The sequence below is a fragment of the Chondrus crispus genome, genomic scaffold (assembly GCF_000350225.1).
Source record: "Chondrus crispus Stackhouse genomic scaffold, scaffold_20, whole genome shotgun sequence".
NCBI lineage: Eukaryota > Rhodophyta > Florideophyceae > Gigartinales > Gigartinaceae > Chondrus > Chondrus crispus.
Genome location: NW_005179090.1, coordinates 155,876 through 293,292, shown reverse-complemented (window position 1 = coordinate 293,292; position 137,417 = coordinate 155,876). Strand labels below are relative to the sequence as shown.

Here is a 137,417-nt window from a genome sequence, read left to right as displayed (position 1 = left end):
GGATCGACCCCGATCCTCGTTCGAGGATACCATCGCCCACGCGCGCTCGCACGGCGATGCTTTCCGGGCCCAGCACGGGGCGGGGCGCCGCGTGGAATTCGGGAAGCCTCGCCCGGTTAGACAGGTTCTCGCTGCCCTGGATGGCGCCACGTCGTCGTCGACCGGCCCCCCTCCCAGTTTTCAAACGGCCCGGGGAGCCGAGAACTACTTCGCTACCGATGGTGACCTCGCCGGGGAGGCTCCTTCCCTCCCGACGGAAGAATCCTCCTTCAACGACGGAGACTCGCTGTTTTACGGCGACCGGCGCAAGCCGTATCAACCCGCTCGAGAGCCCGCCGAGGCCTTTCGCGGACTTCCACCGGGGAAAACGTCCCGTAATTACCAGAAGGATCTGCGGGGACCTCCGTCCCCGCAGATCATCTGCTTCACCTGTTATCGGGTCGGGGACCACATTTCCCCCGACTGCGACATGAAGGTGAAGGATGTATCCCTCGTACCCCATCAGTACGGGAAGTTGACCGCGGCCCAAAAGAGCCGAGTGCCTCCGGAGGCGTACCTCCGAGCCGTCGCCCTTCTCAGTTACGAGGCGAACCGGGTAATGAACCCCGAAGCCGTCGCCGGCCCGCCGCCGCGTGCGGGTACCGGGACGAGGACCCCTCCGCCCCCCGGGGAAGCTCTTTCGCCTCCAAAAAACTAGGAGAACCTCAGCCTGCAGCCGCTGAGGTGGACACGGGCACGTCCCCGGATCTGTCGCCCAAGGAGGCGGAATCGTCCACACCTCCCGAGACGGAGAAGCGGTACCGGATACTCGGCCGCAAACACACTGGGCTATCCCAGGGAGACCCCGACCCCGAAGGGCTCGGTACCTTACGCCGACCTTGGCGGAAAAACCCCCCCCGCCTGCAAGGGGTGTTAGCCATCCCGAGACAGCGCTTGCGCTGTCTCGGCGGAATTACAAGGTCTACGCAGACCTTGGATTATCCCCGTCGATATTGGTGCGCCAGCTCACAATATTGGATACAGGAGCGGGCTCCAATTTCGTACGTGCCAACACGCTTCCCTCCGGATGGGAAGCGCTGATTATTCCGGGAGAAATCCCGTCGATCGCTGACGCCAATGGGAGACCATTGCGTACAAGCGGAAAAATCCCCCTCGTAGTGCGGTTAGGCGACCGCACCATGAGGTGTACATTCATCGTCTGTGAACGGCTAGCCGCCCCCGTCATTTTGGGGTGTGAGTTCAACGACAAGTTTGTGGAGGCGATTTACCCAAGGCGCAAAGTGGTGGAGCTGGACGATGGCACAAAAATTCCCATCGTCCGCAAGCCGGCTGCCCGGGCCGTGAACATTCCTCCACTCCCGACGGAGCAGGAGTATTCCCCGCAAGCGGGGCGGATTTCGCCCAAGCTCAAGGTTTCCCGCGCCGTCAACCTCCCGGCGGGCACCCAGACCTGGGTTTACGTCACAAGTGGACGGAACGGACTCTCGGTCCTCGAGGCGAACCCGCAGTTATATGCGAAGCATCGGCTCTCCCTCTCCAACGGGGTGGTGCGCATCTCCCCGTTGCAAGAGTTCAAGGTCCTCATGGCGAACTTCTCGTCCGCCGACAAGAGGCTATCGAAGAACCAAGTCGTTGGCTTCGTCACTCCCCATCCGCGGGCGATGGTGCGCACGGCGATGCCGTTGGACGCGGTCCTAGCCGCGGAATTCTCCGAGGGGAGCCCCTCTCTACAGGGCGAGAGGCCCCCTCGCGGTGTCCTCCCCCAAGCGGAGACATCCCCTCCGCAGGAGGCAGTTCTCCTCGACCACCTGCCGGCGCAAGTGCGGGGGCAGGTTCGCACCATGCTCGCGCCGTACGCCGCGATGTGGAACGGGAATTTGGGTGAAGTCCGAGCGACCGAGCATCGCATCGAACTCACCCCCGGCGCAAAGCCGTTTCGTTGTCAGCCATATCGCGCTGGTCCCCGCGCCCGTGAGGCGGAACAAGCCTCGGTGGACGAGATGTTAGCCAACGGGGTGATCACCCGGTCCAAGTCCGAATGGGCGTCCCCCGTTGTGCTCATACCCAAGTCAGATGGGAGCCTCCGTTTCTGCATCGATTACCGACGGCTGAACGCGTTGACCCGGCGAGATACTTACCCCATCCCCCGGATGGACGAGTGTCTTGACACGCTCGGGGAAGCCAAGGTCTTTTCTACCCTTGATTGTAACTCCGGGTACTGGCAAATTCCAGTCGCCAAGGAGGATCGACCGAAAACCACGTTTACGTGCCACGCCGGGACGTATCAATTCAACCGTATGCCCTTCGGGCTGATGAACGCCCCGGCCACCTTTCAACGTATGTTGGATATCCTCCTCTCAGGCTATCGCTGGAAGAGCTGTCTCATCTACCTTGATGATATCATAATCTTCTCCAAGGATTATGACACGCACCTCAAGGATGTGGACGTAATACTCCGTGCTCTGCAGCAGGAGGGATTATCACTTAAACTTAACAAGTGCAGGTTTTTTCAGGACTCTGTCGAGTACCTGGGCCATATCATTCGACCGGGCGAACTCGAGGTCCACCCGAAGAATGTGAAAGCGCTCTCAGAAGCGACTCAACCACGGACCCAGACCGAGCTGCGCTCGTTCTTGGGAATGTGTAATGTCTACCGACGTTTCGTCGATCATTTCGCCAAGATAGCGGCGCCCCTTACGGCTATGCTCCGAAAAGGAGAGCCGGATGTCCTTCCCAATCTGGATGAAGAGCAGACCACGGCCTTCCAGACACTGAAGGAGTGCTTAATTTCGCCACCAGTCTTAAAACTCCCAAGACTGGGGCGCCCCTACTCGCTGGATACGGATGCATCAGACGCTCAGTTGGGCTGCACACTACTGCAGACCCACGAGGATGGACACCGATACCCTGTCGGGTATTGGTCACGCACGCTCTCGTCAGCGGAACGCAACTACTCGACAACCGAGAAGGAATGCCTCGCCATCGTATGGGCGGTGCAGACGCTCCGCCCATACCTGGAAAGGGAGCGGTTCACGGTCAACACCGACCACCACTCCCTGCGGTGGCTGATGAACCTCGCTGATGCGAGTGGCCGACTTGCCCGGTGGCGCTTGCGCCTTGCCGAATATGACTTCGACGTAACCTACGTGAAGGGAATCAAGAACTGCCTCGCCGATGCGCTGAGCCGTATCCCATCTACGGGGGGTACGACTGTCCCGACCGACGAAGAAATTCCTTGCTACTCCGTCCTGAATTTCGACGATGAGCCTCAGCATCAAGAGGAGACCTACGACCCCACCGACGTCGAAATTTCCGCGGGTTGCTACGCGCTGGACCCCCCGGCCTCGATGGCCGCGATAACCCACGAAGACTTCTCTCGTGAACAGCACTCCGACCCATTTTGTAAGGAGGTGACTTCCCGTCTTGAGAAGGGGGAGGGGTTCGCTGAATTGCGCCGGTCCCGATTCTTCGTGAATCAGGAAGGGCTGGTCTGCCGGAAAGCCCACCTCGACGGTGTGGAACAGATCGTAGTACCCACAACCCTCCGGGAAAGGTTGTTGTACTTGTCGCATTATCCCGCCACCTCCGGTCACCCGGGAGGCAGGCGATTGTTCTATACGCTAAGACAGCGGTTCTACTGGCCAAGCATGTCGGTGGACTCCTACTCGACCGTAAGGATGTGTCCCGACTGCGCGAAGGCACGCATCAAACTGCGGAAGCACAACTCTGAGTTGAAGACATTTCCTCCGTCAGGGCCCCTGGAGTATATCGCCATCGATATTCTCGGCGAACTTCCCCGTACACCAAGAGGAAACCGTTACCTCTTGGTGATGACGGACAGATACTCCAAGCTGACCAGGACGGTCCCGCTCAAGAGGATTACCGCTGAAACGGTTGCTCAGGCGTTTATTTCCCACTGGGTGTTCGTATACGGCGCCCCAGTGAAACTTCTCTCCGATAACGGAGGACAATTCACATCGAGGTTTTTCCTCGCAGTGTGCAGGATACTCTCAATTGAGAGCGTGTTTACCACGGCGTATCACCCCCAAACCAATGGGCAGGTGGAGAGATTCAACCGTACGTTGGTATCAACCCTCCGGCATTATCTCGCCGATAATCAACGTGACTGGGATCAGTACACGGACGCACTGACGTACGGCTATAATTGCACGGCGAACAGGATGATCGGTATGCGGCCGTTCGACCTGGTATTATCCCGGACCCCGAGTCCGTTATCCCTGCAACAAACGCCGCTGTTGGACCCATCCGCCTCAAGGGCGCAGTTCAAGATCCGCTACCTAGCGTGGCTCCGCAGCCTGATGTCGACGGCCAGCCGCCACTTGCTGGCCGGACAGGAGCGGTATAAGAACGATTTCGATAATCGGATACGCCACCCCACCCCGGACTATCGGGTGGGGGATCAAGTACTCGTGAACCGCGAGGCTGCGCTACGGTCCGAAGAGAAAACGGACAAGGACCGGGTTAACAATAAGCTCGCACCGCGGACCGAGGGACCCTTCCCTGTCGTACAGGTGGACGACCACACCGTCACCATATTACGGGGGACGGGACTGAAAGACCGGCTCTCTCGTGACCGAGTTGTCAAGGCACCCCCGTTGAGGAGCAACGGGGAGGATCCCCCGCTGGAACGGGTGGAGTTAGACGGGGAGGACAGTAACCTCCCCGAAGCTACCGCCTCAGAAGGGACCCTCGCTACACCGGCGTCCGCGAAGTTGCGTACGCCGGGATTGATGGACGCGGTAACCAGTGGGGGAATCGAGGACATCCGCTCGAGACTCGCTGGGTACCGCTCTCAGGTCGAGGTAACGGAGAGTCCGCCGCGTGGGGAAGAATCAGACTCGCGCCCCGCAACGCGCGCGCGGACTGCGAGGGAGAGCCCTATAGCACCCGAGCCAACAGTGGCCCCTACGGACCCACCTGCGCCTCGCCGCGTTGTCCCCTTCGCCCCTCTGGCGATCGGCCCCGCTCACCGCGCGTTCATTGCGTCGGGTGCCACGCGTCTTGCCGCGAAGTGCACGTTCCAACCCGACGCCTTCTGCGTGCCAAATACCTCACCGGTGGCTGAGTCCTTACCTCCCGTCAATAACGCAGGAGACCCCACAGACGCTTACGTTGTACATTCGCTAATCGGGCACGGACTGGGAGATGACGGGCTCCCCCTGTTTCGCGTACGTTGGGATGGGTACAGCGACGCCGAGTCGACCTGGGAGCCCGCCCGCCACATCGACTACAATACGGTCGCGCGATACTGCCGGAAAAAGCGAATCCCAATCCCCGACCGCGCGCTATGGGCTCATCCCGACAGCGTCGGACTCGGGAATTAAGCGGGTTAGAGCGCGGCCCTGTACTCCCCTGATGAGGTACGAGGGCCAACTGTACGGCCCCATGGAAACGCGCAACGCGTCGGCGCGAACCGCCTCCGGGGCCACTCCGCCAGCCAACCACGGCCGCCCACCTGTGACATTTGATTTTTTGAGTTTTGATTTTTTTTCCGTAGTGGGTTATTTTCGCTAATTTTTTGGGAAGCTCCCCTGCCGGACGAGGACGGACCACCGACCCGTCCCGTCGGTTTTTGTTGGCAGTGTCTCCTCCCCAGCCGTACGGCGGGTACTCACCCGACCCCCCGCTCGTGGGACGGCGACCGCGCGCGCGCCGGCGCGAACAACCCGGTGGACCGCTACCCGTTTTCCCGCAGAGGGGGGGCGAATTCTTCGACTCGGTCAACGAGGTACTCTCCGCCTCAGAGTGTGCTCGCCACCCCCCTCCCTGGGGAGGTGGAGAAGTTATTCCCCTCGTTCGACGAGACTGTCCTCGCTAATATAGCGTACTCGCTACCCCCTCTTCCCGCAAAGGGGGCGCACTCTTCCACTCGGTCACCGAGGTAATTACCGCTTTCAGAGCGTGCTCGCCACCCTCCTCCCTTGGGGGGTGGAGAAGTTGTTCCCCTCGTTCGACGAGACTGTTCTCGCTAATATAGCGTACTCGCTACCCCCTCTTCCCGCAAAGGGGGCGCACTCTTCCACTCGGTCACCGAGGTAATTACCGCTTTCAGAGCGTGCTCGCCACCCTTCTCCCTTGGGAGGTGGAGAAGTTGTTCCCCTCGTTCGACGAGACTGTTCTCGCTAATATAGCGTACTCGCTACCCCCTCTTCCCGCAAAGGGGGCGCACTCTTCCACTCGGTCACCGAGGTAATTACCGCTTTCAGAGCGTGCTGGCCACCCTCCTCCCTTGGGGGGTGGAGAAGTTGTTCCCCTCGTTCGACGAGACTGTTCTCGCTAATATAGCGTACTCGCTACCCCCTCTTCCCGCAAAGGGGGCGCACTCTTCCACTCGGTCACCGAGGTAATTACCGCTTTCGGAGCGTGCGCATCACCCTCCCCCCTTGGGAGGTGGAGAAGTTGTTCCCCTCGTTGGACGAGACCGTCCCCGCTCTTTTTTTAGCGTACTCAGTATCGCGTTGCCCGAAAGGCGGGGGGGCGAATTATTCTACTCGTATCCTGGGGACACCCCCGCGGTGGTCCCCCGGTAGAAGAGGCCGGGTCCGACCCCGGGGCGCGTCCAGTTCCCCCCCGTCCGAGGGAGGGAAGCTATTCTCGCGGACTGCGGCTGCCGCGCCGCATACGGCGCGGCCATCGGCTGCCGTGGTTCCGCCTCCTCACCTAGACGGGGAAACTTCCCCTCCCTACTCTTGACCAAGGGGGTTCTGTCCCCTACGTACCGCGCGCGAGGAAGCACAAGTGATGCAATTTATTCTTTGTCTATCGGACGAGGCACACCACCGGGCCTCCTTAAAGGAAGCCTCGGCCTCACGGGTCCCCTTCCTCCTCGTAGTCAACGAGAGCCTCTTCCGGCACCGCGTCCACCGCGCCCGCCGTCGTCGACCCCGACACTTCCGTCGCCCCTTCAGCCACTGCTACAGCGACCACGCCCTCGGGTCCTCCGGGTGGAGCGGGAACCCCCGCTGCCCCCTCGGAGGCGATGAAGGGCGCGGCTACCCCCGCCTCCTCGCCCGACGCCTCCTCAGTGACAAGGCGTCTTACCTTCTCCCTCAGGCGGGGTTGTTGAGCAGCACGCGCAACTCCGCGTCCGACATCGATGTCGGGCCGCGACGCCCAGCCGCCTCGACCGGCGAAGCACCCGGCTCTCCCACGCCGTCCATGGTCACGTCCACCGCCGCAGAGACGGTGACCAGTCCCTGATCGCGTCCGATACCGGCTGCTTTCGGGAATCCAACCCCGCGTCTCCGCACGCGTGCCACACCGGGCTCCTCACCCGGGACATCCTCGCGCCTCCGAACGCGTCCCGCCTCGCCACTCTCTCCGGCGTCGAGCCCCTCTGCCTCCCTCAAGTATTCGGGCTGTGCAAGAGTGAACGTACCGGCTTCGAGCCGTACCCAATTTCCGCTCTGAGGATTGCCAGAGTCGTGCCTCCGCCCCGGCGAGTACTGACGCGCGCGGGGGTTATCGAAATGATGCCCCTGAGTATACGGCACACGAGGCCAGTCGATGGCCTCGTGGACGTCGAGCAGGCTCTGTACGCGTTCGTGCCGCGCCACTCCGCCGAGGACGTGGGATAGGTCCAACCGACGGAGCCACTCCACCACCGCGTGGGGGAGGACGTACAACCGCCCGTCGCAGGCCGCCCATAGGAAGCGCTTGGCGACGATGGCGAGCCACTCGCTCAAAAATATCATCCAGCGGGAGGACTGAGGATCGTCCATGATCCTCAGTCCATAATACACCAAACACGGTGGCACTTCAGCTATGAAGTCCGCAGGGACTTCATACTGGGCAAACCACGCGGGTACCTCCGGGTACCGCGTGCTGAGCACGTCCCGCTCGAAGGTGGTAATTTCCACCCACTCGCAAGCGACAAACACCCCCATTCGGTTACGCATGCGTCGTTCAAACTTCAACTTGCCGTGCATCGAGGGGTCACTCAGTCGCTCCGGACGGTCTTCGAACCCTGGAGGGAGGATCGCTTCCCTCCAAGCCAAGAGCGACACTGAGGGGACTTCCTCCCTTGGGGAGAGATTGTCCAAAATCCGCTTTAAATTAGCGACATAACCACGATCGGCATCACTGCGGTATGCCCAAGTGTCCATATCCCATGATCGGGGAAGCAGCCGATTACACGGCGTCCGGCGAATTCTCTGCCGTACTAGTTCCACGAAAGCCACCTTGGCCGCAGTGCTCACCCGCCGGTACCCTGGCCGTAATAACTCCGGCTCCACCACCAAACGGTGTGTGAAGTCCCGGGACATCACAGCTGATAAGCTGAGCCCCCCGGGGAGTTCACCCGTCGCGGTCGCATAGCTCCGCACTACCTCCGCGTCGCGTAAACCGTCCGCGGACATGAACGGTGCCCTCTCGAAGAGGAGCGCGTCGTCATACATGTTGCGACCCCACATCTCGCGCGGACGAGGCCATCCGTCGCCCCTCGAGGCGGGTTCTCCCCCAAACGGGTACCCGAACTCCGCCATCTCGGACGGTGCTGCTGCAGGACAAATCTCGAGACGCTTCCCCCGTTGGCTTTTCGGTGGGCCTCGTCGAAACCTACCCCTAGAGCGCGTCAGGACGGTGGGAGGGTGTCCGGAATCTTCAGCTCCTCAAATTTTCGCGGAAATTACCGTTCGCGCGGACGCTCTATTCTAAGAGGGGGGCTATGTAGAGCACTGACCGCCCCGCGTAATCGCGGTGCTGTACTGTAGCACACGCGGAATGCCTCACTATCATAAGTGAGGTATGTACCACGTGTAACCGTGTATCCAAACCCCCGCTCGTGTCCGGGTGTAAGCTCCATGGAGCCCTGTCGACATACTGACAGTTCTATCCACGTGTACCCGTGTTATTCCTCACGTTAATCGTGTCATACCCCACGTGTAGTGGTTGTCATACCTCCCCAAGAGGAGTTTCTCCGGCCATCGCCGCCGTCGTCCAATTTAGTAATTTTAGTTTAATTAATTATCGCCCGGACGTCGGCTAGTATATAGCCGACGTCCGACCCTAAGTAAATCGGCACGAAGCTTTGGGTCTACAACTCGGGTTTCTGGAACGGAGTCGTAGCCTCGCGTCGGTCCCCGTCCCACGACGGTACCCTGCGAGCCATCTACGTCCCGATTCCCTCCTGTCTCTACCGCGCGCGTCGTCCCGCCACGCCCGGCTCTCCGCGCGACAGCTGTCCCTACCGCTCCGCCCCTCCTGGGCTCTGTTTTGCCTCTTTTTCCCTTACTTTCCCTACTGCGCTTCGCGCCCGGCCCCGTACCGGTCCCTTACGGGTGGTCTCCCGATAACCCCCCTACACGCGCCCCCGAACGCGCGCGCTCTGCCAGAGGGGGATCCCACCCCTTCCCCCTCAGTGCACGACAGTATGTGACGTTGTATTAAATGCAAAGCAACAGAGTGGCCCATATTGTAACTCATCGCATGAAGACGTACTTGATATAGGCACAATAGGAGTTAGAAGTTATGTCGATGAATTTCAATGCCCATGTGACAAGTCTACTGGTACGCTGCTGGATGGTAGTCGTTTCTTTGTGTACAGAATACTACTGTACTCGGACGGGTTCTCTCAATACAAGGAGAAACAACGTTCTGCAGGAGGAATATACATGCTTCCCCTCAACTTACTACCAAGGCATCGCACTGGCCGCAAGTCGGTCAGGTTGCTTGGACTCACTCCCCCGGGATTAGAGTCCAGTGAAGTTTTGCGCATCACATCAGAAGATCTCGAGACTGCAGCAACCGACGGTATTAAAACTGTTGATGGAGCTGGACTTGCAATCACCGTTTTCATCCAAGTCGTGGCATATGTTGCTGATTTTCTCGAAATTGCCCATGTTTCAGACTTGCTCGGCCACAATGCTGATGCAGCCTGTCATCTTTGTTCTTTTAGAGTTCAGAAACTTGATCCAGCACAGTCTCGTCATGGCTTTACCACCGAAGAGCACAGCGCAGATTCTTGCAGCTTTCGTTCAGGTCCACGAACAGATGCCATTCGTGGGGCGAACATAAATGAGAGGGAATTTTATTCGCTATTACATCACCTTGGTATGGAGCAAGAATCATCCCGCAAGGTTTCTGGTAGTCCTTTGCTGTTGCTCTATCAGAAACTGACGCGTGCACAGTCCAGCGGTAAAATACCGATCGCAAGTTGCGGCCATCCAATCTTTAATGCCATGTTCGACCCTTACCGTTCCGTTTTGGTGGCACCTGACCATTTGCTGTCTGGTAACGCTATCAATATTGTAACAACTTGCTTCATGCTACTTCATGATGAAGAAGCTGTTCGACACGTTGAATCACGGGTTTCCGAGGCGCTCCGAGCAAACAATCTTGTGATTCAAAACAAATTGTTTGATTTCAAGGGTAAGAAGCTCTTTTCCACGTCGATCAGCGGCGTGTTCTGCACACTTGTCCTTGCTGACAAAGTTTTTCAGGACTTTTGCGGTGAAAACATGGATTGTGGAGCAGGGCGGAATGATGAACAATCAAGTGCGCTTCAACATCCTGTAAAATGCCTACAACTTTATTCAGCCTTAGTAACAAAAACGTATTGGTATCTAAGCCTTCTTATCGACCGGAAAGAGGCGGTGAGGCTGTTCAACTCGGATCGTGGTCGGGCGAGTACCGTTGAGCTACAGGACATGTCTCGTCAGTACGTTTCCTTGCGCGATAAGCTTTGTGGTCAGTCTGAACTAGCAAAGAAGAACATAGACAAACCAAACTTGCACAGGCTAATCGAGTTGTATACTCACTCAGTCGCGGCGATGGGTCATGTGCGCCATTTTGGTGAAATCGTCTTTGAGTTTGCCCATCAGCCATTAAAGCGAGGCATTTCCCGTTCTAACAGAAGAAATCCCCATTTACAAGCAGTACAGCATGCACTTTCTGACGACTGGCAAGACCGTCTTGCGGCACTAACAGAAAAGATAGTGGAGAACCCCTTGTCACAGGAACATAAAAACGACTTCGGTACATTCTTGACCGGTCAGAAAAGTACTCCATCGGAACATCTAGACACTACCTCATTCGAAAGCCAGCTGACAGAGGACTTACTAATCAAGCCGTTGTTGCGTAAGCTGGTAGGAAAAACATCGCCCGGTCCGCGTGGTGATGGGTCACATTCTAAGTGGGTTCTGAACGGTACTGAAAAGACATCGACGTCGCATACAGGTATGATGAAGTTGCTCAATCAGTCAGTTATTCTCCAATTCGATGGCGAGCGCAAAGTAACATTCTTCAAGAAGGCGCGCCGGTTTAAACAAAACATATTTAGGTCGAGCACATCCGGGCATTCATATCCTCACGATTGTATTCGTGTAGGAAACGCCATTCAATTGCTTGTGCGTCATGACATGACAGGAGACCTACTCGAGGAGCAGCCGAGTCTTCTTGAAATGGAGGGCAGTCCGGACAATTACATACTTGTTGTTTTTGCTGTCGAGGCATTTGTATCTTGGAAGGACCACCAGTCTGGTGCTGGAGAATATTGTATCGAGAGTTCTCCATTCGTTTTTGTGCGAAAATGCACATTACATGAGGATAGAACCTGACACGTTCCCCCTGGTACACCCTTAACCTTACTAAGACTGACTGGAAATGTGAGAAGGGTTGGGCTGATACATGCGTGTTCTATGTCTTTACCAGAGACCCACTGTCACATCAGTGAAAATGTCGTCGTGATAACGCACGCAGCTGGACTTCTTTCAGGCGAAAGGTTCTATTATCTTACAAAGCGGCAAGGATACCCTCCACGAATGGGGTAAATTATGCATATCTCACAGCCGATAGAATTGTGGGAAACGGCCAGCCCGCTATCGAGAGAGTTAGCCATTTGTGTACGTTGATAAGTAAGTAAAGTAATGTGACCATGCCATTCATGTTTTTGGTTGCCATCAAAGGCGCCTTTCGTTCTTACGGAGGGGCGGTTGGGAGTGTTGTTGGGATGTGAAGGGGTGGCGCGGGGCCTGAGGGTAGACATTTGTGGGTGAGGAAAAGATGTGTGTTTGGATTGATGAGAGCAGGATGGCGGAGGGCAGTCAGATTCGACACAAAGAGATGAGGTGAGCGTTTGCGACGTGCCTGGCTGGCCATTGACGTTTTTGCATTGGCATAACTTCAATCCTTTTCATTCTATGGTTCTCTTCACCATGTTCTGGGTTACTGTTCTTTGAAATTCCTCTATGATATGCTTACCCCGTACCAATAATGAAGGCCAGCTCATCTCTAAACAGGCCAGTGCCTCATCAGGATCTGTCAACGTCTTAGAAAGCTGTTTTGTTTTTCCCGCGGATGTCCGATGCCACAGCAAATGAAATGCACGGTCTACCAGATTTTCTGGTATCCTGTTCCCGTGATAGGCAACCTTGGAGATCTTCAAGGCGTCAGAAAGCATCATACTTTTTTTTCTAGTCTGTTAGCGTACGTTCTGTTTCGTCGATCGAAACGCATGTTCTCCCGGAAAAGTAGCTCGCACATTTTTCTGTGGCTGTGCAAACTTGACTTCCCGCAACTCGAAAAATGAACATGGAATTTTCTGAATCATTGTGTGCCAAAGTCCCCCCTAGCAGCCGAAAGGCGCTCTGGTCAGACACTTCCATGCGCCTCATTTTTCTTCCCTTCACCATGAAGTACTGTAGATCAGAGACACTTGTGAAACCGATGCATTTACAAAGACAGCCGAGAGAATCAAACAATATCGTTATTGTTTCTATGTCGGAGCGGGGAGACTGGGTGTCCTCGTAGGTTGGGTAAAATGTCGCCGTGGGAGTCCGCATTCTGACCACGCGGCATATTTGTTCCATTTCAGCAAGAGTGCAGTCCGTATCTGCCGGTAAAGCTCTTGTGAAGCACATACCAATATGTCTTCCTTCCTGCGCGACGACATCCGTGACTGCAGTTCGAATTCTTGGAAGTTGAATAGCTCTCTGGCATGCATTTGCCATTCTTTGCCTTAGGAATCTAAAAGCCCGGTCAGAAATGACATCACTTTCGGTCTTATACCGCAGTAATCTGGAATAAATGCCGCTTTGAGCACTCAGAAGCCTTTGAATCTCATCCACTGTCAGTTCCAGAGATGCTACACGAGATGCAGTTCTGGTATGATCACATAGACTGGTAAAGCAGTTCCGCTTCGTGCAGGAGGCCTCGAGGGCGCTGTAATCATCGTCCGAACTCGAGATTCCATCATCACACTCCGAGAAATCTCGTTTGTAATACCGCCATTGTTGTATGCACAGTAGCGTTCCGTCATCTTGCTTATGCTGCAATTTGTTTTTCATGAAGCGTGCGCTCACACTAGATTCACCCATGCCGTAGCCTGCATCATACTGCACGAGGGCAACGAACTCGCCTCTTCGCCTCCCAACTCCACTCACTTTCCCCCTCCACCAAACGTCCTTTTTGTTTTTCTGACCTTTCCTCCTTCCACTCTCCACAGTAACGTCAAGAATCCAGAGAACTTCAATGGAGTCCCCTTCCCTTAGCTCGCGCATTCCAGTTATTGATTATGACCGTGCGGAAACCCCGAAATCGCCCCGTCAGATTCTCCGCTGATAAGCAAGTGTAGAAAAAGCAACCAGTATCCGTGTAGATTTCCAAATGGAAGAAACAAAAGCAGATCTGCATGTATTTCCTGACAGGTACCGAAGAGAAGGAAACTTGGATCGATGGAGAGGGATATGTGGTGGTGGCAGTGGCGAAATCAGAGATCTGGGAATCTTGGCTATCGACAGAAGCAGAAACACGGAAAGTAAAATGGGAGAAATATTCAGGTCAAAAAAATCAAAAATCCGAGCGTCCAAGCGCAACGGGCTGATAGAAAAAGGCCGTGGTCGGGATACAGGTAGAACGCATGGACTACCACTACGTGATGTTTGGAGCTGATACCGTTTCAACAACATGCGCAACCGGAAATTTGTGACATGCGGGCATGTGTAATACGTGTCACTACATCTACTCGGAGTGCACTGTACACGACGCCGGGGGTGAGGGCAAAGGTCGATCTCCCACCCACCGTATGGCAAGTGCTCACTCGCACCGTCGTAGCACCACTTCCGTCCTCATCGCTTCCTTGTCTCAAGCATCATCGAATCCTTGCATGATGGACTAACTGGAAAGTCGGGCGAGTATTTCTCAGCTCTATCACACTATTCACTCGTTTTGCCTCCAATTTGCCATTCCGCCTCCCACTTTCATCTCTATCGCAATCGAAACCCGGTCTTTGCAGTCCTTGTAGCAACCTCCTCTCTCCCAAAGACTGCTCGCCATGAGCGCTGCTTTTATGCTGGCCATACCTCCTGTCCCCTCTCTTTAGCCGCCCCCACCATAGAAGGGCACCGCCACTTGGTCAAGCGTCCTCGTCGTAACTAATCCTAGAGCCGCATATGCCAGATTCAAGTCCTGACATTTTGGATTGCGTTCTCACCTTTTTTTGTACTCATTGCGAACCAAACTACGAGTTTCCCTGCGTCATGACACCGCAGCCACAATCAACGTCTTCGGCCTTTGTCATTCATGGACGTCGCATTCTGACAAACACGCGCTCCGTCGACCATTACACTTCAGTCGTAGTAACAAAACGATACAGTGACACAAAGGCCCCGGCAAGGGTTGTCGCCATCGGCAATGAGTGCGATATTGCTCAATTGTACGTTGAAAGCGAGGACTTCTGGGAAGATTTAGAAGATCAAGTCGGCATGGATAATACAAAACATGCCTTCCTTCAACCCGGCTCTTTGCCGCAGCTCCAAGATTCAGTTCTCGTTATAGGCTCCGGGAATCAAATCAGCCGTGTCGAAAAGCAAAACTATGTGCATGGCCAAGGAGACCTGCTTGCAGTACATATTGACACGGCGGTAAGTCTATCCGTTTCCATAGTACTTGATTTTTCAATGAGTTATTGTTTTGGCTTTCTTACTAATGCCTTTCTATTTCCTTTGGGGACCATTTTGGATGTTTGCCAATAACATGTTCCCGTCTTTTAATCCAGGAAACAGTGGCGCCCCGGTGATAAATGAAACCGTGAGGTTGTAGGTGCGTGTCCCAAATCTTTCAAACCGTTACTGTTGAAACGCAATGGATCGATTGCATCAAGTGTACATGATCATCCTGACTGACACGCGATGGGTTTTGTTCGGCTATTCAGGAATTGCTTTTCAAAGCGTGGACCCCTTTCAACCTGATTCCGTGGGCTACCTCATTCCATACTGCGTACTGCAGCATTTTGTCGACCACATAGCCTGTCATGGTCAGTATGCGGGGTTCTCATTTTGCATATTTCGCTGGCAAAGAATGGAAACCCATCATTTGAGGAGATCTCTTGGAACGGCCAAGGATCAGTCTGGGATTTTAGTCAAGTGGGTTGCAGAGATTTGCGAAGCGAATCGGATGTTACGAAAGGGAGATATTATGACTCGTGTGGATGGAATCTTCGTCTCGAACGCTGGGACAGTACTATTTTGCTCTTGGGAACGCATCAGTTTGACTTTTGTGATCACCAGCAAATGCGAGCACTCGCACATCCGCAGCCTGAGGCTGAACGAGAACCTCAATGCGGCCCCCGAATGGGCAGGGGCTGGTGGGGCAGGTGGAGGCGCGCAAGGCCGTGGCGTGGTGGTTCTCATCATCGAGCAGGGCAGGATCGCGGGCCGCGCCGTCCCCATCGCGGGCCAGCCCGGCACGGGGAAGACCGCCATCGCCATGGGTATGGCCCAGGCCCTCGCCTCAGAGACGCTCTTCACCAAGATCGCCGTCAGCGAGATCTTCTCGCTCAAGATGTCCAAGACCGAGGCCCTCACGCAGGCCCTGGGGAAGAGCATCGGCGTTAGAATTACGGAGGAAACAGAGCATATCGAAGGCGAGGTTGTGGAGATTCAAATTGATATGCCGCTCCCGAAGTCGTCAGCTGCACGGATGGCGAAGAGTGGCAAGCTTACGTTGAAGACCACGGAGATGGAGAGGGTGTATGACTTGGGTACCAAGATGATTGACTCATTGCGGAAGGAGACAGTTACAAGTTTTGATGCCATTACTGTTGATATGGCAACGGGAAATATATCAAAGCTCGGGCGAGTTGCAGCGACGGAAAGAGGTTGTGCACGTCGTCTCTCTGCACTAAATTGATGTCATCAATTCACGGCAGTAAGTTTTGTTAGCATTATTCGCTGGTGACACTGGTGAGATTAAATCGGGGGTGAGGGAGCAGATCGACGTCAAGGTTGCGGAGGGGAGGGAAGAGGGGAAAGCAAAAATTGTGCAGGGCGTTCTTTTCATTGACGAGGTGCATATGCTTGATATTGACTGGTTTTCCTTCATGAACAGAGCTCTCGAGTCGGACCTCGCCCCAGTCCTTGTGGTGGCGTCGAACCGCGGAATCACTCGTATCAGGGGGACCACATACAAGTCGCCACATGGCATTCCACTGGACTTGTTGGATAGGTTGCTTATTACTACCAAACTATTCAACGAGAACGACATTCGAAAGATCTTGCAGCTACGCAGCGAAGACGTGGAGATCATGGAGAACGGACTAAACCTTCTCACGCGTATAGATCTGGATACCTCTCTGAGATACGCCATGTATCTAATCACCTCTTCAGGACTCGTTTGGTCGAAAAGAAAGAGGATATAGGTAGACGTGGAGGACATCAAGAAGAAGTACACTTTGTTCTGGGAGAGAGGCACTGGAGAGGTTGTGCTGCTGGGGCAGGTCCACGGCCTGGGAGACGGAGGTGAGACAATGTGGAAGGTGTTGCTGAGGCTGTTGGAGGGGAGCTGCCAGAAAATAGCGCGGAAGGAGGGGTCTGGGCCGTAGGTAGACGGAAGCGGCAAGGACGAGCTGGGCGATCTTCTGGGCTGGGCGGAAATCTCGGATGGACGGGACTACAGGTCTGTTTTGCGGTAAAGTTGTCGCCGACGCCTAGGACCGCTCCGTCACGGAGGACGCGGCGGGAGTTAGAGTTGTACTGGACGTGCCTTTGGCGGCCGTCGGCATTTGAGGAGGGGTGGGAGTCGGAGGGGGAGAAAAGGGCGTTTCGGGGGGCCACGCAGAGGATGGAATTCAGAGAGAAGCGGGAGGGGGAGAGCGTTGCGAGGATGTCGGCGAGGAGGATGCCGTCGGTCTGGAAGTGCATGAGCTTGTCGACTGCAGTCGACGCGATGAGGGAGGGGAAGGCGGATGTGAGCGTGATAATGAGAAGTGGGACTCCGTGTGGATGCGGGCGGCATCGCGACGGTCGTGGGGGAGGGTGGCAGCCTCGCTGACTGTGAGGGTTGAAAGGGGGTCATCGGAATGGGGAAGGGGCGAGGTGGTGATTTAGAGGGTCCCGGGGCGCGGTTTGAGGCATTCGCCGAGTGGTTGGAGGGTCTGGATGAATTGCCCGGAGGGCAGCTTCGTTGAGGGTGGTGGCGGGGATCAGGTTGTGCAGAGGGGAGGGGCGGGATGAACGCGTACGCAAGACGGGTGTGGACCGGAGATGGGTCCCGCTGGGAGCAAGGTATCTGCGGTAGGCAGGGCCTCTTCGTAATGTTTCTGGTGAGGCCGGGTGAGGCACGGGATACAAAGATCGTTGAAATGGGTTGTAAGAGAACTGGTGGGGTATTGGGACTGGATGAGTTGTTTACAAGCCCCAGAACAATTTATGGTAATGTGGTCATTCAGTAAAATTAGTCACACTCACCGCTACTAAAGTCGCCGAGAACTCTGCAATATCAAATGAATGAAACAGCACCACGACCTCACTGAAAAGGTACGACACTAAAAACTGAAGCAATAAAGTAATCAATCTGAATCATGAGCACTAAGTGCCCTGGATGTCCATTCAGACTGCCTGGCTACGTTTAAGAATTAATAATGCACATTGTTTGGATGGCAACTTTGCCATTTCGCATCATTATTGGGTCTTAATGGTATAATGGACAGCTTCAGTTCACTCAAATGTTCTCTGGTGCCATACACTCTATGACACAGTGCGCTCCAAGCGTCAACGCAGTGCATCATGAAATCGATGACCAGACATTTCATAAGATAGGCTGGCTACGTGACATTTCGCATCACATCACAGAACATTCAATTGAACGTCGGATGCGAGAAATTTGCGTTTTTAAAAATATATATCTTACTCTGCTGCAATGACAAAAAGAGTGAGAAAATACTACTCTTATTGAGAATCCCCAAAATTTTAGGATTGATTTTGGAATCATTCCGACCACTATGATAATCGCCAGCATTACTGAATCATTGTTCCAAAGTCAGCATCATAGGCGATGCATACTATTATATTAGTAACAAAATTGACTATATGACTTACCAGTGTGGACAGCGCGCACACATGTCCCCGAGGAATAATTAGAATTAGCGCAGTTCGCGCTACGCGAAAAGACTTCGAGCGCGTACAGGTAGGGGCCTCACTCCGGAACTGAACGTGGACGTTCAGTCTTAAGTGGGGGGGCCCTCAACCGCCTTGGGTCGGTGAAATCGAGCTGTTTCGTTTCGGTCAGAACTGATCTCCGACGAGTAGGGACAGAGGAAACGTACCGAAGTCAAGCCGTATTGACTTCGTCGAGGCCGGAGACGCAATAAGTAGGAGCAGGGCAGTACGAACTGCCTGAAGAATCGTAGTCCTCGCTATGATCGAAAATAGCAAGACGGCGCAGAGAAAGAAAATAACATCCCCGGCGGAGTGGAGGGTAGGAACGCCCAACGAATGAGACGATCACCTGCAAAAGGAAGCTGGCGTAGGGGCAAATAGGCCCCGTCAAGGCCGGTCGACGGAGGTGATGATCGGGGTAGGGGACGAAGGCGCGCGCTTGCGCGCACGAGACGTATAGAACGGGGTCCCGTGCCTGGGGGCATCCGGCGCAACACGCTCCAAGATAGTTATACCCACGCACGGAAGCAAGACACTCCAAAACCGCCGCAGACAGCAGCCCCCTAATAAGTGAAATTAAAAGGTGAGGGGAAATTACACGCGAGCGTCGCCGGAGTTTGCGCGCCACGCAACAAAACCGCTCGCGTCATCACGAAATGACCACCGCCACCACCCTCCAAAAAATAACGGCAAATCAAGGAAGGGAAATTACACCAGCACGTGCATTGCGTGTGCTGGTACTGTACACCACCGGAAAAGTCATGAAAAGGCCGACGGCGGCGGTTCGGGCGCGGTTACAGCGAGTACCCGCCCGAGGGTACACACGTCCGCTCTCGGAGCGGGCGCCTCGCCATCTCGTCGTGTGTATCTCAAGTCATTCAAGCGGCTTTGCTCCCCTGAACTCGCTGCGTGTCGACGACTATACGCGGGTTCGAGCCCTCGCCGCCGACTGCGAGGGGCGCCGGAGAACGTGGACATGACCCAGCCTACGTTACTAACACGTCCATCTCGCCGCGAACATTCCTTATGGTTCCGTCGAGTAGCAGGGACAGGCTGCGCCGCGCGCACCGGACCGCCAGCGACCACCGGAAGACACCCCAAACAAGCTCTACGCTGTCCACCAAGAGGGACCTCCCCTCCCGACGCGGGCAGAAAGTCGCGCACGAAAAGCGCACGAGCGCCTTTCTAGAGCGCATCGCCCTGCTGAGGTGGTAACCCGACGCTCTCGCCGGACTCGGCAATTCGACACCACGAAAACCGAGCCGCCGACACACGGAAGCAAAAACAACGCCCGACTACGACTCGCCTGTACCCTAACGCCGTCTGAAACCTCCTTCGCGTGCGCCGCACGCTCGCCGTACATGGCCGCCAGACACCCTCGCCGAGCCGACTAGCTTGGCACAGCGACCACCGACGACGCGCCTACAAGCCATTCGACGGTAGACAGAAGACGACGAGCAAGCGGTACCGACACCCGCGGATAAGGAGCACGGCGGAGGGGACGACCCCCGCCTATGGAAATATCACTGATACGATCGACGAACGGAAGTGAGTGGAGGGGCACACCGTAGGCCCTCGAAACGCGAGTCCGTTCGGCGGTCCTGCGTAACACGAGGATATGGCACGAAAACCAAGTCCGCGATACCAACGCTCGCGGATGGGTAGTCCGGCGAGGGACGGCCCCCGCAGACACCCCCGGTATGCGTTACTCGTGGAAAGACCAGGTAACACCGAGCCAAGAACAGCCACGCCTCTTCACTCGCGACCCGCGGGTATCCTCACCGCTCCGACGTAATGGCGGCGTGAAGGTGAGACTACTGTTCGAACGCTTCCGTGACGCATCGATGCTGAAGGCAATTACGAAGGAAGGAAATCGTAACGGCGCAACAACTGAAAGGCGCAACGGAAAGACGGCGACCCTCGTCGAGAACTGTTGGAGAGAAAGGGTTCCTCCTCCATACCGCCGCGCGCCCCCATACTCGGGAGCTACGCCGGTTTGGGCGTTGCGAGAAGACGAAAAGTCGGGAGAGGAGCTTGCCGACGCGACTAGGGATCCCCGCGACGTGACGCATTAGAGCACGGGGGAATGGCCCCTTCGGAGAACGAAGAAGGCCGGCGGCTCGTGCCACTGAGGACTTGACGACAACCCTCCACGGCGGAAGGGGCAATAGCTTTCCCCTCCGCTCGACCGGGAGGGTTACCACCAGCGATCTACGAGGATACTCTTATCACGGGCGCGCGGAAGGCTCGCGCATTACCACCCCAGAAACCGACGGCAGAGACGTCAAAGGGAGAGAACTGGAGGTAAGGAACAGGGAAGACCAGCGTGGGGGTGTGCGTTCGCATGCAACCGGAGCCACGACGGCTGAGGGGAGGACAAAAGATGAGCCGATGGGAAATCGAAGATAGACGGAACTTCCGCAGCCGGCCTCGCAGTACGTGCGGGCGAGGCTTTGAAGGAACCCGATTGTTCCGGAAGATGCGTCGCGTTTTGGAGAAAGGGCAGGGGGGGTGCGAAAAGAAAGGACAACGGAGCAGTGAGTCGGACGCACAAACAAGATGCCCTAGTGGCTTTACAAAGAGAAGGATGCGAGCTGTCGGAGGAGCTCGATTATAGCGCCGGACCGTTCTGTGACGACGCCGGGCCCGACGCGTAGGTATTGGAGGGGCAGTAACCCGGGTGCTGAGGCACCTCTGGCCCCACTTCCGCGAGCGGAGGCATCGCTACCCCCACGCCCAGAGACCACCCCGGCGTCGTGCCACCCGACGCCGCGACGCCGTGGGCTCGAGGGGGTTCGAACCCCCGGTCCTCGTAGGGGTCGCGTATGGTATGACGAGGAGTGGTCGGGGCGGCGTCCCGGAGGACTAGGAGCTCATTCCGCTCTCGACGATACCCGTGGCGTGGGATCGCTCGAGGGCGCTCGCCTGCTCGCCGGATGCGTCACGCAGGATCCCAACTTCGTGCTGTAGCCGACGTAAATCCAACGCCAACGATTCGCGCGCGGCCCCAAGACGGCGGGCTTCTTCACCACGTGATAGATGCCACGACGCAAGGGTACGCAGAAGGCCGCCGACCGGCGAAAGGCGATCCGCCGATGCCCCCAACGCTCGGGCTAAGCCCGGTACGGCCCCGATGTCGGCACGTGCCGACATGATGTGATGAGTGGCGGACTCGTTCCGCAAACCTACACCCGTCGGCGGGTGGAGGGCCGGAACCGGGAGGACGGAGGGCGATTCCAGGGAACCGTGGCTACCGCTGCGCATGGTGGGAAGTCGGAACGGGTTCGTGCCCGCCTCCGCAAGAGCCGCCACCTCGCCATCCAAGTCCCTGTAGCGCTTCCTTTGCGACTCTCGCGCCGCGGACCCGACTCCGCCACCACGTACAGGACGGTCAGGGGAGGACAATTTCGGAGTAGGGCGCGCGACGAAAGTGTCTGCCCCCGGATGGTAGGCGGGGAAGGTGCTTCGGTCGCCGGTTGTGAAATCTGTCCAAGGTCGCCGGTTGCGCTCCGGCACCGCGTCGGAGCGGTGCATCAATTGTAGTACCGCGGCACACGACCAGGATACGTGCGAAGAGCTTCATTACAAGGGGTGTAGGGGAACACGGGGGAGGTCCGCCGCTACCCTCCCCAAAAACTCCAACACCTCCGGCGGCTGCACGAATACGCGGCTCTGCACAGACACCTCGTTCATAAGTGCGTTCCCCAATGACCACGCCAATTCTCTTTCCAGGTTTTACATCACAGCCGCGTAGACAGGGTGCCGCGGATCGGCGCAAACGAATGCGAAGTGCTTTAAAACGTAAGGGAGGAGAGGATGCACCCCCAACGAAGGGATTGCCTCCCTTACGACGGCGGGGAGCGGCGGGAAATCCCCCGGGGATAGCCCGTTTTCGAAGGTAGAAGCACGGAAGACCCGCCCGTCTTCTTCGTCCGAGCGACGATATACTGCTCAATCGTGAGGGGCGATCGCGACGCCGTGCAACCGCATCAAGGAACAGGCGGATTTTTTCAGCGCAGCTCTCGCCTTCGAATAGGCATACGGCCTGTGGCTGACGTACAGCCCCGGCACGGCGGCTAGGATGAATCGACGTGGGCCCTCGTGGACGGGGTCGGACAAGTAAGACTCCATATGGTCCAGGTAATGGACCTCGCCGGCGCTGTACGCGAAGGTTCTCTCGCTGCGGATGGCGTCGGGGATCTGATACGCCGCCCCGACGTCGCCGGCGGTGAGCCGCCCCAACATCAACGACGCTTCCTCAGTTCCGCCCGCCTCGTAAACGTGACGAACGCGTAGCAGGCCGGGGCGGAGGCAATCATTGGACAGCAGCTCGCCCACCGTCACCCTGGAGCAGGCGAACCGGTGCCACGGAAATCGAAGACGCTCGACGGGAAGCGGGGCGGAACGCTCGAGGGGCGACCCGAACCACGTCGTCGTGGAGTCGTCCCTCTCCCCGGTCGAGTAGGAGCCCCCCGAACGACGGCGGCGTCGGGTGCACGCGAACCGGGGGGTGTGGAGGTGGGGACGAACTCGATTGACGGAGGCGAGTCCCCGGCGCTCCGTGATTTTTGGAACGGCGGTAAAGTGGCCCGAAGGACCGACGGTAACTTGGGTTGACGCGAAATAACTCCCCCAGGGAGGATGACGTCTACCGTCGACGAAGGGATCGTCCCCGGGGCTACCGACGAGCTCGGGAGAGGCGCCGACATCGACGAGCCGGGGTCGGAGTCGCCCAGCGAGCGGAAGAACACCGACGATCCTGACGAATCTCCGACAGGGAGCACGTGGCGGGAGACGTGAGGCCAGGGGACGGCGAGCACGCAGAGAGAAAGACGGGCGTAGGGGAAAAGGAGGCATACGACGGGACCCGGGGGGCCGCCGGGGATGAAGAGGCGACGTAGGGAAAAAGTAGCAATGGACAGACGACGGACCGGGCTTGAACCCAAGGGAATCGGTGACGTACTGGAGGTCTCGGATACGACCCGGACAGCTATGGGAATCGACATGCCCCTCTCCACAAGCTGATGTGAACGCGGACGTTCACTGTTAAGTGGGGGGCGATGTGGCAAAATTGCCAACGACTACTGTATACATTAGATTTGCAATTAGATCTAGATCTCGCTGTAAGGTACGGACCTTACAGCGTGCGCGCGCTTATCTTACAGCGCGCGCACCCGCACACGTGTACGACCCGTGTGCTGTCAGCCCGATGGCTGACAGTATTACAGTGCGGGACGACCCGCACTGGTACAGTAGCACGGTACTGTACTATAGTATGATAACTTCGATTTGTATATTAAATTGGAGGAAAGGCGCCGGCAGGGGAGGACCAAGGTAGCTTGGTCATGATCCACGACCGCGGCGCAACCCTCCAGCTTACTCTAACCAGCGCGATACCTTTACGCGCCTTTTAGTTAGGGACCGGCACGGGTCGGGTTGCGCGACACGCGAGCGAGCCGGGACCCGCCTCCGCTCGTCAGCGCTGGTACGTCACCCAGCGCTGCTCCGGGGCGTCGAGGCATCGATCCGCTCGTGCGTGCGCGCGAGCTACCCCGACCCGCTCTACCACACTGCTACCGGGCCCGTGCCCGGTTCCGTGAGCAGGAGGAGTCCCCCGTCTTCTGCCGATCAAGGGTCACCGTCGGACTGTTGGCTACACTCCCTCCGCCGCTGGGGGTGTTTATGCTACACAAACCGAGAACCACACAGAGACACTACGACAGACCACAAGGCCACAAAGGTACCTGGTGCCACATCCACGGCAGTGTCACGTGTAGTACAATTCCGTACCACAACCCCCCCAGGGAGATGATAACCGCGTGGGAGGGCGGGTGACACTTTAGCGAGCAGGCGTACACTCGCCCGCCGCCGTGTACAGTAGTACCCCAAGGGTCCGACGTGGGACAGCCGGTAGCAGCGGGCGTGGCCACGGGTAACACGTGGCACAACCGTCGGCCGGGATCGTGGCCACGGGCACACGTGTATAATGTAGTGCACCGGCACGGCTCTTTTGTTTCCGGGACACCTGTTCCCCCTGCCAGGACACCTGTCCACGTGAACTCAATCCCGGCCAGAGTAATGCCACCTCAACGGACACACGTGTACCACCGGCCAGGTGTACCCGGGCCCCTCTGCCCCTGTGTCCAGGTGCCACTCCCCACGTGTAATGGTTGTCATACCTCCCCACAACGAGTTTCCCTGGCCGTCGCCGCCGTCGTTTTAATTTAGTATTTTTAGTTTAATTAATTATAGCTCCGACGTCGGCTATTATATAGCCGACGTCAGACCCTAAGTAAATACTCACAAAGCCTTGGGTCTACAACCTGGGTTTCTGGAATCGGAGTCGTAGCCTCGCGCCGGTCCCCGTCCCACGACGGTACCACGCGAGCTATCTACGTCCCCGATTCCCACCTACCTCTACCGCGCGCGACCCCTGCTCCCCTACTGTAGCGTGCGCGCCAGCCTGTCCCTACCGCTCCGCCCCTCCTGGGCGTGTCCTCCATCTCCTTTTACCTCTCCAATTCCCTACTGCGCATAGCGCCCGGCCCCGTACCGGTTCCTTTACGGATGGTCTCCCGAATCCCCTACACGCGCCCCCAAACGCGCGCGCTCTGCCAGAGGGGGATCCCACCTTTCCCCCTCAGTGCACGACATATAATCCGTACGGCGGATAACTAGTAAGTAGTAGTTAATGGCACAAATTAAGTAATTGTGTACAGTAGCTGGTACACAGTAAGTGGCAGCTACCGTAGAGGGACAGGTGTCCTGACGTCCCACTTAGGGGTTAAGACCGGGGACACCTGCCCGTCCCAGTAAAGAGGAGGCAGACTCGCCTCCCTTCCCTTTACGGCTAATTGCTGTCCCGTTCCGGTTTCCTTTTTAGTCTCAGGCTTCTAACCCGTGACCGGCCGTTCGGATCTAACACCACCGACCGGCTGCGCGTCACCGGCTACGTGAGCCTTCCCTCTTTTCGAGTCCTTCCGTACGGTGTGCGTTCGCGCGTGGGTAACCCAGCGGCGCGCGCTCCCTTACCTCTAACCTCCCTCGTTTCCGAGTCGTCGGGACGAAGGTAGTTATACCACATCACGCACAGCACTGACATATGCTTCGCACGGAGACAGTACACCACACCACGCAAAGCACACGCGAACAGAGCCACAGCGGCCAACAACGGCAACCACGAGCAAACCGCAAAACACAGCGAAGTGAATGAGCTCCGCGAACGCCTCCAAATATTGGAAGACTTAATTGCAGAGCAACAGGACACGTTCGAAGGTAAGGACACATTCATATTAGATTCCGGTGCACAACCAACGCATACCGTTACAATCTACGCGAGCATGCATCCCAGCACTGGTAAACTGACACAGACTGCCACTGGCCTACGCGTACGCATCACACACTCCGGCAACATTGGAATACAGACGAAGAATAACAAAATCTGTCTACCAGCTGGCCACACACCGGAAATCGAACAAAATCTCCTCTCCTCTCCGTGCACGACCTGACTGCACACGTTCATATCACATTCACAAGAAAACACGCACGACTGCATGCACTTACCAAGATACCAACAGCCATACTAACGGCACCGTACTCGAAAGGACAATATAGATTCACACGTGAGACACAGCCAACTGCCAAAGGGGCACGTACGTACCCAAGTAAAAAAAGAACGATAAAAACGAAGACAACTTCCCAAAAAACAAAAACAAAACAATCAGCACCCACAAAAAGACATACACACAGCATCCCGTACTCGGGACCAACCAAAAGCAAAGCCACACTGCGCACCACAACAGCACCCCAAAACACAGAAGCGAAACGGAACGCCACACAACAACTCATGCACGAGTGGCACCTCAAATTGGGCCATGCCCACCCGAAAACCATATCCATAATGTCCAAGAACGGCCTCTTGCCACCCCTACCGAAAGGTCTAACAGACAACAGCGAACAGATAACCTGCAGTGGCTGTATTGACGGCAAACAACGGCCAGACCCCACAGAAGAACCAAGCACCACGCCGCAAACGGAGACAGCTTCTCATCGGACGTATGTGGACCCATAAAGCCGCCATCCACACACAACGCTAATTATTTCATAACAATAATTGGCACGGCAACACGGTACATATGGGTATTCTGTCTCAACAACAGAGCACAAGTCCCGACGATCATCATCAACGCCATTGAGCACATCGCCGCCCAGAACGAGAGACACCCGAGACTCTTGGTAACCGACAATGCTAAAGAGTACCTCGCCAAATCAGTACAACAGGAGCTCAAAAGAGAGGAATTCACTTTCGCCGGACTACCCCGTACACTCCTCAGGAGAATGCGCTGGCAGAAAGGATAAACCGCACGCTGCTGGAGAAAATGAGAGCGACACTGTCGCACAGCCAACTCCCAGATGCACATTGACAGGACGCACTCTACGACGCGGTATTTCAATAAAACTTAACATACCATCACGGACTGAAAAGCATCTCGCATACAGCATGGCACGTCACGGCACCGCAAATGCTGAAAATGTCCACATTTGGACAATTAGGCTGCACGCCGATTCTCGAGCCCAACGCCCCGAAACTGCAACACAATGCCACCGCAATAAGATACATGTACAGAATAGACAACACACACATCTGTGTCGAACACATTTTCACACGCAAATACACAAAAATGCGTGCAGACAACTTCCGTCCGTACCACCCACACAGGGACCCCTGCACGACCACAACAACAGCCTTTGCAACTCGCACAAAGCCCCGACGAAGCCACTCGCAAATAGCACAAAACGCAAAGAAGAAAACCCCGCACAACCGCAGTGCACCACGCGCACAGCGCCAACAAAAATTGACGGAACAACCACACCGCCGAAGACACTGAAACAAGCGCGACTGTACCCGACGCGCACAAATGGAGCATAGCGCACGAAGCAGAATTGGAGCAAATAGACAACATGAAGGCAATAGACTGGGCATCACAGAAACCCCGCAACGCACGCACAGCCATCATCCCGACCACCATGACTTACTGATACAAACATGGACACGGGCAAGGGACCACAACGAGGAAAGCGCAATGCTCGATACGAGGAGACCGCATGAAACCCCACGAGCACTACGATCCCGAAAAACGGTCACGTACATGGCAGACTGCACCACGATCAGAACGCTATTCGCCATAGAAGCCTCCATGAATATGAACATCGAGCATTTCAACATCACTGGTGCATATTTGCATGAGAAACACCAACACGAAAACCGAGCACACGTGTGGCAGCCTCAACGCTTCGATGACACGTACAAACACAGAAGCACACACGACGAGCTGAAGAGCAACTTATACGGGACTCCAGCGGCAGCCAATACATACAGTACAGAGCTACACCATCACCTCAAACGCCATGGTTACCAACAAATGAGATGGGACACCTCACTGTTCACAAAAAACAAAAAGCGCACACCGTACTCGTAGGTATTAGCACGAAAGACTTCCTCCCGATTGCCACCAGCCAAGCCCTCATCAATGACCTATACACAATCCTCCAAAAAAGTACAGGTCGAGAGAATGGGGAGGCCAAGCAAGTACCTCAACTGGACAATAAGGTACAGCATGGAAGGAATACACCTGTCCCAACCAGAGCACATCGACAACGTTGTGGACCTCCTTACCCAGCAAGAGTGCAACACCAAGAGCACCCCCTATCTGGACGGCATCAATATGGATCCCCCAGCAGAAAGCGAAGAGAAATGTGAAGAAATCGCCGCGATATACGAAAAAGCTGTCGGAGAAATCCGATATATCGCGGACAGCGCCCGCCCCGACATAGCATTCGCCACCACTGCCCTCGCCCGAGCACTCAAGAAACCAACACGCAGACACTGGAAACTTGTACAGAGGCTTGCACAATATCTGAGAGCAACGAAGAACGAAGGCATAATCATGCCATCGAACACGGAAACAGGAGTGACAGTCAACGCGTACTACGACGCGGACTACGCGAACGACCAGACCACCAGGAAGTCAATCACAGGAATGATAACCATTGTCAACGGTGCCCCCGTACAATGGCTGGCGAAACAGCAGCCAGTCGTGGCGAAGAGTACCTGCGAGGCAGAGTACATAGCAGCGGCCGAAGCTGCAACACTCACGACATGGCTGCCAAATTGACCACAGAAACGGGAATCACAAGCGCCCGCCCCACCATGCACATCGACAATACCGCCGCCGCCCAAATGGCCAAAAGCATGAGGGCCACACGCCGCCGCAAGCGCATAGATGTCCGCTACCACTACCTCCACGACATCGTACAAAAGGGAGAAATCACAATTCGCAAAATCCCCACGACGGAGCAGTACGCCAACATCCTAACAAAATCCCTCAAGGCAACGCTGTACAAGCGCACAAAACCCACATACAGCTACGCCTACCACCCCCTACCCTACAACAACTGGCGCCCACCACTCGCGTCAGGGGGAGTGTGGATACATCCAGAAAAACAAAAGCGACGCTCGGACGGTGTGTGCGAGACGCACACTGCAACACAACAGTAGTTAACCATTGTCAACCTAATCACCAACTGATGCTTAATTACCAACCGGATTTTTGCATATTTTTTGGTAGTGTAGTACGTCCTCCACCACCTGAAAAGGTGGTTCCCGCTAATCATAGAGAACAAAACTCTTTTCATTCGCCCTTGGTCCACTTTACCGCCAAACGAAGGGCGCCAATTCCCTCGTCAAGACCTCGATGGTCAGTATATTTACTTGTTTTGTGATAATCGGCAACTCCGGAATCACTGCCAAAGTGGTTCCAACTTCCCCTATCAGCTACAGTAAACATTCCACTCCCAAACACAAGTTCCTTGAACTTTGCAAGCCGCTGTTCTGCTGAAATGGACCGCACAACCTATCGCAAGCCGCAACTTGTAACATTTGACAACGCTTTCGGCGCCGTCGCGCTCAAACACGCGTCTAAAAATCATGGGGTAAGCTTTTGGAAAGCACGAACCGCATATCAAAACTGGGTCAAAGACTCACCCCAACGCGAGCCCCAAGACGCGTCGGATATTACTGTTCTTGTGCGACAGGCAGGACGTCCTGTTTTATTGAGACAAGACGAAGAACAACTAATTGCTGCTGCTGCTCGTGAATTTATCAACCGCAACACACCTTTAACACTTACTAACTTTCGCCAGTTAGCAAGTCATGTTTGTAAGATGTTACCTTTGCCGCGTCGCCGTGAATTGCCATTTGTTCACAGGCTACCGTCCATTCGCTGGGTCAAATGTTTTTTAAACGTCATCCAGAACTCAGTGTGAGGTCTGTAAGATCCATAGAACAAAACCGAATCACATCGATCACACGCTCAACTATCTGTGAGCACATTGCCAAGCTACAAGAACTTATCATACGTTTTGGCATTCATAATCAGAGGCTAATCTTTAATGTTGATGAAACTGAGTTATCGTTTCACAAGATGGCAGGAAGAAGTCTGCGTAAAGGCATAGGTTTTAGGAACAAAAGTTTACTGTCAGCCATCGTGAAGACAAAGGAAAATTGGACCGGGTTACGGTCATGTGGGTTGTTAACGCTGCTGGGCAGGCGGGCAAGCCAGTTGTTGTTTATCCTGGAAAGCAGCCACATTACCGCCGTGTGGGCTCCTTGATTCAGACCGTGCACCAATTTCCCCCCTTGCTATTTCTATCAGAAGGACCCCGCAGGTGTCGACTCCAACATATTTTTGAATTGGGCTGTTTCTTTTGTGAAGGAAACAAAAGAGCTCCGTATTAGTGGCCAGAAACAACTGCTACTTTTCTAAGGTTACGGTTGCCACGTTCAGTACAAAGTGCTTCAATATTTGAGGGACAATGGTGTTGTTGTTGTTGCACTACCTGCTCATACGTCACATGTATTACAGCCACTCGACGTCACAGTGTTCGGACCTTTTAAGTCCTTTTTACGGCGTGAAATTCACAACCGTGCTATGACCAAAAAGGTTCTGGACCCTTTCGATGTGGCCGATATAATACACGTCGCCCTGTCAGACGCGTTAACTGTGTCAAATATATGCAGCGGGTTCCGAAAATGCGGCATGTGGGACTCTATGACTCGCACTGCAAGTTTGGAGCCGCTCAGGGAGCTGTAGTTCTACTCAGGGGATGACAGTGAGTGTTCCAGTTTTCCGACTTTAGATTCTATTTTGTCATCTTTTAGGCGTCAGGGAAGAAGTCTTATAAAGAATGACGAGGTGGAGGAGCCGGGAACGATTAGGATCTCCACAACTAGGGGCGCCCATTTGACTGCAGATATGATCATGGAGGCTCTGGCCGAGCGGGAGAGACGAAGAAATCAGCGTTCAAATATAAGCCGGGAAGAGGCAGAGAAGAAAGCCCTGGACCGTGAATATGGCTTGGAATCGGTCGCTGACCGCCGTCATCCGGTAACGCTTGCTCGCAAACGCTCGAAAACGTTTTCTGCTCTTCAGCAGAACAGAGCAGATCGACGCAGACGGGCTCGGACTCGTGTTTCGGGCATTGTCAGGAGCCCCAATTTTGGATTTGATGAGGGACCGCTGCGCACGTTAAACGCGGGCCACGGTGTGTAGATTTTTTTGACTGTATTTGGCAATTAGGAAAATCTCGTAAAATGATACCGTTTTGGCGTGTTAGAGCACCCCTACTGGTTTAGTTATATTTCGAGGTTAAATATGATAAATTTGGCATTTGGAGATAAACATTCGAGGCGCAACACTACTGGTTAGAGAGTAAATTCCAACCTGGGGTGTAGTGATTGGATATTTCGGCAACCGTAACGGTCATTCAGTACGAGGGGTGGAAATAGTGGTGCTGTACCTATATACTGTGGGAGACGTCACCGGTACCCATCCCCTCAGGCTCCCGCTAGCGATCATGGTGGAAAGCACATCCTCGGCATCATCTTCAGACATTGAATGCTCGGTCGAAGATCTATTTGATGATGAGACTGATGTTGCGGGGCACATACAGGCTGCCGTTTCTATGCTCATGACTGGAAAAGTCTCGCAGGAGCGACGATATCAGGGAAGGACAACGGGATCACACAATTTCAGGTTCTCGGACGATGGCGTAATCATCAATTAGTCAGTGCCATGCACTGTAGCTCTTGACGTGAAAGAGGAACTCAAAAAATCAACACGCACCAGCATCAGGACCAAAACTATGGATATCTTGTCACTTGAAGTTCTTCTGTTGTGCCGCCATCTTCATTAGAGAGTTCAATTCTCTCGTTTTGGCCTGCATTCATAGACGACGCCTCCGAAAGGAGCTGCATCAGCTTCGATCCCCTCTCCTCCTCTCTAAGCGGTAGAGACTTGATGATATTGAACTGGATAGCAACTGACGACGCAACAAGCTTCGCCTTTGTGCTATTTTCGATCGCCATCCCGACACGCTCGATTGACTTTGCCATCTTAAAGGCACCTCCTTCCGCTGTATTTTCAGATTTCTCCCGCTTAACGCCTCTTGGTCGGGAGCGTGATGGAGCAACCATTGCTATGTTCCCGATTGAGCTAGGACTGTTGCAAAAGTGGCCACTGTCCTCATTGGATTGTTGATCGGACGAAAGTTGACGCACAGCTTCACAACTCATCTGAGAAGAGCTGGAGGAACGATACGGTGTTCAAGCGGATATTTTTCCGATAGCGGCGGAAATTTCGGATGAGATGACAGTTGCATTACGGCATCAATAAACTTCACAGGAGCTGCGAACTTCCTGGTACCATCCTTACCCACAGTCGCGTTTATCTCCCCGTACAGTTGCATGACATGAGCCTTTGTGTGTTCTTCAGCCTCTCCTGATGGCACATTGGAGCGATACAGCTTGTCAGCAGCCAGATACTTCTGCGTAACCCTTTGAAGCGTAGTCCAACGGTACTTGAGACTTGCTGTGGAGGGTGACGTGGCACTCGGCTGCAGGTTGTATTCCGCAGCGACTCTAGCCCAGGACGTTTCGGAGTTCTGATCTGTCACTCGCTGCGAAACGGAGACCCAGCACTTTGAGAGAAAAAGATCATCTTCGGGCTTAAAATTACTGCCTTTGGCATCCCGGGACATCATGTCCCGTAGGAAGGGCGGAGAGGGGAGGAGGGGAGGAGGGGAAGAGGGGTGGAAGGGAGGAGGGGTGGAAGAAAGGGGGAAGGGAAGGCGTCTGAAAGAATGCAGGATGATAGCAGTGGAATGTGAATTCAGCTTGGGATGCGGGTGTTCCCTGTGCACAGAGAACATTTCTTGCGCCATGTCAATAGAATTTGCGCGAGTTTTGGGTAATTTTCCAAGTGGCGCAATTCTACTCGCATCTCTATTTGCGCAAATGAGTAATTCTGTCTCCATCCGGTCGGCTGCTTGGAGATAGACTTACTCAAAATTGTATACAAGTGGTGTGAGTATCTCTAAAAAATTTATAAATTTTTTAGAGATACTCACACCACTAGTGTCTAGAAGACCTGCAATTTGTTTCATATAAGGTCAAATCTATGGCAGGATAGAACCATAGGGGGTAAAAGGAGTTTTTATCTCTTTTTGCTCTATTTTACTCAAATGCTGACCAATTTAGTCAGTTTTAATGGCCGAGAACGCCTTAAGCACTAGTAGTACTTACCTTTGTAAGTAAGATCGTGTCGTTCGTCGACCTTTTTCTTAAAACAGTCACGCCCAGTCTGGTGATGACAAAGGTATACTTCTTTGTCAAAATATACCTTGCAGGCTGAGCAAATAAACTTTGACTTTTTTGTAGCTTTGCAAATATTGCATCTGGATTGATAAAGAGCACAACTCTCCTCGCCGGATGCGCTTTTACGCTTGCGAGTGGTTGGAGTTAGGTGAGTACCAATTCCACTGCCAAACCCAACATCTTCATCTTCAACAGCACTGTCTGATTCTCGCTGACGTAACGATATACGATCATATTTGTTATCAATCAACTGGTCAGCAAGCTCACAATAAAACTGATTTGGAGACATCTCAGAACCATCTCCTTTTGCACCTGCATACAGTTTCCATGCATCCACAATGCGAATGGCCAATAAAGAAGTGTTGACACGCATAGACCACTCCTTGACTTCGAACTTCTTTTCCAAGCCGAGATCATCATGACGAGATTTGTTGTGGCGGTCAATCTGAGAGCAAGTTTCATAGTACTGCTCGCAGACCGAGGGAATACGGATAGACAATTCCTCTTTTCTTGTCACGGCATGACGTGTACGCCATCTCTCGCGGTAGATTGGAGTTCCTTCGTTGGATGTTCCGACAGAACTAATAAAGTATCTGCGGTCTCGGTCTACCCACATCACTGCCATAAGGTGAGGCCCGGCCACCGGTTTCGAAACTAGTGTGACGTGCTCTCCCTTTTCAGCAATCTCTAGATGAGATAGATATTTCATCGGATATTTCTTGGTAGATGTCTTCACCACACCTGTGAATCTAAGACCTTTCTCATAAAGTGATTCAGCCGTGTGGACAGAAGCAAAGTACGAATCCGCGCAGACAACACGACTGGTGTGAAACCATGGCCGTAACAACCTCAAAGTCACTGCGGTTCCGTGTAAATGGTCACTTTAAAAATCCTTTAAAGAAGTCTCCTCAGCTGAGACGACGTTCTCAATTTTTATTATGATTCCACTTTTTCCACATGCAGCAGTCTTCAACTCACAGCAATTCTCGGGTTTTCGGTACATGGCAACATAATGAGGAAGACCGGTTTCAATCCAATCTCCTCCAAGTCCATACCAGTGTGACATACTCTCATCAACGCAGATGTTCTGTGATGGAATCACATGAGGTGCTCTGTGATCATTGATTGCGACCATGAAGTCCCTGATCATACCCCATCTGTCATTTGCGTCAGCTGGAAAGCTGAACGTGACATTCTGACGAAGCTCCTCGAATCTTCTGCGGGAGATAATGTTTCCGAATTGAGGTTGCGGGAGATATTTGCTGGTTTCCTGTGAGCCCCAAAGAGACCTTCTGGTGCTGAATTCAATCCGAGTGATAAGGATTAGCACCCCGAAAAACTTCAAAATTTCACCTCTTGTAGTCAAGCGAAGTCCCCTTGATTCCATTGTATCGTTGGTGTAGGAAACCATTAATGCCAAGTGCTCCTGTGGGAACATCTACATGAAGTAGTCCATGGGATGCATTTGAGATGGACTGTGACCACGGGATATAATATCATCAATCGGTCCAATCACCTTCCATCTTCTCGGCGGTATCATACCATTTAAATGCATCGTGACTTCCTCACGCTTCCAGGCTCGGCCGTGGACATTCATGAGGCCATCTTGGGAATCCATTTCGTCACTCTCGGAGATCCTCGTAGTCGGGCTGAGTGCTCCTTCCAGTGGCGTCACGCGGTCCTCTGTAGGCTCCGGTCGCGCATAATGTTCAGTTTCTTGATGGATATGATCTTCAGGACCGTCATCGATCACGTCCATCACTTCACCAGCCTTGATGTTAGCTATGCGAAGCGTGACTTCCTTGACGCCATCTGATAATTCTCATTTAGACCTGACTGAAGTGACACTGCGACCCTTCACTTTGTCAGTTTTCATGCCAATGACAGTTCCCGTGACCAACTTGATCTTCCAGGCGGCTCCATACATGCGACGACATTTACTCTGAGCTGTGAGCAGTCTTGCACGAGTGTGGACGCGGTTACCTGCAATAATTCGAGGATCATTGACGCTCACCATTTTGAAGAAATTTAGGGAAGAGGAGGACGAAAGTGTTGATTAGGGAAGACTGAGATACGGAATTGAATGTTTTCTGGTTTGCCAACGTTTAGTACTCTAGTCGTAAGCTTTTCACTACAGTAGCGATAAATTTCTACAATTATTCGAATTGCAAAAACCCGCCTAAAAACTGGCCTCATATGAGGTCATTTGTCACCTAGACACTAGAGTTGCTCGTGACTAAATCTATCTCCAAAAATCAAAAATTTACTCATTTACTCAACCACTAGGGGTGCTCTTAGAAAAAGGTTCAGCCCTTCTCATTGTTCGCTGGTTGGTGGAAACAGTGGCTACGTATGCTCTTCGGGCTCTTTGCAGATGCAAAGGAAATTTGAATGAGCAGACACCGTCAATATTTTCATATGTTTTAATTAAATTTGCGGAGGTCGTGCCGGTGTAACGGAAAAATTGGTGATTCGATTGACAACGGTTACATCTAGACGACAGTACGGCACACCACAGCAATAAGACATAGCCAATAGGGCATACAGTAGACCAACTTCGCAGAGGCTGTATATTTCTGATAATACAAAGTACAATGTGAATTACATGTGCCGTAATTTGTAGTGATTCAATAAATGAGGATATTGTTCAGAACGGAGTGTGATATTGACACTGTACGGAGGATCGAATCTCCGTGTACAAGATACAGTAATTTTCTGCCACGTTGGTAAATATGTAAAGACCAGGGTTTTACTTTTGCCGCCTTGCCTAATTAAAAATCACCCGCCCTTTTCGAAAACGGACTTGACCTTCCAACAAGCTAATCGTCCCACCGGGACGCATCAAGAATCGAAGAAGTATTTCAGCAATAAGCACAAAATGTATGGGTACAAGACAGAAGTTTCGGTTTTGCCTAACGGTATCGCCTTGGCGTGTTCCGTTCATGATCCTGGTTCCGTATCGGACATTACGATGTTCCGCAAGATGGATGGGTTTCACGGCGACACCACCAAGAAGCGGGGGCAGGACTGCAGTGCCCCTGATCATGGGCCCATGAGGACGTTGTATCCTCTTAATTGGGCAATTCTAACTGATAAGGGTTATCAGGGCGCTGCAGACAATCTACGTGTTCTATATCCTAAGAAGAGACCACCGCATGGGCGTTTGACATTAGATGAAGAGCGTAGTAACGCTGAGTTGGCATCCGATCTCGTGATAGTGGAAAATTATTTTGGACGGCAGTGTACGCTTTGGACTATTATCGGTTCAAAGTTCAGGTGGTCCGAGTCGTGCTATGATTCTATATTTCAGTTTACTGTTGCACTTACCAACTATCATATTGGATGGCACCCATTGCGTGAAGGCGATGGTATTTTTTACACTAAGCTTTGCAATAGGCAGTATGAAATCGGTGAGAGCACTGCGAAGAAACGAAAAATGGTACAGCAGCGGTATCGAGCACGCCGCAAGCAGCGTGTTGCACGTCAATTTAATCGTGGGGAAGATAGTTCTGGTGAGGCGAGCACTATAGAGCCGGGGTATAACTGATGTGATAAACCAGAACGTGAGAGGTCGGTGTAAATTCTATATTTTATATAGCCAGCACGGACACCGGTCGTGGTTTTTGTGCGCAGCGAGGGGATGAAGAAGGAGGCTGCTGAGAGTTTGGCTAGGTCGAAGAGGGTAAACACGGCGAGGGCTGCGGATGGAGACATTTTTGTAGTTCGAGGTTTGTGTGTGTTAGTTGGGGCTGAGAGTGCGAGGCAGGCGTGCTTGCAGATGAGGTGATGGAGTTGAGAAGGGAGAACGGTAGGCGGTGGGAGAGGTGGGTTTTTATAGTTGGATGGGATGTGGAAGTTGAAGACGAAGACTTTGTAGGATATGAGGCAGTTTGATAGAGCTGAGGAAATATTCAACGAAACACGTTAAGAAGAGGACCGAAAAGAGGTAGACTGTAGAGAAGAATGATGGAACATGTGCCAGAAGGGGAAACAGCGTTACCAGTAAAGAGAAGGACCAAGAGCCCAGCTACGGTGACACAATTGACCATGCACGACTACTGGGGTTGTCCTCCGGGGGGACAGAGGCCGAGGGGGGGACCTGGCGCGCGTCGAAGCTCTGGCGCGAGAGGTTGAGGTCGACCGGGTGCCCGTAGTCGTACGGGGAGGCCGTCAGATCGTATGGTAGCTCGCAGAGGTGGAAGCCTCGCTTCATGACGCAAGGCGAGAGGGAAAGGACGGGCGTGCGGAGGGAGAGTAGGAGGAGGAATAGACAAAGGGGATGGGGGAAGGAAGGTTGGCGGGAGGGAAGGATTGCTACGCAGGAGTTTGTACAAGGCATGGTATGGTGGGAGGGGTGAGAAGATGTGAAGGGGGATGCAGTGTGCGCTGACTTTCGGAATGAACGAGAGGGGACGAGAGGTGGGAGGGGTGGGAATGGGATTGGGAGCGGGGATTGGGAGGGGGACGAGATGTCACGCCCCATGGTCGCTGACAAAAGATGATAGGGGGGAAAAAGGAGGAAGGAGGTTGGGGCCGAGGATGAGGATTGAGGTGAAGGTCATGCCGACGGGGCTACAGTAGATATTCTCGGCAAATGCGACCTTCGTGCGCAAAGACTGACAAAAAGCACAAAGACTCAGTCATTACCGAAAACGGCAGATTCCTACACACGTATGAAGAAATTTGGAATTTATTCAGCACTTGTTATGAGAGGGTGTGTACCCCTTTTGTACTTGTTGATTACAGTAATACTGCACGAATACTCATATCCTACTGTAGCACGGAATCATAACGATCGCTGTCCCTATCAAGAGCATACAGCTCTAGACCAAGACGGCGGCGGCGCTTCGCACGACATTTCTCCTGCGCACGCCTCCTTTTCATGACAGTCTCCTCCCCAATCGCATACTGTCGGGGTTTGATCTGGTTATGACGGTCCAAATCAGCAGCCCGCAGCGGATGCCACTTGACATGAAGATTTGTAAGACTGATACACATCCCAAAAATCTTATCATAGCTCTTTTCCGCCCACCTGTACTTGCTTGATAGGATATTCCAATTTGTGCAAAGTCTCCCGAAAAAATTCTCCACAATAATGCGATCTGAAGAAATCTTCTTGTTTTGCGCCTCATCATGTAACGACAAGTGTCCATTAATTGACTTGCGTCTCGGAATAACGGACCGTAAAAATTCACCTGATCCTTGATAGCCTTTGTCAGCCAGTAGACCCCAGCTATTATCATACTTGTCACACAGAATTCCAACATCAGCAATGTCCAGTTCTCCGTCTTTCTTGCTCATAGCGTCGGTATGAAACTCCTCCATCTTTCTCATAATATCAATGTCAGCCACTGATCCTGGATAATGATCGGAACATCCAATTGCCTGACCGTTTGGCAGAACCGCTACCTCCACCTTGTAACCATAAAGCTTATGTTTACCGCTGAAATACCTTTTACCTTCCTCCATAGTTCCACTTGGACTATACGCTTGCTGAAAAGTGACGTCAGTGGCATAGCGGCAAAATTTAAACGTCTTGAATGTTTGCTGCCTTTCAATCATCCTCTTCATAGTCCAGGATTCGCCCAGATTTAGAAACAGAGCTTCATAAAGTTCCTCGTTAACGACGTCGATAAATTTCATAACGGTGCGCTCGAATGTGGGACCGCTTATTCCGAAGAGCCTTCCTAGGTAGTCCCACTGTCCGCCGTGCATGAGTGCTGTTAGCACGAACATCAACACATCTTTGTCACTAAATTTTGACTTCCGTCCTCGACCGACGTTCCAAGACTTTGTAACATAATCTTGTAGCAGAAGCCACAGTTTACCAAATTCATTTACATCAAAATTTGTCATTTGGATGGCTGCCTCAGAACCTCCTGTGCTGTAAAATTAATCAAACACAGGGGAGCTGGAGGCACATTCCTCGTCTGAGTCTTCTTTTAGGGCGTCGATGCCATATTCATCTATGATTGCCTCGCGCTCAACGGCGGCGTCGGCGAGTAGCCTCAAGGCATTGTTTGCGTCAATGTTCTCTGCGAAAGCATCATTTGCAGAAGTAACACGAGCCCCTGAACGGATGGGGGATCTCGGCATATTGAAGAGAGGAACTGTGAAACGGAAGGCAGTTGAGCAGGGTGCTGGTGAGTGTTTGCTCGATAGGTGTGTAATTGCTATGTGAATTGAGTACTGTATGTATCTTGATTGTTGTTGTCGCTGTCATACGCAAAAGGGCGGGGTTCAGTAAAAAAATTGAATATCTGCATTTCGATATGATTTATGATAACGGGTACTCTTTTGCGCAACATCTCAGTCTTTACGCAAAGAGAAGGTTTGTTTCGTGATGGCAAGGATTCATAGTGATTCGATCATTATCTCTACAGTATGCACGTATTTGTCGAAAAGGCCTAGTATGTATTAGGCGGTGTCTTTGTAAGGACGTATCTGCGTAAAAAGATATCATATCGAAAAAGGCTTTACTGTTTCATAATTCCGTTCTGTTTGGCGAAGTGCCGCGTCTTTGCGCATATGGATTTTTTCGAAGTGCAATTAGCTATTCTTGAAAAACTACCCCTTCTGCGCTGTCTAAGTATTTTTTATAATAGTCAATATGTAGCCGGAAGACCAAGTAGTCGCGACGCAATAAAGTCTCCGACGGCCACCCGCTCCTTCGGGGATCGGGGGGTATCGGAGTTCACGGAACCACAATATTCACTCTGCTCTGTGGTGTTCCAGGCTGGTCGCTTCTTCATTCCAAACGACCTTCAGTAGCAGTAAAGATAATACCTCCCTTCAGACTCTTCAGATGAATTCGCCAGAACGATACTGTAGCAAATCTTCGTCGCTGCCAGAGCGAAACCTTAAAATTCCTTTGCACCAGCAATTGTATTCAAGAGCCGCTGTCCAACTCTAAATTCGCAAAAACCTTTTGACGATATCAGTATCTTTTCAGAAGGCCATTAACACAGCGATAGACGTGCAGAATATTGAGACAAACAAAAGAGAATTGCGAAACTGGAGGACAAGAGACGACCATGTTACAGTGCTATGAAACGACACCAAGGAAATATGGAGGCGCGAAAACAGTTACACGAAGAAGCACAGTTTGGCTATACACTATTATAAAGCACGTTGCCAATGTCGTCGTATTTATTAGTACTTAATCTGTGTGGCTTAGCTAGCGAAAGATCTTGGCTATTCCGAGTTTGTCATCCTGCCAGGCTATTAGTTCGTGCCTTGAAAGTGCTCCACAACTCATGCCTACGTAACGATTGGTGAAGATCACACGCCATTCGGAGGGTTATTTGGGAACAGGGACAGTGCTTGGCGACGCAAAACACCGCACGCATTGAATTGCCCTGAAACGCATCTCGTGAAACAACCGACAGCTTTCGGATCACAGGTTCCTCCCCTTCCGTATATATACTGTACCGTTCTCATTGGTTTAATTCTGGACACTTTCCAGAAATGCAAAAATCAACGTTTTTACCAGTCAGACCAAGGTTTTTTTTGCCATTCCTGAGCTCGTCAACAGACGGAAAATGGGAAAAGGGGTCAATTCTGGACAGGGAGTTGAGCACTCTTATCGATAGTGAGACAAACCGACGAGGCCTGAGGCTGCCACTTCCGTTCTCTCGTCTTCAACACACCCTTGCCCGCCGATATTGCCACTTCTTCGGACTTGGGCGCCATGACGCAATTGGAATATCATCCAGAACGTCTCCCTTTAAGTCAATCAGCCTTTGCGCGAAAACACCGTCCTCACCTGGACAACGGTTTCTTTGTTCCCTTCAAATGTGGTCTCTGTGATAGGTATCGGGGTGCTCTGTTCAATGGCGTTTTCAGAATTGAAGACACTCTAAAGTCTTCGCTTTGGGGTCCCTTTTTCTGACCTTGCTTGAAGACGCTGTGCTCCGGCCATGGGTGCATTGACTTTACGACCACGTTGTGAAGTCTTTGCAAGCTTGGGTGGAGAGACCTGCGCATCAAGCAAACTTTTGACATTGAACTCATCGTTCAAACGTACCTGTATCTCTGGTAGTGTATTACTGGCCGAGCCAGGGCCGTTTGATAATTGTCGAATTCTGTCTAGAAAGGCGCGCGACTCATTTCTAACCTCTCCCAAATGAGAATCACGAACTGCCCGACTACTTCGTGTGTTCACACTACTGCACAAAGGTCCTTTGAGGTTATCACTGGCCTGACGAGGCGCAATTCGGTCAAGAAACCTAAAATCCACTGGCCATAATCCAGACTCATAAAATGCCTTCCTGGCAATCTCTGGAGTCAACGCGCGATAACCCGCCACAGCGAGCTTTATCTTAAAAGCAGAGTTTGCCCACGTCATGTGGCTGATCATCAGGAGCTCATCCCGTGTAGACCGAACCGTTTTTTGAAAAATTCTATTCACAGACTGGTCGCACGGCTGCAACAGATGGGTTGTATTAGCAGGCAACTTGACCACCAAAATTCCAAGCTTCTCGCATTCTTCGAGCTATACATCGCCCTGTCTAGAACTGTGTCCGTCTAATAGGAGAAGGATATGCTCATGGGGTGGTATTGTTTTTCGCGCATGTCGATTGATATGATGAACAGCTTTGACAATTACGGCTTTGTCGATTGAGCCGTGTGGTGTAACAACAAGCTCTGCGTCATGAGGAAACCATTTTTCGTTGCACAACCAGTGTACTACACCATTCGTATTAGTGAAGTCCTCCCTATCGAGAGGCTTACGCCATGATTTCATGACTTTCTTACCAGAGGCTATCAAAAAGGGGCGCTATGTTGCCACATGCTGCGACAGCAAGTCCTGCCGTCAAGTGCTTACCGGGATCCCTAATGCCCAAGCGTGCACCGCCCTGCTTGCTGCTGGACGAGATGAAGCACTTGACTTTACGACCGTACTCACCGCATACAGCGGTTTCATCCCAGTTCCATATTTTGTGAGGGTCTCTGAGGACCTCTGGGAACTCTTTCTGAAGTTTCAAAATAACTTCCTTCAGACTGCCCATATGTGTTGGATTCTCTGCGGCTAGCCTTGTCATGGAAACGTTCTGGGATGCCCTATAGGCCAATTATCTATGTCGTGATCTGAATGAGCGTATGGCGTCGGAGGATGGGTCGCGGTTAGAGAATGCATTTTCTCTTCCTGCCGCTATCTTGCCCTGAATGCTCTTCATTAGAGAACAGTCAACAGCAAAACCTTTCTCAGCTGCTTCGAGAGTCTTGTGAACGACAAGACTCTGCTCAGCACTTGTGAGAACTGTGCGACGGCCTACGAAGTGTTTTTCCGGATCGAGCAGTTTTGCGAGCTGTTGCGTGTCCCCATCTATGATAGCCTTTCGAATATTATACACTGTCGTGCGAGTGACACCACTTTGGGTGGACACTTCCCTTGGAGAGATGCCGCGCTGCAGGAGCTGTAATGCTTTTTCCCGTCTGATACGCTCATCTTTTCTTTTAGCAATCCTTTTGTTATGTGCGATAGTTTGAGCGCGCATGGAGCTCGGCATGTTCGCACCACCGATCAGGAGCACTGTCTACGGAAGCATGGGGGAGTTGGGAGAGGGGCGGTAGGCATTGAAGGATAGGGGAGGGGTGTGTGAGAGAGATAAAGAGGTTCGAAGGCGGGGTACTCAAAAATATATTGTCCAGAATTGACCCTTTTCCAGAATTAGACCAGTGAGAACGGTACTGTATATATATAAGATCATTGCAGCTAGCATTGGGTGTTTCCCAATGTAATTATCAGCGCAGGTAAAACAACGATCTGCCTGATGCGGTGATTATGAGTCCACAACTACTAAAATCCGTGTCTGTGTGTCTGTCTGTATGTCCTTGCGCTCCCGCGTTGCCATTGGCGCACGGGGGCGGCGGCGCGGTGACAAGTGGCGGGCACGTGCGGGGCGCCCTGGCCTGCGGCCAGGCCGCCCCGAGTGACAAGTGGCGACACGTGGCGGTTTTTCGCAGGCCAGGCCGCCACGGGGACACGTGGCGTGACAAGTGGCGACACGTGGCGGTTTTTCGCAGGCCAGGCCGCCACGGGGACACGTGGCGTGACAAGTGGCGACACGTGGCGGTAAAATTAATTTTACTTTGAATTTCGAACTGTTACACCAATGCGGCACTACAGTAGCGTGCCGGTGACAAGTGGCGACACGTGGCGGTAAAATTAGTTTTACTTTGAATTTCGAACTGTTACACCAATGCGGCACTACAGTAGCGTGTCGGTGACAAGTGGCGACACGTGGCGGCGCCCCTGGTGACAAGTGGCGGTGAGGCGAAAGCGCGCACGAATAGAAACGTTTTTTACATAGCGGCACGTCGGCAGCACAGTACCGGCTTTCGAGTTCAACGACCTTCAGCAAATTTTCACCACGTGACGGCTCCCTGGTAGCGTGGTGACCAGAATCTGGGCAAGGCAGCGATCGTGATTCTATGCCGGCTTATTAGTGGGTTGAATACGGCATTCCCCGCGAAAAGTTTACCGGATTGCTGGACGGCATCCCGATAGTCCCTAGGTGCTATTGCGCTTTGCTTTTAGTAAAGCGTGGTAGTCTGCCGCTGTGCAGGAAGCCTAATCCGATAGCGCACCATTTCTTGGTGTTGTAGTATCGGGCTCGGAACAACGGTCTCCGCAGAGCAATCTGCGGACGTCGGACTGACGTTGTTTTCAACGTCGACAACGAAGATCAAACGCAGCCTCCGTCAAACTATATAGGCTGCAAGAAGACCCAGTGTAGGTGCCGTTAGGGCTTGGGAAACCTAACCACCGCACTGAGGGAAAAGGGAGCGCGCGTACTTAGCGACCCCGGCGGGAAGAGCCTTGCAAGAGGGATTCATTCCGGCCAAGCTTCGTTCCTCTTTCTCATCTGTTTGCTACGATTCTGGCACACTGCCAGCCTTCGGACCCTCTCTCGCTGTGGAACGACCACCTGGGCATGTTTCTCACCGATATTCGCAATCGTGCACGCGGACAACCCATTCGAAGACAGCAGCTTCGCGATGATCACCACGCCACATCTTACGTGCTTCGAGAGGTGCAGGAGGCCCTGCTGACCGTGCGTTCCGACTGGACGCTCGCAAACTTCGGACTCCCACTGCCCGATGACATCCTTCCCGCTTTGGAACAGCAAAACGAGATCGAGACCCACGAAGCAAGAGCGCAGCAGTGGGAAGAGCGACTACAGACGTCGTTGCCGCTGTTGAACACAAATCAACGCCATGCCTTTGACGAAATAGTGGGCTCCATGCTTCCAGGCGTATCCGTCTCTGCATTGCTTCAAGGATCCTCAAGCGCCGTGGCGGGACCTTCTATGCCGACAAGAAGTGGTCGTCTCTTCTTCCTCGATGCTCCTGGCGGAACAGGCAAAACATTCGTGCTCAGCGCCATTCAAGACTTCCTTCGTACGCGCCGTAAGCAAGTCATCGCTGTCGCTACGTCTGCTGTTGCTGCTGTGTTGCTCGACGGTGGAGGCACCGCTCATTCCGTGTTCAAGGTTCCCATTCCTGTATCTGCCGAAAGCACGTGCAGCTTCTCCGCAAACTCCGACACTGGTCGTACACTGCAACAAGTCGATCTCATCATATGGGACGAGATCGTCATGTGCCATCGACATTGCATTGAGACTGTAGATCGCTCCCCTCGCGACTTGATGCAAACCGACCGGCCCTTCGGAGGAAAGTTCTTCGTGCTCGCTGGAGACTTTAGACAAATCCTTCCCGTCGTTCCGGGCGGGTCCCGAGGTCAAATCGTGAGCGCGTGCGTCAAGGCTTCCCCGCTGTATCGAGAGTGCCGATTCCTGCGCCTTACCGAGAACATGGGCCTTGCTGCTCTCTGAGCGGACCCTGCAGCAGATGTGGAGGCTCTCAACTTTCCAGAGTTCCTCCTCAGCGTCGGGGAAGGCAGACTTAACGGCGAACAGCGCCCGGAATGGATCTCACTACCACAGTCCGTTGCGTTCAAGCATACCATCCGCAATTTATGCCTCAAGGTCTTCCAAGGGGTTCGAGACAATCACGCCGACCCTGCCTGGCTCACTAAGCGCGTTATACTCACCACAAAGAACAGGCCGCTCGACGAAGTCAACGAGGTCATCGGCAACATGATTCCGGGACCGTGTCGAACTTATTTGATCGCAGACAAGGTCGAGAACGAAGACACCAACGCGCTAATCTATCCCACAGAAATGCTCAACACCTTGACCGCCGGATCTGCTCTACCAGACCACAAGCTCAAGCTCAAGAAAGGCTTCATCGTCATGCTTCTGCGCAATCTCGATCCCGCTACCGGTCACGTCAACGGCGCGCGATATGTCATCGAGAACATGACCAAAAACCTGCTCTTTTTACGCGTTACCACCGGGTCACACCAAGGCAACAGACTGTTTCTTCCTCGAATGCCCTGCGGACCAGGAGACGACAACTTTCCCATCCCTGGCTTCACCCGAACGCAGTTCCCCATTCGCACGTGCTTCGCCCTTACAACGAACAAAGCGCAAGGCCAATCCTTCGGTGGCCGCATTGGTCTCGACTTGCGAGATTACTGCTTCTCGCACGGTCAACTCTACGTCGCACTATCAAGGACTACTCACCCAGGGAACGTCACTGTCCTCACTCGAGAGTCCAATGAAACAACGCGAAACATAGTGTACCCCGAGGTCCTTCAGTAGTTACCAAAAAAAGTAAACGCCATTGTCTTTACATCTTTTCATTGCCACCCTTCCCAAATAGTGTTCCTCCACGCTTTCTTGGCTCGGCGCGCAAAGCGCGCACGGAGCCCACTTGTCCTGAACTAAAACAACCACAGTACGCCAAATCCATATCTTCATGGCTTTATGAATAATGGTGGTGGTGCTACAGGGCGGAAAGCAATCGAAAAGATGCTTTAATTGCAACAATTTAGTTGTCCACCCGATGCAATAGGCCTTAAAGTCATGAAGATTGTGTGATTGAAGCGAGGGGCGCAGGCTTGTACAGCATTGAACACTTGGCAGAGCAAAGAGTTTCTCCAGTGGCAATATTGTACCGAAAAAGTTACAATACCATGGAAGCGAAATGGTCTGCTTACGCAACCGCTCTGGCACATTCCGTGCGCTCTACTTGCAAGTGCACCCGGAGCGGTGAGAGGTTGTGTTCTCTCACCATATATATCATCTCTGTCATATCCGTTTCGTTGGCGACCGTGACAAAATCGTCTTCTTCATCCAAATACTTGAGCACAAGTATTTCCGGAACCTCGAAAAGCGTCTGCAACTGACTCATGAACGACGCACGAGAGGCATCCGGTAGAATTCGCAAACGGCGGATATCTCCGTTAAACTCTGCCTTCACTCCGATCAGTGATCCGCCACTTTCCTTTTCGCAGCCAGCAGGCGTTTTTGTACGAGAGGCGCCGCCTTTGAAGGGCGGCAACGACTGCGCGACTAGATTGCTCGACTTCCGATTGGAGGGCAGCGGACAACTCCGGTGCCCGCGCGCTGCCTGCTTACGAGATGCATACGGCATTTCTTCGTGACTCAAATGGTCGTCGGGCAACTGGTCCGTTGACTCCTGGCGCCTGATTTGCTCCGATAGCGAAACCTTCATGTACACCCTAGTCGGCGTTTTCCGCTTCGGCCTGGGCTGGTTCCGAATGAAATCGTGTGGGCGGGCCAACTGGTGGGCCGCGGGGGGATCCTTCTCCGGCAAATGGCCCTTGATGGCTCTCCGAAACAGACGATTAGTAACCGAGAGATGGCGATCAGACTCCCCCCTCCGCAGCGAAGGGCCGTCCGGGCGGGTCAATTGTGAGCGTACCAACCGGACAGCGGGACGGCTGTGACGCATGCGCGGGACGGAAAGCCAGCCGTCGTGTGCGTCGTCGTCGTCCTCCGAAACGAGCTGGACGTCTGGCTCCCTGTCCTCCGTATCTCTGGACGCAGAGAGGGCGTAGCTAGCGTCTGAATTAGAGACGGTGTTCGGCGACGGTGTGTCGTCCAACTGACCAATACCGAAAGGGTCTGCTGTGGCAGACTTGTCGACTCGGTTGAGGTTGGCGGCGCGTCGAATGGTGTCCGCCCGGCCGAAATTGAAGGGGTCCGCTGGGGAGGACTTGCGGACTGGGATGAGTTTGGCGGCTCGTGGCAAAATCCTGGTCGAGCCCGGGCGTGTGTGCCTCGCGGGGCGTTTGCTGATTGGAGAGTACACGGCGGCTGTGCGCACGGGGCCGCGGCGGCCCACGTTGGGCGCGACGTCGGTCATGCGGAGCAGTTCGCGGTCTCGGGGGCAGTCAGTAAGTGGGACGACGAATGGCTTTGCGGCGTTTCGGCGCGGGCGGCGGTACTCGGTGGGTCGGGCGCGGTGACGCACGGCGAACCCCGTGACGCGGACGGGGCAGGCGTCAGGTGACCGCAGGATGGAGAGACGCGAGGTGAGGGGGTGCCGGAACAGCGGGAGCTTCATGGCGAGGTAGAGTGCATAGCATCTGTGGCACAGTGTGTTGCGGCCGTCAGGCGACGTGCACCATTGGTTCGTCTCGGTGGCGCGGCAGATGGGGCGCAGACAGCGCTTGGGGTGTTGCGGACGGGTGGGATTCGTGAGGAATGGCTTGGTCTCGATGGCCAGGGCCGTGGTTAGGCCGTCCGGCGAGGTTGGGGGGGAGGACATGGGTGCCGTTCCGTGAGATGGAGGTGGAGGTAAGTGAGAGCAGGTGGCAGGTGGGATGGGGGGGATGCGGGGGATGGGGCGGGACAGATTTCACCATTTATAATTTATAATTATAATGGGTGAGCCGAAGGTTCTTGCTATGGAGGCGGGCGGCGTTCCGGTTGGCTGAGGTTTGGGAAATTGAGAGTGCTCTTTTGGTAACAGCGAATGCGGGCGCGACACGTCGCCTCGGATAGTCCCTCGAAACATGTTTCCATTCCATCCCATCATCAACTCCGTCACCATTGTCGTTCAGGGAAAACTCGTTCTACCGCTTCTCAATCCTTTCGACCAATCGCACTCTAATCGGATTCAGAGAGTACTTGTCCGCCAGTCCAAATAGTTCCCGCATATCCGACTCCGTCGAAATCGTAATATAGTCATCCTCATTATCTCGGTATGCAAGGCAAACCTTCTCGCTTAATTGGAAAACTTCTTCCATCTTTCTCCGCAATTCTAAGAAGGAAGCGCTCCGGGAGATCGTCAACCGATGTATCTCCCGCCTGTACTCAGCTTTGACCGCATATAAGCTAGACATCCCATCGGCTCTCTCATCCGCACTTCTCTTGCTTTGCGACCCTACCCTTTCTATGTCTGGCAAATGCCTCCTTGCATCTGCGCGCTTCTTGTTCCAATCCTTGTTTGTACTGCATGGAGACCCCAGCTCTTCCTCCTCGTCTTCAAACACAGAATCTGAAACTTTCCGCAATGCTTCCTTGCTGCCATGCATTACCGCTCTGCTACTATCCCTTGTACCGTCCCTCTTGTGTTGGCTGTTCCTTTTATCACCTCTTAAGCCAGTTCTTTGCCGTTCCGGCACAGGTGTGAACGGCAAAGTAATGCCCGCACCGGCGCTCCTTCCAACTTTGTCACTCAGGGCGCCATTGCGGCCACTAAGAGCTTGTCTTTTGTTACACCGAGCACCTCTTCGAGATTCATCCCCATCAGGTGTTGGACGTTTACCGACAAGGGTGCAAAAGCTGTAGTCGTACCCTCTGCGCCCCAAAAATGGCCTGCTTTTCAATGGTTCGCCCTCACTAATGCGCTCAAATCCATCTGCAGTGATTGCTTCACTTTCACCTTCTACGTCGATTGCATCAGCGTCTACTGTACCGCTTTCAATTGCATCCACGTCAATGACCTTCGAATCAGAACTAAGTGCATCAACATCAATGGCCACGTCCTCTTCGTCCATTTCGGACTGACATGGTGTGGTTGAAGCGTTTCTGTCTGCTACTATTGCTGTGTTCAAACGCTTCCGAATAAAACGAGAAAACGGGACAGGCGCTTCACTTTTGTCCGGTACCACATCTTGCAACTCTTGCGGCTTTTCCAGACTTCTTTTAGATCCTTCTGCTTCCGTTCTTGGCGTTGGATCCGACGACATTCGACAAGTTGTGTTGCCAGAAGCGCTTGACGGACCGGGGCCGAGCACCAACTCCGTCTCTGAACCAGGGAGGGGGTCTACACAAGGCCGAGCCCTCTGACCAACTGGAGATAGGAGTTGAGAATCATTTGCTTTCAGATTTTGCGCAGGAGTTTTGTCATTTGAACCGTTAGCCAGGCCAATGACCATGCCAGAGTTTGTACCAGTGGCATCATCCCCCTGCTCTTCCGGATAATGTAAAGGGATCACAATAGGTTTGTCCAGCTGACGAGAAGGTCGACGGCTCCCAATCCATGCCCCATGCATCTCTAACGGTTCGTCCGTGTAGCATCCCCGCCTGCGGAAGCCTATTACTCGGGATCGACGTGCCCCCGGAAATGGGGCTGCCGATACTCGATGTGTCTTACTGTCAGCATAAACAACCATGTCGTGGTATTCGTATTGGAGACCGCAGGAGTTACACAACGTCTGGTAACCGTCTGGACCCGTGCGCCAAATCGAGGAGCTACGGGCTTCACACTTGTGGCACCTTCTCTGTGGCACAGGTTCTCGCCCTCTGCCTATCAGACCGTATGTATTCGGAAAAGCAGCGCGTGGAGCTGGTTGTACTTGGCATGCCAAGTAGCTGCTTTCGATCCGAGCAGGTTGCACAGAGCTCGCGGCTGCAGTCGAATTGACCCGTTCTGAAGGAGTCCCGTGCACTTCTCTCGCCGCAGCAGGGTTGTCCTGCTGCGTTATCACGCGTTCATCACACGAAAGAGGCGGCGTTCTCTTTTGATTTGAGCCTAACTGCAAGATTGCGTTGTGAGTGGGTGAAATTGGCTGTGAAGGGTATGTTGCTGGGCTGGGGGGAGATTCCGTTGAAATTTGCGGGTAACTAGTTGAGAGTTCCGGTACTTGCTGATGTAAAGTTCGGCCACTGAGACCGATTGGGCCCCGTGAAGCAGGAGCAACTAATGGAGAGATGGGCGGAGCTCTCGTATATAAGCCCGGTGCATGTGGTACTGGGGCTGCGATACAGTTTTGGCCCATGTTCGGCATCGGTACAGATGGCACAGGCCGATCAACACTCACAGAGGAAGCCACAAGTGGACATGAAGATATCGCCGCAGCAGTCACGAGAGGAACAGTGGGAGACGACATTGGAACGGGAAACGCGGATAATGTCGGAGATGGTACTGATGAAGGCATCACAGCAGGCGTAGGTGCAACGGTGGGTAGCACTGTCGACACCCGAGCAGTGCGTCGTTGCGTATGGAAAGGAAGGATACCCGAAATAGAACCTCGTGGGTTGCATATCGCCCGGGTCGGGGTTTGTTGGGATGGTCCCGCAGTCGAGACTGTAAGTCTCTTATGTTTTGTCAGTGCATCGAAAACTGTGGTTTGAGGCCGCAAGTTCGACAATGCCGGCATTGCTCGCCTCTTCAAGTTTAACGTATGCGGGAATTCTGTCAACGAGTCAGGCCTCTTTCGCTTTGAACAAGCCGTTGGCTTATTCGACATCGGTGGATCCAAAATTGCGGCCTTTTCGCTCCTTATATCACATACAAGTACTTCAGTCAAAGATAAAGGACCCGGCACACGCTTCCTCCCCTCCTTCTCTGAGGGGCAACCGGAATCCGCCGTGCGATACTCTCCCTGTTTCGATAACTGCGAGGGCTGATCGCAACGCTCCTCCTCAGCGGAAACGCAGTCAGATACAGGCTTTGGCAAAGTGGATGGCGATGCCGGCTTCGAATGTAGAGATTCGGGCGCGATCCGAGGCGCAGCTGTATCAGGGATCCCATCAACATCACCATTCACTTCATTCGCTTCCCGCTGAGGGGTCTTGCAAGCGGAGTGCATCTCACCGTAATGAGACCCCGGTACCACTAGATTGGGCTCCCATTTGCAAGTCTCCCTCGCTACTTCCACAGCGTCCATCGGGTTTACCATATTTTTGATCTCACTCTTTGCATCGCCACTCCGATGCATAACGCCCGTGTGATCGAGGAGCTTCTCACCTTTTTCGGTTTGTGCCACGGACAAAGTCGGCTCGCAAGTGCTAGCTTCCCTCTTCACTTCCACAGTGGGTTCCGTTTTTGACCTCTTTGAGGACGCGTGTTGCCCAGAGGATTCTGGAACTGAATTCTGAAGTCTGATTGCCGATATACCAAAACGCTCCTCGGCTTGGCGAGTTGGACAAATGGACGGTAGTAATCCATGTTTGTGTCCCACCCCAGGATGTTTGGCTTTAACACTGGGTGCAGAAGTCTGTATCGGTGTGTCAATAAATATGACATCTTCGGACTTAGCCAAACTATCGCGCACGCTATGCAATTGCAGCTCTTGCTCCTCTTTTTTGATACTGTTAAGTCTTATCTCCTTGGAGGGCGTTGAGCTCGATTCAGGAGAGTGGCCGATTGAGGTCATGCTCGACTGGAGTTGTTGAAAGGTACATACATTCATCAGAGGCTGGCACTCTCCCAATGTTTCTGCATCGGCTTGCTTCTCAGCCATTTTTAAAGGCTCTTCTTTTACCAAAGAGGCCCTTGTTGGCTCAATCGGTGAAGCTTTCACTTCACATACAGGTTGTGAAGCGTCGCGTTGTGGCATCTTGTCATGGGAACCCCATGAGGGTGACGCGGCACCTCGCTTCCACCCATTTCCTTCTTCTGAATTAGACACGAGTTGCCGAACGGTCAGTTTGGGCGACGGGTTGTCGGACGGATTTACTCTGCTCGGTGATGGCACACCGGGTGCAAGTGAGCAGACGGCCACGGGCGAGTCCTTCCCATTCACCTGATGAAGTGAGGGAACGACCTCGGCGAGACCGCCCTTCTGAGCAGGAGGCAAACCTACTATAGCCTCGACTGGAGGCACATGTTTCCATAGTGACGGGCATGGCGGACGTCCACCGTCGGACTCACCCCTGTGTCTTTCATCACTGGCGCCATCAACTGCTTGCGGCTGACCAGAATGATCCACTTGACCAATCTTTTTGGAGGGAGATGTCAGCGGAGGGGGCTTTTCGTCGAGGCGGAGGATACGCACTTGCTCAGTCTTTGCAAGTGGGCTCAATTCTGCTTGCTGGGACGGTGGTGGTCCAACTCTGTTGACGAAGACGGGCTCCGACTTTTCCAGAGGGCTGTCGTCGATGACAATTGGCCCCGCATCCCGATGATTTCGGTCCGGGCCGGGTACAATGTTAGGTGAAGCGCTCTCCTGGACTTGATGCGATTCTAATGAAGGATGGGTGTGGTTGCTGGGAGACTCGGTGAGATCGATTACTTCTCTGATCAGGACTTGACGATGCGGTGCAGTGGGGCGTGTTGCTGTAAAAATATTATCTCTAGCTACCTGTGAAGGCTCCGGAGCTCTAGTGGAGGACTGAGGTGCGTCGGGAACACGTTGAAGTCGGTAGCTTGTCGGCGTAGCAGAGGTAGCCGCGGCTGGAGCTTGTTCACTTCCGGGCGGAAGGGGATTGCCATACGGATGAACATCGGCTTCTGCGGCCGTGTCTTCGGGCGTGTCGGCCATTTTCGAAAGCTCGAGTGGTTCCACTGCGGTCGGGTTGAGGACTGTGGCGAGGTGGATGGAAAGTTGCTGTTGAGATGGGCCCGGCGCCTCGTCCAGCGAGGCGTCAATCGCACAAGGCTCTGGTGCGGTCTCATTCATTGCACCAGCGAGTGCAGAGAATTGTTTCGGTGGTCGCTCCTCGCTCCGGTGTGAGTTGGTGCAGGGGCTGTATCTGACTGGTGGCAGTCGATGACCGGAATCAATTCTATGAATGTTGCTGGAGACAGTGCTGTACAGTATCATGTAATTTACATGGGAATCCGCATCCCGGAGTGGCAGCACTGTATCATCGACAGGAATATCCGTTTTTAGTTGGTTTTGATCTAATCGGTGAGAGATGTGTATCTCCCAGATTCGGTTACGTATGATACACCCTGGAGGCACAGTGACAAAAAACGATTGCATCTTTTTCATTATTAATTTTGTGTTTTTGGATTCGAGCACACTCGCCACCACCGGCTTCATCACCGGCTTCATCACCGGCTTCATCACCGGCTTTTGATGTGATTGTGCAGCATTTCCCCACCTCGTTTTCTCAGCGGGGTTGCTTGTGCCGTTTGGAGAGGCTGGTCAATGGAAGGCGGTCTCTGTTTAAGCAAAGCATATCGTTCTGCAGTGTTGCGTACGTGGGGATCCACGTCGTGACTGCCAGAGGTCTGTTTGCAAAAAATGGGCCTGTAGGACCTGCAAATGAAACTGAAATGGCGCGGAGATTCCCCCGTTTCGAGACTTGTGATGGGAAACCCGTTCGCGTCATGCCACATTGCGCTCCACGCGTGGAAACATGAAGCTGTTGTGAAAGAAGCAGGAGATGCTTGTTTTGCTAAATATTCAAGTGCCAACGAGGTGGTTGAAGTATGAATGTACTGCACCAGAAGTCTACATATGCAATCCACAGCACCAGATAACCCCGCCATAATCAATCGCATCGATGATGGGATTAAGGACAGAAAGGACGTCGCGATTCGTTGATGCTCCTTTTCGTGCAATCTACTGTACATGTTATGATTTCTTCGACTAGTACCCTTCAAGGGTACAGCACAGCCTTCCTGAGAGAATGCCTCGCCAGCAATGGCAACCCAGCAACCACCGCATCATTTTGATCCCATTTTTTGTCCCAGTCAACATCTCACATCTCCGGTCACCCGACCTCCGCCGCCTTCCCGCTGTTTAACCGGCCGCCCTCGATGCCACAACCTCGCCCTCCCAGCCCACCCCTCCCCTCCCTCAGACCTCCCTCCCAACTGCAGCCGCAGTCCCGATCCACGCCCTGCCATGCTGCGCGCCACCCGCCACCTCCTTCGGCGCACGCGTCTCCCCTCGCGCCGTCTCTGCACCCCGGCGCGCGAGCAGCTAAGCTACGACGTTGTCATCGTGGGCGCGGGCCCGGCCGGTCTCTCTGCCGCCATCCGTCTCCGCCAGCTCGCTGACCAAGCCGACGAGGACCTCTCCGTCTGCGTGCTGGAAAAGGCCGCCGAGGTCGGCGCCCACGTCCTCTCCGGGAACGTCTTCGAGCCGCGCGCCATGGACGAGCTGCTGCCGCAGTGGCGCAAATCCGCCCCGCTTGGCGTGCAGGCGGCGAACGACCGCTTCGTTTTTCTCACGGAGGACAGGCAATTTCCGTTGCCCACTCCGCCGCAGATGAAAAATCATGGCAATTATATCATCAGTCTGTCAGAGATGACTAGGTGGCTCGCCGAGCAGGCGGAGGAAGCCGGCGTGGAGGTTTATCCTGGCTTTTCGGCAAGCGAGATGTTGTACAAGGAGGATGGCAGTGTTAGGGGTGTAGCGACCAACGATTTCGGCATTGCGAAGGACGGGTCCAAGAAAGAAAATTATCAGCCGGGGATTGAAATCGTCGGCCGCGTTTCGTTGCTGGCCGAGGGCGCGAGGGGCTCGCTGACAAAAGCGGTAGAGAGCCGCTTCGGCTTGAGGGAGGGTAAACAGCATCAAACATACGCGCTCGGGCTGAAAGAGGTCTGGCAGGTCGACCCTGCCAAGCATGAGCCGGGGAAGATTGTACATTCAATTGGGTATCCAATGGATTTACAGACATACGGAGGGTCTTTTCTATATCATATGACAGAATCTAGGGTCGCTATAGGCTTTGTTGTTGCCCTGGACTACGAAAACCCCTACCTCTCCCCATTTCAAGAATTTCAAAGATACAAAGCTCACCCGTCCGTGAGGCCTTTGCTAGAGGGTGGCGAGGTCTTGCAATATGGAGCACGGACGCTTAATGAGGGTGGTTTGCAGTCCATTCCTAAGCTGGAGTTTGAAGGCGGAGCTCTCATCGGGTGTGCTGCTGGTTTCGTGAACGTGCCGAAAATCAAGGGCACCCATACTGCCCAGAAAAGTGGTATGTTGGCCGCAGAAGCGGTGTTTGAAAACCTCAAGGAAGGGCGCGACTCAGCTCAGGGGTACGAAGAGCGCTTGCGGCAGTCTTGGGTTTGGGATGAGCTCTCGGTGGTCAGAAATATCCGCCCCGGCTTCAAGTATGGGCTGTTACCGGGCCTTGCGAATGCAGCTCTTGAGTCGTATGTCACACGTGGGCGTTCTCCTTGGACAATTTCGCATGGTCATCCCGACCATCTGGCGACTAAACCAGCGAGGGAAGCAAAACAGATTGAATATCCAAAGCCGGATGGCAAGGTTACCTTCGATATCCTTACTTCGCTATCATTGAGCGGCACGGATCATGACCATGATGAACGCTGTCATCTTGTCCTAAAAGACGACAGTGTTCCGGAGAAGCTCAACCTCCCGCTGTATGACGCTCCTGAGAGTAGATTTTGTCCTGCCAAAGTGTATGAATATGTGGAGAAGGAAGCAGGCAAGATGGCTTTGCAAATCAACGCTCAAAATTGTCTGCATTGTAAGGCATGCGACATTAAGGACCCCTCCCAAAACATTGAATGGACAGTTCCACAAGGTGGAGGTGGCCCAAAATACACAGTAACTTGACGCAGTAGAAGGAAATAGGCAGTGACAGAACTGGACTTCGATTTCCGCGTCACAATGCTCTTCTCGCTGCCATTACAATATGCACAACCTTGTCAAAAACAAATCCTCTAACAAACGAGTTCAGTTCCGCATGCAACACATGTTGATGTTGTTTGGGCATTAGTCAAGTCATTTTACATAAATATGTACAGCACGGTATGTATACCAACTACGTTCACAAAGAACAATACTGTAGCCTCTATCGTCTTGGGCGCACGAAGTGCGGCACTTTTTGGCCGGTTGCATTGCGCAATATTTCAACCGCGAAGGAAGTGGAATTGTGTACACAGCTCCCAACGAGAATGATTTGGGCTTTCAGCTGATGAGCTGCTGCCGCTGCTGACGCTGTTGTGGAACCCTCAGGAGGGATGAATGCGTTCTTCTCCCTGTTGATGGCAGATATGCATTTGGCTTCCTCGTATGTCACGCCGCCAGCAATCACAATTACAAGCTCTCGAGGGGCGGGGATGAAAGGCGAAGCGCCAGTTTCACTACGACCCAAAATGCTCAGTCCTTGTAGGTCATCCTCTGCTCGAGTAAGAGGATATTCCATGGCCTTTAGCTTACCTCGTAAAAGGTCATCAATCGTGTACACGAGGAGGGGCTCATGTTGTGTATATATGTTATCCACTCCGCCTATTCCTCGACGAACCGTGTTGCTTGCCATGGCGAAAAAAGAACGATTCGAAAACACATCGGAAGATCGCCTGGCTGCTCCCGCATATTCCTTTACGGCCGTAATAAGATGTATACCATCAGATCCCAGTCCAATCCTGTGGAGCGCGTCCTTCATCAGTGGCAGCCCGCGGTCGTTAGTGCCCTCATACCTCAAGCCATAGAGCATCACTATACGCAACTTGTCTGATTTGCTCACATTTGGCTTCGACAAGAGTTCCATGATACGTTTCCGATGGTCTGCTTCTGCTTCGCGACAGGCCAAGTCTTGCTCTAGTTGCGACACTTCCAAAAGATTCATTTCGCCGACCAAACGCGATAGTTCACCCGCCAATGCCACATGCTTGCTCACGTTAGACGACGTTTTCCGAAACTCTGGATAGTTTCCGACAAACTTCATCATGTCTTCGATAGTGCTCAAGTTACTCCTACTCTGGCTCTGCACTCGAAATTGATCCACCATATTTTTCAGACTAACGCCCAGGTCGCCAAAGTTCTTGTAGCGATTCTGTCGGAAAAACTCATCTTCTACAGGATCGAGAACAAGCTCTTGAAAATCGTCGGGGACGTTGGGCGCGTCCTTCAGGCTGACGCGATTGAATTCCACTCCGATCAATTCATGCGCCATCGCCTCATACGTCCACTGATTGAGCAGCGGCGTGACAGGATCCTCCCTTCTATCTAGCACAATCAAGAGCGGCTCGCTGTCGCGTTTCCGAAATTGGAACAACTCATTCTCTTGTTCCATGCGTACGACAACTCTCTCCGCGATCGCGCAACTCAAAGATGAGGCCTTCTGGAACCTCACCCTTGGCCGCCTCTTGATCGCTAGCAAGCTCGCAATGACGCCATCCACAGTACGCTCCAGCGCTAGACTGCGCAGGTTCGCACCCGTCCCCTCCATGGCTGGCAAGCACGGTACGACGGCAAAAGAGAGCAGAGTGCGATGCAGCGGATAGAAATCCGCAAACAGCTCCCTCACATCTGTCACGCGTTCCGATAAGTCTGCATCAGCAATCTCTTCGATGAATGAGCGGCGCAAGATGTTTGTGAAGCAGAGTTTGTAGGACGCGAAGCGCGGCGCATGCAGCTCTGCTCGCAGAAGATGGATGTTTTCTGCTGTGGGCCGCAGAAAGGCTACTGCGCGGACGGAAGAAAGCGCGTTGGAGGGCTTCTTGGATCGCTTGAGCGTTTCGATGAGTAGGACGGAATGCGAGAGAAGGGTCGATTGGTTCGTTGCTAACGAAATGATCCGGGACGTCTCTTGGTCCAGGAGGAGCGCCTTGATCCCGGGGACCGAGGAGACGAGATCGTGCATGTGCGCTGCTACCGCGGCTATCGGATCCATGTCGCGCGGTGGCGGCCGCCGAAGGTTCGCGATAGGACGCAGGCGTGGGGCGAGTGAGAGGTGAAGTGCCCGGTCAAGGGCTATTGCAGGGGTGAGGATGGGGGGGGGGGGGGCAAAGAGACACAAGCAAGACTGCCATTCCAGCAATGCGACCGTGTGTTTTGTTGTACATCACCTTTCTGCACAACATGTTTTTCATAAATCACCCTTCGAAAAACGGGCCTACGTACAGTATTCTTTTGCATCACGCAGAAGACCTGAGCTTCTTTCCCGACCGAAACTCTGCTTTGCACCGTCGCCTTTTCACCCGAAGCAAACCCCTTTGACCGACTTGCCCTATTACCCGGACGTACTTCCAGTAGCAGCATCGCTGGGTGCATCATGAAGTGTTGATCCTATCTGGGCAAGATTCTGAGGAGCAACTGTACAGTATGTGAGAAACGCTCCACAATTTCTAGCAACAATTCCATGCGCACGAATTAGTCAACGAAGTCACTCGTGTTTATGCAATTGAGACATCCTGCTTGTTCCTTACGCATCGGTCATGGATGCTTGAATTGATGTTGTTTACATGTACATGAAACTACTCACACCATCACTGATGAAGCCACCGCAACGCCGCGCATGCCAAGCAAGCCAAACACGCCATCCCATGACATTTCAAGCACCAGCCGCCCCCTCTGCATCCTATCCACTACTCGGCGAAGTAAGGTCGTATTCGTAATACCTATCCGACACGTCACAAACCGCATCCCACATCCTCCTCATATCGTCATCATCCTCTAGCGCATGATCTGCATACTTGATCATCTCCGCCACCACGTCACTTGATCGAATCTTGTCCAAGAGCTGCAGCGTCCTCTCCGGCGGCACCTCCTCATCGGCCATGCCATGTAACAACCTTACGGGACACGTCACATCCAATGACCCCTTCTCTCCCCGCATGACGAGCCACTGCTTGGCGTCCTCCAACAAGGCCTTGCCGATCGGGTACGACCGGAAGCCCCACGGCAGGTTCACACTGCCCGTCACCTCGATCTCTTGCTTCTGTTCGCTCGTCAAGCTCGGCCACAGTAAATCCTCCGTGAAATCCACGCTCGCATTGACACCGACTAGCCCGACAACCTGTTTCGGTAGCTGCATCGCCACGTGCAGCATGATCCAACCACCGATCCCCGCACCGGCGATGACGACCTTTTCATCGCCCACTACTGCCTTTATCAGTTTTACTGTGTCTGAGATCCATCGGGTGAGGGTTCCTTTCTTGATAAAGTCACCCTCGGAGCGGCCGATACCAAAGTACTCTTCGACCAGAATGCCTTGCCCCTTCCTCTTAGCACTAATCTCCAAGTAATTTGCCTTGGCTTGTCTCCAGCGCGAATAGAAGAAGCCGGGGAGAAACACAACTATGGGCCCAGAACCGGGAAAGTAGTCATAGGCAAGCTTGTGCCCATCGATTTCAATGCGGCAATCATGTCCTGTGCTCGGGGTAGCCTCTACGTCGGAGGAAGTGTTAGCGGAAGCGGACCCCGGCGCAGGCGCCGCCAAGCAAGATGGGGAGAGATGGGCGGCGCGGTATGCTCTTCGCGATGGCAATTGCGGGCGGCAACGGGTCGTGGTCGGTGCTACTGACCGATGGAACGACGTCGCTCGGGTAACAGGAATGGTATGAATAAAAGCATTCATAGTGAGGGGAAGGGGTGGCGAAGGGGAGGAAGAAGTGGATGGGAGGGTAGGGATGTGAAAGTGTGGTGTAGACCTGACGGCGTGGAAGATAGGAGGCGACGAAGAGATAGGTAAGAGATCAATCGAGATATCGGCAGCTTGGCACAATTGCGATATGTAAGCTGGTTAATGTCAGTATCCGGCTGCTTTAACTGCGGAGGAAACCAAGGCCTGGGATAGTTTGCACAAGAAATGACAGTGCAGGAGGAGATAGTCAACATCGGCAGGCGATTCGAATGCCTTTTGTAAGGTTTTGAAAGCGAATATGTCAGATGCCTTTCCTTCAGTAAAATAGCTTTATTATTTTAAAAACTTGTTTTTTTTCGATTAAAACTAAATATCTTGACAGAGTTGACGAGAAAAGTTTCCATTGGTTCCTCACAAGAATCCGACACAGCCCCTAGATTCCGTCTGGATCGGTGGATGCAATCTGGACTTCTCTGCGTCCTGTGAGCTGTTGCCAAAAGCGAACCAACTTGAGATTTCACGTCGCAATGGCGTTCAATATCCCTCCGTTGACAGAAGTTGCAACTGACGTCAGCTCAGCTGGTTTCACTGACGCTTCGTCAAATCCGGTCTCGGTTTCTCTCACTCGAATTGTGCGAGGCAGTGCACAATCTTCATTCCGCCAAAGCATCTGAAATTGCTCCATGTCTACCAATTTGTGTTTCATATGCTGACCAAACACATTTCAAAGCAACAGACTAGATTTCTCAAAATCGATTCTTTCTCCAAGTATTCAAAGGTGTCATCGGGAACAGTTCTGGATAAAAACAATGTCGAAGCCAGTCCTCGCCTGGTTGAGTCCAAAACCTTGCTTTAAAAATTACATCCATGCATCTGCAAGAGCGAGCAATAGTCATCTTTCGCATGCCTCACTAGCAATGTTGCTGAAAATATTTCCACCGTCTCTTCACAGACAAGTAACGTAATATGGATCTATAAAATTTCACTCCAATCCACTCTCAATCTCTATGAATTCCTTAATTTCGTCATCGGAAGGTTGTGTGAAAGCAATAAATAAAATCACCTCATGCATTTTTGAGGAAACCCCATCTACACTCAATACATTTCCTCTTTCGGCAGAAGCCCAAGACACCCGGCACCTGGTAACACATACGAGAACGAATCTTGACGTCATCGTGGTAAAAAGCAATGGATGAAATTTCGAAACATCAAAGGCATGTGGCTTCGGAGCAGTGGGCAGCCCCCTTCAAGAAAAAACTGCAGTGCAGCGATGACCGATACTCACGCAATGGAGATATTGCTAACATTCGCTCCCTCGCCCTCGCTCTCTTCGCCTCCCGCAACCTCAATGAAGTCAAGAGCCTCAACATTCTCGAGATCATTTTGGAAAAACTTGAGACAGAACGTGCCAACAAAACTGAATTTGTGAATCTCCAATGCGTCCCATTGCTGATTCACCACATGGCGAAAAATCAAGAAAGCAGAGATACTCAAACGATATCTTGTCAGGTTCTCACTTCTTTATCCATCGACGATGAGACATCCCAAACGGAGATTGGAATAAGGAGTGGAATCGAAGCTACTGTAATCGCGCTGCGTAAATTCAATAGAGATCCAATCGTATGCAGGGCTGCTTTCTCGGCCCTGAGAAACTTAGGTATGGTTGCAGACAATCGAAATCAAATGATAGCTCTGGGCGTCTTGGAATGCATAGTCGACAGTCTGGAACACTTTATTGAAGACAGCATCCTCACCGAGAACGCCGTTGCCACTAGTGCCCGTATTGTCTTCGGGCATCGCAAGGCTCGGGTTGCGTTTGGAGAAATGGGAGGCATTGCCCTGATTACGTCGGTTATGCAAAGATATGAGTTTCTTTCAGAGATACAAGGTGAGGCTGGCCTTGCTATTCGCAACTTGGCTTTTCAGTGTTCTCCAAATCACAGCCATATGCTTAAAGCTAACACCATCAATTCTCTCTTCAGAGGACTGCGTATTCATGCGGACAACTATTCGGTAGCAAATCAAATGATTGCTGCAATTGGCAATACAATATCTCTGGATTGTGATGCCAGGCAGCGCGTGCTCGATGAGAAAATTTATATCACTCAAACATTCCGGACCCTTACAATCTACTCTTCAGATATCTTCACCGTCCGAAAACTTGTGACCGTGCTCTTTCACCTTTGTGCGAATGACCAGCGATCTAACAAATCTAGCTCGAGAACTTTGTCCATATGTTGTACGAAAGAAGGCCTATGCTCAGGAATAGTGGAAGCAATGCGCACTGCATTGAAAGAAGATGGCGCTGTTTTGGCCAAGCTTGCCATTATAGCGCATGAGCTTTGTCTTGAGAAGACATTCAAACAAAAGATCGGTGAGTGTTACATAATCAACGTCCTCTTGAAGGCGCTGGCTTCATCCGATTCAGACATCCTTCGGGATCTATTGCTCTGCCTCATTGCCGTTTTATCTTCAAGTCCTGAAAATGTTCAAAAATTTAACGGAGGGCGAGGATGTAATATTGTTCTAAGCGTGATGAGAGAGAATGGTCGAAATGAAGATGTGGTTCTGCAATGCTGCAAGACTTTGGATACTGTAGCAGAGGGAAATTTTTTGACATCTCCGCAATTTTTTAGCACAAAACAAGAGGTGGCTTCAGTGGTCTTCAAAGCGATGAAGGACTTCCCAGAAGCTGCCCTCGTTCAAGAGCACGGTTGTTCTTTGTTGATCAAAATCGCTGGAATCAGCCGGGAGGAATGCAGTCAGATGGTGAAAGTTGGTGTTCGAGATACGGTTGAGATGGCCCGGGCAACTCATTCGGGAAACACAGTAGTGGAATCCTTATCAACTAGACTTCTTTCTCTTTTGATGAGCGATCACTCTTTGAAGAAAAGCAGAAGTGTCCTAGAGACTGACGTATTCTGAAAGGTGGGTACGCGAACGACTCGCTAGACAATGGAAGTAATTGTTTCAGTGAAAGAAAATGGCAACGCTTCAGCTGGGACCATGGCTCGTGACCCCTGAGAGAGCCTCGACGCTAGGGAAAAGGCTGCATGCGATGGTATGGGAAAGACCAGCCCAGAACAAATGCTAAATAAGAAAACGTCGCCCTGAAATTCAGTTGGGACGGCCAAATAAAACTTAAGTGGAAGCGATCTCCGAGTGGCTTTTAAGCTTCGGAAGAACGTGCTTGACGTAGTTGTAAACCCTTTTGTGATAGTAGTATGGTACAAGTAGTTGATGAATACGCAGATTAATAATAAACGCTAGTAGTTGTGTTACAATCGTACAACATGTTCCCGTTGTGAACAGCCACGACCGGCTTTCAAACGCTCTGTACAACCGCAAGGGCTGGCTCAGTACCAGCTACCACAACCAAAACGGAATTCTGAGAGATGTGGTCCCGAACTACCCAAGGGTGAGTAGCATATGATGGTTGCATGTGTGTTGTCCCAGGATTAATGGTGGCGTAGTAGACCTCGTGTCCAAAGTAGTCAATCCACCACAAGTCAACGACGGAATCGGAGTCGTTAGAGAACATCAAAATTGTCTCTGCTTTGCTGTTCATAGATTTTACATCCCATTGTGGTTGCAATTTCACTGGAGCCTCGCCATCATCCTTAAGAAGCGACTGGGAGAAGCGCAAGGGGGCAGAGTTCAGCTGTGAGGAGAGGGCGGGCGGAGGGGCTGAGACCCCTGCGAAAGGCGCTGCGGCCAATATAATGGCGGCTGCAGCGTATGCCAAAGACTTGCTCACACCCTGCTTTTCCTGTTCTTGTTTGCATGATATCTTTGTGTGTCCGTGATGGCGGTCGGGTTGAAGTTTAGAGTCAACTTGTTTCTGACATCGTTTCAAACGCGATGGCGGGGGTCGGAGAGCCGTTCTCGCTGAAATTTGATGCACCGTGCAGCGAGTCCACCGGAAATTCAATGATTGGCAAAATGCGGTTGTTTCACGAGGCACCATAATTCTCGCCATGCTTGGTTGAGTGCGAGTAAGGCACTCGAAACTTGGAGAGGGATTGCAAGGCGCTGAACCCAGTGAGGTTTGGCAAGTTTGCACGAGCCAAGTTGACAGAGATGACGGATATTTCCTGGTAAGAGCGACCTGTTCGAAGTCCTCTACATCAGTTGACGTGGAAAGAAGACGGCGGCGCGTTGATGGATAATACGCAGTGTGGCACGAAGAGCAATCATGTAGATATTTGCAGGGCGGAAGTGGTAGGCCAATACAATGGCTGTGGCAAACCCAATCATTGCAAAGGCCTCATGCATAAATCCAATGTTTTTGCAACACGTGGATTTCATGGTGAACGGGGAAGTCCTGCGGCAAATGTGTGATCCTCTGTGCCCCTTATTTTCATCTATTTTCATCCACCACGAAAGGGACAGGCCTTTTCACCCACCACGACCGTATATCAGATGTCAGTTGTTAAAGGATAGACATTGATGAGTCCAACAGATGGAGGATGAAATTACTTCAACTTTAGCCTATGCATCCTTAGATGGGAAGAGCGCGCATATCAATGCGCGTGCATGTACCGCATACATGAATACGTCCTGTCGCGTGCTTGCATCGAAAGACTTTTCATTCCCAAAGGGTAAGCACTTTGCATTGCTCTCTTCACGTTAAGAAACGAAAAGCAAAGGAATTGCGCAACGACACAAGCAGATGAGCGGATTTTAATGCATATCTACCGCTTCGACCCTAAAACTTAAATTTCCTTGGCATGCTGTCTGCTGCGACCAACACGAACTGTTTTTACTTCCTGGGTACGATCTTATCTCACCCTAACGTCCATGCCCAACATCCATCCTGAAAGAGTCGGGGCGAAAGGAATCACCACGACGCCGTACGTCCATCACACCTTCATTCATACTGCCAGAGGATGCGCTATATGGCCTCCATCCCGCCAAGACCCGGGCGAGATCCACAAACTTCTAAAAGTTGCGAACGCCTTTTGCGGGCTTTCCTCTCAAGAATTCCACATTACACAAAACGAAGGCAAAGAAGGACTGGAAATGCTTTGGAAAATAAGGAGGGCGAGAACACTGAGCAGGCTGTGCACGTGTAATGCATATATAGATGTTCCCTTGCGACATTTCATGCTTTTTGCTCGTCATGGTAGAAGCGATGCCCTATGCACTTCTACTTTGTTAGAGCACTTCTTCCCGGTGACCGTATTCACTTCTCTAGTCAAAAATTTCTGGCCAAGTGCTTAAATTTTATTGGGCACCTCTATTGCTCCAATTCTCAACAGATTTACCGGAATGAAAACTTGTCATTAGAATATCGAGAGCCGTGGTAGAGATGCTCTCAGTACCCTTCGAAGGGTTCGCCCACGAATGACGATACAATATGGTGCATTTTGCTTAAAAATTGTTCAGAGCCTTTTCTATGGCAACATCTACGCGTTTCATAATATGTTTGCATATGTTGCCCAATGCGACTGTGACGAACCAATTTCGAACTGCAGAAAACGGAAACCAACCCCTCCTGTACAACCCCCAATTGACTGCAAAGCTGGTCAGCACCACCTTCACGCGGTCCGTTATCTCGTCATGCAGTTCCTCTCTCCTCTTATTCCTTGCTTCCTTTCTAAACGTCGGCCATACAGGTGTTGCACAATCGCGATGGGCACTTTTAAATAGCGGCAGGATTCGAACAACCTTGCCTCGCTCACCCATATCTGTGGCAAATCGTTCCGCATCTTGTTTAAAAATGTCGTTTGACTTGGCACCTGCCAATGGCACGACGAAGTGAGAGCGCAAAAACTGCTGCGCGTTGCGTCGCCCCAGTTGGAAATCGTGCTTCCTCTGAGCCTCCCCGATAACCCCCCCAAAGCCATGTAACGTGTCCGTTGCCAATATTTCCTGCCTTCCTGCTCTGCCTGAGCGCATGGGCGAGATCATGAACCTCGAAAGGTCATTCACATTTTCGACTGCATCTGCTTCATCATCTAAGAAGTTCGCGTCGAGGATTAACGATGAGAGAACTCTGAGAAGAGTTTCCGGTATCGACTGGCACTTTTGCTCAGAATAGTCCGTCTCGTATACCTGACGCGACGGAGAGGGATCCACCAGGACCACCGCTCCTTGAGCATTTTCCACTTTTTCTGTTAACACGACTTTATCCGATCCGGCGGCCTCCATCGACATGCGCACCAACTCCAACGGCGTATTACGAAAGATGGCACCGTCAACAGCATCGTACGAGAACTCTGCCGGCATTCCGGCTGGCCAAGCTGCTTCACACTTTCCAAATTTTTTAGTGTACGACGAGACAGGCGCCGTTACCTTGGCCACCGGAAAAATTGCTGGCAAAGTACCGGTGGCTTGCATCGCCTGGCGGACACCATCCCATTGCTTCGATCCTCTTTTTGAGTGCAGGTCAAGGGGTTGCAGCCCTGTGATCTTAGATGGACCGGTTTTAAAGCCTACCCAGTCCCGATGGCGGGTCATGCGTAAATCGCTAAGGCTGTCATCGGCCCCTCTGAAGTTTGAAACACAGAATGGAACGCCTCTAAGATTTCCGGTGGTGATGTAAAGCTGCAAGTCTTTTGCCCATGACGGTGGAGGTACCAAGTCACCTTTCTCCAGCAAGGCATTAGCCGCTTGTTCTGCAGGGAATTTGGAGTTAAGAAGCGAGCAGACCGGATTGTCATAGTCCTTATCCTTCAAGGCGGCTTCAGGGTTTAGGTCGGAGGTGTCGAAAAGGGCCTTAGAGTTGACCTGTTTCACCCAGACATCATAGAACTTGTTATTCTCCGGGTCAGGAGGGTGGAGCTCGCTGGAAAGGGGCTCAATTGAGGTACCAATGGCGGCCATGGCGATGGCAGCCGTGATGCCGCCGGCGGAGGTCCCGGCGATCGTCTTGAGATTTACGCGCCATGACGGGACTGAGTCCGGGTCTTCCAGACGCTGTTGTTCGAAGTCTCTCAGGGCTTGGAGGATGAAGTCGAGGACTCCGGCGGTGTAGGCGCCGCGGGTGGCGCCGCCTGCGAGGGCGAGACCGATGTTAAAGACGTGGTGGTCCGACATGGGAGCTTGAGGTCTATGGTACTGGGGGGGGGGGGGAGTGTTTTGAACGAAAATGATGAGGTTTGGGTGGTGCGTAGATGATGAGAGCGGGGCGTGGCGGTCAAAAGGTGTGGTTATATGGCGGTCAGGAAGCTTGCGTAAGGGCATCACATAAGACGGGGCCGCCCAGAGACTGACAGGGGATGTAGGCATTGCTTGGAACAATGTGTGGTATCGAGCGGTGGTAGCAGTTTAAAGTGCCACCTCGAGTGAAATTGAGAATCGACGGGTGTGGCGATGGGATGGCTGACACATGCTCGAGATGGAGGGAGACGACGAGCACCAACAGGGCATGTGTCTTCATTGGGCATCCGCGTGGCGCTGCTCGGTTCGCAGGGTATGTGTCCGCAGTAGAATGTCCTGAGTCTTGAGCACGGTCTGGACGCGTGGGGGTGGATGGTTTCGTAGACTCGTGGAAGGGGTGAAGGCGGACTGGCGGCCAACAGTGTAACTGGCGGCCAACAGTGTAACTTATTGTACTGCGTGACATTGTACTACAAAGCAATACGGAATGCATTTTAAAAATGCATGATGATTCTGGCCGAGGCTGAGCACGGAATAAGCTCGTCGTAAACAGGACACAGTAATTTGAAAAGGCTGTCCCGCGGCTGAGAGAAGGGGATCTTCAGAAGACGAAGATCACTGTGATTGTTGACCCAACGAAGCGTTTGGCGTTCTGTTGTGGACTCATCCACCAATGCTGCAATACTGCAGTGTGGGTGGCCGGACGAGAGGGGTCAGAGTGGGGGGGAGGCTTTATCACAATAAACCCTACCCGTGGGGGAGGGGGTACCGCCTGTGCTGCTTAATGTAATTTTACATCTGCATAGCAGACAGGCCATCCCTGTACAGTTTGTACCGAAGTGCATGCCGTGCGTAATCATTTTACTCCGGGGCAAACGCTTCGCAAACTGTGGAGGTGAGCCCGGGTGAGCCTGGCGCGAACAAATTCTCAAATTAATCTCTATTCATCTCTCTCGTTTCGGAGTGTGCGTCCATCTTTTTGACACATTTCCGTGCTGTGCCACTCGCCTCCTCTCCTCTTTGGATGCGGACTGTACCAATGAAGGGTAAACATACATACAGTACATGAATATTTCAGACTATACTGTATGGCGTCAGAATCCACACGGCGCAGTGCGCCAATGGCGCCTGCGCCATCTTCCTGGCCCACGCAACCCGCCTCCGACCCACCCCTTCCGTTGGGGGACAACAGCACGTCGGGAAAGCATATCCATAATGGCATCGCACTGCACTTCAACTCTTTTCTTCCGTCAGTCCATGGCAGACGTCGAGTGCCATGCCCCAGCTACAATACCGTATCACGAGACACTTACCGTGTCTACAATCCACCATTCCTCTTCGATTTCAACCGCTTGTTATGTGACGACTTGTTTACACTACTACGGTATATTGTAGCACGGTCCTGCGCCGTGCCAAATTGCATAGGAAGTGCGACACAATTTCCCGTGCTAAAAGCACTTTTCAGATGTCATCGTTGTCAGTGTGTGTGAGAGAGAGGGTTGAGTAAATCCCCTGTTCGCTGCCTTTTTCATTTACGTGTTGACGCGGAGGCTTTCTTTGTTAGAGAGAGGGACATATGCCGCAGTCGACAACAGACAAAGAGAATACGCATACGGAAAACATCACTTGCTGATTTACTATGCTGAACACGCCTTCTAGTATCTCTAGGGTATGTCGCACGTGTACCATATGCAGAATATATGTTGTTCATAAGATACTGTACAACACCCTGCTGCAAAAGAAAGAGTAAGCTTTGTGAAAAGCGATATCAATCTTAATGAAGTTGGACTCTTACAAGGCATGTAGAAACTGCGAGTTCAGAACCGTCGAGGCAAATGGGTCAAAGGCATAACAATTTATACACAGTCGTTCTCAGCTCCCGACGTTCAACATTTAACATCTACAGGCTGTATCTGCACCTTTATTCACATTTTGCACACCGTGTCCAATAAGCCCTAGAGCACTCACGCTCATCAAACCCCCGAACACGCGCGGACACATATGTGCATTGGTTCAGGTCCGCAACTGACTTATATCGATATTGAAGCTCCATTGTCACAAAGCGGACGAGTCTCTGCAGTGGTAGCATGTGTAATGCTTTCCTATCACTTCATTGTGCGCTCTACACACCAGCGACATTAGCAACATCCGCTCTCTTCATTTTTGCATGACGCCGACAATGTGTCATGTCAAAAGCCACAGCAAATTGAAATGAACAGTATGCGTACGTAGCAAACGCGTGTATTTTCGACAAAACGCAACCTTTTTGATCAAAGGCCCACAACAGTCACAAAACCGTCCTTCAAAGAAACCCCAGAAAAACGACACCGCCAATCCCGGCCTTCGCCACGTTTGGAACTTTGACACAGCGCTTTTACCGTCGTCCGCGCTTTTACCGTTGTCCCTTCCACCGTCGCGTCGAAAAAGGCGGCAGGCATGCTCACGCAGAAGCTGATGGCACCGTCTTCACATCCACGACGTTGGGCTGCACCACAGCTGGTGCCGCCGCGGAGTTGATGGCGTTGGGCATGTCCTGATCAGGGCGAATACCATCCTTGGGCTGAGGGTCGGTTTCGCCCTTTTCGGCGCCGGCGCTCTCGGGCATGGTTTCGGAACGCAGGCGCATGGTTTTGGAATACTGCCAGTGGAAGCCCTGTTGTTGGTGCAGCATGAACGAAAAGTCGGCTGTGGGGCGGGGGTGCGCAAGTAAATATGGTTTGGTGCTTGTTAGATACGCATGTCGGTGCCAAATTCAAGCATCGCGAAAACTTTGTGAAAAACGCACATCTCTTGAGGTTTTCCCGAAATGGGGCCTCCTGCAACAAGTGGAGAAAGGAAAGGGCATGAGGAAAGACGATGAACTTTGCGTACTTCGGCTCCTTCCAATAAAGCAAGTACTTCAAATAGGCGATGAAGTCCGGGTCATCGAAGTATTCATTTTGCGCCAAGACTTGAATGGCGAATTATGCGTGCGCAAGACGGCAGGGCGCAATGAAATGGAGAGGCGTTGTCAGCTAACCCAGCGCTATGGCACAGCGCGGTAGATACGCGCGTGGGAGGGGCAGCGAGACTGAACTCACAATTGAGATAGACGGGACTGGCGAGGCACTGAACGAATTCCAGCTCGACTTCGAAGCGCACTTGCTGCGGGGAGGGCTCCTTCTTCGCGGGCTCTGGCGTGGGTGCGGCTGCCGTTTCGTCAGCGGGGCGAGGCGATTGATCGGTCATCCTGCATGGCACGGATTCACAGAGTGGCGCACTGCGTGCGATATTATTTTCGCAGGGAAACGAGCAGACGAATGCAAGGTAGCGACGTATTTGATCGTTACGTAGCTGTTGGTCGAAGCCGGTTCTCGACGAAGAAGGCGTGGTGTGGCTTGGCGGGAAGGCGATTAAAAAGCGAGGTAGCAATTCACGAGACCAATGGTGATGTCACAGGCCTTCAGCTTCCTTCAAACGCAGATTGCGTCTTTTATTTAAAATTTACTCTCGATCAGCTTCGTCTCCCTGCCAGTCGCTATGTTTGTCCTGCTGTTCCAGTTGTACTTCAACCCGATTCCTCTTTGACCCCACCCCGTCCTCGCATCGCCTGGTCAATCCACCCTCTCTTCCTCTGCCGCGCGACAATGAACGCCTTCCGCTCTGGCCTCTCGACCCCCTCTACTGCTCTGCGCGCCGCGTTCTTGCGCCGCGGCTACGCTGTTTCCGCGGACACCGTCTCCGTGACAATCAACGGCGCAGAGCGCGCTGTCCCCGCCGGGGCCACCATCATCCAGGCATGCGAGTCTGCCGGCGTGGAGGTCCCGCGCTTCTGCTACCACGAGCGCCTCTCCATCGCTGGAAATTGCCGCATGTGTCTCGTCGAAGTCGAGCGCAGCCCGAAGCTGGTCGCCTCGTGCGCCATGCCGGTCATGCCCAACATGGTCATCAAGACCGATTCGGACAAGGTCAAGAAGGCGCGCGAAGGGGTTCTTGAGTTTCTCTTACTTAATCATCCGCTCGATTGCCCGATCTGCGATCAGGGAGGCGAATGCGACTTGCAGGATCAGGCTATGGTTTTCGGCTCGGATCGAGGAAGGTTTTATGAGTCTAAGAGGTCCGTAGAGGATAAGTATATCGGCCCGCTCGTCAAGACCATTATGACGCGCTGCATTCATTGTACGAGATGTGTTAGGTTTGGGACGGAAGTTGCTGGTGTCGAGGACCTTGGGACAACGGGGAGAGGGAGGGATACGGAGATCGGCACATATATTGAAAAGATGCTGGATTCGGAGTTGTCTGGTAATGTCATTGATCTTTGTCCGGTCGGGGCTTTTACGAAAAAGACTTACAATTTTGAGGCGTCAAAACCCCAGCAGAGACAGTCAGGAGAGCATCGTCACCGTCACGGACAGAGTTGTGGGTGCACGTCAAAGAAAGAAGGGACGATTATGCCCGGCCTGGAATTCCTTGCGGCAGAACAAATGAGCGCCACCAGCAAGGTTTCCAGGGGGACGGCATGAGTTTAGTTGTTACTTGTAGAGATTCAGAGTGATATTTTGGTTTTCGAACTACACCATACCGACTTCGGTATCTGTTCATATGATGCGCGTACTTTGCGGCACGAAGGACAACCCCGATCACACTCCCGTTTCGATGCGTACCCTTAGCTCTTCATATTCTTGTAATTGCTTTGAGTTCAGCGACGGCTTCAATTCCTTCGCGGCCGCTACGAAATCCATTTGCGAAACTTGTACCCCTGATTGATTTCCAAAGCTATTTCGTTCTTCGGCATAGCCGTTCGTGTGAGAATCCGCTTTAGCTTCCGAGAGCCATTCTCTGCGAAACTCCTGCCGTTCAGCCCAATCCGCGGCTTCTTTTACGGCTAATTCGACAGGGTCATCTTCAACCGAATTCGAACCGTCAGCAGTAGTCTCTTCATCGTCAAGCTCGCTTCCTACGAGTTCTTTTGCGGCATGCATCCAAGCTCCCGCCGCAAGCGAATACAAATCGGCACCACTGAGCGTCGGTGGTGGAGGCGCATTCTCGAGGACCTCCTCAAAATCGATTTCGCCTTTCAGCTGGAACTTTCTCGTTTGCGCCTTCAAAATCGCCTCCTGTTCCTTTCTCGAACCCGGCATTGATACATAAATCATCTTGTCCAACCTACCAGGTCTCAGCAATCCTGGGTCTACGAGGTCTGGTCTGTTGCTTGCTGCGATAATAAAGACGTCGTTTCGAGAAGCAATCACATCAAATTCAGACAAGAGCTGACTAACGACGCGATCGGACACCCCTCCAGAATCGGCACCGCGTCCGCGAGCCGGCGCGAGCGCATCTAACTCATCGAAGAAGACGACACATGGTGCTGCAGTTGCGGCTCGTGCAAAAACTTCTCGCACATTCTTTTCACTCTCCCCCACATACATGTCGAGCAATTCTGGTCCCTTCACTGAAATGAAGCTACAGCCGCATTCCCCAGCGACCGCTCTTGCGAGAAGCGTCTTTCCAGTTCCTGGTGGTCCGTACAGAAGCACTCCAACCCTCCTGTTCGTGTTTACAACGACGTCTCCGTCGCTATGCCCTTTTGTAGGATCTGATGACAAGTCAACAAGCTCGAGAATCTCCTCCTTTGGAGCGCTGAGGCCTCCGATATCCCCCCATTTCACTCCGCCGACATCAACCGTGAGCTTTCCCTTCCCAAACAGCTTGACAGCCTCCCGGCAAGACTTTATTCCACTATCCACGTAGACGCTCGCAAGCCCCGCTACTTCCGCGCGCGCAAATCCAGTACTCATCCTCGCAATCTCCTGAATATCCGTCTCGGCTGCATCTTCCTGCACGGCCTGGCTCACAGCTTGCATCCTCTCCCCTTCTGTCACTGCTGGCACGATCACTTCGGCCTCAACTCGCGTCAACACGGCCGGCGGCAAGTTGGCCACTTCTTCACATGTAAAAATAACAATCGTTTCATCGCCACCTTCTGCCTCATGCCACCCCATCGGCTTTTCTCCTACAGCCGAGTTAAGCAAAAGCCCGACGACGGCCGTATCTACGCCGCCTTCGGCCGCACAAACGACCACGCCAGGCGGGGTCGTTTGCCTTGCCGCAATCAAAGCGTCGCCGACCTTGCCGAGCTTCTCATGGCCGTCCACTCTCACCACGGGCGCCGCCGCCTCATACACGTCGATCACATCCGCCGCATCTTTCTCCAAGCCCGCGAGCGCGATGACGCGCGCGCGTTGCCTCACGCACGCGTCTAACTCTGCGACAAACTCCTTCACCCGACAAAACTCTTCGGCCATCCACTTCGCTCTAGCGCATGCCGCAAGCTCGGGCGCAACGTTCGCGACCGTCGGCGCGCCGCCAAGCTGCACGGCTACCTTGGTAGAAGTTGAGATACCACCCTCCCCCTGAACGCGGGCAACGACGACGAACACGCCGCGCGAAACAGGCACGACATCCCCTGGAAGCGCGTCGCGGCCTCTAAGCGCCTTGGCGGCTAGACGCGCGACGGCTTGCGCGTGCGGGGCGCGGAGTGGCGGGAAGAGTGGGGCGAGGACGACGAGGGCGACGGCGGAGGGTTGCGATGGGAGGATGGATATGGGCCTATGCACGGAGAGCCAGAGAGAGGGGGAGAGAAGGGCGACCGGCGGGACGGGATGGAGGGTAGGGAGGAAGTGCTCGGTGGTGCGCAGGGTGGCGAGGCGGGAGTTGATGGAGACGAAGGGGGCCGGCTGGAGCGTTGCGTGCTGGGCAGCGGGGATGAGGACGAAGTGTGAGGCGGGGTGCAAGGACGGGTGGAGGAGGAAGGTGGAGGCGGGGAGGGGGGCTGTTTTCGAAAGGAGGGTGGGGGTGGGACGGGGATGGGATGGGGACGGTGTCATCTTGGGGCGGATGGTTGCGGATGCGGTGGACGCATTGCAGCGGTCGATGTGCTGAAGAACGAGGCTGGGGAGGCAGCGGAGGGAAGATGGTGCTGTGTTGACTGCGGGGACGCCCTCTCACAATCTCAGCTGAGCAGAGGATCAAACGCGTACGCAGTCGAAGCCCAAAATGATGACTGACGGTCCGCTTCTAAAATAAGTTGTAGAATTTTATTATTTTCTCAAATTTTATGATATTTATGGCAACGAGAATTAAGTCGTTTTGGACTCATGGCGTCCGTCTCTCATGTTTGTTCTCTTCCCTTTCTGAATATGCAACTAGCACGTACTGTACTGTACATAGTATGTACTACATACTGAACATGAATGTAGTCCAAGAGATATTGAACTGTGGCAATAGATAGAAAAAGATGCCAAGTTTGAAAGGAATTTTAAAGCTGCCGTCGCATATCCTGCGCAGAATGCACAATTTCCTCTTCTTCTGCAGTGGATACCCTTTCACTGGTCGACATTGGATTGCAAAGAATCGCGGTGAGAATCGAGTCCGTACCTCTACGGGTTAGTTCCTACTGGCCCTGGCATCGCTGCACTGAGCTCTATCTACCTTCAGGGTTACGTTTGGAAGTTAGAACGATCCTGATGGATGGATGCATTGCGCCTGAGGGAGGGTCTTAACTTGCCCGAGTTTGCCCGGGTTTGCTTGCCCCGAGCCATGATTTGCACTACTATTGGCTACTGGGCGTTAATATATGATTTGAAACTAAGTACGACCCTACACTGCAAGCTGAAGTTATGTCAGTGTGTAATGACAAATGTCAATCATATATTGGCTACTTTTGTAAGTTTGTAACTTTCGAATTTGGACGCTGTGCTCCGGTGGACGCAGTGCTTGCCCCTTGCCGAAAACATCCTCAACTCCCCCTTTGCAAAAATCTATGCACCTGCCATCTCGCAAAGGCAACCCAACTCTACGAAGCACCTCTCTGCCTACTACTTTCCTGAAAATAGCTTCCACACCTCAATGCCACGTGCGCCGTTCTCCGCGCCTCTGGCGCATCTCTCCGACTCCCACCATTCGGAAGACAGGGGCCACCAACGCAAAGTCTCTCACTATTGCTTCCTCGTCTGCAGCGGGCGCTTCTGACCAAATATTATCCCCCCCTCCATACGGTATGTACGACTGAATTCTTTGTCGTTAAAAATCCTGTTGGCTCTGACAAAGGTCCATCCCCGTCGGAGATCTAAGGGCTTTGTGAATTTTCGGGGTGGAGGATAGTTTGAAATAGCTTGGTGCAATGAAAGGAGGGAGAATAGAGCTGCGGTTGCGGTTAGTGCAGTCGTAGCAGTGATGATTCTATTGCCGTGCATTGCGTAGGAGTGATTAGATTGAGAAGAAAGGAGGGGAGGCGAACGGCGATACTGGGCAGTGGTTGTAGATGCGTTTTTTGACCATACAGCGCCGGCGATAGATACGCTATCCCGCGGAGTAAGGAGAGAAGTAGGAGTGAGATCAGTTATTTATCCCGGTGATCCGGGATCACCCGCAATGGCCACGTTCTGGGTCGGAAGCGAGCGACGCTGCAGCGTCTCGCGTCCATGTCGACGCGTCCCTGGGGCGAAGTTGTTTGACGCTGCAGCATGTCACGTCCCTGTCGATGCGTACTCGGAGCGAATTTGTAGAACCCACAGTGTCCTCCCCGTTGTGTTCTGGCAATTTATGGCGCTGTATGCCTCTGTAACTCAGCATCGTCGCTCTGGGACACCTGTCCACTACTAACGTAAGGAAAAGGACACCTGTCCACTACTAACGTAAGGGGAAGGCGTGTACTTACATTAAAAAATTAATAAATGACCGGCAAACTCGGGCAAGCAAAGCAAACTCGGGCAAGTTAAGACCCTCCCTGAGGGTGTAGAGTACAGTATACGCCGTGAACCCCATGAGGTTGATCTCAACAAGACAAGTCTTGGAACAGAATACAGAGGAGACGCGGAGCAGGCCAGGCTGTGAATCTGAGATTTTTGAGGTGCTGTATTGAGGAGAGTCGTTTCATTGAACGTTTGGGGGAGGCTGTTCACCGTTCCAGGCGGCCAATAGAAAAGCTCATGAATGATCACATGAGAAAGGGCCCAATGAGAATCTTGCAAGGAGTCATAATGATTCGTCGTGGGGTCAGGTCAGCGGCCACAGGGTGATCTTAGACGTCGCTTCGCTCGAAAATCTTTTGGCAACATCCAGGCGGGAGGCGCGCCTGCTCCAAACCCTAGCATTTCGATTGGCTACTTGAGGCCAGGATTTTCTGATGGGCCAATTACATTCCCCCAAAACGAATTGTGCTACGGCTTTGAGTCTGTACGGGAGATTGCAACGTACGGCCAGCAGCAAGAGTGTGCGAGGCGGCGATGGTGGTCTGCAGTTTCTGGCGCACACCGCTGCCTCGATCATCGAAATCGGCGCGCGTTGATCATTTTCGGAGCATTGGCTCCCACGCCGCAACGTGAGCATTCGCCCCAGTACTGTATGACGTGAAAAACAGTATGATGCCCATGTGAGAGCCGCGCCTAGCCGTTCATCCCAATTAGTGGCTCTGCACCCGCTGCGAGCTCGGAGCTCCTATTTGCTCGCGCTTCCTCTCCAGCTTTTAACTTGTCCTCTATCCTGCCCTGCCCTCCACATTGCCGTTCTCTTCCCCTCGACTGCTTCACCCCCCCACCACACGCCGCCCCCATTTTCATTTCCACTCTTCCCTCCTCACCCTTTCATCTTAGCAATGGCTTTCGTCGCTCCCGTCGCCACTGTCCGCGCCACCACCAAGTCCTCAGTATGTCAGGTACAGGTACGTTTCCGCCTTTTTTGTGCTTTCTTCTTGCGACCTACCCCACGAAACTTCCTATGCTGTTCGCGCATGCTAACGGAAAGCATCATGTCTCCGCATTGATCTAATCTCGCAGGGTCGCTCCAGCTTCGCCCAATTCTCGGGCATGAAGAAGGTCAACCAGTCCTCCCGCTTGCAGCCGGCTCAGTCCGGCTCTGCCTTCGGCGGCTACTCTGATGCCAATGACGCCTTCTACACCCGCGTGTCCGGCATCGTCGCCGCCACCTTCGGCCCCACCATGAAGGTCCGCGTCGCCATCAACGGATTCGGCCGTATCGGCCGCAACTTCATCCGATGCTGGGCTGGCCGCAGTGACTCCAACATGGAAGTTGTCTGCATTAACGATACCTCTGGTGTGAAGACCGCTTCTCATCTCCTCAAATATGACTCCATTTTGGGAACCTTTGACGCTGACGTCAGTGCTGGGGAGGACACTATTTCTGTTAACGGCAAAACCATCAAGATTGTCTCTAACCGCAACCCGCTCCAATTGCCATGGAAGGAGATGAACATTGACATCGTCGTTGAGGCCACTGGTGTCTTCGTCGACGCCCCGGGCGCCGGTAAGCACATTGAGGCTGGTGCCAAAAAGGTTCTCATCACCGCCCCGGGTAAGGGTGACGGAATTGGCACCTTTGTCGTCGGTGTCAACGAGAAGGACTACTCTCATGACAAGTACGACATCGTCTCCAACGCCTCGTGCACCACCAACTGCATGGCTCCCTTCATGAAGGTCCTCGACGATGAGTTTGGTGTCGTCCGCGGAATGATGACTACCACTCACTCATACACCGGTGACCAGCGCCTTCTCGATGCCGGACATCGCGATCTTCGACGTGCCCGCTCAGCCGCCCTTAACATTGTCCCCACCACCACCGGTGCCGCCAAGGCCGTCGCTCTTGTTGTGCCCTCGCTTAAGGGCAAGCTCAACGGCATTGCCCTCCGTGTACCGACTCCTAACGTTTCCGTTTGCGACGTCGTCATGCAGGTGAACAAGAAGACCTTCAAGGAGGAGGTCAACGGTGCCCTTCTCAAGGCCTCTGAGGGTGCGATGAAGGGTATCATCAAGTACTCGGACGAGCCGCTCGTGTCGTGCGACCACCGCGGTACTGATGAGTCGACCATCATTGACTCATCGCTCACCATGGTCATGGGTGATGACATGATCAAGGTTGTCGCCTGGTACGACAACGAGTGGGGATACTCCCAAAGAGTTGTCGACCTCGGTGAGGTCATGGCTCGCCAGTGGAAGTAAAATTTGGACCGCGGCGTACTGAGCTTACTAGCTCGGGGGTTTTGAGGAAGCCACAGTTTTTTTCACGTAGGTCTTGGCCCAGGTACTTAAAATCAGAGAATCGGTTTCGGTTTCTGTTAACGTTTACTCCTGTTAATCTTTCGTTCTCAGTTACGGCCTCGTGGGATTCCCAACTCATTGACGCTCCCCTCCAGCGCATAGCATTTAATAGTGCGTAAATACTTGACCCACTGTAGGAAGCGATATATTTCCGTTCGTGCTACGAATGATGTGCCTTTGAGAGGCGCTGTAAGCTGGATCCAGCGTTTAGCAAAGAGTAGACTGGCGAGAGAAGATAACATCTGACGCAGGATGAGGCCTATCGATATCTAGACGGAATTTGTTTGGAGGTCACAAGACTTGCCTACCAGCTCCAGGATCTATCTTACGATCCTATCTTGACTCGCGCCCAGCAGACGGACCCTGTCCGCTGCAAGCTGTTATCCTCAGCCGCCCACGGGTGAGGCATTATCTTATTCGCGAGCGAGCCCCTACCCCACCCATAGGCCGCTGCACCTTGCTGCGCTTTGGAGTAAACTGAGAAAGCTTTGCTCTGTCTCTTCTCGGCGCAACGGGTCTGTTCAGGCGAGACGGTTTCGACAGCTGGCTTCCGAATACTGCTAGCGGCCTTTCAGATTGAGACCGCGTCCCCTCGCTTCGAAAAGTCGCGCTCAAATGTGTGGTATTGCTCGCCTTGTCATCATCGCCTGATTCGTCGTCAGAGGAAGGTGCTCCTTCCGCCGACACTCTCCGGACTTTTTTTCTGCCCTGCGTCGGAAGTGCGTCCTTCCGCCGCTTGTCGAGCATTTCCTTTGTCTGCCTCGATTTGATAAGCGCCTCATATCTCTTCTTCGTCTGCAAGCAGTGCAACTGCTCCTCGCCAACTTTTGCGCGCTCCAGCTCCAACTCGTTTTCCTTGACTTCTAACTCCTTTTTTAGCAGGTCCAAGTTGATGCGGATCTTCTTCGCAGCACTTAGCTCGTCATTTACCTCGGCCCCCTTCTGCCTTAGCTCCTCCCTATCATGCTTAAGATCTGCGAGGTGCCTGTATGCATCCTTCTTCAAGGTGGAATACTCGTCGCGCAGCTGCATCTGCTCTTTTTCCCGTGCCTTGCGCTGTCGCGCGGCTGCCGCCTTCCTCCCCCGCTCCCTCTTCTCCAACACCTCCACTGTCTTTGCAACCACCGCAAACGATTGAATCTCGTGTCGAAGCTCAGCAATGGCGCTCTGCATCCCGCCTGCCAACCTAACCAACGCAGTATCCCCCTTGCCACTACCCTCCCCCCGTTCACTCTCTTGCGAGCCAGTCGCGTCAATATCGACCAGATCAATGACCACCTCCGCGTCTTCCAACGCAGTTTCTCCGCTCCCCTCCCCCATCGCCGGCGCCCCGCGCATATCATCCCGAGCCTCTGGGATGCCGCTCATGACCTGCACGAGCTCCGCAACGTGCATACTCTGCCTACAAATCGGGCACTCTGGGCTGACGCGCTGCATCATGTGCCGCTCGATGCAGTGTCTATGGAACATATGCCCGCACCGCGCGATCGACGAGCTGGGCGACGTGAGCTTCTCCAGGCAGATAGGGCAGTCCTCCCCGGGCAGGTTGTCCACCACGACCGCGCTCGACGCCCCGTACGGGCCCCTCTTCTCCGCTGCGCGCAGCGCCACCAGGCGCTGTGCCGCTACCTGCAGGTCGCGCTGCACCTTCTTGATCGTGGAGGTGCGCGCACGCACCGCGGCGAGCAGCTCGACCGTCTCGGTCGCGGCGCTTCCGAGGATGGGGACGTCATCGGGGTGGAGTTTGGGGGCAGGGGGCGGGGACGGCGGGAGCGTCGAGGCGGATGAGGAGGCCGGCGAGAGGGGGCGGGCAGGGAGAGCGGGCGCGGGGGCGCGGGATCTGTCCGTCCCTTCGAAGGGGCGGCGGGGAGGTGAGGATGGGAGCGTGGGGAAAAGCCTGGATTGGAGGCGCAGGGTGGAGAGCGTGCGGCTGTGCGGCATGTTGCGGGGGACGGTGGCAAGGATGAGGCGGGGCGAGTGGGGAGGGCTGGGCTTGTCGGGGATGGCTGGCCAGGCCGATGATAGGGTTGTCTGTGTTTGGCAAACGTCCTATTTGCCGCGGGATGCCGGAGAGTGTTGTGCGAACCCGCCAAAATTCCCTCCCTCTCTTTTTCGCCTCCGTGGCCACGCTTACACGTGTTAGAACCATTGCCACGTGCACACGACTGACGCAGCGTCTTGGTACCAAGAAGCTGCGACTGCTGGCAGTGCTGGCACCAGCAGTCGCCCGCACACGAGACTGTGCATCGAGCTACACCACACACACGTGTTGTGCTCCTGTTTGGATGCATCGCCCCGCCGATGCCCCCCGCCATGTCCTCCTCACCGTGATCGGAGATGACCCCCGCTTCGCTAATTGTTGACAATTGAGGTGACATCACCTCCGCCCTCCCTCACCAACACTGCCTAATTCCTCTACCTCACCTCCATCTCCACTATGCCCCCGCGTCTCCCCGCCGCTCGCTTCTTGCCCCAATTAACCACGTCCCCGTCCCCATCTCCAAAGCCCCGCCCGAACCGCCGCCGCAAACCCCCCCCTTTCCCCGACCCGTACGCGCTCCCCCCACCCCCCTCCGCCTTCCCCTCCTACGAACCCCCTCCCTTCTTCCGCTACGAGCTCATTCATCGCTCCACCCGCTCCCGCGCCCGCGTCGGCCGCCTGCACACCCCCCACGGTGTCGTGGACACCCCGGGCTTCGTCGCCGTCGCCACTAACGCCGCGCTCAAAGCCGTCGACCACCGCCCACTGGCCGCCGAGCTCCAGCTCATCTTCTGCAACACCTACCATCTAATGCTCCACCCCGGCCCGGAAGTCGTCGCCAAAGCCGGTGGCCTGCATTCTTTCATGAACCGCGACGCCCCCATCATCACAGACTCGGGCGGCTTCCAGGTCTTCTCGCTCGCACACGGCTCGGTCGCAGAGGAGCTCAACATGAAACGCTCGCGCCCTAAAAACTCAGAATCCTTGCTTCTTTCCGTCACTGAAGAGGGCGCCACCTTCCGCTCGTACCGCGACGGCACGCGCATGCTCCTCACCCCGGAGACCTCCGTCGCTGCGCAGAAGGCCTTCGGCGCGGATATCATTGTCCCGTTGGACGAGCTCCCGCCGTACCACATCGAGCGGGACGCGCTGCATCGCTCCGTCCTGCTCTCGCACCGCTGGGAGGCGCGCAGCCTGCAGACGCATCTGGACGACCGCAGGAAGCAGGCAATGTACGCCGTGGTGCACGGCGGCATCGACGAGGACCTACGCGCAATGTCGGCCGAGTACTTGGGGAGCTTGCCATTTGATGGATACGGCATCGGCGGCAGCCTAGGGAAGAACCGCGACGAGCTGTTCGAGCTGTTGAGGTTCGTCATGCCGCGGCTGCCGCCGGACCGCCCCAACCACCTGCTGGGCATCGCCGACGTCGATAGCATCGTGGGCGCCGTGCCGCTGGGCGTGGACACGTTTGATTCGTGCTTTCCCACACGGCTCGGCAGGCATGGTACGCTGCTGACGAGGAGGTTTGGCAGGGTGCAGATCCGACAGAGCAAGTGGAAGAGCACGTTCGAACCGCCTGACTGGGAAGGCGGGTTGAGGGGACACTCGCTCGCTTACTTACATCATTTGTGGAAGACGCATGAGCCCATGGCGGCCACGCTGCTCACGTTGCACAATATTCACTACATGAGCGAGATGATGGGAAGGATGAGACAAGCCATTTTGAATGATGAGATTTGACTTTGCTGGACCGGTCGGCAGCCTGCACGTCGGAGGTGATGTTGACATCACCTGAGCTGACATCAGCTCAAGATGGTTGGCGTGCCGTCAAAACCGCTGTTTCGCGGCAATAGTTGGCGTGCCGTCGAAATCGCTGTTTCGCGGGATTTGTACAAAGCTGTGGTTTTTATGGAATGTGATGTGTTGTACGTGTACAGTGCTGTGCATGGGCTCAATACTGTACTAGGCCCTGCATCTAGCTCAGATCGTGATCGCCCACGGCGCGTCAATCACATTTTGGCGCGAAATGCTCGTTCCGCAACCTTTGCCAAACGGCCATCCAAACGGCCATAGCATTAGGCCAGAAGTCCTACAACTACTGCTTCAGCCTCTCACATTTCCCTCCTCCTCCCTTCCCTCCTAAACTATCCTGCTTACCACCCCCGCCCTGACCTCAGCCTCTCTCCCTCCCCCCACCACCATTCCCCCCTCCCCCTTCGCTTGCACCCCAGTCCGACCATGGGCGTCTTTCGGAATCGCTACGGCCGCTCCGACTATCGCTCCTCCATCGGCGGCTCGCGTACCGGCCCCACCAAGCTCAAAACCTTTGCCGACCCCGCCCTCTCAGACGGCCTGCCCCACCGCAGCACATGGAAGGATCACCGTCAACAAGACGAGCTCGAAGACACACTGCTCGGCTTTGCGCCCCTGCCCCCGGGCTCCCGTCCGCGCGTCGGATGGCTCGTCAACATGGTCACGGGCACCCTCGAGGAGCCCCTAACACGCAGGCCTGTCCAGGCCGTCGACCTGTTTTTCATCGCCGACGACGGCCATGACTTCAGAGCTTCCATTATTGCACGCCCATATATGTATGTCGCCGTCACTAAGGACCTGCTCAGGGAGGCGGAAATTACCATTAGAAAGCAGTTTCAGGATCAAGTCGCTGAGGTTTCTGTTGTCACCCTCGAGGACATCTCTATGCCTAACCACCTCGCTGCCGATGAGGGAAGATCATTTTTGAAGGTCGAGACCCGCACCACGGGCGATTTGTACAGCCTCCGCCAGGGGCTTGCCCCTATCGTCGACCGCAATCTCGAGCGCAAGCGCCGCACTGCCGCCATTCACCGCGCCACCGGGGGAGACGCAACCACCCCCATGGGTGCTCTCGACGCCATCGAGGATATCCGCGAGTACGACGTCGCACCCGTCAACAGGCTCGCCATTGACCAGAAGATCAACGTCGGCTACTGGTACAAAGTCTCGCCCGGGGGCGACCAGAGCTCCAAGTCGCAGGAAGATATCGACGAGGACGCCCTCTTCGACCAAATGCATGGAGCCGGAGTGCCCGCAGAACTCGACCCGGATTTGAACGAGGCCTCTGCGAACGATTTTGCTAGCGCCCGATTGGAGAAGTTGCCCGATATTGTCGAACGGGCAGCCCCGGTCGTCCTCGCCTATGACATCGAGTGTACCAAGAAGCCGCTCAAGTTTCCAGATGCAGAGTCTGGCGATGAGGTCATGATGATCTCGTGGATGGTCGACGGCAAAGGGTTTTTGGGCATCAACCGTGAGGTTGTGTCCAAGGATATCGACAACTTTGAGTACAAACCGCATGCCGAGTATCATGGCGAGTTCGAGGTCTTCAATGAGGCCAACGAAAAGGCTTTGCTCGAGCGCTTTTTCGCAGAGACCCGCATTGCGGCCCCGCGCGTGTTTGTCACTTTCAATGGCGACTATTTTGACTGGCCGTTCGTTGAGAAGAGAGCGGCACTGCTTGGTCTGGACATGGGCAAGGAAATTGGAATGCGCACCAACGGTGATGATATGATGTCCAAGGTGACAAAGGGGAGGGCAGCGATTCACATGGATGTCTTTCACTGGGTGAATCGCGACTCCTATCTCCCCCAGGGCTCCCGCGGTCTCAAGGCTGTGACGAGAGCCTTGCTCGGCTTTGAGCCAGAGGAGATCCCGCCAGAAGAGATGATGACAGCTGCTATAGAAAGGCCGGATGAAATGGCAAAATATTCCGTTTCTGACGCTGTTTGTACCTACTACTTGTACATGAAATACGTACACCCCTTCATCTTCTCCCTCTGCAATATTATTCCGCTCAACCCCGATGATGTGCTCCGAAAGGGGTCTGGAACTCTGTGCGAGATGCTTCTTATGTGCCAGGCTCGTGAGAAGCGCATTGTTGCGCCGAACAAATACAACGGCAGCGCAATCGGCAAGTTAACGGACGATGGGCACGTGCTCGAGTCAGAGACATACATTGGCGGTCACGTTGAAGCCATCCGAACGGGTGTGTATCGAAGTGACTTGCCTCTCCAATTCAACATTGATGTCACCGCCCTCGAAGATCTTGAAAAAACTCTTGACGAAACGTTGCGGTTCGCCATTGAGGTCGAGGGCAAGATGAGTGTGGACGACGTCACCAACTATGCAGAAGTTCGTGCGGAGATTGTCAAACAGCTTCATAGACTTCGTGAAAACCCCCGGCTGAATGAGAAACCCCTTATCTATCATCTTGATGTTTCGGCAATGTATCCAAACATTATCCTCACTAACCGCTTGCAGCCCCATGCGATGGTCACTCCAGCGCAATGTGCCGCCTGCGATTTCAACGGAATGTCGGAATGCCAGCGCGACATGGAGTGGACGTGGCGGGGTGAGTTCTATCCTGCGTCTCGAGGAGAAGCGGAGATGATTCAGCGGAGAGTCGCCCAAGAGGAGCGGGAAAATGAGCTGCAAGCTGCAGAAGAAGGCCAACAGGACCAAGGTGAGAGCCGTAACTTGCAGGAGCATGAGAGGGGCCACCAGCGCAAGAGTTGGAAGAAGCCAGAGTCAAATCGGAGAGGTAGGAAGAATGCCCCCGACAGCGCCGGACTCGCAAGTTTCGAAGATGAAGAGTCGCGCAAGAACGTTCATTTTCGAAAGCGACTCAAGGAATACTGCCGCACCAACTATCGAAAAACGCAAGAGACTAGAGTTGTTGACAAAACCGCAACTGTTTGCCAAAGAGAAAATCCGTTTTATGTCGACACTGTTCGTGCATTTCGGAACCGAAGATATGAATACAAAGCTCTTCTGAAGAAGCAGAAGAAGCTCCGCAGCAAAGCGAAGGAAGGTGGCGATCCGGAGGAAATCAAAAGGACGGATAATTTGGTTGTGTTGTACGACTCTCTTCAGCTGGCGCACAAATGCATCCTGAACTCGTTTTATGGCTACGTGATGAGGCGAGGAGCCCGTTGGTATTCTATGGAAATGGCCGGGATTGTGACAAACACCGGCGGGTTAATCATTCGACGAGCTCGAGAATTCATCGAGAAGGTTGGGCTGCCCCTTGAATTAGATACAGATGGTATTTGGTGTGTTTTACCAGTATCTTTTCCAGAAAACTTCACCTTCCAAACCAAGTCTGGGAAGGATTATTCCATCAGCTACATTTGTTCTGTCTTTAACTCGGATGTCGCAGCAAACTTTACAAACCACCAATATCAAGACCTTGTCAACAAGGACACGTTTGAGTATGAACAGCGAAGCGAATGTTCGATTCTCTTTGAAGTTGATGGTCCGTACAAGGCCATGGTGCTCCCGGCCTCTCTCGAAGAAGGGAAGACTATCAAGAAGAGATATGCAGTTTTCAATGATGACGGGTCCCTTGCGGAGCTGAAAGGGTTCGAAATCAAGAGAAGAGGAGAGCTGAAACTCATCAAAGAGTTCCAGGGCGAAATATTCAGCAGGTTCCTTGAGGGCCGCACACTATCAGAATGTTACGAAAAAGTAGGGGAAACCTGCAATAAGTGGTTTGACGTTTTGGCGACGAAGGGAGAAGGAATGACTGATGCTGGAATTCTTGAGCTCCTTGTCGAGCAAAACAACATGAGTAAGCCTTTGAGCGACTATATCATAGCAGGGCAGAAAAGTTGTGCCATTACTTGCGCAACCCGACTGAAGGAATTTTTGGGCTCTGCTATTGTCAAGGACAAAGGGCTAGCTGCCACTTACGTGATTGCTCGAAAGCCGGAAGAGACGCAGGTAACGGGCAGAGCGATCCCTGTGAAAATCTTTGACTTCCCAAATGAAGTTGTGAAGCGAAAACTTCTTAGGAAGTGGACCAAGAATGGAGATGATGAAAACTTGAAACTTCGCAACCTCCTAGACTGGGAGTATTACAAAGGCCGTCTCGCAAATGCGATTCTCAAGATTGTTACTATTCCAGCTGCTCTTCAGGCCGTCGACAACCCAGTCCCACGGGTGGAATACCCCGCTTGGCTCGTGAAGAAGTGCCGTGAGCTCAGAGACAAGAGGAAGCAGCAGTCTGTTATGTCGTTCTTCAAATCTATGCCCAAGGGCGAGAAGGCCATACCAGGAGTCCGAAATTCGCTATTGGACAACATCACTCACACTGAGAAGCTTAGCATGGATGACATCGAAGACATGCCACTCAGCTCTTGGACAGCTGCGAAAATTGCGAATCGGAAAGCGCGAGCCGTTGTCACTAGACGTGTACGTGAAGCAAACGCGGCTTCACGTATGTCCAAGAAGTCTCGAGCGAAGGGCATACGACTCGCATTCCGGAGTAGGGCGTCGGATCCAATGGAACGTGAGGTAGAGACAAGAGACCATCTGCTACAACTCTTTCATCAACCTCATCCGAACAAACACGATGATTATGCTGGCTGGCTGCGATATGCGAAGAACATTTGGCGGGCGCAGCGTGCCGCTCGCGTGTACCGCAGCGGGTTGAAGAGGCAACACAGTGAAGCGGTGATGGAAGACGAGCCAGAAGAAGAAGCAAATTGCGAAGCTGAGGCGAATGAAGGTAAGCTTGGTGGGGCATCATTTGCAGTTCGGTTTGGAATCGAATCTGCTCGCAAACGTCGTAAGGTAGGCTGGACATCTCCTCCAGACTACGTTCCGAAGAATTTTGTTACAGACACGTGTCGCGGCTCTTCGATGGGCTTCTTACAAAAGTCAGTTTCGCTGCTAGGCAGGGGAGTTGTTTGGCAAAATGTGTCAATTTCCCCAGTTCACGGCAAGCCTGGTGAATACCAGCTTTGGGTTTTGCCAGTTAAGAAGGACGGTAACAAGTATGCGACTGGAGATCTACACAGCATCCCTCTACATGTGAAACGAGTTCTGTACTATAACTCCAGAGTTGAGACACCTCCAGACATTCCGGGGGTCTCAGCTGAGCTGGTTCCCGGTCTTGCACTTCCACGGTCGCGCGAAGCACACTATCTGTTCCGGCTAGAGCTCCAGGAAGACCGCTTCCAGAAAACCGATAAGGATTTGACTTCTACCCTTACCGATGCTGGTGTGTTAGATGGGGTTTTTGGTGCTCAAGCACCTCTCGATTACGAGACTGTCCTTGCTCTCGGAACCTTCTGTGTGCCGAAACGCTCAGTTGTCTCGAGGATGCAGTCAAAGGACCTGCTGAGAAAGGGTTTGACCCTGAACGATATCGTGTCAAAGGGTCCTGATACAGCTCCCTATTTGAAAGACTCTTTGAAAGAAGACGCAAAGACTGTCTTAAACCAGGCTTTCGTATACGGCTCACATGCGCTGGATGGAAGCTCGAGAGCCCTTTATGCTGTCATTGCTCCTGCCGCGAAGCTAGTGCATGTGGTTGCTGTCAGGCCAAGCGCAAACTTCTCTGTAAACCTCAAACGAATCTGGAAGCGCGTCTCAGAAGAAAAGAGGGATCAGAGCAGCGACGGGAATGACCACCCCACACCAGATAAAGATGCCATACAGTCGACGCTGCCGTCTGATTGTACGTTTACAACCAGGGGGGTGCGAACAAGGAAGGAAGCCTGGTCGGAAATTCAGCAAGCTCTGTCGAGGATTCGCAACGGATCTTCGATGGCGACGCGGTCTCGCAAAACTGGTCTACGAACCCTACTTCTTTCGCAGTGGCCTGACTTGGATGTGTCTACTGCCTCAGAAGAAATGTTCGGTGCCGGGACAAACAGAGGTGGTTCATCTCGATTGTCCCTTGGGAGTTTAGAGGTCTGTGTTCCTCTTGCCAAGTCATATCCGGTCGTCACTATCGCTAGCAATGCAGATGATGGGGACTACATGCCAGTTGGATGGGAGTCCAGTGCTATCTCCCTAGCCTTTAGTCGTTTCACTGAGATCAGCAACTGGCTCCCGAGTCACATCCACTTCTCTCGGTTTGCTGGAATCCCTCTTGGAAACATGTCATCCACTGATGTATACTCTCAGGCGTTGGATGTTCTTGTTGGCAGAGAGCTATTGAACCGTGATCACGTTCTCTGGGCTTCAAATTCGCCGCAGCCCGATCTGGGTGGCTTCGAAGAAGATGATAGCAACCTTCAACACGAAATACCGTCTGTGCCGGAGGTCTCTTCACCAGGGTCATATCGGACGATATGCATCGATACGGAACTTTCAAATCTCACAATTGCCACCATTTTGTCATCCTCCCACGTGAATCAGTTGGAAGGAACTGATCTGGCCTTTGATGCGGCTGCCAACGGTGTCGCTAAAGTTGCAAAGAACTCCAAGAACTTTGGCGGTGAGTCTGGAAAAGAAGGTACTATTGGAGGCAGGAAGGCAGCCCTTCTTGATGAAATGGCTGCCTCGGCACCAGCTTTCCGCATTATAAAGGATCTTGTGGCTTCATGGGACAAAGCAGCTTCGAGTGAGACTAATCCACATGTTGCAAACATTTCTAGGGGTCTACTGGACCACCTACTGCGTTGGACAAGATCAGAATCGTCGATGCTCTACGATCCTGCCCTCGCTCGATTCCTGGGATGGCTGATCACGAAAGTTTTTCGACAACTTGTGGGAGAGCTGAAAGACTTAGGAGCAACCGTTGTATTCGCCTCTATGTCAAGACTCATTCTGGCTACCCCAAAAACGCAAACGGTGGATGGGTTGCGATACGCAGGTTTCCTGGAAAAGACTGTCAAGAGTAAGCCTTTGTTTCGACATGTGCACTTTGAACCACTCATTGGGGTTTACTCTGGACTTTTGTTTGTTGATCGATTCAATTATGGTGCATTACCAGCTCCAGAGGAGGCTTCGATTTTGAGTGGAGAATTCGGACAAACAGTTTCAAAAAATGCCGTCACTCGCAGAACTTGTGCCAGTCGTGAAATTCCCTATGCTCGGATGATGTGGGACATGGCAAGATACCTACCTATTCCAGTTGCCGTTTTGTGGACACAGGTGGTTGAAGAATTTATCCGACGCCCTATGGTAGTCCGGCTCCGAGCGATTGAGAACGAAGCGGGTTCAATAGAAATGGTGAGTGACACACCTGCTTCAGATGGTTTGTCAGAGCAGCAAATTCGCGCGACAGATCTTCAGAAGAAGCACTTCCGTCCAAGGGGAGATGGCTTCGCGGACGAAGTGCAAGACTTCACGCGAAACCTCACCGGACAACTGCTGGAGAAGATTCATGAAATCAGAGAAAAGACGCCCACACTCGTTTTCCCGTCTGTCCCCTCAATTCTCAACGCGACCGACCGACATCGGAACCCCGCCTTGGAGTTCGTGCGTTCATTATGCTACGTCCTCGGTCTGGATCCGGCGGCTTCTGAAGAGGTCGCCGGCATGCGCCGAAGTTTATTACGCTTGCTGGGTGTTCGCGAATTTGCTAAGGAAGCTCAATTCAAAGATCCTGCCCTTCCTGTGCCTCTTCGAGATGTCATTTGCACGTACTGCAATGCTGTTGTGGATCTGGACGTTGCTCGTGACGCAAGACTTTGGACAGACCCAAGCCAATCACAAGAAGGGGAGGAAACACGGCATGACTCGAAGTCGCTTTGGGCATGCGAGTACTGTGGCAATCGCTACGACATGCGGCAAATTGAGCTTGACTTGATGCGGAGTGCACAGAAGATGTACACAGCATACCAAGTGCAAGACCTCAAGTGCATGCGTTGTCGCATGGTCAAACGAGATAACATGGGTACGCACTGCAACTGCAGTGGATCGCCGTTCCAACTATCCGTGAGCCACAGAGATTTCCGGAAGCAGTTGCACGCTCTTGAGAGTGTCGCACGCTTCCATGGCTTCCAGTTCCTGTCAGAGACAGTTTCTTGGATGTATGAGAGTACCTCGATGCAGTAGCTTCCGTTTGTTTCCTTCGTGGCAGCAACCATCCGAGCTATGCCTCTCGATCCTGTAGTTGTAGGAACTGAATAATTTATTTTGTAAAGAGTCTGTAGTTAATCAGACTTTCTTTAAAGCAGATTGAATTCAAATAGAAGCCTCATGATCTCACTTTTCTCCGCCGTTTCTGTCCGCGGGATCCACTATGTCTTGTCCTCTCCTCCAAATAAGATGCCGTATCAGCCCCAACAGCTTCCGTCAAGAGTGCATTTTCGTCATCTAGAGCCTGTCCCCGCCGTTTTCCTCCCTTACGACCTCTCCGTTTCTCGTCCAACTCTCGCAGCTCTGCGACCGCAATTCGCTGAGCCTCACCAACACGCTCCAACATCATCAGCACCGTTGATTCTTCCAGAGGATATGCGTCAAGTTTCTTCCCGATGAGCTCCTCGACATCTCTATAGTTGTGAAGGTCGTACTGGGAAACTAGGTTAAGAGCGCGACCGGCGCGCCCTGCACGAGCAGTGCGTCCAACCCTATGCACGTAGTCCTTACCATTGTTGGGGATATCATAGTTCATGACGAGGTCAACTCTGGGAATATCCAAACCTCGACTGGCAACATCAGTTGCGACTAAAATAGTCCTCTCCCCAGCTTTAAACTTCGTTAGAGCTGCCAATCGTTTGGGTTGAGCCATCCCGCCGTGAATGCAAACGGCTCCAAACCCGAGTGATCGAAGCATGACGGCGATTCTCTGCGCATGTCGCTGTGTATCCACGAAAATGATCGCGGAGTTTCCCGCAAACTCACTGAGAAGAAAGACCAAATAACAGTCCTTGTACTTCTCCGGGATGAAGACGTAGTTCTGCACAAGTGTATCAACAGTCGAGTACTTATCCGACACTTCCACCTTGACCGGGTCTTTCAGCGAAGCACGTTGTAACTTCTTGACCTTGGACGTCATGGTCGCGGAAAACAAATAGGAGCTCCTATCATGCGGCAAAGCGGTCACAATCTTCTCCAGCTCCTTCTCAAAGTCCATAGTCAAAATTCGATCGGCCTCATCCAATACTAAGAACTTGACGGTACGCAAAGAAAAGCCTTTGGTGTTCTCTAAATGATCCACCAACCTCCCAGGGGTGGCCACGATGACATGCGGCCTCTTCGCGAGGGCGACGGCCTGCGCCATATGGTCGACGCCGCCGGCGATGGCGATGCTCCGTGCTCCAATCTTGGCGCCGAGGGCCTCGAACTGCTCGTGTATCTGAAAGGCCAGCTCGCGCGTGGGCGACACGACGAGAGCGAACGGGGCGGGCGGCTTGCCCTCCGTGGAGAGCAGGGCGTGCAGAATGGGAAGCGCAAAGGCGGCCGTCTTGCCCGACCCCGTTTGCGCCAGACCGATGATGTCGCGGCCTTCGAGCGCGTGCGGAATGGAGGCCGATTGGATGTCCGTGGGGGCTTTGTAGCCCATCGCTTCGCACGTGCTCACCAGCTCGGGGCACAGGCCAAGCGAAGCAAAAGTTTTCGGGGGATCTGGAGAAGAAGGAGGCTTCGAGGGGGTGCCTGGCGATGCTGTGGCAGGAGCTCCTGTGGCCTTCGACGCGACCATGTCCAGCGCCATTGTTGCTGTGAAGGAAAGACGCGAGCTTGATTCTTGATGGGGGCTCTGATTTCCGCGAATGGCTCAGCTCTGTGCACGCGAGGGATGATGGATGTCGGGGTAACGTTGTTGGGAGATTGGGCTGTCTCAAACTAAGATGCTTTGCTCTTTAGTCAAAAAGTTCAATGCTGGATGAACAAATCTCTGTCCTCTACGCCGCCGCCTTCACACACCACAGACAATCATACTCGGAACTTGAGCCTTGCCCTGAACATAGCGACGACTTGTTAAACTCCTATAGGCAGGCAGGTGCGCTGCGTTGGATATTGGATCCGAACGTGCCCTCTCATAGCAGCGTACTGTGATTGGCTGTGCATTTACGATATTCACACGTGTGCGCGTTGCCATCGTGTACCACACCTCCCTTCCTCAGATATTTTTGGGTCAGTGATCCACTGCAATCTCCCCCTTCCCTAACGGCCTTCTTCATCGTTTTCGTATTCTACATCGCCTCTTGCATATTGGCCCTTTTTCAGCTCACCTCCAACAACTCCCATCCGTCAGAGAACCAGTGTCCCCCCATCTATCCCCACCATGCTCGCTTTCACCACCCCCGCCCCCCTTTCCCGTCTCAGCGCCCTGCCCACCACCTCCAAATGCCCCACTCGGATGACAGCCGCCGAGCCTTCGGCGGCCGCAAAGCAGCCAAAACCGAAAAAGGAAGTCAAAGACATTTACACGCCCTTCTGGAACTACGCCACTAAAGTGCTGGAATCTCGTCTGGATTTGAAGCCCTATACCATCCCCGAGGGCTACGAGCAAAAAGAAGCCATGGTCGGCAAAGGCAAGCGCGCCGGGATCGTGCGCACCGATTCCTACGCGTATAGCACCGACAAGCTGCGCCAGATCCGCACCGCCCACGTCCAAGGCGGCGCTCTACTGCAAGTCCTCAACTTTGTCATGATGCCGGGCATGAATTACGATCTCCCGTTCTTCGGCGCCGATTTGGTCACCCTGCCTGGCGGTCACCTCATTGCTATGGACATGCAACCTTTGTTTCATACCGACGAGTATCGCCAAAAGTATGCACAGCCGCTACAGGGTGCGTTTGAGAAGCACAAGCAGAATTTGCCCTGGGGTGGAAACTTTCCAGTTGAAGCGGCCAAGTTCTTCTCACCCATCTTCTTGTGGTCGAGGCCAAAGGAAGATGAAGTGGTGGAGACGCACGTCTTTGAGGCTTTCAAGGACTATTTGCATGGTTATCTTGACATGGTGGCAGAGGCAGAGCCAGTCACGGATCCAGCGAAGTTGGCCGAGATTCGGGACAGCCAGATAGCGTACTTGAGGTATCGCGCAGAAAAGGATCCCGCCAGAGGCATGTTTCTGCGCTTTTACGGAGAGGAATGGACAGAGGAATACATTCATGGCTTTCTATTTGATCTAGAAAAGAAGATCGAAAGTGGAGAATACGTCCCACCTGTCTAACCCACTTACCAATCAAATTTGGGATTCCGTCTTGCTTACCTCGCTAAAACAATGTAAAATCAGCGCGCCCCTTGCAGCCCATCGGCAAGCATTCAGCATTCGCCTCAGCTTCGCCTCCGAGACTTTATGTCAGGAACGACGTCCGTCGCCCTCAGTACATCTACAATCATGCGAGACTAGCGCAGCATACGTTTCTGCCACAGCAGAACGCTAGGTGGAGAGAACACTCTTGTTCCATCACTGAATCTGCGGGCCCATCTCTCAATTGAAGAGAATAAACAAGAAACTTACACACTGGCCCAACTGACCAAAATCAGTTTACTGCACCCAATTCTACTCCTCATCATCTGGCCGCTCAACATCATAGGCCTCAATTTGAACAGTGCCTTCGTTAATCTTATCAATGATATCATGGGGAGGCTCTCCGTCAACGGTGCAACCAACGCTTTGAGCGGTACCGAGCACCTCCTTAACCGTGCCGCTCATGTGCTTGGCGAGAGAGCGTGCGCGACATTGCTTGGCAATTTCAACGATGGCATCAAGGCTAACATTTCCGTCATGAGGAACGTCCTTCTGCTTCTTGCGATCGCGGGGTGGCTCCTTGAGCGCCCTAATCACCATGGAAGCCGCGGAGGGGGTTACTTCAACGCTGGCCTGTCGGTTCTGCACTGACAGCTTGCACATAACGCGCAAGCCCTTCCACTCTTTCGTGGCCTTGGCCAATTGATCTCCAATCTTCTTGGGACTCTGTGATTCAGGAGTGCGTGAAGCAAGACCAGATAAAGCGCAAGATATGTGATCAAACCGAATGAGTATAAAACAACGCACGGCACGAGATGGTTAGCGTTTCTTTCATTAATTCTTCTTGCGGATTTGACCGCATGTCGTGGCTCATCAATGCCAATGTCGACATTCATTCGCAAATGTTCGCGCGCAGATGATAACGTTTCCGTATCCGCCGTTGTTGTATAGCAGACAGAAGTGAACGTACCAACCCAAGGGGACCAATCTTCGGGGCAAGGGAGGCGACGGCGCCAACCTCTCCACCGGTTGTTCTGACATAAATGACAGTAACAGCCGTGGGGTCGAATTTCGCCGGCATGGTTGCAAGGTTGTAGAAAGAAGCGGCCTGGAACTATTGGGATGGAAACGGTGATTAGTGCAAAGCGGAACGGAGCCAACCTAAGCGACGGTGTACACTATCGCATGCGAACCGCGGGGCGAGCTATGCTGCGATTGGTTATGATACCTTATGGACGCCGGCGACGCTTTGCCATGGGACGTGGATCTGACCATCGGCGTGATCCGATTTCAGGCTTGCAAATACTCCCAAAAATTTTCGAGAAAAATGATTTAGTGTGATCCATTTTCCACACTGACGTCGCCGCGATAGCATCGCCCTCTAGAGCCCTTGGTACACGCACGCTCTTCATACCCTTCGTCATTGCCGCGCCCCACCGCCCAACACGCACTCAAACCTTCCGTCTCCCTCCCGTTTCTCTCTTCTCAACCGCATTCCGCAATGAAGTACTTGGGTGCCTACATGCTTGCGGTGCTCGGCGGAAACGCCTCACCATCCGGTGATGACATCAAGAAGATCCTCTCTTCTGCCGGTGTCGACATCGACGACACTGTTCTTTCAAGGGTCTTGGGCGAGCTAGAAGGCAAGGATGTCATGCAGGTGATCGAGGAGGGTAAGAGCAAGCTTTCATCCGTTCCGTCAGGCGGCGCTGCGGCCGGCGCTACCGGAGGCGCTGCCGCCGAAGATGCCCCAGCCGCTGAGGAGGAAAAGGAGGAGTCCGAAGAAGAAGAGGAGGAGATGGATTTCGATCTCTTCGATTAAGCTCCCTTCGAGTAGCTCGCGTTTTGGAGGAGTTCTTGCTTTCGACGCTTTCGCCTGCGACGTTGTTGCCGTTCTTGTCAACTGTGTGCGTTGAGAGGCTCTGGCTAGTTGAGAACGTGCGTCGGGGCTGCCTTGTCCCGCGTGTGCTGTCGATATTCACTTTGAATAGCGTGGAGTTGCGTACGCGTTGGCGCCTTGCGCACTTCGTCGTAGCTTGTGTATGTAAATGCGAAACGTTTCTAAAGTCCGTGCCTCACCTATGGCCTTCTACTTGATTTCACTCCCCACGTCTACTGCATCATTGCCCGTAGTTACAGACTCAGAATATAGCGCATCTACACTAGGATCGGGTCCGAGTTACTGCGGTCACGGTCGTATCTTTACATCTCAGTGCCTGCAGTTAAAGCCCCCCGTTCGGACTGATTGCTATTCGTTTCGATCACCGTAGAGCCGCCAACGCCTCGCTCGGTTGCTCATTTACAAAATTGTACAACTGCGTAGCCTTTCCAGTACCACCCAGAAGGTCCGTCAATTCCCGTTTGGACATCGAAATTAGCGAAGATACGTTTCGAACGTTCCGCATCACTCTTTCAATATTCTGACTGTCGATGCCAGGTAGACTTCGAAGTAAAGCCCTTGGGCCAGCGTTAAATGTTTCATCCACAGCGTCCTTCGTATCGACTCCAAGGCCAGCAGCCACTTCTTCATCTGGTTCTTCTTCATTTTCTTTCAAAGATGCAAACATCTCAGCAGCATCGTGCGGTCCTTTAGCCCACAGCAAACGCAACGTAGGAAATTGCTGAATTAATAACACCATTTTGCTCACAATTGATGTTGCTGAGATAGTAGCCGGAACGTACCCGTTAGTGGCGGTCAATGATATCGATTTTGTTCTGTCGAGCTCAATGAGCAAACATGGGTATTTGTAGTGTCGACAAAGCGCCTCCGCCTGCTTAAATAGTCGTCCAGATGCGAAGGATCCGAACAAATCAGGAACGGATTTACGTTCGATCCCAATATTCTTGGAAAGAATGAAGTCTCCAACTTCGAGAGTTAACGGAACAATCCTCATGTTCGCTTGATGCAGAAGCATTGGAAGAGCACTCCGTAGCTCCCTCGTATCGACCAAAACCTTACCTTCAGATGCGACGTTCTTCCTATCTGATTTCACAGACCCCAATTTTCGGGAGTCCCGATCGACTCCAAGCCCGCGCCTCCCAGTAAGCTGCCCCGCTTCTGCAGTCTGGTCCAAAATGGCTTGGGTAAACTCCTCTTCCGGTTGTCGACCCTCCTGATCCACATGGATTGTCATAGAGGCTCGCTCACGTATTAATGATTTGAATGCGGCAGTCTCACGGCGCAAGCCGCTTCTAAATCGTTCTTCTTCAGCTACGTCTGCGTGGCTGAGAAGATACATGCGCACTGGACGTCCCGGATGAGCAGCCTTGAACATCTCCACCTCTCTCACGACAGCTGAGTCTGTGTTGTACTGAACAATAAATGATGGGTGATACTCCTCGAGTATTCGATGTCCCCTCCCCTGCAAGTCTACCCATTCCCGACACCAAATGAGAACTTCAATTCGAGTTGACCTATGTGACTTGATCTCTCGAAAGACCTCCTGAAGAATTTCGATAGCTCTGTCCTCTGATGCCCCTATGTTTGATGAAGGCTTCTCTCCACCATTTGTTCTTCTCCTCTTTCGCGTTGTTCCTGTTCTCCTGGGCTCATGTCTCTTCTGTTCAAGGCGGCCTCCCCGTGGGCGGTCTGGATTTACAATCTGGGTCATCGTCATTTGATGCATCCCACCATTCGCTGCACTCAATTCCTGACTCTCTCTCACCCGCTCCGCCACGTTTGGAAATGATCCCTCGAACTGACGCCTTAAAACAGCATGCTCGCCATCTTTCAACAAAGCGCGCAATTCATCCGCGATGCGAGGCTCCTTGACGGTGACGAGCACCCTCCCCACATCGGCTTCCTCCCCCGCAGCATCGACATCACCCTGAATCTCCTGAAGTACATCCTTCAACGCCTTCCACTTGGGACTGCTCTCAAGTGTCAACACCGTACGAAGACCAGACCCATTCCCTTCGTTCAATTCTGCAGCCCTTCCCTCACCAACTGTATTGCTTTCCACCTGCCCAACCTGTCCAGCCTTGCGAATGATCCACACCCTGGACCTTGCCAAGAACACGGCACGCTGCGCTTCCTTTCTGAGAAGCCATCCAGTGCCTTTCTCTGCAGCATGTCGGACCGTGACAAGGCGTTGATAAAACACCACAGAAGTGAGTTCAAACACATCGCTCAGTAACGGCCTCAACGCAGTTAGATCTGCCACTAAACTGCGCACCCTTCCCGCAACTCTCACACCAGCGCCCTCAAGTTGCCGGCTTACAGCTGTATCAAAATTGTAAACAAGAACCGTTTTCCCGTCCTCATCCTTGCGGTAAAGGTCTGTAAAGTCTACTTCGCGCGTAGCCCTTCTCAAATCCTCAATGACAGCTTGCACGCAATCGCGTAGAGCACTCACTAACGCATTCATCCGAAACGTCAGAGGCACTTCGAGATCAACAAGATCCGGAACATGACCCGACACAGAATCCTTGACTGACGCATGAAATCTAGGCCACAGGCATAACCTCGACACATAGAGGTTTCGCATGAGCTTCTCGACGTGATGAAACCCTCTCGTGAGCGCAATTGGGTTCTCCGAAAAGGCCTTGACGAAGCCGTCGCGATTTCTGGCGCGGTACAGCTTGAGGGCAAAGTGCTCATTGCTAGACTCTCGCACCGAATCCGCGGCATATACAACAATGCCAGCGACTGACTTTGCTGGAATGGCATTGTGCAACAGGTCGTGAACCAAAATGTTTGATGTCACAACGACGAAACCACCGGCTTCGTATATGAGTGTGCGGTCTTTTGCATTATAATCGGACGACATAAAGCGTGGCAGAAGAAGCGGACGGTTTGCAGCGGGTACAAGATGGGAAAGGGTGGATAAGGTTGGGTACAAGACCTCTTTAGCGACGGAACGAGGCACATTAAGAGCGACAATGAGCGAGGAAGGCGTTAGGAGAGAGACTATGAGACGAGAAACAGCGTGGCACATGCCGAGACCACGTCCCAGCACGACGAGGCTGTCCGCGCGGGAAACATCGCGCTGAATTTGGTCATGGAACGGAAGCATTGAGGCATGGACGCGGCACAGAAGGGGGGGACAGCTGCCGTGAGGTCGCCACCCTAGGAGCACGGGACTGACCGATAAGTTGATGCGAAGAGCGAGTGTCCCTCAATGTGCAATGTCCCCGCTTCTCTCGTAAGGGCACCAACGCACTCATGGAAACAGGGACAGACATGGCCGACCTCGCCCCGTGTACATGTGTACACGTTGAGCCTCAGAACTCTGAAAAATATCACATTGAATGTCCACAAAGCACGGCGCATGGAAATATCTGACCACGCGTTGAGCACTGTGGGCCGTTCATCCTTTCTGTCACCTGGTCTATCGGAATTGCATAGGAGCAAGAGTGAAGCCTATCTGCCCCTATCGACAGGTTACGCCGAGAGAGAAACTGCGTCTTCCCTTGTCATGGCAACCCCTTCTAGATGATTGCTTCTTCGTCCAGGTCTAGATCTCTCGTACCCTCTGCGATGGCCTTTGCTATTCCCTTGCCTCAAGGTTTCCATCCATTGCATAGAAATCAATGCCGGCTCTTTCTTTGTCGCCAATCTCCCTCTATCGCTTCGATTCCGTCTTATCGACCACGTCAATCTGCTGTCTCTGCTCAAGAAAATGGCTCCTCCCAGACGTCATCTGAAAAAACCGCCCCGGAAGGAATCACCGCATCATCCGAAAACCACATGGAATCCTCCCTTGCCCCCGCAGTATCAATGCCCAAGCTCTACGACGCCTGGTTCGAGCCCGACCACGAGCTAGCCTCGCAAGCATGCTGCGCTGTCGACAGGGCATATAGCTCCGGTGTGCGCAAAATGGAACTGCAGTGGCCTACCGTCCCCAACTTGGAGGAGATTGAAGCCGGCACCAAACTCAATTTCGAGTTCGGCAAACAGGTATCCCGCAACCTGGGTATGGCTACCCAGTCAGATTATCCCCTCATCAAGCGCTACTTGGCACAGTTTTGTAACTTGTACTGGGCAAAACGAATTGCTTCGTGCGAATCGTTCCGGGACAGAACCGTGTGGGCACTCAGTTGCGATGACGTTAGCAAGAACCGCGCGGAAGGATATTTGGAGAATGTGAGACCGGGGTCTGTTAGAAATCCGCCGAAGAAGGGCGAAATCGGGAAGGATGATGTGGTTATGATCTTGGACCCCAGGGACACCAGTGCGTGGGTGAAGGGCGCAAAACTGCTGCCGCAGGGTGGAGAAGGAGTCGTGGTGTTTTTGAATTCTCAGTTCAATGAGACGTATGGCCTCACCGGGCCCAGAAACGGTGTGTTGAAGGGCACTGAGCCCGTATACTTTTTGAAGAGAGTCACCAGAGGTTACGTTTTCAGAAGTTTTCCCGAGCCTTGGCTTGCCTACCTGGAAAAGCCAGACATGAGCGTTGAAGTTGTTGGGGAGTTTGAAAAACTTCCAAAACTTTCAGAAATTGCAAAAGTTGTTAGAGAAGTCAGCAACAACCGCTACGGTGGATTTTACAATGATCGGTATGTCAGGGGGTTTGGTGGAAGGCTGTAACAATGCGAAGGCCTGCCCATATGTCTGAAGACGGGTATGATGAAGACATACGAGGGCGAACACCTACTAGAAATGAGCTTTGATACTACCTGATTACGTTTAATATACATACCTTATTACCTTTAGTTTGTTTGATGGGCTAAGTGTTATCATGCTACAAAGACAGCAAGTTGGCCTGCACCATCGTATCATACCGCTTGTTCATCAAGTTAGCCAGCCATAAGCAAAAGGCAATGACCACCATATTGACGTCCTGCGCAAATGTAAGCCGATATGTCTTGCTCTCCCCGGGGCCAGCAATAAGCCTTCCAACTAATTGTCCGGACGCGCCCTTCCTAGACAACATGCCACGACGAGAGATGCATTTCACTTCGAAATCGCGATCTGAAAAGCTGCTCGGAGACATGACGAAGTCGTCGCCCTGGGTGGAGATAACGAAATTTCGACGCCAGAACTGCTTCTTTGAGGCAACAGCCAGTGTTTCTGTCCCAGAACACAGTGTCCATTTTCCGCTTCCGGCGGTATGTAAGACTTGCAGCTCTGGATGCCCGTCGTGTATGGTGATTTTGCCAACCTCTTTTGACACCGAAAAAAATATTTTTGCTATGGAAGATGCATCGGAACCAGAGACAAAGAGTTCTGCGTTGAAGGAGTGACCGTCAGTGTGGCGAGATTCAAGCTCCACGGTAGGTGCAGGTTCTTGTTCGTTTGGATTTCCATGTAGAGACATGCCTCCTGTGCCGGGAAGAACTTTTTGTCTGCCCTCGACGTCCTAATATTTGAGGGAATAGCTCAACAGGCGGCAAGCAGAGGCCCTGTTAAATCTCGAAAGGTGAGAACACTCGGCTTCGTCATCTCAAGCAAAAACCAGCCTGTTAAGACACGCCCTCAGGGCGTGTCTTAACAGGCTGGTTTTTGCTTTGCCTTGCCCGGTTTTGCCAGGAATACTTTTAAATTCTTAACAAATACCGTATGCTTCTTAAGCCGTTGCTTTTCTTAAACACATAAATTAAAACGTAGGAGCCACTCATAGCACGCCAAGTCACTTCTTTGGGCAAGGCAAAGCAAACCGCAGCAAAACGGGGCATGTTAAGACACACCCTCACTTCGGGGAGAGAAGAGAGCGTCGCCTTCATTGCTGCCCGCAACCAGGGTTTCTCGCATGGCATCGCATGATCAATAATTCTGCTGGAATAACTACACCCCAGTACTGTATTTAGAGCAACCCTATTACAGTATGTGGGGACAAAAATACGGAACAAAATGGGTCTGACACAAATATGTTCCTAGACCGCTGGCAGTCATCCCTATTACTGTATGTAGAACAAATGAAAACACAAAACACCCTCACGCGCTGTCATGCGCTCACGCGCTGTCATAGGGTGTAAGCACATGCACACTAGCCCTGAAGTTCAGCCTGAACTTCACTCCTAACAGTCGGTGACCACCCTGTTTTCATTCGACATTTTTGCCGATATGATAAAATTTTGGGCCTGCTGAGCTGTGAACAACCCAGCTACAAAACGACCCCCGCGAGCCGGTGAGGCCGCTTTTTCGAGAGTGCTCCGTCAGCCCAACTTTCGGTTCGCGATCTTTGTCCTTTACCGAGAAGCGACATCCTCTACACATAGCCACAGCCCTTCATAATTGAGTTCTCTAGGCTACTGCGCCCTCAAAACGAGAAAGGGGCTAAGTATGGTACATGCGGACAGCGTTTTGCCCGACCCTTTCGCAGGTGAGCTCAAATCTCCGCCCTGTTTTGCCTGTAGAACCCAAGACAATCGCAAGCCAAGCTTGGCAATTTCGCTGGATGAAAACCAGATTCATGCAAGAGCGTCAGTCGACACTGGTGTAATTTAAAACCCCTTTGCTGCTCTTTCTTCTAATCTAAAAGCAACGGTGTACTTATGCACAGCCTGTCGCGACAGAAGCAGTGGTTGGCAAGTTATATGTAACCGCCGGCGGTACGGCAGCAACAATACAGCTAAAGCGCTCCGTCTCTGGAATCAAAGATGTTCGAAAAGTGAGCGACACAGAAATGAGAAGCTTTGCTTCGTCTGTAGTCACACTGATACGAAACAACACTTAAAGAGAGAAGAGCAGGGGAGTAGAGCGCACCGAAAACGCAACCCAACTCGTGACTGGACATTGATGAACGTGTCTTCTGATACACAATCTGTGCGGACGTCTTTCGTAGAAGAAATGTGCCGATTATCTGGTGCTAGTACTGGGACCGTTGAAAAGCTCCTCTCCAACTCTTCTATTCATTACCTATGTTACGTTCATCTCAATCACAGTAGAATATCACAAGAGAGTACAAGACAGCTCCACAAGGCTAATTCATGTGCTCGATGTGTTTTTATAGGTAACGGCTGTTCTTTTCAATACAGTACGCATGGAAAGGGTCGCCTTTGGAAAGTAGGGACAAGAGAAGTAGCGAACCTTCATGATGTAGAACAGCTCTCACAGTTTTACGAGAACGTTAGAAAGCACTCTAATGGCCAAATAACAGCTTCAGAAGTGATTGGTATGTACAGCTGTCGAAGCTGCTTATATATTATAACGGAAGGAAAGAGTGGAAAAAAACCAATCTGCACTGTCGCAGAGCTTTCATCTCCCATCGAAAGATGGCTTGTCCGTTTCATTATGTTCAGTCTGGCATCTGACGCGGAGGCCGAACGACCAGCGCTTCACAGTAGCTCCTGTGCATATGAGTTTACTTCTGTAGCGAGGCAGCTCCGAATGAGCTGCAAAACTTTCTCTTCTGAGGCTGAGAAAACCCTGAGAATGCTGCCATTTTCGGAGGTTGTACGGGTAAGAAACCGGCTTGGAAGTCTGCACGATACATCTTCTGTCGCGGGAGACTCCGCCATTGATCGCAGAACTGTTGAGAAAAGAGTGGAGGGAGTTCTTGCTGGTAATGGTGTAATACTGAAGAAGCTAAGTTCAAGACTGCGTGTGTACGTGAAAGCAAATGCGGTCGAGAGCATGCTTGCAGCATTGGTGGCTTCCAGTAGGGAAGTAACCTCTACAGACTGGATTCGGCCGAGCTGCAAAGAAATAAGATCATCTCTGGATATTTGTGGTATACATTTTGGGCAGAGAAAGGATATGTACTGGAATGGAACATGGTCCTTGTCAACAGAAGTGTCTGCAGTCTCCACGGCTCTCTGGACAGACACAGTGCTTATGATGACTTCTCAAAAGCGGATTAGCTCCTGGAAAGTGGCTGCAAATGCCTCCGGGAGGCGCTTAGTCGATTTGTTTCCAGTTTGTAATGATCTGGAAGTGCTTCCGCACCCATCAATTGAAGATGCGCTAAATGGAGAGTCGGAGTATTGCAGAACTGACTTGCTTTTATGTGTGCGTGTACTGAAGGTAATAGAGCAGATGGTTCTTTCAAGAAGTAATGGAGTTGCCGGACCTCTCACTGTCAGTACGTCAATCGCTGGGATATGTGAAGTAAGCCCGTCCTACGTCAGTGTCCTTAATGCCATGGGGATGTTTCTTTCTTACAACGTTACGGACAGATATAGAAAGAGTCTTATCGCAGAGAAGGAGAGGAAGGGTCCATGGTAGTACAGTCATGTAGACTCTTCTGCAATCCCCGCATTGCGGTTCGACAACTGGGATATTAAACCTTTACACTCTGTAAAGGCGGACCAGAAAGCCATGCCGAAAGTTAACGGGTCCCTCATGCAGGCAGTTACCAAAAAAAGGAAGTTAGAGAAGGAGGATGGTGCTCCGCCGCAAAAAAGCGGCAGAAAGTCGAGAAAGTTAGCTCTTGGCTACCAACAACGCTACTCGGAGATAGAGAGGCCTTTGGAAGTTCTTTCACGTCACCAGATAAGCAGGCTATTCTAGAGCAGTTCAACGACGTCGCACTGGGCATCACTGCGCTGTTTAAGAATGCGCTCGTCGGGGGAGTAGAGCAGCAACTATCGGAATATAACGCAAGTACAGCTAAGGATTTCGGATACAAGCTGTCCAGTCCGCCTGTTAATTTTAGAACACTTCTGTTGTCCTGCTTCAAACCTCACGGAGGCATAGAACTCACATCCAAAGTTGAAATTGATCAACACGTCGTGTACGTCGAGATCAGCAGGGACAGTGCTTCCGATATTCTAACCGTTAGAAGGTTCCTGAATTTAAGTGCTGAGCAGCTGAAACCGGGAAGGCCAGACTGTCCTCGGTACGTCGTTTTGGCTGGCGATCAACCGTCCTACAAGATGTTCTGCGAGTTATGGTTGGAGTCATGGCGGAAAGGAAAAAAAGGTCGATGTGGTTCGGGTGCCAGTGAAGACACGGCAGGAAATAACGGATATATACCCTTACACGAATGGCTGGTGCCGTTCCCCGGATTCTCCCATACTGAGAAGCAAGCCATGTATTCCATTTGCAAGGAGTTACTAGACGGGCTCGGTCTCGAGGAGGCGGCGGCGTGTACAGGGTTATCGAAGGCGCAGATCGCGAACATTATTAGTCAATCACATGCTCGCAATAATCGCGCTTTACTTTTCAACTTGGCATGCGCGATGATTATACATGTCACGCTAGTGATGCTAGTACTGGAGGACGATGAAGTCGCGCGCCGTGTTGCCGATCTGCACGCCAAAGCTTCGGAAAAAATGGTATCCACAGATACGGACATTGCGGACTCCGGAAAAGATAGACAAAACGGCGCGAATGCGCAGATTTGCACCGTCATCGTCCAGCGGAAAGACAATACAGACGGGCGCACTGTATGATGCCGCCTCTGGTCTCGTCACGGCTGAAGTTATTGATGTAGGCCGAATGCTTCGTCGAAAACTGCAGGAGCATTTTACGAAAGGCCCCAATGGCAAGCACTTTATTCACACAGTTCTGTTCTCCAGTCTACTACCGGCCATAGGCTTCCATATTCTTTCGAGAACTGGACATACTGACCTCATGGAGGCCTTCTGGTTTAAACAAAATGCTATACTGCATTCAACGAACCACCTCAAATATCAAGAACTATCTCTGTTTTATGCATTCTTCAGAGGGATATTACCACGATTTGTAGCCCAGTATCTCTACAACGACAAACCAGGAAGGTCAGTACTTAAACTTTTAAGCTTTACTGGTCGAGAAAGGGGCGGGCTGGATAGAAGGGGGTGGTTCTACGTCCATCAGGATGAAGCATTGGAGATGCTCATAGTTAGGCACCTGAAGAGTTTGAGCGTCAACTTCATCAATCACTTAGAGAATGCGGCTTCGTGGCTGATGCAGGTCTCTATGGTTCGAGCCCTTACAAGATACGTCACCGGCGGCCCTTACAAGATACGTCACCGGCGCATCTCGGGCTTATGGTAGGAAACGGGAGGTAGGTGATGGAGGGGAGCTTCCAGGTCCGCTGTCTTATTTCGATCGAAACTCGTGCCCATGGCGAACTGTGGCTCGCATGTTACACGTTATGCGGGAAGGTGGTTTCCTTAATATAAGCCACAGAGGCGCTGAGCGCTTGACAAACGTGTTTTCGAGACCACCAAAGATGACGAACATCAAGGCAGACCAGGAGATGATTCTAGGCATTGCGTAACGCGGCGCAGTAACCGCAAAACTACATGCATCTGTGCTGTTCCCTGAACTTTTTGGTCCCATCACAGAGGAGGACAGAGAGACCTATTTCTCTGGTAAGAAGTTCAAAAAGTGGACGAAGGCCAGAACAGTAATAAGGCCATCACAATCCATGTCAAAAAAAGATGGAGTCGTCGTTCAAGACCAGACGAGCGGGTCTATGCTTACAACCGGAACCGGGGAGTCACCTTTGTCTGGCTTAAAAAGACCAAAAGGCAAGGATTGTTTTGTCAAGGTCCTAAATGAAAGGAGGAGAAATATATCTAAGATAAAGGACTGCTATGCTCTTGCAATGAGAACTGCTGTTACAAGAGGACAAAACTGTTGGCTACAGGAAATAACAGAAAGATGGGAACAAGTTCATAGTAAGAGGTACTTGGTCACCCCGTTTGCAGATAGTTTCTGGGACATGAGCGGCAATCTGTGTCATGGTGCGAAGTCACGCTTTCTGAAGTACACTGCTAGGGGCAATCGGGATATATTTTACAATCTGAACGGATTGCACGATGAAGAAGGCTGCCCTGTACTTTCTAATAATTTTTATGAGGCGCGTATAGTGCCATACTTCTCCCTCCAAGTAGATGTTATGAATGCACTGCACTTCAGAGGGAGTACAGGAGAACGAGGCACGGTATTGAGAGAGGTCGTGACTCGGAAGTTGAAGAGCTTTTTAAGGCCCTGGCTCACTGGTGTTCTGGCAGTTCATCTCTGTCAGGTTCACCTCCACATAGACGACCCCACGCTCGTCATAAAACACAAATCTGCAGAGCAGCAGCGGAGAGATGAAAACCGGCAGAGTGATATTAACAGCCCAGAGGACGGGCATGATGCTACTACAGCCATTAACCTCGGCTTCAACGAGGACTTGAACGTACCCTGGTCTTCCCTTTTGAACGACAGGAAGTACAAAGATGAACTGGCGAGTCTACATTTATTCTGCGGAGCACTTGCACCTTCTGAAATACTAGCAGAGGGACGCAAAAAATGCAGCATTTTCCTTCATGGAGGCAAGTTTGCAATTGATGATAACTTCTGCAGAAGCACTCCCAAAGACTACGTTCCTATTCGTAGCACAGAGCAAGAGAGCTTTGATGGCACTCTGAGTGGTTTTGTCTTGTTGAGAAGGACTACAGACGCCGCCGATGGATATGATACCACTTCGATCAAGCTGCCCCGAACTCGATGTATCATATTTAAACCGGATGGAACCGCTTCCCTCGGAGAGCATAGTCTCAGCCATGGAGAATCTGAGACTAGGTTTGTCTCGGCTTTTAAGAGTTATATTTTGACCTCTTACAAGGAAGCAAGCACCAGCGTCCCAATACAAGAACAAGAGATGGCTCGAGGGGAAAATGAATTCAATCTTAAGAGCAGCACACTAGTCCTCTCAGAAGATTCAGACGTTTTTGTTATACTACTACGTAGCACGTTGCTGCATGGCTTCGGTGTCAGACATGTTCTCAACGATTCCGTGCATAACATTGATGCTGCACTATCGAACCTACAAGCCGTTGACATTCCGTTCACTGATGTGTGTATGGCGTACTGTCTCGCTGGCTGTGACTTCTGTCCGTCTTTTTACGGTATTACACATGAGATTTTTATAGAAGCGCTTAAGCACTTTCGTTTATATGTCGAGAGAATGGCTTATGCTAGTGGTGCTAACTTCGAGCATATATCGACGTACGTCTGTCTTGTATACCTGTACAGAAATGGGAAGAGAGTACTGCTGACACCAGTCGAGGAACGCGAGAGATTCAACGAGGCTGTCAGTAGAGCAGAAGAACCCGCTCCTGTTAGTCGAGAAATCTCAAGGCTACAGAGAACTACATTTATATCGAAGTATGCCATCGGTTCTGCCCACTGGAGAGCTGACGTTCACAACTATATTTCGGACATGGCAGCTGCATCCAACCAGCTTATCCCATCAGCAAAATATCTTAAAATGCAAGTGAGGAGAGCATGCTTTGTTCTGGATAAATATTGGGGTCGTGCTTCTGAGAGTGACCTGTCTCCAACTCAGATAGGTGGATGTGCGCCTGAGTTTGGATTTAATACGGACGGCTCCATATTGCTCGAGCTCGATTTTGACATCAAGCAGATGCATTCTGAACTCAAGGAAGCAGTAATATCCTGCAAATGTAAGGGAAATTGCTCCACAAGAAGATGTACATGCTTAAAAAATGGTATGAAATGCCTTGCCTGCGACTGCATTCATCACATTTGCAAAAACAATATTGATACAGCGGACTCTCCAAGTGAACAGTTACAAGAAACGGCTACAATTCAGAACACATCTTCTGAACAGAATTTCGTAGGTAACACGGTACAAGTGAGGCAAGATAACGTCGATGTTTCCAACAATGCACCGCTATTTGTATCTGATTCCAGCAGCGAAGATGACATGTCTGATACCGAATCTGAAAAGTTGTCTTCAGTTAACAGCGCAGATATTGAAGTTGAGAACTTGCAGGCATTAGAGTAATTAAGTAGTTTGCAGATGTCCCATTCACTCATTTCAGAAGACATGTGCATAAAATTGCGGTAGTGCTCTCCTGTCACTACGAAAATGGAACGGAAAAGCCTTCTCGAAAGCTTCATCAAACAATACTACTTTCCTACTGTTATGCATCATTATTTCTATCCAAAGACGATAAACGTGCTCTACATCATTAGGTGGCGGGTGTTGCACCAAGTACTATCTGTTTCTCCAAATAAAGATACCAACGCGTTGAAATAAAGAAGGCTTTGCTTGGCGCTTGTCACCACTTAGTAAGTTCTGAAGATTCTTGAAAGGGAAGGAGCCAGCTGGCATGTCCACCAACTGCAGGCCTTCTGAGGTGATTGAATCTACATGATTCAGTACTTCATACCGCGGACCCGTGGGCAAAACCACACATCTACAGTAAGGGGTTGACTTCTGTACCCCGAGTTCAAACTTAGACAACAACTGACTGATAAATGATACGTCGAAAGGCGGATTGCCAGCACCTCCAGATACAGTTTCTTCGTTTGCTTCCCAACTACCAAGAGACGCAAAACAGCTGTCATTTGGGTCCTCACTACAGTAGTGCTGTAGAACGCCACTTTCATTGAGGCAATCTGCAAACAACTCAACTTGGACATAGCTCGTACAGCGCCAAAGAGCATAAAGACTTCTCGGAACCATCCAAGTCGATAGAAATTGTCTACTCTGGTACTTTTTCAAGAGAATCTCCTGAATACAGCTGAAGAAGGGTTCACAATATGCTCCCGGCATGGCGTCTTCTTTTGCAACAAAAGAGTTTTCCTGTGTACTTCCTACGATGTCGTTGCTGCTGCAAAATCTACTCCACAATTGCTGAGCTAGACAATGTGGCAACAAAAACACCCGCTGCTGCGTGCTGTCTGTGACCGGTATAGGAACCCTGTAGAAGCTCTGTAATCCTTTTCCTCGAACGTTTTGAGTAACAACGCTTACTGACGTGCCGTAAGCCCTTCTAGATGGAACTGCGAGTACTTTGGTGGACATTTTCACAACGTGACGGTTGACGGGCTCAACAAGAAAGCGACACGCCCTCCACCAGGCAAAAACCAACAACAAATACTCAACGAAGAACAAATCGCGCTTTTTTGGAGAAGTTGTAGAGGTATGGCACCGGGGAACTCGCTAAAGGGGCTCTGAGGTGGTGCTTTGTAGAACGGGCTTCTACAGCTCAGAACCTGGACACAGCAGGCCTTTCCGCCATACTTCTGCGACTAGCCAATACTGTATGTTAGCCAATACTGTATGTCGAGACGAATCGATTCCATTTGGAATGAGCCCAAACGGACAGTATTGAAGCTCACACCACAGGGTTTTTCTTCGCCAGGTCTTCGCTCTCGCCTAGTCCGAGGTCGACATGACCGTTCACGATGAGCATGCCATGCAGGAGATATTAATTTTTGCATATTTTATTGATGGTCGGCAATGCCCGTTTTTATCCCCATGCGCTGCAATTTGCCACAAAACAAATGAGAAATACCCGGAGGTCACCGACTGCTAAGGAGAGGGGGTGTTCGGGGTTCTGATACTCCCCTCTCCTACCTCGTGCTCCCCCAACCTGCGTGCAAACCTCTGCGAATGGCGTTCAATCATCTACATATTTCCCCTTGATATCAAAAAGCGCCTTGATGACCTCTTTCAGATGAGGAAGAGGGTGTTTATGCGCAAGGTGTGGCTGCATTAGTAACGCAGGCTGTCAATAATTCTCCCTCACATCTCGGTCGCGCAACTGGCTCGAAAAACGTGCGAAGAGGCCCGTGTCGATGATTCGAAGACTACCTTGACCCGAATCCTGTGTGTCTTCCAAGCCGGTTCCGACAAATATTCCATATTCCCCTATCCATGTGCAGGGTATTTCACGAAGAGCTTGTCGAAAAAGAGCCAGGCCTGTAGCATAACCGCCGACTATTGTACTACAGAGTAAAGTCCCTCTCGACTGACGGCCTCAAGTAATGACAGTCCCTGTTCTTGTGACAGATATGCCGTCTCAAGGCGAACCCCCTCCTCATATGGCCCCCTAATGGCCGATTCTCCCCAGAATAATGACACGCTCGCCTACAGTGACAAACTCTGTATAGTGACAAATATATTGGACTTGTAACTGTTCATGTGATAGATTTTTCTTTATTTTTGAGACTCTTTGCGCGAAAAGTAGTGGGTGATTTTTTTCTGGCGTGAGTTTCGGCTCCTGTACAGTCCAGTTTGGGCAAGTTCAACCCTGAGAAGCTGCAGCATCTCCCGAGAACGAGAGCTGTTAATCGCTGGATGGCTCTCAGCGAGCAGCACCTCAGTCTCACAAATAAGAGCACGTGCTGATGCTTGCCAACGACCCACAGAGCCTTTCGGGGGTGCCTCAATAGCATCGGCATCCTCATCCTCGGCTCCCTCGGCAGAATTATCACTGTCCAACACACACGAGACCACATCGTGAATATAATTACCCTCAATCGGATGGCTTGTATCCTCCTCTTGTTCCGCATTAAAAAAAGAACTGAGTTCAGAAACGTCTAAATTATCAATAACGGAGCAATTCTCGAGTCCCCTGAGATCATCAGCCAAGTGCTCCATAACACCATCGAGCCATTCAGGTTGCGTTATGTTATGGTTTGTACAGTCAACATCACTTTGTACAGTAGTGTTCTCAAGATATTTAAGATAGTCAGCGCCCTGACGCTTTGCTTCCCGTGACCGATGCTCAGATATTGTGTTCTGTATTTGTAACGGTGTTCCACTGTGTGGCAGCTTGGCACTCTTCCCACAATCTGTGGCAGATAATAAAGCAGCACGGAGCTCTCTGTCTTGATAAGGTGCCAGTATGTCACAACTCAGCCAACCATTAATAACCACCTTTGTCGGCACGAGGTTCCACGCTGTTGCCATCATACACACCGCATCATAAATCGTCACAGCTTTTGACAGCTTAAATGACTCTCGACACTCAGGGGGTTTCGCCATCTGTACATTGACATACTCCAGTACGTGATTAACCAACAACCTCCTAAATGCCGCTTTAAAAGATCTTCCAATGGAGGCGTCTACAGGCTGTACCACAGATGTGAGGTTGGGTGGCAGAAACTGGGTCTCGACATTTTTAAAGCTGCTGTAATCAATAGCATGCGCCGAGCAGTTGTCCACCAGATGTAAAACTTTTCGACCTTGAGTGGCAGCTGCTTTATCTAGTGCAGTGACCTGTTTCCCCCAAAGATATTGTGTATTCCAAGCATGACCTTGATTATAATAGTATATTCCCAAATCTCGCGTTGGGTCGAAACGCTTAAGAAATGATTTAGGCCTCTTTGACTTTCCTATTATAACCAAAGGTGCTTTAACTCCATCCGCAAATACAGTGAGAACAGCTGTGAGCCTATCCTTGATTCTTGTGTAGAAGGACGCTCGATCTGTAGTACCCACTGTACGTGAAGGGAATGAGCGATACAGTACAGCTACCTCATCTGTATTCATGAGATCTGTCGGGCTTGTTGTGCAAACTAATCGGCACAACCTTGATCTGGCATCCTCTACGAATTTGGCCTCATGCATGCCGTTCTGTCCTCGAGGTTTAAAACTTGCCAGGTGGTTCCGATCCATAAAGTTATGAAACCAATGCTTGCTACCTTTAAATGCTTTCAAAGAGAACATTCTATCCTCCAAAAGAGCTCTTTCTGGTTGGCTCTCGTTAGTTACCAATTTGGTTTCCAATTTAGTTACCATCTCGTCTCGGATCTCGAAGGCAATCTTTCGTATGACATCTTCTCTAAAGATAGACTCACCTCGTAAGTAGTTAATCCTGCTTCGGATGTAAGTATTCACTGCTTGATCTAGTTCTGGGTGGTCGCATTTTCTAATTGTTTTCCGTCTCTTGTTGCTTTTTAGTGACTCATCAGTCTGCATAATGGCAGGGGCGTTTCTTTTCCAGTTGTAGACAGCAGTCCTTTGGACGTGCAGAAATTCTGCTATTGACTTCACGGTATATGGCTGTTGGTTTTTTGGGTTGAGGTAAGGTCGTCCGAAGGTTCCATCGTCACGTGCGCCGAGGAGGCGCAAGGCCTCCTTCTTCGTGGTAAGGAGAGTGTGACTTCGCTTTCTGGCTTGATTCGTTGGTTCTGCCATCGACATCATACCAGAGGGGGCGTGATTTGAGGGGTTCAGAGGGGATGGGGGCGTGACGGAACAGGAAGGAAGGTCTCGGTACTCGAAGGGCACCTCGCAGAGAACTTTACGCTGGTGAGGTGTTTACGTTGCATGTTGGTATATTGCGACACAATCGATGTATCGTTTGGGGACGGAGTCAGGTACAGCGTGCATGAACTGCTTACATGAGCATTGCAGAGAATACTCGCTACAGTGACATTCCCTCTGTAGTGACAAAAACGCCCCAATTGGTGGAACCCCTTTTTTGTCACTGGAAAGGGACTTTACTCTGTATATATTAGATTTAGAATTAGATCTAACGCTGTAAGGTACGGACCTTGCAGCGTGCGCGCGCATACCTTACAGCGCGCGCGCACCAACACGTGTACCCTACGTGTAGCACACGTGTGTTGTCAGCCCCGACGGCTGACACCGTTACAGTGCGGGCCGGCCCGCACTGTCTACAGTAACCCAACTACAGCACAGTCCATACTGTACTGTAGACGGTTAATTAACTTGTACAATAAATATAGGGAGCGACCGCCGGCGGAGGGGACCAAGCTAGGCAACCCTCCACCGACGGTCGACCACCCAGCTTACTCTACGAACACCGCCGTTCTGCGAGTAGTTACCACCGAGCGGGTAGTTAGTGGACGCGCGCGACACCGCGGCGAGCTGCGATCCGCCTCCGCCCGTCAGTACCGGATGGTCAACCGGTACTGCTCCGGGGCGTCGAGGCGTCGATCCATTCGCCTACGCGCGCGTCCTCGCCGACCACGCTCTACCACCCGCTACCGGCCCGCTTCCGGTGGCGTTGGTTGGTTCAAGACCCTCGGTACGCCGATCCAGGGTCTTCCGCCGAACATCGCGAACACCCCCTCCGCCGTGTCTGGGGTGTTTATACGACACTGATCTCCCGACCTAGAAGACCTTCAAGATCACGCCGAGAAGGTTGTCCTTTACGTCCGCGTCCGTACGCGTTGAGATGAGCGCCGAGTACCCGACCTCGACCCGATCTGAGCCGGCGGATGTGCGAGAGGCCTTGCTACGCGTCCAAGTGGGCGATGGCGACGCAGGTCCTCGGGACCGCGATCCGTCGCCCGACTTCTCGGAAGGACGCGCTTGCGCGATGTACGATCGCATCGCCGAGTACTTCGAGGATGTCCGTAAATCTCTCCGTATCGACGTCTCCGACAGCGTCTACGCCCGCTGTATGGAAGATTTGCGCTCCCTTCGCGAAGGAAGGTTCGAGCGCGTAACTCAGTCCTTGGAGAACCTGCGCGCGCTCGTCGACCAGCTACACGCCCGTGTGGTGCTGGTCGAGGGCGCGCGCATTGATTCCCGCGCCATAGAGGTTGCGGGTCGACCCGCGAGTGCAAACTCCGGGGTTCGACGAGACCCGCAACCCTTCCCATCTGCCGAACAGATGGGAGCGTTCGCGCACATGGCGGCGGAACTTAACTCAACGCGCCGCCGTGCCCGTGAGATGGAACAGACCTCGGCCGAGAGGCCGGCCGGAGCCTCCTCGAGTAGGCCCGGTGCCACTGTTCCTCCGGTCACGTCCGGATCGCAAGAGTGGCCCCCGGCTGGTGCCGTCACCAGCCGGAGGGCGGAGGACATCAAACCGACGGCGGACGCGAACTTCGCGTACGAGACTCAAGCCCTGCCGCATGCCCCCCGGAAGCATGCGGCAGTCACGACGGGTACCGACCGAACTCGACCAGGGCCGTGGAGGAGTCGCCCGCGGATCAGGGGAACCGATTCTCCCCTTCGATCCTCGCTGGGGCGGCTACCAGCCGGCGGATCTTACCGCGCATCCCGGCCCCGTCCACGTCCGAACATTGCCCGTCACTCCGTTCGGAACGTGGGGTCCCGCCGAACCTGGGGTCGAGCCCGTCCACACCATGATACAGGAGTTCAACGCCGCCGCGAACTACTGCATGTATCGGTTGGACAATACCTCGAGGCTCGTTACTTCGGGTGACGCGGAACGGATCGCCAAGTACATCCAACGCTGCCGTGGGCTCCGCCCCACGATGAAGAGCTTCGACGGTACTGATGCGATTCAGTTGCTCCCGTTCCTGAAGGATATCCGGATAACCCTCAATGCCCAGCACCTGACCGAAGGTGTTGCAGTCCGTGTCTTCGCTCACTTCCTCGAGCGAGACGCGAAGCGGTTGTATACGAGTTACACCATGCGCGGCCTCCGCGCCGCCCAGCTCCACGACGATACGAGCTGGCCTGCTCTCGTCAACCAATTTATCAAACGCTACCTAACCGACGACGTGTTAGGGGAAGCGTTTGATGCTGTCGCGTCGGCGCGACAGCTCCCTCACGAAACCGAGAACACGTTCGCAGACCGGCTGGAATCCGCCGCGTTCCGATGCACGGCCGTGTTCTCAGAACAAGCCCTCGCGCACTACTTCGTGCGCGGGTTGTCCACTGCGACCCGGGCCGCAGTGGCAGAGACGATGCAAAGGTTGCCCGGACAACAGAAGACCGAACTCTAAACGATTCGCCGTATTGCCACGGCTGAGGCAACAACCTACTGCGCCCGCCGCGGATTGCAGCTGCCGGATCCGAAGCCGGCAGCGAAGGGAGTCCGAACTCCGAGGTCGCACGGAACAAGTTCGCCGGCGACCTCCCTCCACATTGGAGAAGATGAGTGGCAGGCCGACCCTGTCCTCATTACGCAAGGCTTCGACAGCCCAGGAGGCCGACCTCCAACGCCAGCTTCCACGGGATTGACCGGAAGCTACGCGACGGCGTTCGCGAGCACGCCAAAAGCCACGGGTGGTCCGAACCACAACATGGCAGAGCTGGATATCTCCCGTCGAGAAGGGGATCACGTGCCGCCTTACGTGCCTCGACTCACCGACGAGGAGGCACGTCACGCGGCGGCGTTCGCGTCGACCGATGGCAGCGCGTACGTTTGTTGGCTGTGCCGGACGTACGGCCACGCCATGTACGAGTGCCTGTTCCTGTCGCCTGAACAACGTCAGTTCACGGCGTACAGGAACTACGGCTATCAGATAGAGATGGAGACGCGCCCCGGGATGCGCAATCTCATCCAGCAGTCTACGCGGGAAGACCGAGGCCCGCGGCGAGGAGACCCGAACCGATCGGGTGGGGGCGTCCGTTTCGCCCCTCGCGAAGGCGGGTATCGACACCCGGGAACCGATCAAAGGGATCGGCGTGACACTCGTCAGATGGATACGCGGTATCTCCGTCGAGATGGAAGAGGCGACTGGGGCCGTCCCCAGTTGCCCCAAGGGGTACAGAACGCCATCATGTACCTCCAAGATTGGGTTGGGGATCCGAACCCCCAGCCCACGGAAGGAGGCGGAGGAGAACCGGTTCTCGCCGCCCCTCAAATATTGCAACGGCCGGACGTTGCAATTCAAGGAGGCGAAGCATCCAATTACTTCGTAGAGGATGCCCAGCCAGGGTGGAGGAACGACGCGCACCACCACGGCCAGGGACCCGTTGACGCGCTAGCTAACGATAGCAGGGCCGGTAGCTCCGACAGCTCGGGTGGTTCGAAAACCCCGTAAAGACGGTTACGTTCGCGCGGTCGCGTGAGCCGTCTTGTCACACCAACCTAGACCCGTTACGATTCTACTCCGGCGGAGGAGGGGAATGTTTGCCGATAATATTCCCCTCGGCCCCGCACGAGCGCACCGAGACTTCCGTAAGTCAGGTGCGGGAGGACGAAGGCGCCGAGGCCACCGAGAGCCCGGCACGCCTAGAGGAAGGCACCGTGGCCACCGTGAGCCACGTGCCAAATAAGGAGCGCATCGAACGGGCAGGCAGCCCGACCCACGTGTGTCCGGGGCCTCCAAAAGAAATCAAGTCGCGTACGGACGCGACTTGCCGCGAGGACGTCACCGACCGACGGACGCCCCGCGACCGAGGCAGAAGACCACGGAAGAGAAGCCGGAACCGGCGCCGGCGGCCCAAGCGAAACGACCTGGCCGAGCCGTCGTCGCCGAAGGTAGTCGACGGTGTCATCTGCTTGATGACATCGAAGATATACAACGTCCTCGGCTCGATCGCAACCGAGGGGAACGCGTTCAAGCCTCATACCATTGCAGTCGATACCTGCTCGGGGTATAACTTGGTGAGGAAGGCTGACCTTCCTCCCGATTGGACGCGCTACGTCGTACGCGACGCACGCCTGCCACGGTTGGCAGGCGCGAACAGTAACCCGCTCAAGCTGACTGCGGTCGTGCAGCTGGCCGTCCGACTGCGGAACACGACGTTCGGCATTCCGTTCGTGGTTGCCGACCAGCTCGCGGTGCCCGTCCTCCTGGGCACGGCGTTCATCGATGCGCATGTTCGAAGTATCGACATCGATGCGCAGAGGCCCGAGCTCCGACAAGGTGGCTCCGTCGCCATTGTAGATGGGAAGGGGGAGCCGTCTCCTCCAACCCGGCGCCACGGTCGCCAGTCAAGTCGGGCCGACGTACGCAAAGAAGCCCCACAGCCGATCCGTGTCGCCCGATGGGTCACGATCCCCGCGATGTCGCAAGCACGGATACGCGTCACTACCGCGGGGAGCGGGCTCGTTTTCTTGGAACCCAAGCCGTCACTCCAACGTCGGCACGGAGTGAGGCTCACGAACGGTGTAGCCGAGGTTTTACCGAACCAGACCTTCGACGTGATCGTGGCCAATTTTTCGCGCCAAGCGAGGCGGCTCCCGAAGCGCACCGTCGTCGGTTACGCGAAGCGCAATCCGCTGGCGATCCTGACGCCCGAGCGCCGAGTCGGGGCGGAGATCGCACACGCGCTGCATCTCACCGACTTGGACGTGCAAGCCGGGAGAGGGGGAGTTGGCCGACCAAGCTCCCCGGAAAATAAGACCGCCGAGGGAAGTCACGCCGGCCCCGGCGATCAGCCGGCGGGGTGCCCATCATCGACGGAGGGCACCGTGCGAGCCACAAATAAGGATCCCGAAAATTCGCCGGAGAATTGGGAAAAGAAATGGACTTGTCATACATCGACAATGACAAGCTCCGCGCACAGGTACTCGACATGCTCCGTAAGCATTCGAGTCTGTGGAGCGGTGCGCTCGGTACGATACGAGCAATGGAGCACCGCATACCACTCGAGGCGGGGACGAAACCGATTCGTTCTATGCCCTACCGAAAGGGGCCCGCCATGCGTGAGATGGTCGCTAAAGAAGTCAACAAGATGTTGAACGCCGGAGTTATCGAACTCGCGAGCACCGAGTGGGCTTCGCCGGTGGTGCTCGTCCCGAAGAAAGACGGCTCTCTTCGGTTTTGTGTTGACTACCGACGTCTCAACGCAAAGACGGCAGCGGATTCGTATCCGCTGCCCCGGATGGACGACTGCATCGATTCGTTAGGGGATGCAGCCGTCTTCACTACGCTCGACTGCAATTCGGGCTACTGACAAATCCCGGTCGCGCCGGAGGACCGGGATAAGACCACGTTCACCACGCATATGGGTACGTTTCGCCATTTGCGTATGCCGTTCGGACTCAAAGCGGCACCGTCCACCTTCCAACGTGCATTGGACATCATCTTGTCCGGCGTAAAATGTCAGATATGTCTCGAATACCTCGACGACGTCATTGCTTTTTCCCGAACGCACGAGCTCGTGCGTTCGGGAAACAGCACCTAGGAGCACGCCGAACACCTCGACACTGTCTTGAGCTTGTTGAAGACCGCCGGTATATCCCTCAAGCTCAAGAAATGCAGCTTCTTCCGTCCGAAGGTGCATTACCTGGGGCACGTGATATCCCCAGGTAAGCTCAGCGTGGCCGACACGGCGGCCGACGCCTTCAAGACGTTCACGTTCCCGAGGACGCTTACGCAGGTGCGCTCGTTCCTCGGGGCGTGCAACGTCTCCCGCCGTTTCGTCAAGGGGTTTGCCAAGATAGCTCGACCACTAACCGATATGACCCGCAATGACGCCGACCCCGACTTCGATAATCCGACGGAGGCCCAGCTTCAAGCGTTCGAGGACCTCAAGGCAAGGATGATCGCTCCGCCGATACTTGCGCTTCCGCGGTACGGTCGGCCGTACATGATCGATACCGATGCAAGTGCGTACCAACTCGGGTGTACGCTGCTGCAAGAACACGACGAAGCCAACGACTGGCGTCCCGTCGGATATTGGTCGCATTCGTTAAACGACGGCGAACGCAACTACAGCGCTACGGAACGCAAGGGCTTCGCTGTAGTGTGGGCCGTCCGCACATTACGCCCGTACGTCGAGGGCACGAAGTTCACCGTCCGAACGGATCACGACGCGCTGAGGTGGCTCATGTCCCTGAGCGAGAGCTCCGGAAGACTCACCCGGTGGCGGCTACGTCTGGCTGAATACGATTTCACCATTCAGTACCGCCCCGGGCCCGTGCACCAGGTCCCCGACGCCCTGTCACGCCTCGTATCACCGAGGGTCGCCGACGACCCTCGCCCGGCTGTCGAGGTGGACGACGACATCCGCACCTACGACACGGGCACGACCGTTCGTGATGTCTCGGATGAGCTCGCGGACCACGTATGCACCGCGAGCTGCGACCACGAGGCCGACCACGTCTTCGTGACCACAAGGAACCGAACGAAATCCCGAAGGAATTTGCGCTCCCGAGCGCGCGACGAGCCGAGGGGCGACGACGAAGCCCCTGCTCTAGAAGAACCCGACGCCTTCTGGGCAGAGAACGAGGAGTTCGACGCCGTGGACCTCGATCGCGCCCAAGACTTCGAAGCCGATACGTCCGGTTCCCAGGTCGCCCCTCCGCAGGACGACCTGCCGGCCCTCTTACGATGGAGGAGATAGCCGAGGAACAACGCGTGGATGACTTCTGCCAAACGGTATTGGCACGACAGTCAGAGTCCCGGGACTCCGCGTTCTTCGAGGACCACCAAGGGGTGCTCAAACGGAGACACCCCTTCGACCCTGATATCGTACAGGTGGTGGTCCCTCGGACTCTACGCGCCCGGTTGCTGCGGCTCTGCCATAACCCGGCCATCGCCGGGCATCCGGGGCAGAACCGCATGTACTACGCGCTCCGTCGCGAGTACTACTGCCCACACTTGGCCGCGGACGTCGCGTCGACCGTACGAGGTTGTCGAACCTGTGCGATGAACGGCGTCAAGCTTCGGAAACACCTAAACCGATTAAGGTTGTTTCCGGCGACGCGGCCGTTGGAGAGCCTCGCGATCGATATACTGGGACCGCTCCCAAAGACCAAGGCAGGGAAACGATTCCTCCTGGTAATCACCGACCGTTTTACGAAGTTAACGCAGGTCGTAGCACTGCGGACGGTAACCGCCTACACCGTCGCAGTGGCGTTTTGCGAAGCGTGGGTCTTTAAGTACGGCGTCCCACGCTCGCTACTGTCGGACAACGGACCGCAGTTCAACGCAAAGTTCTTCCAAAGCACATGCCAAGTGCTTGGAATTACGAACCTTTATACGTCAGCGTACCACCCTCAGACGAACGGCCAGGTGGAACGCTATAACGGAACGATTGCGTCGATGCTCCGCAATTACGTGAACGAGCATCAAGACGACTGGGACGTGTACGTGGGACCGTTAACGTACGCATATAACTCCCACGTACACCGAACCACACGAACGACCCCGTTTGCGCTCGTGCTCAGCCGCCCCCCCCCCGGAGTTTTCTCTTCGACGAACCGGCGGGGACGTTCCACCTGCCGATAGGGGAACGCAGCGTGCGGAGTTCCTCAAGACCCTGGACGCAACGATCCAGAAGGCCTACGGGAGCTTGCGACGCACGCAAGCCCGTTACAAACGCGACTTCGATAAGCGCGTTCGAACGGTTAACACACGTCTCGAGCCAGGTAACTTCATCTACCTGAACCCCACCGACGGGGAAAAGACGTCTAACAAGCTCGCCTCGCCCGCCGTGGGGCCGTACCGTGTCCTCGTTAACGATCGTCGAACCATCACAATCGATCGTGATGGCGTCACCAAGCGGGTGTTCGCAGACCGTTGCGTTTACGCGCCCCCGCCGATGGACGTGCCACGGGTGAGCACGACGACCCCGCGTGACCTTGCCGAGAAGGTCAGGGAGGGAACACAGTACGCCGTGGAGAAGCTACTCAAGCATCGAGAGATGGAAGACGGAACAACGGAGTTCCTCATCAAGTGGGCGGACTACGACCAACCCACTTGGACGGCATGCACCCACATCCCCGAAGAATTGGTGTCTCGATATGCGCTGCGTCTTCGAAGACGCACGGGGAGGGACCTCAACTCCGAAGTGAACGCGGACGTTCACTCTTAAGGAGGGGGCCCCTCAACCGCTCCGTCGACCGGAATATTAAACCCCCCTTCGCAGTCGGAAAGCGCGGGGGTCTACGCAAGGACACAACGAGGGTGGCCGACCAACTTCGGGGAAGCATGGTATGTCCAGTCGACGCACGGACAACGCAAGTCCACGCGACACGAACCGCCATCACCGACGAGAGGCGGGTCGTGAGACAGGGCGTACTGTGTCACGAACAGTAGCCCTGGGACGTCAAGTGAAAGGATGGAGGATACGACCTCCCAACGAACACGACGACATGCGCCGGTGCGCTATACTCACGAAGCCGTTGCAGTTCCGTCGTATTCCAATATAGTACAGCGCACCGAGCGCGCTGGAAGAACATCAAGCCGAAGTGATGGACGTTTTCCGAACGCGCCACTCCAAGGCCTCCGGCAGTCCGTACTGCCCGGGAGGGGACGACCCCTGAGGAAAGGGACCAGACGAGCAGCAACCGCATGCGCTCGTTAAGTGCGCGCGCGCATAAGCAGTGACGCGTTCAATCAGATCCGAGAGCTGATGACGGAATGGAGGGGGCAGCGGCGCAGTCAAACCACCGCCACCGGCCAAAAATTTGGAAATATGACTGGGGGTATGAAACGATGCCAACACGACCCTCTGCCCCAGGCAAAACCAAGCAGCGATAGGAATCTCTGGCAGGAGGACACACCAAGTGCTCTCGAAAAGCTACTCTGCCCCCATCCGTGGCGCGCGGAATTCGCCCGCGGAGAAGGAGAATGGGCCCTTTGGACGAACCGACGAGCTTTCCAGACCCATTGTGGTCGTCATGCTGTGGCAGGCACATTTTGCTCCTTAAGGAGCACGACGTCGTAGATGGGGTTCAGATTGCCTATAGGCGATCTGAACCCCATCTACGACCTAGGAGCACCAACCTCAACCGGTGGCTTAGTCGAGGCCACGCAATTTTGCGACGTATTTGGAAACCAGTTGCGACTCACCGCTCCACGCGATACGTACCTCCATGGATGGGGTCAGGATTGCAACGATGCAAAGCTAATCGTTTGCACATGGGTTCTCGCTGCACAAGACAGAGATGGCCAGAATTGCAGACTATCTTTCGATTTGGTTAATGGATTCTCTCCGCTTGTCCTTGGACTTGACGTTTGCAGATATGCAAACGCGATCAATCTGTCAAAAGACCCCATCTTATACATCCAATGACCACAGGATAGCCAACTACACACGTTCTCCACTTACATAGCTCCGGAATCTCCCGATAAGCCGCATTGCCCACGGACTCGACTGGAGCTTCTCCCACGTCCGAGCACGGCATATCCTCGTCACGTCACATCCCTGCTCAGCAACTTATATCGCTCCGTTGACCTAAACCCGAGCTCGTTCGCCACGCGCGTTCACCGCTACACCCATGTCCACCCCGAACAGCTGAAAGACATTTGCAAGACAGCCGGCATTCTTACCGACGACTTGGAGGCAGCCATTGACATGGTCGATGCAGGATGCAACCTGTGCGTTCAACACCGACGTCCGCTGCCGTCAAAAAATGTGTCGTTGACACACGTCAACGAGGCCTTTAAGGAAGAGATCTAGGTGTACTTCACCTACGTTGTTGTCCACAGACCCCATTTCGCGCAGGACACAGGATACTACCGGGAACGACACATTCTGTTGGTACTCACGGATACTGGCACTCGCTACAGTGAGGCAAGCGTTGTTCAAAACCGCAGCCTTCCCGCAATAATCGACGCCTACGAGCGCCTTTGGCTCTGCCGTCATGGCGCCTCAAAAAGTCTCTCAGCAGATGACAAGTATCACCGTCGGCTCTAACAGCATATCTCCATACACATGGCATCACCTTCAAAGCACGACCAACGAAACGTCATAACAAGCTCGGAATCGTGGAACGCAAGAATGGAACACTCAAGGACATCATCCGACGACTGGCTATGGAACATCCAAAGGTTCCCATTGACACTCTCGTAAACCGCTCCACCTTTCTCTGCAACCTCTTTTCCGGCTCTCAGCTTCTGAGCTCCTTTCAACTAGCACGAGGCTATCATAGCCTCGTGCTAGAAGGGATGGCTGATGATCAGCCATTCCTTCTCGGCGTGCCACCTACATACGTCTCACAGGAATTACTGGAGGCACATACACATCAAGTTACCACCCGCGCGCTTCAGCGCGTCCTTCGCTCCCGCCGACCAGATACGCCCACACCCGGAATGTTTGGATCTGGCGACATGGTGTGGGTGTGGTATGCCACATCGAAGCAAAACGAGGACGACAGATGGCTCAAAGCAACAGTCGTGAAACCTCATCGTCACTTCCTCGAGGTCCGAAGACTGAAAGATGGGCGAGCTTGCCGGGGCCCCACAATTAAACCAGCTTATGAAGACGTCCGCGTCACTCCCCGACACCCTCTCACGCAGCAATTGATGACATACACCCTGAATGGATCAGTTGAGGCAGACAACTGCTCGGAGCGGGGGGTGCGGACCAACACACAGCCTAATGCATCTCCTCCGAGGAATGTCTCCTCTCTCTTGACCCGCGTCACCAAGCGATCGGCTTTCGATGATGTGGGCAAACACGCCACAGTAACACCTCAATACAACCTAAAAATTGTCGCCACACTCCAGTCCGACAAGGCCAAAATTCTGGAATCCATGTACGACTGTATAGGCTCTCAACAAGTCATCGCCAGAAAACTCGAATTCGCACCGCAATGGATTCTCGATGAGGCTTTTGAGGAAGAATATAGCGCCAATTGGACCGACTCATACGTGCCAGTTAATGAGAGAGACGTGCCGAATGATGCCAACATTATTACATCACACATAGTGTGTAAGATCAAAACCTCAGAAGACGGATCTCGAAAATTGAAGTCGCGCATCGTCCCTCATGGAATTAGAGATGATAAAAAGGACTCTATTCGCAAGGACTCAGCCACGGCTCAACTAAACATAATCAGATTACTTCTATCCCTGGTCACCTTTCTTGGATTTCGCCTTGGAGCAGCTGACATCAAAGGCGCGTACCTCCAAAGCGGACCCATACAGCGCACAATCTATGTTCGTCCGTCTCGAGAGTGGTACCGCCGCGATGCAACTCACCGGAGGGTATTATGGAAACTAACCAAGCTATCATATGGAATCGTGGAGGCCGGGCGACAGTGGCAAAAGACAGTTGAGGACTGGATGTTATCTAGCCGTGGTCTCAAGCGTGTGTTTGGACTGAGCCAATTATTCTTGAGACGTAACAGGAATGCAGAGATTGTTTTAATGGTAGCCAAAGTGACCGATGATTTTCTTGTCGGTGGAAAAATGGAATACATCCACGAGTTCATGGACAGGTTGCAAGAAAGATTTACTGTGGGCAAAGTAGTCGTCGATGGAAGATTCCATTTTAACGGATGCGAAATTGAACAGGACAAACACGGTAACATCCGTATGTCAATGATGAGATATCTCGACCGACTACGACCGATAACGATAACACGGACACGCAGAAAACAACGTCAGGCGCATGCAACAGCCGATGCGACGAAGTCATACAGAGCACTCCCAGACACTCTTCTGTACCTCTGCAATGGCGTAATTCCCCAAGCGGCATTGGTGGTTCACTTATGCAACAACGACTAGCCAACCTATCAGTTCAGTATTTAGTTGATGCCAATGATATGCTGAAAGAAATCTTGCTACTTCGGCCATGGATAACGTTCAGAAAGCCACAAGGCACCGACACCGTCACGTATTGTACCTTTTTCGACGCTGCTCACCCTAAAGACAGAGACTACGGGCAGGCAGGTGTCTTTTCCGGGCTCAGAATCACAAACGCAGACAACACACGAAACATATTCCATCCGGTCGACTGGACAAGTCACAAACAAAGCCGAATCAGCTACTACTCATATGGCGCGGAGATACTTGCGGCAGCCACCGCAGATGATCGAGGGTTCTATTTTAAGGATGCGATCAACAGACTCTTCCCACACGTCATCACCAAACACGAACTGGTTGTAGACAGCCGATGCTTATTCGATACTATCACAACTCTACATGAGAGTAGCGAGTATCGATTAAGACCAACAGTTCAACGAATGAGACACAGCTTCGAATCGAACGAACTCGAATGCATGAGATGGGTACCTGGTAAAATTAACGTTGCAGATGCACTCACAAAAAGATCAGCAGACTTGGGACGGATTTTGAACCACATCTGCTCAGACGGATATCTAGACATAGACCTCGACAACGGATACTTTGTCAACAGTGCAACTTGGACTTAAAACATATATGAATACGCATGAACGCCACGGTGGTATGGAGCCTCAAAGACCAAACAGAGTCGCTTCCCTCATCAAGTCATCGATCGCGACTGGGGGGTGTGTCACATTCTTGGAGAATGGATGTTACTGAGAACCGACAGGTGGACACGTACAAGGTAGTGATACCCTCGTGAACGGGCGTGAACAGCAATGTAAACGACCGACACAGGCTGGCATGTGACAGAAGATGAGTGCGGTCCAATTCGAGTTGCAGCCGCACCACGGCGAGAGCGATTGCCACAGCGGCGAAGGTTGCCGCCCGATGGGAAAAGCGCTAACGCAATATAGTTTGTCGTCCGAAAGGACGCGTACGAACAGCATAAATAATACAGTGATGCAGATTGTAGAAGAGAGAGAAAAAGGAGGATAGAGACGATATTGGAAGGATATTCCTTCCCGGAGCATTGTTCCGTATCACTTCGCCTGTAGTATCGTTCACCCCCTACCACTGAATTTCCAGTTACCATATCATGTCTCAGAATCTTACAACCGTACAGTTATCGTATGCTCAGACATCGCTTGCGGTTTCTGGTTGGAGCGTGTGGGGCCTGCCGCTTGCGCTTTCAATACGACAGGGAAGAGGGAAGGGCGGTTGGAACAGATGATTCAGCACAGGTGCTGGGCGTTGCTGCCGCTATCTTTCTTTACTCGCTACCTCCGCTTAAGAAGCCTCCGCGCATTCCTATTCGCGTTCTATTCGCCCATCGCTCCGCAATTCGGCTGAGCCGATATGGGGTCCAACCTTTTTCGCATTCTCTCTGCCCCTGCAGGCCCTGCCGCCTTTCCTTCGCCTGCACCCTTGTGCAATGGCCTTCTCAACCATTCGTCATGGTCATGCTTGGCCCATCGCCGCTTACTCGCCTTTGCATATCCGATTTCCCTCGCCTTCGCATCTCCGCTTTCCCTCGCCTTCGCATCTCCGCTTTCCCTCGCCTTCGCATATCCGCGGTGACTGTCGCTGACATCCGCATGGCCAAATCGGTATTGTCAAAAAGACCCTGATATGATCGCTGTTGTTGTTTTCATGCATTTGCTACTGTATTTTGCCCGATGCATTCCACACTCCCCCCAGTGGCTCAAGTTCGTTGAGCCACTAGCCTTAGCTATTTCCATTCTGCGCTGTCGTGCGAGTATCCTTGAAGAAGCGATGGATCCAAGTGTCCAGTGGCACATATCTCGTTCAGCAATTTCCATAGGGTGTTATTCCTTTTTGTCAGCGCATCTGCGATGTTATTCGTCCCAGGTATCCATCTAATGACATCCACCTCCGCCGATTCGAAGCTGTCACGGACCCTTTGTACTGTTTGCCCCAGTCTGTACTCGCTACCTTCATGTAGCGTTGTGATGGTATCATAAAGTCCCATCGAGTCCACGACGAGTTCGCTTTTCATCATCGTATTGGGAAAAAGTGAGCGCATCCCCATTTTTAAGTAGAATCCGCGGTCGTCCCCCTCCGCGCTTGCCAAAATTTCCGCTCCGTAACTTGAGTGGCTGACCCGTTTTTGTTTAGTGCTCACCCAATCCAAAATGTGGTACAATTCCGTGCCGTCCTTAGCCGTTGTTCGGACTCCGCATACCACTCCCGTTTGTCCATAAAACTTTCTCGAGTCGATGTTGAAAGATGCATCCGAGAACGTGGAAACAATTGCGCTCCCGGCGTTGGTTGGTCGACGAAACAGGATCACTGGTTTCAATTTCTTGATATTGCGGACTATCTCGTTGGCCTCCATCAAATGACCTACTCTGAGATTGCTTAGTTTCTGTTGCAGGTGGGAGCTCGCATATGCAGCGGGGGGCAAGACACCTTTTCCTAGCCAGAGCAAGTGCCGGCTAGGCTTCTCAGTTGACTTGTTTCAATTTCGCTCGCCTTTGCTTCTGGTTGCTTCCTTCTCTCTCTGCTCAAATGAATCTCCTGCAGCGCTGCCATATATCCGTGGATTGACATTTTTGTGGTATAGCTACCTTCGTCCCGACCACTCGGAACGAGGGGGGTTAGAGGTGAGGGAGCACGCGACGCTGGGTTACCCACGCGCGGATAAAAACCGTACGGATGGACTCGAAAAGAGGGAAGGCTCACGTGGCCGGTGACGCGCAGCCGGTCGGTGGTGTTATACCCGGACGGCCGGTCACGGGTTAGAAGCCCGAGCTAAAGGAAAACCGGAACGGTGTTAGCACTTAGCCGTAAAGGGAAGGGAGGCGAGTCTGCCTCCTCTTTACTGGGACGGGGCAGGTGCCCCTGGTCTTAACCCCTAAGTGGGACGCCAGGACACCTGTCCTGCTACAGTAGCTGTTACTTACTGTATACCAGCTACTGTACACAATTAACAAATTCGTGCCATTAACTACTAATTACTACTTATAACCGTACGGATTACACACGTGTGCCCGTGGCCACGCCAGCGGTTGTAGCACGTGTGACCCGCGGGGTACTACTGTACTCCGCTACGGGCGCGTGCAAGCCCGGTCGCTACAGTAGTACCCGCTCTTCCGTCCGGTTCACATCTCCCCGGGATAGTCGTGGTACGCAATTGTACTACAGACCCCCTTCCTTATTTCGCGACACGTCCTCGTCGCGGCCGAGTTGTACCATGACCGGCTTGCAGAGAGTTCTCACCGTACGGAAAAACCCGCGCCGACCGCGGGCGCGCGGTCGCGTGGCAGCCACCTCCACAGGGGAGCCTGTGGAGTTTTTGGTATTTAACCGCGGTGATTCTTCCCATGCGGTGGCGGATCCCCTCACGCTTTCATCATTTCCCACAACTCACCCACCGCTTCTCCCCACGACTACCACCAGCCATACTCTCCCTCACACCTCATCTCCCGATTTACTCCCTTCCCCACGGATGGAGAACCACCGAACGGACCGGGGGCAGCCCTCCTCTGAGGGCTCCCCCTTAGCGACGCCCGCGCCAACTGCCGCTTTCACGCCTGCGGAACGCGGGCCGCTACCAGTCCCGCTGAGATCCATCCCGGTTCCCCGCGTTGGCGGTGCAACCGCGGTGACGCAGTTGCCCGACCGGGTCGGAGCCGGGGGACCCTCGGTAGTCAATGAAGATCCACATCCGACACGCCCCGACCCCTATGCAGGGACGTACCCGGCGGCGGCCACTCTGCCCTCCGGATGGCTCCGTAACGGTGCTCGTGCGGTCCGAGGCCTGCTCCCCGGGGCCGACATGGACCATCGCACGGCTCGAGGTGGGCGGAACCCCTCACGGGGTCAACCGCCAATCTCCGTCGAAGCCTACGTCAATGCGGATTATCCGGACGCGGCAAGATTCGAGGCGATACCGAGGCGGCGGGGCATTCGTACGCCCTCCCCTCGCGGTCGTATCCGACAAGAGAACCGCTCGGCAGCTTGGAGGACGCGCTGTCTCCACGCCCCCCACCGGTCGGTGACTGTATCCGGCTCGGACCTCCTCTATGTCCGCTGTGCGGGTGAGGATGAGTACCATTCGCGGCTGCTGAACCTCCTCGGGAGATTCGCCCGGGAAGTGGACCCCGCGCCTCGTGTGCAGCTAGTGGCCTTCCCCCGGCCCTTCGACCGATGGTATAGCATCGCCGACCGTGTTCGGTGGGGGGAGAACTCCGCCAAGGAGAGTCGCCTGCGGTGGCGCCGTGGAGACGACTACTTCCACATGTGGCACCTGACGGAGTTTTTCTCGGTGCCCTCGGCGTCCCGGGGGCGACTGTACCCCGCTTTACCGATGGACTGGCACACTCTCGAGGCCCCGCAGTACCTCTGCGTTCCCACCCCCAGCGCGCTGGCGTACGTTGCCGCGCGCTGGATGCCTCCCGGTTCGCTCGGGAGAGGCTCGACACCTCAGATGCGACGGTTGATCGACGCGATCTTATTGTCCGAGTGGGCGGTGTTGGCGCTACTGTGCTTTCTGCACGCCGCGCGGGACGGCCTCCCGTTCTTCACCAAGTGCCCGGATCCCCGCTTGGCGAGCCGGAGCTCAAACGAGCGCGGAGAACGGGGCTCACTCTTCCGACTGTCCCCGGGGCTCTTGCAGCTCATCCGGTCGGTCGGGGTGGCGGCCATCCTCGAGGGCACTACCTTCGACCCGGTTGGGGCCGAGGCTCTGCTCGATTTCTCCGAACGGTTGGACTGGTCCCTCTCCGAACGCGGCGACTTCGTCTGGTACAGTTGGGCCCGCGGATGTTCCCTGCGGATGCCGCACTGGGACGGTGTGTCCACAGAAGCCGACCAGTGGTATGAACCGTTACCGGACACCGGTACACCGTCGTACGGGGCGGTCGTCGCCTCGGGCGACGGGTGGGGCGCGGCGGTTTCCTCCGCCGGACGCCCCGTCGAGGCGTCAACCGACTCCCTGCCAGTGACAGCAATCCCGGTGTCGCCACCGCAGGGCGAGGTCGTCGCGATTGACCCCGAAGCCGGGACCACAGAGAATCCTCCGGTCGGTCCCTCGACACCGCCCGCGGTAGACGTACCCACGCCCGCGGTATCCCCGCGCAGGGTTGAAGGGGAACCCGCTGCGGAGCCGACACAAATGGTGCCGCTTCACGTGGCGCCTGTGGTAGAGCCGGCGGCGGTAAACCCGACCGGGGTAGCCCCCATATCGGTACCGGGCTCCGGCGCTCCCCTCGTCCGCGACAGGAGCGGGACGGGGACTCAGGATCCCTCGGTGGCTTCTGGTGGGGCCCCTGCGGACGCGCAAACCGAGGAGGTACCCGCCATTGCCCCGGACGCGCAGGCTGCCCTACGCGCGCTGCAGGTGGAGTGCGGATACGCGGGAGTGCCCGTGCCGCCCACTGTCGCAGCGGGTTTGATGTCCGCGCGCGCTTGGCTGGTCGAGGTGACCCAGCTCAAGGCGCGGGTGGCGGGCCTCCAGTTTGCCATCCGCCAGCGCGACACCGGCGACGACCTTATGCGGGGTGAGACAATGACGCGTATCCGCGCCGCTCAGGACCACCTTGCAGTATTGAGTGCGCAGGTGGCCAACAAGAGGCCGTATGGTGCGGTCGAGACCGACCCTGCAACCGCGACGCTTACGGGGTCTGAACCCTCCGCGAAGCGCCAGCGTCGCGATTAAGGTCTTCGGGGGCGGTGAGGGTAGCGAACCGAAGCCCCCTTCCTTTACGGTAAAGTAGTCTCCTCATTCTTCTTCTCCTAGCTCCCCGAATGGTTCTTGTTGGTCTCAGTGCCCCGCCGGCCCCTGCGGGCCGCGGTGGATGGCCTCGCGGTGGGTGCGGCGCGGTGCTGCGGAGGTAGTTTCCCGTCCCTGCGCAGCACGAGGTCCCCATCCCCACCGACGGTTTGCCGTAAAATCGGCGTTTTTCTTAGTAAAACGTGCCTGAATTTTCCGTGCGGCGGGTGGCGTTTTGCTTTTTTGACGAGCTCCCATTGGGTGCTCCCCAAAATCGGTATATTTTTTAAACCGCCACCCGGGCGCTGAGGGCCACACTTGCGCGGATCCGGGGTCTGTACCCCGTTTGGTTGCGGTTCACACCACTCCTGGGCTCCCCACAGGGAGTTTATCCTTGACGGTTTGACGGCGCCGGTACCCACATGCCCGGGCTGGTACCTTGTGGGCGGTGCCGTCCTCGAGAGGGGGCTACAATTTTTCCCCATCCTCATGGCGGGCAACTTGTCGCCCCTGACTGCATACAGTAGTCCCTCTGGCGACTGAGAGAGATCTCAGTCCCGGGGGTCACCCCCAGTACCGTACTGTAGGGTGGCCTGCTTCGCCCATGACCGTACGGTTTGCCGGCTACCCCCGTGGGGCGGTTTTCGCCTCATGCGAGGGGTATAGCCGCGCGTAAACAGCGGGAGAAATCCCCACTTTCGACTTCACCCCCGAAGGGCTGGCCGTTTTTCCAAGATCTCCTCTTAGTTTTCCTCCATAAATTTGCGGAGGCGTCACCGCACAGTCCGTCACGGAACGTCGCGCGCCCTCCTGGTGGGCTACGCGCCTCTACCACCCGAAAGGTAGGCAAGAACCGCTCGGTAGACCACTTCCCAGTGACTCTGGTTTGGAAACTGGAAGAAACTGCAGGAAACGAATAGAAACCGTTCTGGTTTCCAAATAGGGTCTTCCATGTTTTGACACCCCCGGGTCGGCAACGACCTCAGGAGGACGAATCCGTTCTTGGAATGGGGCTACGATTTTTTCCCTATTTGCTAGAGGGAAAAACGTAGCCCTTTTTCCGGTACTGTGTCCTCGTGAAGGACCGGGCGGAAATTCGGGACTGCAGGGGCAGCGGAGCAGCCCGCGTCACCCAAACCGTACGGAATGGCCAACCAATGTCGTTAGGCGGCTTCCGCTTGCGCTGGGCAAGGCCTAGCCGGTCAAAGCGCAAAAATGATAGGTGCAGGATTAGCAACTATCGGTTTAACTGGTGTAGGTGCTGGTGTAGGAAAAAATATGGAGTTTTTTATTTGTATTTTCTGATTTAAAAACTAGTGAAGAAAATAATTTAATTGGGTTTAAAAAAATAGTAGCTCAACAACGATCTTTATTTACAAGCTCAAGTAAATCTAGATTTTCAAAATTTTATAGTTTAAAAGTAACTATACGCAAAGATAAAATTTTAGCATTTTTGGACCCTTATTTAGCGCGGAAGTGTTTTTTTCCCAGCCCCGGAGGGCTGGCCGTTTTTCCAAAAACGGCGCTCTTTCATGGGCGAGACAGCCGGGTGTGTGACCGCCAGCATGTCCGTGCGGTCACCGGGGAGCTCCCAGCGGCAGTAGGCTCTGTCGTTCGTCCAAAACCGGTCGGTAAGTCCTGCAGTTGCCACCTTCCGCGGAGGAGCGATTTGGAAACGAAAGGAAACTGTAAAAAACGAGCAGAAACAGCGTTTTACAGTTCCGGTTTCCAAATCCGCCTGTGCCTTCCCAAAGTCGATTTTCCGTCTTGGGACCTCCGGACGCGGGCAGACCTGGGGAATACAATGCCGTTAACGGGAGGGAGCCACAATTTTTTCCCACCCTTCTAGGAGGAAAAACGTAGCCCCCTTTTGGGCTTAATTAAAAGCCGGCGACCGGAGTCGCCTCCTTGCCGTCCAGGGCCCTTCCGCGCCGGGTTAATCCGGCACGGGGCAATGGTTGCGCGCGGTCGCCCGCGCGCCATGCGGTAGTGAGTAAGCGGTTATGGGCGGCCTGTAGCACGTCCCCCCGGGGTCGTCCATCGAGGTGTGATCGCCTCGGCGGTCTGGTCGGGGGTGCCACTGCGGGTTTCCCCCGAGCTGCCCGGTCGGTCTTGAAGGGGCCGGCGTGTACCGCGGTTCGCGGGGCGAGGGACCGCACGGTGTCGTGTTCGTGGCGGGTCGTCGCGGGGGCGGGTTCCCGTCCCCTTCCGCGCTACCCGGGGTGCATCCCCACCAGCGACTCAGCGGGGAAATCGGCCTTTTCCTTAGTAATTTCTGCCTGCTTTTTCCTTGCGGCGGGTAGCTTCTCGGCGGATTGACGAGCTCCGATTGGGCGGTCCCCAAAATCGGTCGTATTTGAAACCGCCGCCCGTGCTCTGAGGGCCACACACACCCAGTTCCTGGCTCTGCTACCGGTTCGGTCGCGGTTTACCCCGCTCTTGAGCCGCCGACGAGGGCTCGCCTTGACAGTATTTCCGCGTCGGTACCCCCCCCGTTCGGTCTTGTCTCCCGTGTGCTAACCCGGGCTCGAGGGTTTCCTTGGCCATCGTCGCGTCGGGTCGCCCCGCCGACGGGTCCATTCCATCCGCGCCGGGTCTGTCCGGTGCGGTTTTAGCGGTGGCGCGCGGTTGCCCGCGCGCGCCAGAAGCGGTCGATGAAGGGTTGCGGGAGGCCTTCGGCGGGTTCCCAGGTATCGTCCGCTGGGGTAAAACCATACCAGCGGACCTTGTACTGGCCGCCGCTGCGGGTCTCCCGGTGGGCGACCAAGTGGTCCACCACGTACTCGGCTGGCGGTTCGGGTGTTCCCGCCGGCGGGTCCGTCGTCGGTGCGGCCACAGTAGGGTCGTGGGGTCCCCGCGGCATCTTGGTTACCCGATCGATGCTCACGCGGTTCGAGACCCCGTCTTGGTCGACGACCACTGTGGCCTCCGTAGCGGATCGGACCCGAAACGGGCCTTCCGTTTTCGGTAAGAGCTTGACGGAGGGTCCTCCTCCGTCGCTTGGCAGGTCTCCCCGCTCGGCGCTCGTCAACGGCCGCGGTGGACGGTCCACGTAGACAAAGTCTCCCACCGCGATGACCGGACGGAAGCGCACCTTCTTATCGAAGTCGGCTTTGTACCTCCTCTGCGCCGCGGTTAGTTTCACCCGCGTGCGCTCGAGGGCATCCCGGAGCTTCCGCAACGTCGCGCGCTTGTACTGTACCGGGGTCCGCGGGTCTTCCGTGTGGGATCCGGCGTCCTGCGGTACAGTACCGGGCAGTGCCAATCCGGCCGGTGGTCGCGTCAGCACCAGGTCGAACGGGGTTGTCTCCGTTGACCGGTGGACCTGCGTGTTATACGCGAAGGTCAGGGGCTGGATGTACTCGTCCCAGTCCCTCTGATGCTCCTCGACATAATGTCGGAGGCGCTGCACCAGGGTGCGGTTGAACCGTTCGGTTTGCCCATTTGTCTGGGGGTGATAGGCGGTAGTCAGGTAGTGCCTCACCCCCAGCAAGGCGCACACCGCGTCGAAGAACTTGGCGGCAAATTGTGGTCCGTTATCGGTTAGCACGTAACGAGGTGCGCCGTATACGTAGACCCAATTGTCCAGGAAGGCGTTTGCCACAACCGATGCGGTGGTTGTCCGCAACGGGATGCTGCGCGTCAGCTTCGTAAACCGGTCGGTCATGACGAGCACGTGGCGATTCCCGTGCGCCGTCTTCGGTAAAGGACCCAGCAGGTCCATGGCGACAAAATCCAGCGGCCCTGCCGCTGGGAATAGCTTGAGGTCCTTCTGATGCCGCACCAGGGTTCCCCGGGTGGCGGCGCACGAGGCGCAATTCCGTACGGTACTGAAGGCGTCGTTGGCCATATGAGGCCAATAATATTCCCGCCGGAGGGTATAATACATCCTCGTACCGCCCGGGTGTCCTGCCAGGCGGGGATGATGGGCGAGGTACAATATCTTCGCCCTGAGCCGTTTCGGTACAACCCGCTGCAGGGTCCCATCGAGGGGGGACTTGCGGACGACGAACCCGTATCGGTCAACGTCGTAGCGCGAGTCCGGATTCCCCACGGTCTCGGCGGCCGCCCTACAGAAGGGGTCCTCGGCCTGTTCTCGAAGGAACTCTTCTACCGTTACGGATGAGACGTCGCGTTCTTCGGGTATAACCGCGAACGCGTGCTCAGCTCTCCCCGGGTCGACGGGGGTCTCCCAGTGTACGGTACCTTGGCCGGGGTTATGCTCCTCCTCTCGCCATTGTACCGCGAAACACGGGACCTCGTCGTCGACCGGTTTGGAATTTGCGCCCTCAACTCGGAGGCGTGATACGCCATCTGCGAGTTGATGCTTGATACCCGGCCGGTACTGTACGTCGTAGTCGTACTCGGCTAGGCGGAGACGCCAGCGCGCTAGCCGGCCGGAGCTATCCGCCAGGTTGAGGACCCATCGGAGGGCCTCATGATCCGTACGGAGGTCGAACGTGTTCCCATACAGATATGGTCGAAGCGTGAGTATACTCCAGACGACAGCGAGGCATTCCTTCTCGGTAGTTGTATAGTTCTTCTCCGCGTCCGTGAGGGCGCGGCTCCAATACCCGATCGGTAGGCGGTCTCCGTTCGGCTGCTCCTGTAGCAGGGCGCAGCCGACCTGGTACGCGCAAGCGTCCGTATCCAGGGTATACTTCTTTCCGTGACGGGGTAACGCGAGAATCGGTGGTGACACGAGGCGTTTCTTGAGCTCCACGAACGCCTCGTATTCCTCATCGGTGAGTATCTCGAACTCGAACGGTTGATTTTTCCCCGTCTTCCGATTTAACGGTGCGGCTATTTTTGCGAAGCCCTTCACGAACCGACGGTAGACATTGCACATCCCTAAAAAGGACCGCAATTCCGTCTGGTTCTGGGGTGGTCGAGCGCGCTCGATGGCGACCACGTTGCGGCGCTCGACCTCCAGCCTACCTGGTCGAATCACGTGTCCCAGGTAGGTGACTGAAGTGTCAAAGAAAGCGCACTTTGACAACTTCAGCGACACACCCGCATCCCGCAGCAGGCGTAGAACCTCGCGGACGTGTGCGAAGTGTTCCGTTACGGTCTTGGAGTAGATGATAACATCATCCAGGTACACCAGTGCGGTTTCCCATTTTACCCGCGACAGTATAATGTCGACGGCCCGCTGGAATGTCGCGGGGGCATTCTTCAAACCGAACGGCATGCAGAGGAAACGGTACAACCCGCAGTGCGACGCGAACGTCGTCTTGTCGCGGTCCTCCTCGCCGATTTCTACTTGCCAATACCCGCTGTTGCAATCCAGCGTGGTAAAGACAGTAGCGTCGCCGAGGGAATCGATGCACTCGTCCATCCTCGGCAGCGGATAGGAATCCCGAACGGTGACTGCGTTGAGCTTTCTGTAGTCGACACAGAACCGCATGGTACCATCCTTTTTAGGGACGAATACCACGGGGCTTGCCCATTCGGCCGTGGCGGGTTCGATTACCCCTGCCCGGAGCATGCGGTCGATCTCCGTCTTCTCTTTTTCCCGTGCGGTTGGTCCGGCGCGGTAAGGCGCCTGGTAAATCGGGCGAGCACCGGGCTTGAGCTCAATCCGGTGCTTCGTCGCCCCGATTTTTCCCAGCCGGCCGGTCCACATCCCCTTGAATTCGGACAGTACCTCGAGGACCTCCGAGCGCACTTCCTCGTCCTCGGCACCGATATGGACGTCCTCCCGCCAGGAATTGGGGTCCTCCTCAGGGGCGGCGGTGTCTTCGGGTTTATCCGGTCCGTCCGCCCCGAGGGGCGCCCTTGGCAGCGTGGCTTGTTCAGCCACGTCCTTGTCCGTGCGGTTGTCGATGGATTCTCCCGCGCCATTCCCTGCGGTTGAGAGGTTGGAATTAAATATCCCTCCCCCTTCCTTAGCTTCGGCCGCTTCCGCGGCCGACTCGCCAAGGGTCAGGATGTGAGTGGGCGACTGTAGGGCCAGGCCGATCACGGTATGCTTCGGAATGTGCACCGGGCGGTGCCCGAAGTTGCTGAGCATTACCGAGAACGGTTTTTCGGGGACCACGTCCATGACCCCCTGGGCCATGAGTGTCAGGTTCTTGTGCGCGGTTTTTGGGGAGTTCTGCAAAAAGCATAGACCCCCTACCGGCGTGGCGGCCCTCACGAGGGCCTGCGTCATCGGGGGGATTGTCACCCCTTTGACGAGGCGGATTTTCCGTGACGGTGTCGTGGTCGGGAATGCCGCCTGCTTCCGCCCGGGTTTTTCCGACGGCGGTAGGTGTCGCATCGCACTCCTCGAGGCCATCTTGCGGTCGTGCCTCGAGGGGGTTGTCCCGACCAACGCTACTGGTGGCGCGTCGTGGAACACGACCTTCCGTTGCGGTGGGAGGATCGCCTTGACGTGGCGATCGAGAAAGGTCGTACCGAGGATACAGTCCACGGCGAGGCTCGTCACCACCAAGAACGGGATGCGCGCTATAAATTTACCGATACGGACAAACAAGGAGATCTCTCCTAGAGCTTTCATTGCGCGGTTTGACGCGTCAATGAGCGCTGGGCTCCGAACCGGTTTTATCGACGGTCGCCATGACTCAGCTACACACCACAAATGGATGAGGTTCGGGCCGGCTCCTGAGTCGAGCACTGGCGTGATGGCGACCATCAGCGCCTGCTTTTGGCCAACCGTGGCGGAAACCTTATAATTCTGCTTCTCGAAGAAGCAGATGGCCCGGATTTCCGTTCGGTTCTCCGGTTGCGCTTCCACTGGCGCAACCGGTTCGGGGGTGCCTGAGCTCCTGAGGCTTGGCACGGGGAGAGACGTCGTCGCCTCTACGCGTCCTCCCCGGCTTCCCCCGTGAGCAGCAGGTCTTCGCGGGTTTCCTCCGCGGCTTGCACCACGTGGTCTTCAGTAGGGCCGTGGTGCGGCTCTTCTATCACGTTCACGCCCGCGGGGGCCGTCGGACGCTGGTTTCTCCAAGCGGACGGCCCCTGGCGGTTGAACGGGGATCCCGGACGGAGGCCCTGCCGGATGCGTAGCTTCGGGTAGTTGGCCTCTCGTGCCTCCAGAAGCTTGGCCCGCAGGCCCGCATCGGCAACGACGGGACACTCCTCTTGTCGGTGCGTAGTGTCAAGACAGAACCGACACGGCGGCGGTCCGGGGAATCCCCCACTGGAGAACCGGACCCGTGGGTTCTGCCCCTGCCTCCCGTACGGTCCTGCGCGCACATCGCCCGGGTTGGCGGGCGGACCCGCGGCGCCTGATGCCGAGGCTGCTGGCGACGGGTAATAACTCGTCGGCGGCGAGCTTAACGGGCTCGGCGTCGCGGTGTGGTCCGTCACGGCCAAGATTTCTTCTGCCACGGATCCTCGAGCTGTCGGGATGTCGGATGCCGACTCAACCGACAGCACGGGCCGTGTCCTGGCGGTACGTTCGAATCTTCTGGCCGCTCCGGACGGCTCTCGGGATGCCATGGCTGACATCCCCTGCCGGCGGGAAGCCCGATTGGTTTCCCCGATCGCTTGCGCGTATCGAGCCACGGATTGGTAATCCACATCCGGGTGCGTAGCAAGGTAGTTGCGGACCTGCGCGCACGTGGCGGGAAGTAACCCCTCGACGAATAGGGACTTCAACCGCCGGTCGGAGAATACCGTACCGCATCGGAGGGCCTTGTCCCAGAGGTGGTTACTGTAGACCTCCTCCGTCATGTTCGAACTTTGACGGAAGGAGGTCACGTCACCAACCGCTTCGGAAATTACCTCATCGGTCGCATAGGTACGCAACAAAAAGTTGACAACCTGCGGGTACGTCCTGAGCGGTTCGCGCCGCTCCACGTCAACCGCCATGGTGTTTCCATTGAGACGGGACTGGAGTAGGGCGTGAGCCTGACCGGTGAGGTAGAATTGGAAGCACCACACGGCGGCTCCCTCGGTGATCCCGTTGTGGTCGCACGCCATCTTGAGGCGTGCGAGGAATCCCAATACCGCAATCGGATCTTGACCACTGAACGTGTGGGATCTCATCTGCACGTCCAGTTTCTTCCGGTAACGGTTAATGTGCCGCGCTACTGTAGAGTCGTAGCGCGAGCTACGCCGTTCCAGGCGGTAGGTCTTGTAGTTGACGGCCTTGGTAAACAGGTCATTGAGGGGCCTGATTACCGTAGGCCGTCGGTCGTCGCCCCTTGGCGCAGCCCGGCGGTGTCTGCTTGAGCGACGACGCTCCTCACCCGACTCGGTACTGTAGTCTTCCGAGTCGGACGGTTCTTGCCGGTGACGGTCTCGGCTTCTATCGCGGCGTGCCCTGTGGCCCCGCCTGCGCGAACCTTCCGAACCGGATTGGTCGTCATCGGAGGGGTATCCTCCCCCTCCGGCATCGCGGTATCGCCCGTGGCGTGCCTCGCG

General features: G+C 53.7%; 23 protein-coding genes; 11 read left to right on the top strand and 12 right to left on the bottom strand.

The window, feature by feature from the left end:
- Positions 1–15,099: 15,099 nt before the first annotated feature.
- CHC_T00003774001 (hypothetical protein) lies at positions 15,100–16,654 on the top strand. The gene is made up of 2 exons (XM_005715433.1): positions 15,100–16,039; positions 16,170–16,654. The coding sequence occupies exons 1-2, from the start codon at positions 15,100–15,102 to the stop codon at positions 16,652–16,654; spliced, it is 1,425 nt and encodes a 474-aa protein (XP_005715490.1).
- A 27,391-nt stretch (positions 16,655–44,045) lies between these two features.
- CHC_T00010041001 (partial DNA helicase) lies at positions 44,046–45,776 on the top strand. Its single transcript, XM_005715432.1, has 2 exons — positions 44,046–44,858; positions 45,057–45,776. Exons 1-2 carry the CDS (start codon positions 44,046–44,048, stop codon positions 45,774–45,776), a joined length of 1,533 nt encoding a protein of 510 aa, XP_005715489.1.
- Positions 45,777–46,170: 394 nt separating this feature from the next.
- CHC_T00003773001 (hypothetical protein) lies at positions 46,171–47,751 on the bottom strand. The gene has a single exon (XM_005715431.1). The coding sequence runs from the start codon at positions 47,749–47,751 to the stop codon at positions 46,171–46,173; it is 1,581 nt and encodes a 526-aa protein (XP_005715488.1).
- A 79-nt stretch (positions 47,752–47,830) lies between these two features.
- On the bottom strand, positions 47,831–48,985 carry CHC_T00003772001 (hypothetical protein). XM_005715430.1 is given in 2 exon segments: positions 47,831–48,058; positions 48,059–48,985. The coding sequence occupies 1 exon segment, from the start codon at positions 48,983–48,985 to the stop codon at positions 48,059–48,061; it is 927 nt and encodes a 308-aa protein (XP_005715487.1). The 3' UTR covers positions 47,831–48,058.
- A 4,821-nt stretch (positions 48,986–53,806) lies between these two features.
- Positions 53,807–55,903, top strand: CHC_T00008888001 (electron transfer flavoprotein-ubiquinone oxidoreductase). XM_005715429.1 is given in 2 exon segments: positions 53,807–55,699; positions 55,700–55,903. 1 exon segment carries the CDS (start codon positions 53,807–53,809, stop codon positions 55,697–55,699), a length of 1,893 nt encoding a protein of 630 aa, XP_005715486.1. The 3' UTR covers positions 55,700–55,903.
- A 34-nt stretch (positions 55,904–55,937) lies between these two features.
- CHC_T00003771001 (hypothetical protein) lies at positions 55,938–57,761 on the bottom strand. The gene has a single exon (XM_005715428.1). It carries the CDS (start codon positions 57,759–57,761, stop codon positions 55,938–55,940), a length of 1,824 nt encoding a protein of 607 aa, XP_005715485.1.
- A 527-nt stretch (positions 57,762–58,288) lies between these two features.
- Positions 58,289–59,447, bottom strand: CHC_T00003770001 (hypothetical protein). XM_005715427.1 is given in 2 exon segments: positions 58,289–58,448; positions 58,449–59,447. 1 exon segment carries the CDS (start codon positions 59,445–59,447, stop codon positions 58,449–58,451), a length of 999 nt encoding a protein of 332 aa, XP_005715484.1. The 3' UTR covers positions 58,289–58,448.
- A 1,194-nt stretch (positions 59,448–60,641) lies between these two features.
- Positions 60,642–62,378, top strand: CHC_T00003769001 (hypothetical protein). The gene has a single exon (XM_005715426.1). It carries the CDS (start codon positions 60,642–60,644, stop codon positions 62,376–62,378), a length of 1,737 nt encoding a protein of 578 aa, XP_005715483.1.
- A 265-nt stretch (positions 62,379–62,643) lies between these two features.
- On the bottom strand, positions 62,644–63,420 carry CHC_T00003768001 (hypothetical protein). XM_005715425.1 is given in 2 exon segments: positions 62,644–62,778; positions 62,779–63,420. 1 exon segment carries the CDS (start codon positions 63,418–63,420, stop codon positions 62,779–62,781), a length of 642 nt encoding a protein of 213 aa, XP_005715482.1. The 3' UTR covers positions 62,644–62,778.
- A 1,202-nt stretch (positions 63,421–64,622) lies between these two features.
- CHC_T00003767001 (hypothetical protein) lies at positions 64,623–66,641 on the bottom strand. XM_005715424.1 is given in 2 exon segments: positions 64,623–64,826; positions 64,827–66,641. The coding sequence occupies 1 exon segment, from the start codon at positions 66,639–66,641 to the stop codon at positions 64,827–64,829; it is 1,815 nt and encodes a 604-aa protein (XP_005715481.1). The 3' UTR covers positions 64,623–64,826.
- A 2,850-nt stretch (positions 66,642–69,491) lies between these two features.
- On the bottom strand, positions 69,492–69,785 carry CHC_T00003766001 (hypothetical protein). Its single transcript, XM_005715423.1, has one exon. It carries the CDS (start codon positions 69,783–69,785, stop codon positions 69,492–69,494), a length of 294 nt encoding a protein of 97 aa, XP_005715480.1.
- Positions 69,786–69,790: 5 nt separating this feature from the next.
- CHC_T00003765001 (hypothetical protein) lies at positions 69,791–71,059 on the top strand. Its single transcript, XM_005715422.1, has one exon. It carries the CDS (start codon positions 69,791–69,793, stop codon positions 71,057–71,059), a length of 1,269 nt encoding a protein of 422 aa, XP_005715479.1.
- A 117-nt stretch (positions 71,060–71,176) lies between these two features.
- On the bottom strand, positions 71,177–73,423 carry CHC_T00003764001 (hypothetical protein). The gene has a single exon (XM_005715421.1). The coding sequence runs from the start codon at positions 73,421–73,423 to the stop codon at positions 71,177–71,179; it is 2,247 nt and encodes a 748-aa protein (XP_005715478.1).
- A 2,725-nt stretch (positions 73,424–76,148) lies between these two features.
- CHC_T00009438001 (glyceraldehyde-3-phosphate dehydrogenase) lies at positions 76,149–77,796 on the top strand. XM_005715420.1 is given in 4 exon segments: positions 76,149–76,191; positions 76,192–76,257; positions 76,373–77,551; positions 77,552–77,796. The coding sequence occupies 2 exon segments, from the start codon at positions 76,192–76,194 to the stop codon at positions 77,549–77,551; spliced, it is 1,245 nt and encodes a 414-aa protein (XP_005715477.1). The 5' UTR covers positions 76,149–76,191; the 3' UTR covers positions 77,552–77,796.
- A 262-nt stretch (positions 77,797–78,058) lies between these two features.
- Positions 78,059–78,682, bottom strand: CHC_T00003763001 (hypothetical protein). The gene has a single exon (XM_005715419.1). The coding sequence runs from the start codon at positions 78,680–78,682 to the stop codon at positions 78,059–78,061; it is 624 nt and encodes a 207-aa protein (XP_005715476.1).
- Positions 78,683–80,087: 1,405 nt separating this feature from the next.
- Positions 80,088–81,374, top strand: CHC_T00008743001 (queuine tRNA ribosyltransferase). The gene is made up of 2 exons (XM_005715418.1): positions 80,088–80,564; positions 80,640–81,374. Exons 1-2 carry the CDS (start codon positions 80,088–80,090, stop codon positions 81,372–81,374), a joined length of 1,212 nt encoding a protein of 403 aa, XP_005715475.1.
- Positions 81,375–81,872: 498 nt separating this feature from the next.
- On the top strand, positions 81,873–89,599 carry CHC_T00003762001 (hypothetical protein). The gene is made up of 7 exons (XM_005715417.1): positions 81,873–82,639; positions 82,751–84,071; positions 84,192–85,850; positions 85,965–86,115; positions 86,293–87,232; positions 87,332–89,387; positions 89,561–89,599. Exons 1-7 carry the CDS (start codon positions 81,873–81,875, stop codon positions 89,597–89,599), a joined length of 6,933 nt encoding a protein of 2,310 aa, XP_005715474.1.
- A 5-nt stretch (positions 89,600–89,604) lies between these two features.
- CHC_T00003761001 (hypothetical protein) lies at positions 89,605–91,050 on the bottom strand. Its single transcript, XM_005715416.1, has one exon. The coding sequence runs from the start codon at positions 91,048–91,050 to the stop codon at positions 89,605–89,607; it is 1,446 nt and encodes a 481-aa protein (XP_005715473.1).
- A 585-nt stretch (positions 91,051–91,635) lies between these two features.
- Positions 91,636–92,526, top strand: CHC_T00003760001 (hypothetical protein). The gene has a single exon (XM_005715415.1). The coding sequence runs from the start codon at positions 91,636–91,638 to the stop codon at positions 92,524–92,526; it is 891 nt and encodes a 296-aa protein (XP_005715472.1).
- Positions 92,527–92,578: 52 nt separating this feature from the next.
- On the bottom strand, positions 92,579–93,928 carry CHC_T00003759001 (hypothetical protein). XM_005715414.1 is given in 4 exon segments: positions 92,579–92,859; positions 92,860–93,273; positions 93,518–93,628; positions 93,629–93,928. 2 exon segments carry the CDS (start codon positions 93,626–93,628, stop codon positions 92,860–92,862), a joined length of 525 nt encoding a protein of 174 aa, XP_005715471.1. The 5' UTR covers positions 93,629–93,928; the 3' UTR covers positions 92,579–92,859.
- A 120-nt stretch (positions 93,929–94,048) lies between these two features.
- On the top strand, positions 94,049–94,798 carry CHC_T00003758001 (hypothetical protein). XM_005715413.1 is given in 2 exon segments: positions 94,049–94,369; positions 94,370–94,798. The coding sequence occupies 1 exon segment, from the start codon at positions 94,049–94,051 to the stop codon at positions 94,367–94,369; it is 321 nt and encodes a 106-aa protein (XP_005715470.1). The 3' UTR covers positions 94,370–94,798.
- Positions 94,799–94,808: 10 nt separating this feature from the next.
- Positions 94,809–97,316, bottom strand: CHC_T00003757001 (hypothetical protein). Its single transcript, XM_005715412.1, has one exon. The coding sequence runs from the start codon at positions 97,314–97,316 to the stop codon at positions 94,809–94,811; it is 2,508 nt and encodes an 835-aa protein (XP_005715469.1).
- Positions 97,317–97,981: 665 nt separating this feature from the next.
- CHC_T00003756001 (hypothetical protein) lies at positions 97,982–99,201 on the top strand. XM_005715411.1 is given in 2 exon segments: positions 97,982–99,076; positions 99,077–99,201. 1 exon segment carries the CDS (start codon positions 97,982–97,984, stop codon positions 99,074–99,076), a length of 1,095 nt encoding a protein of 364 aa, XP_005715468.1. The 3' UTR covers positions 99,077–99,201.
- Positions 99,202–137,417: the final 38,216 nt, after the last annotated feature.

Excerpts from the sequence above, each read along its gene's own strand:
- CHC_T00003774001 (XM_005715433.1), top strand. The coding sequence starts at position 15,100 with ATGGATCGATTGCATCAAGTGTACATGATCATCCTGACTGACACGCGA. Across the intron at positions 16,040-16,169 it reads GCGGAAGGAGACAGTTACAA|TTTTGTTAGCATTATTCGCT; the intron begins GTTTTGATGCCA and ends CACGGCAGTAAG.
- CHC_T00010041001 (XM_005715432.1), top strand. The coding sequence starts at position 44,046 with ATGTTTCTCACCGATATTCGCAATCGTGCACGCGGACAACCCATTCGA. Across the intron at positions 44,859-45,056 it reads GCGGGTCCCGAGGTCAAATC|TCCGTTGCGTTCAAGCATAC; the intron begins GTGAGCGCGTGC and ends TCACTACCACAG.
- CHC_T00003773001 (XM_005715431.1), bottom strand. The coding sequence starts at position 47,751 with ATGTCCTCCCCCCCAACCTCGCCGGACGGCCTAACCACGGCCCTGGCC.
- CHC_T00003772001 (XM_005715430.1), bottom strand. The coding sequence starts at position 48,985 with ATGGACGAAGAGGACGTGGCCATTGATGTTGATGCACTTAGTTCTGAT.
- CHC_T00008888001 (XM_005715429.1), top strand. The coding sequence starts at position 53,807 with ATGGCAACCCAGCAACCACCGCATCATTTTGATCCCATTTTTTGTCCC.
- CHC_T00003771001 (XM_005715428.1), bottom strand. The coding sequence starts at position 57,761 with ATGGATCCGATAGCCGCGGTAGCAGCGCACATGCACGATCTCGTCTCC.
- CHC_T00003770001 (XM_005715427.1), bottom strand. The coding sequence starts at position 59,447 with ATGAATGCTTTTATTCATACCATTCCTGTTACCCGAGCGACGTCGTTC.
- CHC_T00003769001 (XM_005715426.1), top strand. The coding sequence starts at position 60,642 with ATGGATGAAATTTCGAAACATCAAAGGCATGTGGCTTCGGAGCAGTGG.
- CHC_T00003768001 (XM_005715425.1), bottom strand. The coding sequence starts at position 63,420 with ATGGTGCCTCGTGAAACAACCGCATTTTGCCAATCATTGAATTTCCGG.
- CHC_T00003767001 (XM_005715424.1), bottom strand. The coding sequence starts at position 66,641 with ATGCCCTTACGCAAGCTTCCTGACCGCCATATAACCACACCTTTTGAC.
- CHC_T00003766001 (XM_005715423.1), bottom strand. The coding sequence starts at position 69,785 with ATGACCGATCAATCGCCTCGCCCCGCTGACGAAACGGCAGCCGCACCC.
- CHC_T00003765001 (XM_005715422.1), top strand. The coding sequence starts at position 69,791 with ATGGCACGGATTCACAGAGTGGCGCACTGCGTGCGATATTATTTTCGC.
- CHC_T00003764001 (XM_005715421.1), bottom strand. The coding sequence starts at position 73,423 with ATGACACCGTCCCCATCCCATCCCCGTCCCACCCCCACCCTCCTTTCG.
- CHC_T00009438001 (XM_005715420.1), top strand. The coding sequence starts at position 76,192 with ATGGCTTTCGTCGCTCCCGTCGCCACTGTCCGCGCCACCACCAAGTCC. Across the intron at positions 76,258-76,372 it reads CCTCAGTATGTCAGGTACAG|GGTCGCTCCAGCTTCGCCCA; the intron begins GTACGTTTCCGC and ends CTAATCTCGCAG.
- CHC_T00003763001 (XM_005715419.1), bottom strand. The coding sequence starts at position 78,682 with ATGCAGCTGCGCGACGAGTATTCCACCTTGAAGAAGGATGCATACAGG.
- CHC_T00008743001 (XM_005715418.1), top strand. The coding sequence starts at position 80,088 with ATGCCCCCGCGTCTCCCCGCCGCTCGCTTCTTGCCCCAATTAACCACG. Across the intron at positions 80,565-80,639 it reads TCTCGCTCGCACACGGCTCG|GGCGCCACCTTCCGCTCGTA; the intron begins GTCGCAGAGGAG and ends GTCACTGAAGAG.
- CHC_T00003762001 (XM_005715417.1), top strand. The coding sequence starts at position 81,873 with ATGGGCGTCTTTCGGAATCGCTACGGCCGCTCCGACTATCGCTCCTCC. Across the intron at positions 82,640-82,750 it reads GGGGGCGACCAGAGCTCCAA|CGCCCGATTGGAGAAGTTGC; the intron begins GTCGCAGGAAGA and ends CGATTTTGCTAG. Across the intron at positions 85,851-85,964 it reads ATCGGAAAGCGCGAGCCGTT|GTAGAGACAAGAGACCATCT; the intron begins GTCACTAGACGT and ends ATGGAACGTGAG.
- CHC_T00003761001 (XM_005715416.1), bottom strand. The coding sequence starts at position 91,050 with ATGGTCGCGTCGAAGGCCACAGGAGCTCCTGCCACAGCATCGCCAGGC.
- CHC_T00003760001 (XM_005715415.1), top strand. The coding sequence starts at position 91,636 with ATGCTCGCTTTCACCACCCCCGCCCCCCTTTCCCGTCTCAGCGCCCTG.
- CHC_T00003759001 (XM_005715414.1), bottom strand. The coding sequence starts at position 93,628 with ATGCCGGCGAAATTCGACCCCACGGCTGTTACTGTCATTTATGTCAGA. Across the intron at positions 93,274-93,517 it reads AGATTGGTCCCCTTGGGTTG|AGTCCCAAGAAGATTGGAGA; the intron begins GTACGTTCACTT and ends CCTGAATCACAG.
- CHC_T00003758001 (XM_005715413.1), top strand. The coding sequence starts at position 94,049 with ATGAAGTACTTGGGTGCCTACATGCTTGCGGTGCTCGGCGGAAACGCC.
- CHC_T00003757001 (XM_005715412.1), bottom strand. The coding sequence starts at position 97,316 with ATGTCGTCCGATTATAATGCAAAAGACCGCACACTCATATACGAAGCC.
- CHC_T00003756001 (XM_005715411.1), top strand. The coding sequence starts at position 97,982 with ATGATTGCTTCTTCGTCCAGGTCTAGATCTCTCGTACCCTCTGCGATG.